Raw genomic sequence first — 144,179 nt, 5'->3', positions numbered from 1 at the left:
CCGCTGAGATGCGGTGCCTTAGACCGCTGAGATGCGGTGCCTTAGACCGCTGAGATGCGGTGCCTTAGACCGCTGAGATGCGGTGCCTTAGACCGCTGAGATGCGGTGCCTTAGACCGCTGAGATGCGGTGCCTTAGACCGCTGAGATGCGGTGCCTTAGACCGCTGAGATGCGGTGCCTTAGACCGCTGAGATGCGGTGCCTTAGACCGCTGAGATGCGGTGCCTTAGACCGCTGAGGTGCGGTGCCTTAGACCGCTGAGGTGCGGTGCCTTAGACCGCTGAGGTGCGGTGCCTTAGACCGCTGAGATGCGGTGCCTTAGACCGCTGAGATGCGGTGCCTTAGACCGCTGAGATGCGGTGCCTTAGACCGCTGAGAGGCGGTGCCTTAGACCGCTGAGAGGCGGTGCCTTAGACCGCTGAGAGGCGGTGCCTTAGACCGCTGAGAGGCGGTGCCTTAGACCGCTGAGAGGCGGTGCCTTAGACCGCTGAGAGGCGGTGCCTTAGACCGCTGAGAGGCGGTGCCTTAGACCGCTGAGAGGCGGTGCCTTAGACCGCTGAGATGCGGTGCCTTAGACCGCTGAGAGGCGGTGCCTTAGACCGCTGAGAGGCGGTGCCTTAGACCGCTGAGAGGCGGTGCCTTAGACCGCTGAGAGGCGGTGCCTTAGACCGCTGAGAGGCGGTGCCTTAGACCGCTGAGAGGCGGTGCCTTAGACCGCTGAGATGCGGTGCCTTAGACCGCTGAGATGCGGTGCCTTAGACCGCTGAGATGCGGTGCCTTAGACCGCTGAGATGCGGTGCCTTAGACCGCTGAGATGCGGTGCCTTAGACCGCTGAGATGCGGTGCCTTAGACCGCTGAGGTGCGGTGCCTTAGACCGCTGAGGTGCGGTGCCTTAGACCGCTGAGGTGCGGTGCCTTAGACCGCTGAGATGCGGTGCCTTAGACCGCTGAGGTGCGGTGCCTTAGACCGCTGAGATGCGGTGCCTTAGACCGCTGAGGTGCGGTGCCTTAGACCGCTGAGGTGCGGTGCCTTAGACCGCTGAGGTGCGGTGCCTTAGACCGCTGAGGTGCGGTGCCTTAGACCGCTGAGGTGCGGTGCCTTAGACCGCTGAGGTGCGGTGCCTTAGACCGCTGAGAGGCGGTGCCTTAGACCGCTGAGAGGCGGTGCCTTAGACCGCTGAGAGGCGGTGCCTTAGACCGCTGAGATGCGGTGCCTTAGACCGCTGAGATGCGGTGCCTTAGACCGCTGAGATGCGGTGCCTTAGACCGCTGAGAGGCGGTGCCTTAGACCGCTGAGATGCGGTGCCTTAGACCGCTGAGAGGCGGTGCCTTAGACCGCTGAGAGGCGGTGCCTTAGACCGCTGAGATGCAGTGCCTTAGACCGCTGAGAGGCAGTGCCTTAGACCGCTGAGAGGCAGTGCCTTAGACCGCTGAGATGCAGTGCCTTAGACCGCTGAGAGGCAGTGCCTTAGACCGCTGAGAGGCAGTGCCTTAGACCGCTGAGAGGCGGTGCCTTAGACCGCTGAGATGCGGTGCCTTAGACCGCTGAGAGGCGGTGCCTTAGACCGCTGAGAGGCGGTGCCTTAGACCGCTGAGAGGCGGTGCCTTAGACCGCTGAGAGGCGGTGCCTTAGACCGCTGAGATGCGGTGCCTTAGACCGCTGAGAGGCAGTGCCTTAGACCGCTGAGATGCAGTGCCTTAGACCGCTGAGATGCAGTGCCTTAGACCGCTGAGATGCAGTGCCTTAGACCGCTGAGATGCAGTGCCTTAGACCGCTGAGAGGCAGTGCCTTAGACCGCTGAGATGCGGTGCCTTAGACCGCTGAGATGCGGTGCCTTAGACCGCTGAGATGCGGTGCCTTAGACCGCTGAGATGCAGTGCCTTAGACCGCTGAGAGGCAGTGCCTTAGACCGCTGAGAGGCAGTGCCTTAGACCGCTGAGAGGCAGTGCCTTAGACCGCTGAGATGCAGTGCCTTAGACCGCTGAGAGGCACTCGGGAACTCTGTGAAACTAAAGTCTCACGCAATTGGGTGAATATGTGTTAAGAGAAGATAAGGGGTAAAGATGCTAGGAGTGGAACCCAGAATGAGGAGCTCCACCCTGCTAGGACGAATAGTGGAACCCAGAATGAGGAGCTCCACCCTGCTAGGACGAATAGTGGAACCCAGAATGAGGAGCTCCACCCTGCTAGGACGAATAGTGGAACCCAGAATGAGGAGCTCCACCCTGCTAGGACGAATAGTGGAACCGGAATGAGGAGCTCCATCCTGCTAGGACGAATAGTGGAACCAGAATGAGGAGCTCCATCCTGCTAGGACGAATAGTGGAACCCAGAATGAGGAGTTCCATCCTACTAGGACGAATAGCGGAACCCAGAATGAGGAGCTCCACCCTGCTAGGTCGAATAGCGGAACCCAGAATGAGGAGCTCCACCCTGCTAGGATGAATAGCGGAACCGGAATGAGGAGCTCCACCCTGCTAGGACGAATAGTGGAACCGGAATGAGGAGCTCCACCCTGCTAGGACGAATAGTGGAACCGGAATGAGGAGCTCCACCCTGCTAGGACGAATAGTGGAACCGGAATGAGGAGCTCCACCCTGCTAGGACGAATAGTGGAACCGGAATGAGGAGCTCCACCCTGCTAGGACGAATAGTGGAACCCAGAATGAGGAGCTCCACCCTGCTAGGACGAATAGTGGAACCGGAATGAGGAGCTCCACCCTGCTAGGACGAATAGTGGAACCGGAATGAGGAGCTCCACCCTGCTAGGACGAATAGTGGAACCCAGAATGAGGAGCTCCACCCTGCTAGGACGAATAGTGGAACTGGAATGAGGAGCTCCACCCTGCTAGGACGAATAGTGGAACCCAGAATGAGGAGCTCCACCCTGCTAGGACGAATAGTGGAACCCAGAATGAGGAGCTCCACCCTGCTAGGATGAATAGTGGAACCGGAATGAGGAGCTCCACCCTGCTAGGATGAATAGTGGAACCGGAATGAGGAGCTCCACCCTGCTAGGACGAATAGTGGAACCGGAATGAGGAGCTCCACCCTGCTAGGATGAATAGTGGAACCAGAATGAGGAGCTCCACCCTGCTAGGACGAATAGTGGAACCGGAATGAGGAGCTCCACCCTGCTAGGACGAATAGTGGAACCGGAATGAGGAGCTCCACCCTGCTAGGACGAATAGTGGAACCCAGAATGAGGAGCTCCACCCTGCTAGGATGAATAGTGGAACCCAGAATGAGGAGCTCCACCCTGCTAGGACGAATAGCGGAACAGGAATGAGGAGCTCCACCCCGCTAGGACGAATAGCGGAACAGGAATGAGGAGCTCCACCCCGCTAGGACGAATAGTGGAACCCAGAATGAGGAGCTCCACATAACCAGTGACGAAAGAACAAACACAAACTACCGCTGTTCGTTATCCCACATTCCTTCCAGACTGATTCTACGCTACCAGTTGTGTTTACGTAGATCTGTCCATGAGAGATACAGTAACCTCTGGCCTCTAACCTCTGGCTTCTAATCTATGCGTTGGTTATAGTAGACTAACGTTTATTTATTTATTTATTTATCCTTTATTTAACCAGGTAGGCTAGTTAAGAACAAGTTCTCATACAATAACGTTGTAGTAACATTGTTGTCATGTTGTAGTAAACTTGTTGTTGTGGTAATGTTATTTTTCAGACCAAGTACAACATGACTCTGGACCATCGCTCTAGAATCTTCCAGAACCTCAACGGAGCCATCGGTGAGATACACACACACCTATTACTTCCACTGCTTGAACCCCAATTCTGCCTCCATCTTCTCTGTGTTGTCTGAAGTGTGTTTAACTAACCTACATGTTATTTTCTCCCTGCACACACACACACACACCTAAACACCTAAACACACACACACACAAAAACACACACACACACCTAAACACCTAAACACACACACACACAAAAACACACACACACACCTAAACACACACCTAAACACCTAAACACACACACACCTAAACATCTCAACACACACACACCTAAACATCTCAACACACACACACACACACACACACACACACACACACACACACACACCTAAACACACACCTAAACACACACCTAAACACCTAAACACACACCTAAACACACACCTAAACACCTAAACACACACCTAAACACCTAAACACACACACACCTAAACACACACCTAAACACCTAAACACACACACACCTAAACACACACCTAAACATCTCAACACACACACACACACACACACACACACACACACACACACACACACACACCTAAACACACACCTAAACACACACCTAAACACCTAAACACACACCTAAACACACACCTAAACACCTAAACACACACACACCTAAACACACACCTAAACACCTAAACACACACACACCTAAACACACACCTAAACACCTAAACACACACACACCTAAACATCTCAACACACACACACCTAAACATCTCAACACACACACACACACACACACACACACACACACACACACACACACACACCTAAACACACACCTAAACACACACCTAAACACCTAAACACACACCTAAACACACACCTAAACACCTAAACACACACCTAAACACACAGAGGAGGTGGTGCTGAAGTTTGAGAAGGCTCGTGTCCGTGCGAGGAACGTGGCCTATGACACACTTCCTGTTATTATCCATGGCAACGGACCCACCAAGGTAACCAATCCCGGCACAGCATCATAACTTTGGGTCAATCTGGGTAGTGGACTATATATGGAGTATGGAGGGTTGGGTAGTGGACTATATATGGAGTATGTAGGGTTGGGTAGTGGACTATATATCCAGTATGTAGGGTTGGGTAGTGGACTATATATGGAATATGTAGGGTTGGGTAGTGGACTATATATGGAGTATGGAGGGTTGGGTAGTGGACTATATATGGAGTATGGAGGGTTGGGTAGTGGACTATATATGGAGTATGGAGGGTTGGGTAGTGGACTATATATGGAGTATGTAGGGTTGGGTAGTGGACTATATATGGAGTATGTAGGGTTGGGTAGTGGACTATATATGGAGTATGTAGGGTTGGGTAGTGGACTATATATGGAGTATGTAGGGTTGGGTAGTGGACTATATATGGAGTATGGAGGGTTGGGTAGTGGACTATATATGGAGTATGTAGGGTTGGGTAGTGGACTATATATGGAGTATGTAGGGTTGGGTAGTGGACTATATATGGAGTATGTAGGGTTGGGTAGTGGACTATATATGGAGTATGTAGGGTTGGGTAGTGGACTATATATGGAGTATGGAGGGCTGGGTAGTGGACTATATATGGAGTATGTAGGGTTGGGTAGTGGACTATATATGGAGTATGTAGGGTTGGGTAGTGGACTATATATGGAGTATGTAGGGTTGGGTAGTGGACTATATATGGAGTATGGAGGGTTGGGTAGTGGACTATATATGGAGTATGTAGGGTTGGGTAGTGGACTATATATGGAGTATGGAGGGTTGGGTAGTGGACTATATATGGAGTATGGAGGGTTGGGTAGTGGACTATATATGGAGTATGTAGGGTTGGGTAGTGGACTATATATGGAGTATGGAGGGTTGGGTAGTGGACTATATATGGAGTATGTAGGGTTGGGTAGTGGACTATATATGGAGTATGGAGGGTTGGGTAGTGGACTATATATGGAGTATGTAGGGTTGGGTAGTGGACTATATATGGAGTATGGAGGGTTGGGTAGTGGACTATATATGGAGTATGGAGGGTTGGGTAGTGGACTATATATGGAGTATGGAGGGTTGGGTAGTGGACTATATATGGAGTATGTAGGGTTGGGTAGTGGACTATATATGGAGTATGGAGGGTTGGGTAGTGGACTATATATGGAGTATGGAGGGTTGGGTAGTGGACTATATATGGAGTATGGAGGGTTGGGTAGTGGACTATATATGGAGTATGTAGGGTTGGGTAGTGGACTATATATGGAGTAGTGGGTAGTTATTATGACACTTTGTGCTCAACTCACTCCCCCCCCCCCAGCTCCAGTTGAACTACCTGGGCAACTATGTCCCGACTGCCTGGACTCACGAGACCGGCTGTGGGATCTGTGACGACGACCTGATATACCTCAACGACACACCTGTACGTACCTCTGTCTGTGTGTGTGTGTGTGTGTGTGTGTGTGTGTGTGTGTGTGTGTGTGTGTGTGTGTGTGTGTGTGTGTGTGTGTGTGTGTGTGTGAAAGACAACGTTAGTGTATGTCTCTGTGTTCATGTCTCTCTGTCTCTGTGTTCATGTGTCTCTGTCTCTGTGTAGGATGAAGACATGCCCCTGGTGTGTGTCTCTGTGTTCATGTCTCTCTGTCTCTGTGTAGGATGAAGACATGCCCCTGGTGTGTGTCTCTGTGTTCATGTCTCTCTGTCTCTGTGTAGGATGAAGACATGCCCCTGGTGTGTGTCTCTGTGTTCATGTCTCTCTGTCTCTGTGTAGGATGAAGACATGCCCCTGGTGTGTGTCTCTGTGATCATGTCTCTCTGTCTCTGTGTAGGATGAAGACATGCCCCTGGTGTGTGTCTCTGTGTTCATGTCTCTCTGTCTCTGTGTAGGATGAAGACATGCCCCTGGTGTATGTCTCTGTGTTCATGTCTCTCTGTCTCTGTGTAGGATGAAGACATGCCCCTGGTGTGTGTCTCTGTGTTCATGTCTCTCTGTCTCTGTGTAGGATGAAGACATGCCCCTGGTGTGTGTCTCTGTGTTCATGTCTCTCTGTCTCTGTGTAGGATGAAGACATGCCCCTGGTGTGTGTCTCTGTGATCATGTCTCTCTGTCTCTGTGTAGGATGAAGACATGCCCCTGGTGTGTGTCTCTGTGTTCATGTCTCTCTGTCTCTGTGTAGGATGAAGACATGCCCCTGGTGTGTGTCTCTGTGTTCATGTCTCTCTGTCTCTGTGCAGGATGAAGACATGCCCCTGGTGTGTGTCTCTGTGATCATGTCTCTCTGTCTCTGTGTAGGATGAAGACATGCCCCTGGTGTGTGTCTCTGTGTTCATGTCTCTCTGTCTCTGTGTAGGATGAAGACATGCCCCTGGTGTGTGTCTCTGTGTTCATGTCTCTCTGTCTCTGTGTAGGATGAAGACATGCCCCTGGTGTATGTCTCTGTGTTCATGTCTCTCTGTCTCTGTGTAGGATGAAGACATGCCCCTGGTGTGTGTCTCTGTGTTCATGTCTCTCTGTCTCTGTGTTCATGTCTCTCTGTCTCTGTGTTCATGTCTCTCTGTCTCTGTGTTCATGTCTCTCTGTCTCTGTGTTCATGTCTCTCTGTCTCTGTGTTCATGTCTCTCTGTCTCTGTGTAGGATGAAGACATGCCCCTGGTGTATGTCTCTGTGTTCATGTCTCTCTGTCTCTGTGTAGGATGAAGACATGCCCCTGGTGTGTGTCTCTGTGTTCATGTCTCTCTGTCTCTGTGTTCATGTCTCTCTGTCTCTGTGCAGGATGAAGACATGCCCCTGGTGTGTGTCTCTGTGTTCATGTCTCTCTGTCTCTGTGTTCATGTCTCTCTGTCTCTGTGTAGGATGAAGACATGCCCCTGGTGTATGTCTCTGTGTTCATGTCTCTCTGTCTCTGTGTTCATGTCTCTCTGTCTCTGTGTAGGATGAAGACATGCCCCTGGTGTGTGTCTCTGTGTTCATGTCTCTCTGTCTCTGTGTTCATGTCTCTCTGTCTCTGTGTAGGATGAAGACATGCCCCTGGTGTATGTCTCTGTGTTCATGTCTCTATGTCTCTGTGTTCATGTCTCTCTGTCTCTGTGCAGGATGAAGACATGCCCCTGGTGTGTGTCTCTGTGTTCATGTCTCTCTGTCTCTGTGTAGGATGAAGACATGCCCCTGGTGTGTGTCTCTGTGTTCATGTCTCTCTGTCTCTGTGTAGGATGAAGACATGCCCCTGGTGTATGTCTCTGTGTTCATGTCTCTATGTCTCTGTGTTCATGTCTCTCTGTCTCTGTGCAGGATGAAGACATGCCCCTGGTGTGTGTCTCTGTGTTCATGTCTCTCTGTCTCTGTGTAGGATGAAGACATGCCCCTGGTGTGTGTCTCTGTGTTCATGTCTCTCTGTCTCTGTGTAGGATGAAGACATGCCCCTGGTGTGTGTCTCTGTGTTCATGTCTCTCTGTCTCTGTGTTCATGTCTCTCTGTCTCTGTGTAGGATAAAGACATGCCCCTGGTGTATGTCTCTGTGTTCATCGTCCAGCCGACTCCCTTCCTGGAAGAGTTTCTAGAGAGACTGACCACCCTCAACTACCCAACCAGCCGCATCAGACTGTTTATACACAACAACGTTAGTACACAACACAACACACCACACCACAACACACCACCCTACACCCTAACACAACACACCACAACACACCACCCTACACCCTAACACACCATCCTACACCCTAACACAACACACCACCCTACACCCTAACACACCACCCTACACCCTAACACAACACACCACAACACACCACCCTACACCCTAACACACCACCCTACACCCTAACACACCACCCTACACCCTAACACAACACACCACAACACACCATCCTACACCCTAACACACCATCCTACACCCTAACACACCATCCTACACCCTAACACACCATCCTACACCCTAACACACCATCCTACACCCTAACACAACACACCACAACACACCACCCTACACCCTAACACACCACCCTACACCCTAACACACCATCCTACACCCTAACACACCGCCCTACACCCTAACACACCGCCCTACACCCTAACACACCGCCCTACACCCTAACACACCGCCCTACACCCTAACACACCGCCCTACACCCTAACACACCACAACACACCACCCTACACCCTAACACAACACACCACAACACACCACCCTACACCCTAACACACCATCCTACACCCTAACACAACACACCACCCTACACCCTAACACACCACACCACAACACACCACCCTACACCCTAACACAACACACCACAACACACCACCCTACACCCTAACACACCACCCTACACCCTAACACACCACCCTACACCCTAACACAACACACCACAACACACCATCCTACACCCTAACACACCATCCTACACCCTAACACACCATCCTACACCCTAACACACCATCCTACACCCTAACACACCATCCTACACCCTAACACAACACACCACAACACACCACCCTACACCCTAACACACCACCCTACACCCTAACACACCACCCTACACCCTAACACACCGCCCTACACCCTAACACACCGCCCTACACCCTAACACACCGCCCTACACCCTAACACACCGCCCTACACCCTAACACACCGCCCTACACCCTAACACACCGCCCTACACCCTAACACACCGCCCTACACCCTAACACACCGCCCTACACCCCAACACACCACCCTACACCCCAACACACCACCCTACACCCCAACACACCACCCTACACCCTAACACACCACCCTACACCCTAACACACCATCCTACACCCTAACACACCGCCCTACACCCTAACACACCGCCCTACACCCTAACACACCGCCCTACACCCTAACACGCCGCCCTACACCCTAACACGCCGCCCTACACCCTAACACGCCGCCCTACACCCTAACACGCCGCCCTACACCCTAACACACCGTCCTACACCCTAACACACCACCCTAAACTCAGTTTTTCACAATTCCTGACATTTAAACATTTCAAACACTTCAACACCTTATGGTGAGATTGGTGTGTAATTGTTTGAGATGGTGTAAGATTGTGTGTAATGGTGTGTATAATAGTGTGTAATGGTGTATAATTGTGTGTGTGTTAGGTGGTGTGTCATGGTGTGTAATAGTGTGTGATGGTGTGTAATTGTGTGTGTGTTAGGTGGTGTGTCATGGTGTGTAATAGTGTGTGATGGTGTGTAATTGTGTGTGTGTTAGGTGGTGTGTCATGGTGTGTAATAGTGTGTGATGGTGTGTAATTGTGTGTGTGTTAGGTGGTGTATCATGGTGTGTAATAGTGTGTAATTGTGTGTTAGGTGGTGTGTAATGGTGTGTAATAGTGTGTGATGGTGTGTAATTGTGTGCGTGTTAGGTGGTGTGTAATAGTGTAGCATGATGTGTAATAGTGTGTAATGGTGTGTAATAGTGTGTGTTAGGTGGTGTATCATGGTGTGTAATTGTGTGTGTGTTAGGTGGTGTATCATGGTGTGTAATTGTGTGCGTGTTAGGTGGTGTATCATGGTGTGTAATTGTGTGCGTGTTAGGTGGTGTGTAATAGTGTATCATGGTGTGTAATAGTGTGTAATTGTGTGCGTGTTAGGTGGTGTATCATGGTGTGTAATTGTGTGCGTGTTAGGTGGTGTGTAATGGTGTGTAATAGTGTATCATGGTGTGTAATTGTGTGCGTGTTAGGTGGTGTGTAATGGTGTGTAATAGTGTGTAATGGTGTGTAATTGTGTGCGTGTTAGGTGGTGTATCATGAGCAGAACATTCAGCGGTTCTGGGAGAAGCATCGTGTTCTGTTCCCTGACGCCAGGCTGGTCGGACCGGAGGAGAACCTACAACAGGACCAGGCTAGAACCATGGCTGTGTGAGGATTACACCTAGAACATGAGGAGGGAACCCTGTTATTGTAACAATGAGCTGCTTAGAACATGAGGAGGGAACCCTAAACACTGTTATGTTTGTGTGTGGTGTGTGTCTGTGTGTGGTGTGTCTGTGTGTGGTGTGTCTGTGTGTGGTGTGTCTGGGTGTGGTGTGTCTGTGTGTGTGGTGTGTGTCTGTGTGTGTGGTGTGTGTCTGTGTGTGGTGTGTGTCTGTGTGTGGTGTGTCTGTGTGTGGTGTGTCTGGGTGTGGTGTGTCTGTGTGTGTGGTGTGTGTCTGTGTGTGTGGTGTGTGTCTGTGTGTGGTGTGTGTCTGTGTGTGTGTGTGTCTGTGTGTGGTGTGTGTCTGTGTGTGTGGTGTGTCTGTGTGTGGTGTGTGTGTGTGTGTGGTGTGTGTCTGTGTGTGTGGTGTGTCTGTGTGTGTGGTGTGTGTGTGTGTGTGTCTGTGTGTGTGTGTGTGTGTCTGTGTGTGTGTGTGTCTGTGTGTGTGTGTGTGTGTGTGTGTGTGTGTGTGTGTGTGTGTGTGGTGTGTGTGTGTGTGTGTAGGGAGGCGTGTAAGAAGGACAGTCTGTGTGATTACTACTTCAGTATCGATGCTGATGTTGTCGTCGTCAACCCTGATGTTCTCCGTATCCTGATAGAAGAGAACAAGTAAGAACACTACACCCTACAGACTATACACTACACCCTACAGACTACACACTATACCCTACAGACTACACCCTACAGACTACACTATACACTACACCCTACACACTACACCCTACAGACTACACACTACACTATACACTACACCCTACAGACTACACACTATACCCTACAGACTACACCCTACAGACTACACCCTACAGACTATACACTACAGACTATACACTACACCCTACAGACTATACACTACACCCTACAGACTACACACTATACCCTACAGACTACACCCTACAGACTACACCCTACAGACTATACACTACAGACTATACACTACACCCTACAGACTATACACTACACCCTACAGACTACACACTATACCCTACAGACTACACCCTACAGACTACACCCTACAGACTATACACTACAGACTATACACTACACCCTACAGACTACACACTATACCCTACAGACTACACCCTACAGACTACACCCTACAGACTACACCCTACAGACTATACACTACACCCTACACCCTACAGACTACACACTATACCCTACAGACTACACCCTACAGACTACACCCTACAGACTACACCCTACAGACTACACCATACACACTATACCCTACAGACTACACCCTACAGACTACACCCTACAGACTACACCCTACAGACTACACCCTACAGACTACACCCTACAGACTACACCCTACAGACTACACCCTACAGACTACACCCTACAGACTACACCCTACAGACTATACCCTACAGACTACACCCTACAGACTACACCCTACAGACTACACCCTACAGACTACACCCTACAGACTACACCCTACAGACTACACCCTACAGACTACACCCTACAGACTACACCCTACAGACTACACCCTACAGACTACACCATACACACTATACCCTACAGACTACACCCTACAGACTACACCCTACAGACTACACCCTACAGACTACACCCTACAGACTACACCCTACAGACTACACCCTACAGACTACAGACTACACCCTACAGACTACACCCTACAGACTACACCCTACAGACTACACCCTACAGACTACACCCTACAGACTATACCCTACAGACTACACCCTACAGACTACACCCTACAGACTACACCCTACAGACTACACCCTACAGACTACACCCTACAGACTACACCCTACAGACTACACCCTACAGACTACACCATACACACTATACCCTACAGACTACACCCTACAGACTACACCCTACAGACTACACCCTACAGACTACAGACTACACCCTACAGACTACACCCTACAGACTACACCCTACAGACTACACCCTACAGACTACACCCTACAGACTACACCCTACAGACTATACCCTACAGACTACACCCTACAGACTACACCCTACAGACTACACCCTACAGACTACACTTCGTCGGAATGCACTCCCAGGACTCCCACAAGAAATGTTTGTTTTGTTCGGTAATGTCCATCATTTATGTCCAATAGCTATTTTTGTTAGCGTGTTTGGTAAACACAGGAAGTCAGGAAGTGCGTTCACTAAAAGCAGACGAAATGACAAAAAGTTCCGTAACAGTCAGTAGAAACATGTCAAACGATGTATTGAATCAATCTTTAGAATGTTGTTAACATAAATCTTCAGTAACGTTCCAACCGGAGAATTACATTGACTTCAGATGTGCGATGGAACAGAGGTCCCTCTCATGTGAACGCGCATGGTCAATACTCAATAGGGGCTGGGTTGACCAAAATTGACCAACCTCAGATTTCCCACTTCCTGTTTGGATTACTTCTCAGGTTTTTACCTGCCATTTGAGTTCTGTTATACTCACAGACATCATTCAAACAGTTTTAGAAACTTCAGAGTGTTTTCTATCCAATACGAATAATAATATGCATATATTAGCAACTGGGACTGAGGAGTTTACTCTGGGCACCTTTCATCCAAGCTACTCAATACTGCCCCTGTTAACTGACTTGCCTAGTTAAATAAAGGTAAAATAAAACAAATACCTGATTATATCTAAAACACTGAACCATATGCACTAACTCTTTATCCAAGATAGTTTTTAGGTTTAACTTCTTGACGCACGACTCCCTTCATCAACAACCGCTAAATTGCAGAGCGCCAAATAAAAAATATAAATTTGATAAAAAGATTTATATTATATATATTATATTTATATTCATGAAATCACAAGCACAATATAGCAAAACACAGCTTAGCTTGTTAATCCACCTGTCATGTCAGATTTTGAAAATATGCTTTACAGCGAAAGCAATCCAAGCGTTTGTGTGAGTTTATCGATCACTAGACAAAACATTAAGAACACCTAGCAGCAGTGTAGATTGGTCACGAAAGCCAGAAAAGCAATAAAATTAATCGCTTACCTTTGATGATCTTCAGATGTTTGCACTCACGAGACTCCCAGTTACACAATAAATGTTCCTTTTGTTCGATAAAGATTATTTTTATATTCAAAAACCTCCATTTGTTTGGCGTGTTATGTTCAGTATTCCACAGCTTTAGACAGGTCATCAAGGCTTGACGAAAATTCCAAAGAGTATCCGTAAAGTTTTTCTAAGTTTTCTTTAGAAACATGTCAAACATTTTTAATAATCAATCCTCAGGTTGTTTTTAACATCAATAATCGATAATATTTAAACCGGACTGTAAACTATTCAATACTGGAGAGAAAGAAAGTGTCGAGCAACGAGTGTCGCGCGCAACAACTAATGGAGGGACATCCGTCTATCCACTGACACGTTTTGATAAATCTCGCTCATTTTTCAAAATAAAAGCCTGAAACTATGTCTAAAGATTGTTCACACCCTGTGGAAGCCATTGGAAAAGGAATCTGGTTGATATCCCTTTAAATGGAGGATAGGCAGGCAATGGAACAGGGATTTTTCCAAATAGAAGTCACTTCCGGGTTGTATTTTCTCAGGTTTTCGCCTGCAGAATCAGTTCTGTTATACTCACAGACAATATGTTTTCTATCCTAATCTGTCAATTATATGCATATTCTAGCATCTGGACCTGAGAAATAGGCAGCTTACATTGGGAATGTTATTTTTCCAAACATAAAAATTCTGCCCCCTAGCTTCAAGAGGCTAACTAACACACTACACCCTAAACATGTTGTCTGTCTGTCTCCAGGTCAGTGATAGTGTGGTCTAACTAACACACTACACCCTAAACATGTTGTCTGTCTGTCTCCAGGTCAGTGATAGCCCCCATGTTGTCCAGACATGGCAAACTGTGGTCAAACTTCTGGGGAGCTCTGAGTCCTGAGGGGTTCTATTCTCGATCTGAAGACTACATCGATATCGTACAGGGCAAGAGAGTGTGAGTACACAAACACACACTATGTAACCCTAGATATTCTATATGTTAACCCTATATATAGTTGAAGTCGGAAGTTTACATACACTTAGGTTGGAGTCATTAAAACTCGTTTTTCAACCATTCCACACATTTCTTGTTAACAAACAGTATTTTTGGCAAGTCGGTTAGGACATCTAATCAAAACCTGAGTTTAAATGTATTTGGCGTGTATGTACACTTCTGACTTCAACTGTAACTTTATATTTTCTATATGTTAACCCTATATATTATATATGTTATCTGTATAACCCTATATATTATATATGTTATCTATATAACCCTATATATTATGTGTTAACCCTATATATTATATATGTTATCTGTATAACCCTGTATATTATATATGTTATCTATATAACCCTATATATTATATATGTTCTCTGTATAACCCTATATATTATATATGTTATCTATATAACCCTATATATTATATATGTTATCTGTATAACCCTGTATATTATATATGTTATCTATATAACCCTATATATTATATATGTTATCTATATAACCCTATATATTATATATATCTATATAACCCTATATATTATATATGTTATCTATATAACCCTATATATTATGTGTTAACCCTATATATTATGTGTTAACCCTATATATTATATATGTTCTCTATATAACCCTATATATTATATATGTTCTCTATATAACCCTATATATTATATATGTTCTCTATTTAACCCTATATATTATATATGTTATCTATATAACCCTATATATTATACATGTTCTCTGTATAACCCTGTATATTATATATGTTCTCTATATAACCCTATATATTATATATGTTCTCTGTATAACCCTATATATTATATATGTTCTCTATATAACCCTATATATTATATATGTTCTCTATATAACCCTATATATTATATATGTTCTCTATTTAACCCTATATATTATATATGTTCTCTGTATAACCCTATATATTATATATGTTCTCTATATAACCCTATATATTATATATGTTCTCTATATAACCCTATATATTATGTGTTAACCCTATATATTATGTGTTAACCCTATATATTATATATGTTCTCTGTATAACCCTATATATTATATATGTTATCTGTATAACCCTATATATTATATATGTTATCTATATAACCCTATATATTATATATGTTCTCTATATAACCCTATATATTATGTGTTAACCCTATATATTATGTGTTAACCCTATATATTATATATGTTCTCTGTATAACCCTATATATTATATATGTTCTCTGTATAACCCTATATATTATATATGTTCTCTGTATAACCCTGTATATTATATATGTTCTCTATATAACCCTATATATTATATATGTTATCTATATAACCCTATATATTATATATGTTCTCTGTATAACCCTATATATTATATATGTTATCTGTATAACCCTGTATATTATATATGTTCTCTATATAACCCTATATATTATATATGTTATCTGTATAACCCTATATATTATATATGTTATCTATATAACCCTATATATTATATATGTTATCTATATAACCCTATATATTATATATGTTATCTATATAACTCTATATATTCTGGATGTTCTCTGTATAACCCTATATATTATATATGTTCTCTGTATAACCCTGTATATTATATATGTTCTCTATATAACCCTATATATTATATATGTTATCTATATAACCCTATATATTATATATGTTCTCTGTATAACCCTATATATTATATATGTTATCTGTATAACCCTGTATATTATATATGTTCTCTATATAACCCTATATATTATATATGTTATCTGTATAACCCTGTATATTATATATGTTCTCTATATAACCCTATATATTATATATGTTATCTGTATAACCCTATATATTATATATGTTATCTATATAACCCTATATATTATATATGTTATCTATATAACCCTATATATTATATATGTTATCTATATAACTCTATATATTCTGGATGTTCTCTGTATAACCCTATATATTATATATGTTATCTATATAACCCTATATATTATATATGTTATCTATATAACCCTATATATTATATATGTTATCTATATAACCCTATATATTATATATGTTCTCTATATAACCCTATATATTATACATGTTATCTATATAACCCTATATATTATATATGTTATCTATATAACCCTATATATTATACATGTTCTCTGTATAACCCTATATATTATATATGTTCTCTATATAACCCTATATATTATACATGTTCTCTGTATAACCCTATATATTATATATGTTATCTATATAACCCTATATATTATATATGTTCTCTATATAACCCTATATATTATATATGTTCTCTATATAACCCTATATATTATATATGTTCTCTATATAACCCTATATATTATATATGTTATCTGTATAACCCTATATATTCTGGATGTTCTCTGTATAAACCTATATATTCTATATGTTCTCTATCTCTGTAGTGGTCTCTGGAACGTTCCCTATATAACCCAGGTCTACATGATAAAGGGGTCAGTCTTGAGAGGTAGACTGTCTCAGGTCAGTCTGTACAGCCAGGAGGGGATGGACCCTGATATGGTGTTCTGCAGGGCCGTACGAGACCAGGTATATATTATATATGTAATGTTATATATGTAATGTAATGTTATATATGATATATTATGATATGTACCCTGATATGGTGTTCTGCAGGGCCGTACGAGACCAGGTATATATTATATATGTAATGTTATATATGTAATGTAATGTTATATATGATATATTATGATATGGACCCTGATATGGTGTTCTGCAGGGCCGTACGAGACCAGGTATATATTATATATGTAATGTTATATATGTAATGTAATGTTATATATGATATATTATGATATGGACCCTGATAAGGTGTCTGCAAGGCTGGGAGATACCATTTGTTTATATATACAGTACCAGTCAAAAGTTTTGGGCACACCTACTCATTCTCAGGTTTTTCTTACTGTTTTCTACATTGTAAAAAATAAATAAAATAAAAAAAGTGATAACATTAAAGCTATGAAATAACACATATGGAGTCATGTAGTAACCAAAAACGTGTTAAACAAATCATTTTAGATTATTCAAAGTAGCCACCCTTTGCCTTGATGACAGCTTTGCACACTCAGTAACAGAAAGGTTGCTAGATCGAATCCCCTGACAAGGTAAAAATCTGACCCACTGTTCCTAGGCGACAACCTCATGAAGTTGGTTGAGAGAATGCCAAGAGTGTGCAAAGCTGTCATCAAGGGAAAGGTGTGGCTACTTTGAAGAATCTCAAATATAAAATATATGTTGATTTGTTTAACACTTTTTTGGGTTACTACATGATTCCATATGTGTTATTTCATAGTTTTGATGTCTTCACTATTATTCTACAATGTAGAAAATAGAGAAAAACCCTTGAATGAGTGTATCAATATACCCAGTCACTACAAAGAAAAAGGCATCCTCCCTAACTCAGTTGCCGGAGAGGAAGGAAACCGCTCAGGGATTTCATCAAGCCAATGGTGACGTTAAAACAGTTTGTGTTTTAACCTTTTCACACATACCAACAAACGGGTGTGATCATTCTCCATGGTCCCTGCAGCTCAAACCGGTGTGATTAGATTATTTAGAACGTCCAGTTTCGATTGACTCAACAGTTATCATTTGACCTGTTCTTTCACAGAAACATTTTGTTTGTCCTGAATGTGACCAGTTTATTTTTGGATGCAATGTTCAGACATTCACAGAAGTAGTGACACTGATCATCCAAACCGCTGAGGAAAGATGTTAAACAAGCGGTCATATATAGAGCTCTCTATTGTTGTTAGAAAATAAAACTTGTTAAAAAATAATTTGAAATTGACAAGTTGAAACACAGCCTATAGATAATTAGCAGGCAGCGTGCCTTGGTTTGAGGGCAGCGCGGGTTAAGACTAGGTGCTGCTTTGGCAGGAACTACTGAGGATCCGTAATAAACCCCAGGAAGAGTAGCTGCTGCCTTGACAGGAACTACTGAGGATCCGTAATAAACCCCAGGAAGAGTAGCTGCTGCCTTGACAGGAACTAATGGGGATCCATAATAAACCCCAGGAAGAGCAGCTGCTGCCTTGGCAGGAACTAATGGGGATCCATAATAAACCCCAGGAAGAGTAGCTGCTGCCTTGGCAGGAACTAATGGAGATCCATAATAAACCCCAGGAAGAGTAGCTGCTGCCTTGGCAGGAACTAATGGGGATCCATAATAAACCCCAGGAAGAGTAGCTGCTGCCTTGGCAGGAACTAATGGGGATCCATAATAAACCCCAGGAAGAGTAGCTGCTGCCTTGGCAGGAACTAATGGGGATCCATAATAAACCCCAGGAAGAGTAGCTGCTGCCTTGGCAGGAACTAATGGGGATCCATAATAAACCCCAGGAAGAGTAGCTGCTGCCTTGGCAGGAACTAATGGGGATCCATAATAAACCCCAGGAAGAGTAGCTGCTGCCTTGGCAGGAACTAAAGGGGATCCATAATAAATACAAAAGTTAAACTTCAAGACCCATGGCCCAGCGTCGTCCGGGTTAGTGGAGGGTTTGGCCGGCAGGGATGTCCTTGTCCCATTGTGCACTAGCGACTCCTGTGGCGGGCCGGGCGCAGTGCACACTGACACGGTAGCCAGGTTCACGGTGTTTCCTCCGACACATTGACGTGGCTTCTAGGTTAAGTGGGCATTGTGTGAAGAAACACTGCAGCTTGGCTGGGTTGTGTTTCGGAGGACGCACGGCTCTTGCCCTTCGCCTCTCCCGAGTCCGTACGGGAGTTGCAGCGATGAGACAAGACTGTATCTACCAATTGGATACCATGAAATTGGGGAGAAAAATGGGTTAAAAAAAACGAGAGGGAAACCTGGTCCAAGAAGACAGTGAATGTTGCCCAGTTACAGTTTTGACTTAAATGTGCTTAAAAATCTATGGCACATTGTTTAGCGATGATCAACAACCAGAAGAATTATGACAAGAATAAATGGGCAAATATTGACCCAGTAAGACTCACAGCTCTTAGAGACCCAGTAAGACTCACAGCTCTTAGAGACCCAGTAAGACTCACAGCTCTTAGAGACCCAGTAAGACTCACAGCTCTTAGAGACCCAGTAAGACTCACAGCTCTTAGAGACCCAGTAAGACTCACAGCTCTTAGAGACCCAGTAAGACTCACAGCTCTTAGAGACCCAGTAAGACTCACAGCTCTTAGAGACCCAGAAAGACTCACAGCTCTTGGAGACCCAGTAAGACTCACAGCTCTTAGAGACCCAGGAAGACTCACAGCTCTTAGAGACCCAGGAAGACTCACAGCTCTTAGAGACCCAGAAAGACTCACAGCTCTTAGAGACCCAGTAAGACTCACAGCTCTTAGAGACTCACAGCTCTTAGAGACCCAGAAAGACTCACAGCTCTTAGAGACCCAGTAAGACTCTCAGCTCTTAGAGACCCAGTAAGACTCACAGCTCTTAGAGACCCAGTAAGACTCACAGCTCTTAGAGACCCAGAAAGACTCACAGCTCTTAGAGACCCAGTAAGACTCACAGCTCTTAGAGACCCAGAAAGACTCACAGCTCTTAGAGACCCAGAAAGACGCACAGCTCTTAGAGACCCAGTAAGACTCACAGCTCTTAGAGACCCAGAAAGACTCACAGCTCTTAGAGACCCAGAAAGACTCACAGCTCTTAGAGACCCAGAAAGACTCACAGCTCTTAGAGACCCAGAAAGACTCACAGCTCTTAGAGACCCAGTAAGACTCACAGCTCTTAGAGACCCAGAAAGACTCACAGCTCTTAGAGACCCAGAAAGACTCACAGCTCTTAGAGACCCAGAAAGACTCACAGCTCTTAGAGACCCAGTAAGACTCACAGCTCTTAGAGACCCAGGAAGACTCACAGCTCTTAGAGACCCAGTAAGACTCACAGCTCTTAGAGACTCACAGCTCTTAGAGACCCAGAAAGACTCACAGCTCTTAGAGACCCAGTAAGACTCACAGCTCTTAGAGACCCAGTAAGACTCACAGCTCTTAGAGACCCAGAAAGACTCACAGCTCTTAGAGACCCAGAAAGACTCACAGCTCTTAGAGACCCAGGAAGACTCACAGCTCTTAGAGACCCAGGAAGACTCACAGCTCTTAGAGACCCAGTAAGACTCACAGCTCTTAGAGACCCAGAAAGACTCACAGCTCTTAGAGACCCAGAAAGACTCTCAGCTCTTAGAGACTCACAGCTCTTAGAGACCCAGTAAGACTCTCAGCTCTTAGAGACTCTCAGCTCTTAGAGACCCAGTAAGACTCTCAGCTCTTAGAGACCCAGTAAGACTCACAGCTCTTAGAGACCCAGGAAGACTCACAGCTCTTAGAGACCCAGAAAGACTCACAGCTCTTAGAGACCCAGGAAGACTCACAGCTCTTAGAGACCCAGTAAGACTCACAGCTCTTAGAGACCCAGAAAGACTCACAGCTCTTAGAGACCCAGAAAGACTCACAGCTCTTAGAGACCCAGTAAGACTCTCAGCTCTTAGAGACTCTCAGCTCTTAGAGACCCAGTAAGACTCTCAGCTCTTAGAGACCCAGTAAGACTCACAGCTCTTAGAGACCCAGGAAGACTCACAGCTCTTAGAGACCCAGAAAGACTCACAGCTCTTAGAGACCCAGTAAGACTCACAGCTCTTAGAGACCCAGAAAGACTCACAGCTCTTAGAGACCCAGTAAGACTCACAGCTCTTAGAGACCCAGAAAGACTCACAGCTCTTAGAGACCCAGTAAGACTCACAGCTCTTAGAGACCCAGTAAGACTCACATCTCTTAGAGACCCAGTAAGACTCTCAGCTCTTAGAGACCCAGAAAGACTCTCAGCTCTTAGAGACCCAGTAAGACTCACAGCTCTTAGAGACCCAGTAAGACTCTCAGCTCTTAGAGACCCAGTAAGACTCACAGCTCTTAGAGACCCAGTAAGACTCACAGCTCTTAGAGACCCAGAAAGACTCTCAGCTCTTAGAGACCCAGTAAGACTCACAGCTCTTAGAGACCCAGTAAGACTCTCAGCTCTTAGAGACCCAGAAAGACTCTCAGCTCTTAGAGACCCAGTAAGACTCTCAGCTCTTAGAGACCCAGTAAGACTCTCAGCTCTTAGAGACTCACAGCTCTTAGAGACCCAGGAAGACTCACAGCTCTTAGAGACCCAGGAAGACTCACAGCTCTTAGAGACCCAGTAAGACTCACAGCTCTTAGAGACCCAGTAAGACTCACAGCTCTTAGAGACCCAGGAAGACTCACAGCTCTTAGAGACCCAGTAAGACTCACAGCTCTTAGAGACCCAGTAAGACTCACAGCTCTTAGAGACCCAGTAAGACTCACAGCTCTTAGAGACCCAGTAAGACTCACAGCTCTTAGAGACCCAGGAAGACTCACAGCTCTTAGAGACCCAGAAAGACTCACAGCTCTTAGAGACCCAGTAAGAATCTCAGCTGTAATCGCTGCGGTGATTCTGTATTGACTCGGGGGTTTGAATACTTATCAAGATATGTTTGTTAGATTCTTTTTACAAATGTTAGTGTTTCTTCCACTTGGATATTCCAGAGTGTTTCGTGTCGATCATTGACACAAAATGACAATTCAATCCATTTTAAACCCACTTTGTAACACACAAATGTGAAGAAGTGGAGTGTTTGGAGTACTTTCTGAAGGCCCTGTACATCACCGTATATATGAATGTCTGTATTTCCTGTTACAGGGAGTGTTTATGTTTGTGTCTAATCGGGATGAGTTTGTCTGTATTTCCTGTTACAGGGAGTGTTTATGTTTGTGTCTAATCGGGATGAGTTTGGTCGTCTCGTCTCCTCCTCCAACTACAACACCAGTAGACTGCATCCGGACATGTGGCAGATCTTTGACAACCCTCTGGTGAGAACACACACACACACCATCTCTCACTCACTCACTCACTCACTCACTCACTCACTCACTCACTCACTCACTCACTCACTCACTCACTCACACACACACACACACACACACACACACACACACACACACATTATATATGTTGTAGGACTGGAAGGAGAAGTATAACCATGATAATATATATTATATATGTTATATATATGTTGTAGGACTAGAAGGAGAAGTATAACCATGATAATATATATTATATATATGTTGTAGGACTGGAAGGAGAAGTATAACCATGATAATATATGTTATATATATGTTGTAGGACAGGAAGGAGAAGTATAACCATGATAATATATATTATATATATGTTGTAGGACTGGAAGGAGAAGTATATCCATGATAATATATGTTATATATATGTTGTAGGACAGGAAGGAGAAGTATAACCATGATTATATATGTTATATATATGTTATATATATGTTGTAGGACTGGAAGGAGAAGTATATCCATGATTATATATGTTATATATGTTATATATATGTTGTAGGACAGGAAGGAGAAGTATATCCATGATAATATATGTTATATATGTTATATATATGTTATATATATGTTATATATATGTTGTAGGACAGGAAGGAGAAGTATATCCATGATAATATATGTTATATATATGTTATATATATGTTGTAGGACAGGAAGGAGAAGTATAACCATGATAATATATGTTATATATATGTTATATATATGTTATATATATGTTATATATATGTTGTAGGACAGGAAGGAGAAGTATAACCATGATAATATATAATATATGTTATATATATGTTATATATATGTTATATATATGTTGTAGGACAGGAAGGAGAAGTATATCCATGATAATATATGTTATATATATGTTATATATATGTTGTAGGACAGGAAGGAGAAGTATAACCATGATAATATATGTTATATATATGTTATATATATGTTATATATATGTTATATATATGTTGTAGGACAGGAAGGAGAAGTATAACCATGATAATATATGTTATATATATGTTATATATATGTTATATATATGTTATATATATGTTGTAGGACAGGAAGGAGAAGTATAACCATGATAATATATGTTATATATATGTTATATATATGTTATATATATGTTATATATATGTTGTAGGACTGGAAGGAGAAGTATAACCATGATAATATATGTTATATATATGTTGTAGGACAGGAAGGAGAAGTATATCCATGATAATATATGTTATATATGTTATATATATGTTATATATATGTTATATATATGTTGTAGGACAGGAAGGAGAAGTATATCCATGATAATATATGTTATATATATGTTGTAGGACAGGAAGGAGAAGTATAACCATGATAATATATGTTATATATATGTTATATATATGTTGTAGGACAGGAAGGAGAAGTATATCCATGATAATATATGTTATATATATGTTATATATATGTTATATATATGTTGTAGGACAGGAAGGAGAAGTATAACCATGATAATATATGTTATATATATGTTATATATATGTTATATATATGTTGTAGGACTGGAAGCAGAAGTATATCCATGAAAACTACTCTATGATCTTTGAAGACAACCAGACCATCGTGGAGCAGCCGTGTCCTGATGTGTACTGGTTCCCGTCCTTTACAGACAGGATGTGTGATGATCTGGTGGAAACCATGGAAGACCTTGGAGAATGGAGCGGGGGAAGACATACGGTATGGGGGGAGAGGAGGAGGTGGTGGAGGGAGAGGTGGAGGGAGAGGGGGAGGTGGAGGAGAGAGGAGGACGAGGAGGAGGAGGGGGAGGTTGAGGAGGGAGAGGAGGAGGGGGGAAGAGGGAGAGGAGGAGGGGGAGGAGGAGGATGAGGAGGTGGTGGAGGAGGAGGTGGGGGAGGAGGAGGAGGGGGAAGACATACGGTATGGAGGGAGAGGAGGAGGGGGGGAGGTTGAGGAGGGAGAGGAGGACGGGGGAAGAGGGAGAGGAGGATGAGGAGGGGGGGGGGGAGGAGGAGTGGGAAGACATACGGTATGGAGGGAGAGGAGGAGGAGGAGGAAGACCAATGAGAGGGAGAGAGAGTGTCTGTGACGACTATGTCTCTGGTCAACTGTTTTCTTGTTTGTTCCAGGATGAGCGTCTTGCAGGCGGCTACGAGAACGTCCCGACTGTAGATATTCACATGAACCAGATTGGCTTTGAGAAGGAGTGGCTCAAGTTCCTGAAAGAGTACATCAGTCCTGTCACTGAGAAACTTTACCCAGGGTACTTCCCCAAGGTACACCCAATCACACACCTGTATCTGAATCAACAAATCACATTGCAGTAAAGAGGACTTATTTTTTCTTTAAAATGTAGGAGTCTTGCGATGCCCTAAGACATATCCTCAGTAATGACTCATACCTTGCTCTCCTGTGGTACTGCTCCACCAGGGCCTCGTACTTTGCCCTCTTTCTTTCGTTGGCGTCCTCAAATGTGCTACTTACCCAGGTTGGCTTTCAGCTCCCAGTCTTCAGCTGTTGTGAGAAGACTTGTGGAGGTTCTGGTAGGTGGTGTTGGCTTTCCCCTGGCTCTGACAAATGCGATGGCCTGCTTTGATTTGCTGTTTCCATGGTATCCACAATGGCTTTAGCGACTCTCCCCTGGTCGTGGCACCAGCGGTAGCGACTCTCCCCTGGTCGTGGCACCAGCGGTAGCGACTCTCCCCTGGTCGTGGCACCAGCGGTAGCGTCTCTCACCTGGTCGTGACACCAGCGGTAGCGTCTCTCCCCTGGTCGTGGCACCAGCGGTAGCGTCTCTCACCTGGTCGTGGCACCAGCGGTAGCGTCTCTCCCCTGGTCGTGGCACCAGCGGTAGCGTCTCTCACCTGGTCGTGGCACCAGCGGTAGCGACTCTCCCCTGGTCGTGGCACCAGCGGTAGCGACTTTCCCCTGGTCGTGGCACCAGCGGTAGCGACTCTCACCTGGTCGTGGCACCAGCGGTAGCGACTCTCACCTGGTCGTGGCACCAGCGGTAGCGACTTTCCCCTGGTCGTGGCACCAGCGGTAGCGACTCTCACCTGGTCGTGGCACCAGCGGTAGCGACTCTCACCTGGTCGTGGCACCAGCGGTAGCGACTCTCACCTGGTCGTGGCACCAGCGGTAGCGACTCTCACCTGGTCGTGGCACCAGCGGTAGGTAGCAACTCTCCCCTGGTCGTGGCACCAGCGGTAGGTAGCGACTCTCACCTGGTCGTGACACCAGCGGTAGGTAGCGACTCTCACCTGGTCGTGGCACCAGCGGTAGGTAGCGACTCTCACCTGGTCGTGGCACCAGCGGTAGGTAGCGACTCTCACCTGGTCGTGGCACCAGCGGTAGGTAGCGACTCTCACCTGGTCGTGGCACCAGCGGTAGGTAGCGACTCTCACCTGGTCGTGGCACCAGCGGTAGGTAGCGACTCTCACCTGGTCGTGGCACCAGCGGTAGGTAGCGACTCTCACCTGGTCGTGGCACCAGCGGTAGGTAGCGACTCTCACCTGGTCGTGGCACCAGCGGTAGGTAGCGACTCTCACCTGGTCGTGGCACCAGCGGTAGGTAGCGACTCTCCCCTGGTCGTGGCACCAGCGGTAGCGACTCTCACCTGGTCGTGGCACCAGCGGTAGAAACTCTCACCTGGTCGTGGCACCAGCGGTAGCGACTCTCACCTGGTCGTGGCACCAGCGGTAGGTAGCGACTCTCACCTGGCCGTGGCACCAGCGGTAGGTAGCGACTCTCACCTGGTCGTGACACCAGCGGTAGCGACTCTCACCTGGTCGTGGCACCAGCGGTAGCGACTCTCACCTGGTCGTGGCACCAGCGGTAGCGACTCTCACCTGGTCGTGGCACCAGCGGTAGCGACTCTCACCTGGTCGTGGCACCAGCGGTAGCGACTCTCACCTGGTCGTGGCACCAGCGGTAGCAACTCTCCCCTGGTCGTGGCACCAGCGGTAGCGACTCTCCCCTGGTCGTGGCACCAGCGGTAGCGGCTCTCCCCTGGTCGTGGCACCAGCGGTAGCGTCTCTCACCTGGTCGTGACACCAGCGGTAGCGTCTCTCCCCTGGTCGTGGCACCAGCGGTAGCGTCTCTCACCTGGTCGTGGCACCAGCGGTAGCGACTCTCCCCTGGTCGTGGCACCAGCGGTAGCGACTTTCCCCTGGTCGTGGCACCAGCGGTAGCGACTCTCACCTGGTCGTGGCACCAGCGGTAGCGACTCTCACCTGGTCGTGGCACCAGCGGTAGCGACTTTCCCCTGGTCGTGGCACCAGCGGTAGCGAATCTCGCCTGGTCGTGGCACCAGCGGTAGCGACTCTCACCTGGTCGTGGCACCAGCGGTAGCGACTCTCACCTGGTCGTGGCACCAGCGGTAGCGACTCTCACCTGGTCGTGGCACCAGCGGTAGGTAGCGACTCTCCCCTGGTCGTGGCACCAGCGGTAGGTAGCGACTCTCACCTGGTCGTGACACCAGCGGTAGGTAGCGACTCTCACCTGGTCGTGGCACCAGCGGTAGGTAGCGACTCTCACCTGGTCGTGGCACCAGCGGTAGGTAGCGACTCTCACCTGGTCGTGGCACCAGCGGTAGGTAGCGACTCTCACCTGGTCGTGGCACCAGCGGTAGGTAGCGACTCTCACCTGGTCGTGGCACCAGCGGTAGGTAGCGACTCTCACCTGGTCGTGGCACCAGCGGTAGGTAGCGACTCTCACCTGGTCGTGGCACCAGCGGTAGGTAGCGACTCTCACCTGGTCGTGGCACCAGCGGTAGGTAGCGACTCTCACCTGGTCGTGGCACCAGCGGTAGGTAGCGACTCTCCCCTGGTCGTGGCACCAGCGGTAGCGACTCTCACCTGGTCGTGGCACCAGCGGTAGCAACTCTCACCTGGTCGTGGCACCAGCGGTAGCGACTCTCACCTGGTCGTGGCACCAGCGGTAGGTAGCGACTCTCACCTGGCCGTGGCACCAGCGGTAGGTAGCGACTCTCACCTGGTCGTGACACCAGCGGTAGCGACTCTCACCTGGTCGTGGCACCAGCGGTAGCGACTCTCACCTGGTCGTGGCACCAGCGGTAGCGACTCTCACCTGGTCGTGGCACCAGCGGTAGCGACTCTCACCTGGTCGTGACACCAGCGGTAGCGACTCTCACCTGGTCGTGACACCAGCGGTAGGTAGCGACTCTCACCTGGTCGTGGCACCAGCGGTAGCGACTCTCACCTGGTCGTGACACCAGCGGTAGCGACTCTCACCTGGTCGTGGCACCAGCGGTAGCGACTCTCACCTGGTCGTGACACCAGCGGTAGCGACTCTCACCTGGTCGTGACACCAGCGGTAGGTAGCGACTCTCACCTGGTCGTGGCACCAGCGGTAGTGACTCTCACCTGGTCGTGGCACCAGCGGTAGCGACTCTCACCTGGTCGTGGCACCAGCGGTAGCGACTCTCACCTGGTCGTGGCACCAGCGGTAGCGACTCTCACCTGGTCGTGGCACCAGCGGTAGCGACTCTCACCTGGTCGTGGCACCAGCGGTAGCGACTCTCACCTGGTCGTGGCACCAGCGGTAGGTAGCGACTCTCCCCTGGTCGTGGCACCAGCGGTAGGTAGCGACTCTCACCTGGTCGTGACACCAGCGGTAGGTAGCGACTCTCACCTGGTCGTGGCACCAGCGGTAGGTAGCGACTCTCACCTGGTCGTGGCACCAGCGGTAGGTAGCGACTCTCACCTGGTCGTGGCACCAGCGGTAGGTAGCGACTCTCACCTGGTCGTGGCACCAGCGGTAGCGACTCTCACCTGGTCGTGGCACCAGCGGTAGCGACTCTCACCTGGTCGTGGCACCAGCGGTAGCGACTCTCACCTGGTCGTGGCACCAGCGGTAGGTAGCGACTCTCACCTGGTCGTGGCACCAGCGGTAGGTAGCGACTCTCACCTGGTCGTGGCACCAGCGGTAGGTAGCGACTCTCACCTGGTCGTGGCACCAGCGGTAGGTAGCGACTCTCCCCTGGTCGTGGCACCAGCGGTAGCGACTCTCACCTGGTCGTGGCACCAGCGGTAGCGACTCTCACCTGGTCGTGGCACCAGCGGTAGGTAGCGACTCTCACCTGGTCGTGGCACCAGCGGTAGGTAGCGACTCTCACCTGGTCGTGGCACCAGCGGTAGGTAGCGACTCTCACCTGGTCGTGACACCAGCGGTAGCGACTCTCACCTGGTCGTGGCACCAGCGGTAGGTAGCGACTCTCACCTGGTCGTGGCACCAGCGGTAGCGACTCTCACCTGGTCGTGGCACCAGCGGTAGCGACTCTCACCTGGTCGTGGCACCAGCGGTAGGTAGCGACTCTCACCTGGTCGTGGCACCAGCGGTAGGTAGCGACTCTCACCTGGTCGTGACACCAGCGGTAGCGACTCTCACCTGGTCGTGGCACCAGCGGTAGGTAGCGACTCTCACCTGGTCGTGGCACCAGCGGTAGCGACTCTCACCTGGTCGTGGCACCAGCGGTAGCGACTCTCACCTGGTCGTGACACCAGCGGTAGCGACTCTCACCTGGTCGTGACACCAGCGGTAGGTAGCGACTCTCACCTGGTCGTGGCACCAGCGGTAGCGACTCTCACCTGGTCGTGACACCAGCGGTAGCGACTCTCACCTGGTCGTGACACCAGCGGTAGGTAGCGACTCTCACCTGGTCGTGGCACCAGCGGTAGGTAGCGACTCTCACCTGGTCGTGACACCAGCGGTAGCGACTCTCACCTGGTCGTGACACCAGCGGTAGCGACTCTCACCTGGTCGTGACACCAGCGGTAGGTAGCGACCCTCACCTGGTCGTGGCACCAGCGGTAGGTAGCGACTCTCACCTGGTCGTGGCACCAGCGGTAGCGACTCACCTGGTCGTGACACCAGCGGTAGCGACTCACCTGGTCGTGACACCAGCGGTAGGTAGCGACTCTCACCTGGTCGTGGCACCAGCGGTAGTGACTCTCACCTGGTCGTGGCACCAGCGGTAGCGACTCTCTCCTGGTCGTGGCACCAGCGATTGCGACTCTCCCCTGGTCGTGGCACCAGCGGTAGCGACTCTCACCTGGTCGTGGCACCAGCGGTAGCGACTCTCTCCTGGTCGTGGCACCAGCGATTGCGACTCTCCCCTGGTCGTGGCACCAGCGGTAGGTAGCGACTCTCACCTGGTCGTGGCACCAGCGGTAGGTAGCGACTCTCACCTGGTCGTGACACCAGCGGTAGGTAGCGACTCTCACCTGGTCGTGGCACCAGCGGTAGGTAGCGACTCTCACCTGGTCGTGGCACCAGCGGTAGGTAGCGACTCTCACCTGGTCGTGGCACCAGCGGTAGGTAGCGACTCTCACCTGGTCGTGGCACCAGCGGTAGCGACTCTCACCTGGTCGTGGCGGTAGCGACTCTCCCCTGGTCGTGGCACCAGCGGTAGCGACTCTCCCCTGGTCGTGGCACCAGCGGTAGCGACTCTCCCCTGGTCGTGGCACCAGCGGTAGGTAGCGACTCTCCCCTGGTCGTGGCACCAGCGGTAGCGTCTCTCACCTGGTCGTGGCACCAGCGGTAGCGACTCTCACCTGGTCGTGGCACCAGCGGTAGGTAGCGACTCTCACCTGGTCGTGGCACCAGCGGTAGGTAGCGACTCTCACCTGGTCGTGGCACCAGCGGTAGGTAGCGACTCTCACCTGGTCGTGGCACCAGCGAGGTAGCGACTCTCACCTGGTCGTGGCACCAGCGGTAGGTAGCGACTCTCACCTGGTCGTGGCACCAGCGGTAGGTAGCGACTCTCACCTGGTCGTGGCACCAGCGGTAGGTAGCGACTCTCACCTGGTCGTGGCACCAGCGGTAGGTAGCGACTCTCACCTGGTCGTGGCACCAGCGGTAGCGACTCTCACCTGGTCGTGGCACCAGCGGTAGGTAGCGACTCTCACCTGGTCGTGGCACCAGCGGTAGGTAGCGACTCTCACCTGGTCGTGGCACCAGCGGTAGGTAGCGACTCTCACCTGGTCGTGGCACCAGCGGTAGCGACTCTCACCTGGTCGTGGCACCAGCGGTAGCGACTCTCACCTGGTCGTGGCACCAGCGGTAGCGACTCTCACCTGGTCGTGGCACCAGCGGTAGGTAGCGACTCTCACCTGGTCGTGGCACCAGCGGTAGGTAGCGACTCTCACCTGGTCGTGACACCAGCGGTAGCGACTCTCACCTGGTCGTGGCACCAGCGGTAGGTAGCGACTCTCACCTGGTCGTGGCACCAGCGGTAGCGACTCTCACCTGGTCGTGGCACCAGCGGTAGCGACTCTCACCTGGTCGTGGCACCAGCGGTAGGTAGCGACTCTCACCTGGTCGTGGCACCAGCGGTAGGTAGCGACTCTCACCTGGTCGTGACACCAGCGGTAGCGACTCTCACCTGGTCGTGGCACCAGCGGTAGCGACTCTCACCTGGTCGTGGCACCAGCGGTAGCGACTCTCACCTGGTCGTGGCACCAGCGGTAGGGCGACTCTCACCTGGTCGTGGCACCAGCGGTAGCGACTCTCACCTGGTCGTGGCACCAGCGGTAGGTAGCGACTCTCACCTGGTCGTGGCACCAGCGGTAGCGACTCTCACCTGGTCGTGGCACCAGCGGTAGGTAGCGACTCTCACCTGGTCGTGGCACCAGCGGTAGGAGCGACTCTCACCTGGTCGTGGCACCAGCGGTAGCGACTCTCACCTGGTCGTGGCACCAGCGGTAGCGACTCTCACCTGGTCGTGGCACCAGCGGTAGGTAGCGACTCTCACCTGGTCGTGGCACCAGCGGTAGGTAGCGACTCTCACCTGGTCGTGGCACCAGCGGTAGGTAGCGACTCTCACCTGGTCGTGGCACCAGCGGTAGCGACTCTCACCTGGTCGTGGCACCAGCGGTAGCGACTCTCACCTGGTCGTGGCACCAGCGGTAGGTAGCGACTCTCACCTGGTCGTGGCACCAGCGGTAGGTAGCGACTCTCACCTGGTCGTGGCACCAGCGGTAGGTAGCGACTCTCACCTGGTCGTGGCACCAGCGGATAGCGACTCTCACCTGGTCGTGGCACCAGCGGTAGCGACTCTCACCTGGTCGTGGCACCAGCGGTAGCGACTCTCACCTGGTCGTGGCACCAGCGGTAGGTAGCGACTCTCACCTGGTCGTGGCACCAGCGGTAGGTAGCGACTCTCACCTGGTCGTGACACCAGCGGTAGCGACTCTCACCTGGTCGTGGCACCAGCGGTAGGTAGCGACTCTCACCTGGTCGTGGCACCAGCGGTAGCGACTCTCACCTGGTCGTGGCACCAGCGGTAGTGACTCTCACCTGGTCGTGACACCAGCGGTAGCGACTCTCACCTGGTCGTGACACCAGCGGTAGGTAGCGACTCTCACCTGGTCGTGGCACCAGCGGTAGCGACTCTCACCTGGTCGTGACACCAGCGGTAGCGACTCTCACCTGGTCGTGACACCAGCGGTAGGTAGCGACTCTCACCTGGTCGTGGCACCAGCGGTAGGTAGCGACTCTCACCTGGTCGTGACACCAGCGGTAGCGACTCTCACCTGGTCGTGGCACCAGCGGTAGGTAGCGACTCTCACCTGGTCGTGGCACCAGCGGTAGGTAGCGACTCTCACCTGGTCGTGGCACCAGCGGTAGGTAGCGACTCTCACCTGGTCGTGACACCAGCGGTAGCGACTCTCACCTGGTCGTGGCACCAGCGGTAGGTAGCGACTCTCACCTGGTCGTGGCACCAGCGGTAGGTAGCGACTCTCACCTGGTCGTGACACCAGCGGTAGCGACTCTCACCTGGTCGTGGCACCAGCGGTAGGTAGCGACTCTCACCTGGTCGTGGCACCAGCGGTAGCGACTCTCACCTGGTCGTGGCACCAGCGGTAGCGACTCTCACCTGGTCGTGGCACCAGCGGTAGGTAGCGACTCTCACCTGGTCGTGGCACCAGCGGTAGGTAGCGACTCTCACCTGGTCGTGACACCAGCGGTAGCGACTCTCACCTGGTCGTGGCACCAGCGGTAGGTAGCGACTCTCACCTGGTCGTGGCACCAGCGGTAGCGACTCTCACCTGGTCGTGGCACCAGCGGTAGTGACTCTCACCTGGTCGTGACACCAGCGGTAGCGACTCTCACCTGGTCGTGACACCAGCGGTAGGTAGCGACTCTCACCTGGTCGTGGCACCAGCGGTAGCGACTCTCACCTGGTCGTGACACCAGCGGTAGCGACTCTCACCTGGTCGTGACACCAGCGGTAGGTAGCGACTCTCACCTGGTCGTGGCACCAGCGGTAGGTAGCGACTCTCACCTGGTCGTGACACCAGCGGTAGCGACTCTCACCTGGTCGTGACACCAGCGGTAGCGACTCTCACCTGGTCGTGACACCAGCGGTAGGTAGCGACCCTCACCTGGTCGTGGCACCAGCGGTAGGTAGCGACTCTCACCTGGTCGTGGCACCAGCGGTAGCGACTCTCACCTGGTCGTGACACCAGCGGTAGCGACTCTCACCTGGTCGTGACACCAGCGGTAGGTAGCGACTCTCACCTGGTCGTGGCACCAGCGGTAGTGACTCTCACCTGGTCGTGGCACCAGCGGTAGCGACTCTCTCCTGGTCGTGGCACCAGCGATTGCGACTCTCCCCTGGTCGTGGCACCAGCGGTAGTGACTCTCACCTGGTCGTGGCACCAGCGGTAGCGACTCTCTCCTGGTCGTGGCACCAGCGATTGCGACTCTCCCCTGGTCGTGGCACCAGCGGTAGGTAGCGACTCTCACCTGGTCGTGGCACCAGCGGTAGGTAGCGACTCTCACCTGGTCGTGACACCAGCGGTAGGTAGCGACTCTCACCTGGTCGTGGCACCAGCGGTAGGTAGCGACTCTCACCTGGTCGTGGCACCAGCGGTAGGTAGCGACTCTCACCTGGTCGTGGCACCAGCGGTAGGTAGCGACTCTCACCTGGTCGTGGCACCAGCGGTAGGTAGCGACTCTCACCTGGTCGTGGCACCAGCGGTAGCGACTCTCACCTGGTCGTGGCACCAGCGGTAGGTAGCGACTCTCACCTGGTCGTGGCACCAGCGGTAGGTAGCGACTCTCACCTGGTCGTGGCACCAGCGGTAGGTAGTGACTCTCACCTGGTCGTGGCACCAGCGGTAGCGACTCTCACAAATACATTAAACCAGCTTCCTCTGAGACTGTCTTGTACAGGTCCTTGTATGAATGACCCATTAACCCCCCCCACAGGCCCAGGCGGTGATGAACTTTGTGGTCCGGTATCGTCCAGATGAACAGCCGTCCCTCCGTCCGCATCATGACTCCTCCACCTTCACCATCAACGTAGCACTCAACAACAAGGGAATAGATTACCAGGTACACACCTTCACCATCAACGTAGCGCTCAACAACAAGGGAATAGATTACCAGGTACACACCTTCACCATCAACAACAAGGGAATAGATTACCAGGTACACACCTTCACCATCAACAACAAGGGAATAGATTACCAGGTACACACCTTCACCATCAACAACAAGGGAATAGATTACCAGGTACACACCACACCTTCACCATCAACAACAAGGGAATAGATTACCAGGTACACATCACACCTGGACAGGAAAAGTATTGTAGTTTGGGGTTAAGTTGGTCTTTTCAAATATTCAAATACTCTAGTATTAATTTTTTATTTTTTCCTAATAGAGTTTACACTAGAAGGCAACTCTCGTTTCTTTGATATCAAATACAGGTCTCAGAAAAACAAATCGATCATATTTGAAAGTATTTTGAAGGTATGCAACTTATTTCAAAACAAATATAAATGTATTTGATGAAAAACTAAAAACAGTTGAATTAGTCTAAATATACACTGAGTAAACGACCCTGACCTCAACTCTTCCCTTGTCTAGTCACGTCATTATTACCATGGCAACACTGTTCATGTAGATACAGCCCTGTCATTAGTAGAAGACAACCAATCCAACATGTAGATACAGCCCTGTCATTAGTAGAAGACAGCCAATCCAACATGTAGATACAGCCCTGTCATTAGTAGAAGACAGCCAATCCATGTAGATACAGCCCTGTCATTAGTAGAAGACAGCCAATCCATGTAGATACAGCCCTGTCATTAGTAGAAGACAGCCAATCCATGTAGATACAGCCCTGTCATTAGTAGAAGACAGCCAATCCATGTAGATACAGCCCTGTCATTAGTAGAAGACAGCCAATCCATGTAGATACAGCCCTGTCATTAGTAGAAGACAGCCAATCCATGTAGATACAGCCCTGTCATTAGTAGAAGACAGCCAATCCATGTAGATACAGCCCTGTCATTAGTAGAAGACAGCCAATCCATGTAGATACAGCCCTGTCATTAGTAGAAGACAACCAATCCAACATGTAGATACAGCCCTGTCATTAGTAGAAGACAGCCAATCCAACATGTAGATACAGCCCTGTCATTAGTAGAAGACAGCCAATCCATGTAGATACAGCCCTGTCATTAGTAGAAGACAGCCAATCCAACATGTAGATACAGCCCTGTCATTAGTAGAAGACAGCCAATCCAACATGTAGATACAGCCCTGTCATTAGTAGAAGACAGCCAATCCAACATGTAGATACAGCCCTGTCATTAGTAGAAGACAGCCAATCCAACATGTAGATACAGCCCTGTCATTAGTAGTAGACAGCCAATCCATGTAGATACAGCCCTGTCATTAGTAGAAGACAGCCAATCCAACATGTAGATACAGCCCTGTCATTAGTAGAAGACAGCCAATCCAACATGTAGATACAGCCCTGTCATTAGTAGAAGACAGCCAATCCATGTAGATACAGCCCTGTCATTAGTAGAAGACAGCCAATCCAACATGTAGATACAGCCCTGTCATTAGTAGTAGACAGCCAATCTATGTAGATACAGCCCTGTCATTAGTAGAAGACAGCCAATCCATGTAGATACAGCCTTGTCATTAGTAGAAGACAGCCAATCCATGTAGATACAGCCCTGTCATTAGTAGAAGACAGCCAATCCATGTAGATACAGCCTTGTCATTAGTAGAAGACAGCCAATCCAACATGTAGATACAGCCCTGTCATTAGTAGAAGACAGCCAATCTATGTAGATACAGCCCTGTCATTAGTAGAAGACAGCCAATCCATGTAGATACAGCCCTGTCATTAGTAGAAGAAAGCCAATCCATGTAGATACAGCCCTGTCATTAGTAGAAGACAGCCAATCCAACATGTAGATACAGCCCTGTCATTAGTAGAAGACAGCCAATCCATGTAGATACAGCCTTGTCATTAGTAGAAGACAGCCAATCCATGTAGATACAGCCCTGTCATTAGTAGAAGACAGCCAATCCATGTAGATACAGCCCTGTCATTAGTAGAAGACAGCCAATCCATGTAGATACAGCCCTGTCATTAGTAGTAGACAGCCAATCCAACATGTAGATACAGCCCTGTCATTAGTAGAAGACAGCCAATCCATGTAGATACAGCCCTGTCATTAGTAGAAGACAGCCAATCCATGTAGATACAGCCCTGTCATTAGTAGAAGACAGCCAATCCAACATGTAGATACAGCCCTGTCATTAGTAGAAGACAGCCAATCCAACATGTAGATACAGCCCTGTCATTAGTAGAAGACAGCCAATCCAACATGTAGATACAGCCCTGTCATTAGTAGAAGACAGCCAATCCAACATGTAGATACAGCCCTGTCATTAGTAGAAGACAGCCAATCCAACATGTAGATACAGCCCTGTCATTAGTAGAAGACAGCCAATCCAACATGTAGATACAGCCCTGTCATTAGTAGAAGACAGCCAATCCAACATGTAGATACAGCCCTGTCATTAGTAGAAGACAGCCAATCCAACATGTAGATACAGCCCTGTCATTAGTAGAAGACAGCCAATCCAACATGTAGATACAGCCCTGTCATTAGTAGAAGACAGCCAATCCAACATGTAGATACAGCCCTGTCATTAGTAGAAGACAGCCAATCCAACATGTAGATACAGCCCTGTCATTAGTAGAAGACAGCCAATCCAACATGTAGATACAGCCCTGTCATTAGTAGAAGACAGCCAATCCATGTAGATACAGCCCTGTCATTAGTAGAAGACAGCCAATCCATGTAGATACAGCCCTGTCATTAGTAGAAGACAGCCAATCCATGTAGATACAGCCCTGTCATTAGTAGAAGACAGCCAATCCAACATGTAGATACAGCCCTGTCATTAGTAGAAGACAGCCAATCCATGTAGATACAGCCCTGTCATTAGTAGAAGACAGCCAATCCAACATGTAGATACAGCCCTGTCATTAGTAGAAGACAGCCAATCCAACATGTAGATACAGCCCTGTCATTAGTAGAAGACAGCCAATCCATGTAGATACAGCCCTGTCATTACTAGTAGACAGCCAATCCATGTAGATACAGCCCTGTCATTAGTAGTAGACAGCCAATCCATGTAGATACAGCCCTGTCATTAGTAGAAGACAGCCAATCCATGTAGATACAGCCCTGTCATTAGTAGAAGACAGCCAATCCAACATGTAGATACAGCCCTGTCATTAGTAGAAGACAGCCAATCCATGTAGATACAGCCCTGTCATTAGTAGAAGACAGCCAATCCATGTAGATACAGCCCTGTCATTAGTAGAAGACAGCCAATCCAACATGTAGATACAGCCCTGTCATTAGTAGAAGACAGCCAATCCATGTAGATACAGCCCTGTCATTAGTAGAAGACAGCCAATCCATGTAGATACAGCCCTGTCATTAGTAGAAGACAGCCAATCCATGTAGATACAGCCCTGTCATTAGTAGAAGACAGCCAATCCAACATGTAGATACAGCCCTGTCATTAGTAGAAGACAGCCAATCCATGTAGATACAGCCCTGTCATTAGTAGAAGACAGCCAATCCATGTAGATACAGCCCTGTCATTAGTAGAAGACAGCCAATCCAACATGTAGATACAGCCCTGTCATTAGTAGAAGACAGCCAATCCATGTAGATACAGCCCTGTCATTAGTAGAAGACAGCCAATCCATGTAGATACAGCCCTGTCATTAGTAGAAGACAGCCAATCTATGTAGATACAGCCCTGTCATTAGTAGAAGACAGTCAATCCATGTAGATACAGCCCTGTCATTAGTAGAAGAAAGCCAATCCATGTAGATACAGCCCTGTCATTAGTAGAAGACAGCCAATCCAACATGTAGATACAGCCCTGTCATTAGTAGAAGACAGCCAATCCATGTAGATACAGCCTTGTCATTAGTAGAAGACAGCCAATCCATGTAGATACAGCCCTGTCATTAGTAGAAGACAGCCAATCCATGTAGATACAGCCCTGTCATTAGTAGAAGACAGCCAATCCATGTAGATACAGCCCTGTCATTAGTAGTAGACAGCCAATCCAACATGTAGATACAGCCCTGTCATTAGTAGAAGACAGCCAATCCATGTAGATACAGCCCTGTCATTAGTAGAAGACAGCCAATCCATGTAGATACAGCCCTGTCATTAGTAGAAGACAGCCAATCCAACATGTAGATACAGCCCTGTCATTAGTAGAAGACAGCCAATCCAACATGTAGATACAGCCCTGTCATTAGTAGAAGACAGCCAATCCAACATGTAGATACAGCCCTGTCATTAGTAGAAGACAGCCAATCCAACATGTAGATACAGCCCTGTCATTAGTAGAAGACAGCCAATCCAACATGTAGATACAGCCCTGTCATTAGTAGAAGACAGCCAATCCAACATGTAGATACAGCCCTGTCATTAGTAGAAGACAGCCAATCCAACATGTAGATACAGCCCTGTCATTAGTAGAAGACAGCCAATCCAACATGTAGATACAGCCCTGTCATTAGTAGAAGACAGCCAATCCAACATGTAGATACAGCCCTGTCATTAGTAGAAGACAGCCAATCCAACATGTAGATACAGCCCTGTCATTAGTAGAAGACAGCCAATCCAACATGTAGATACAGCCCTGTCATTAGTAGAAGACAGCCAATCCAACATGTAGATACAGCCCTGTCATTAGTAGAAGACAGCCAATCCAACATGTAGATACAGCCCTGTCATTAGTAGAAGACAGCCAATCCATGTAGATACAGCCCTGTCATTAGTAGAAGACAGCCAATCCATGTAGATACAGCCCTGTCATTAGTAGAAGACAGCCAATCCATGTAGATACAGCCCTGTCATTAGTAGAAGACAGCCAATCCAACATGTAGATACAGCCCTGTCATTAGTAGAAGACAGCCAATCCATGTAGATACAGCCCTGTCATTAGTAGAAGACAGCCAATCCAACATGTAGATACAGCCCTGTCATTAGTAGAAGACAGCCAATCCAACATGTAGATACAGCCCTGTCATTAGTAGAAGACAGCCAATCCATGTAGATACAGCCCTGTCATTACTAGTAGACAGCCAATCCATGTAGATACAGCCCTGTCATTAGTAGTAGACAGCCAATCCATGTAGATACAGCCCTGTCATTAGTAGAAGACAGCCAATCCATGTAGATACAGCCCTGTCATTAGTAGAAGACAGCCAATCCAACATGTAGATACAGCCCTGTCATTAGTAGAAGACAGCCAATCCATGTAGATACAGCCCTGTCATTAGTAGAAGACAGCCAATCCATGTAGATACAGCCCTGTCATTAGTAGAAGACAGCCAATCCAACATGTAGATACAGCCCTGTCATTAGTAGAAGACAGCCAATCCATGTAGATACAGCCCTGGCATTAGTAGAAGACAGCCAATCCATGTAGATACAGCCCTGTCATTAGTAGAAGACAGCCAATCCATGTAGATACAGCCCTGTCATTAGTAGAAGACAGCCAATCCAACATGTAGATACAGCCCTGTCATTAGTAGAAGACAGCCAATCCATGTAGATACAGCCCTGTCATTAGTAGAAGACAGCCAATCCATGTAGATACAGCCCTGTCATTAGTAGAAGACAGCCAATCCAACATGTAGATACAGCCCTGTCATTAGTAGAAGACAGCCAATCCATGTAGATACAGCCCTGTCATTAGTAGAAGACAGCCAATCCATGTAGATACAGCCCTGTCATTAGTAGAAGACAGCCAATCCATGTAGATACAGCCCTGTCATTAGTAGAAGACAGCCAATCCATGTAGATACAGCCCTGTCATTAGTAGAAGACAGCCAATCCATGTAGATACAGCCCTGTCATTAGTAGAAGACAGCCAATCCATGTAGATACAGCCCTGTCATTAGTAGAAGACAGCCAATCCATGTAGATACAGCCCTGTCATTAGTAGAAGACAGCCAATCCATGTAGATACAGCCCTGTCATTAGTAGAAGACAGCCAATCCATGTAGATACAGCCCTGTCATTAGTAGAAGACAGCCAATCCATGTAGATACAGCCCTGTCATTAGTAGAAGACAGCCAATCCAACATGTAGATACAGCCCTGTCATTAGTAGAAGACAGCCAATCTATGTAGATACAGCCCTGTCATTAGTAGAAGACAGCCAATCCAACATGTAGATACAGCCCTGTCATTAGTAGAAGACAGCCAATCCAACATGTAGATACAGCCCTGTCATTAGTAGTAGACAGCCAATCCAACATGTAGATACAGCCCAGTCATTAGTAGAAGACAGCCAATCCATGTAGATACAGCCCTGTCATTAGTAGAAGACAGCCAATCCAACATGTAGATACAGCCCTGTCATTAGTAGAAGACAGCCAATCCAACATGTAGATACAGCCCTGTCATTAGTAGAAGACAGCCAATCCATGTAGATACAGCCCTGTCATTAGTAGAAGACAGCCAATCCAACATGTAGATACAGCCCTGTCATTAGTAGTAGACAGCCAATCTATGTAGATACAGCCCTGTCATTAGTAGAAGACAGCCAATCCATGTAGATACAGCCCTGTCATTAGTAGAAGACAGCCAATCCATGTAGATACAGCCTTGTCATTAGTAGAAGACAGCCAATCCAACATGTAGATACAGCCCTGTCATTAGTAGAAGACAGCCAATCTATGTAGATACAGCCCTGTCATTAGTAGAAGACAGCCAATCCATGTAGATACAGCCCTGTCATTAGTAGAAGACAGCCAATCCATGTAGATACAGCCCTGTCATTAGTAGAAGAAAGCCAATCCATGTAGATACAGCCCTGTCATTAGTAGAAGACAGCCAATCCAACATGTAGATACAGCCCTGTCATTAGTAGAAGACAGCCAATCCATGTAGATACAGCCTTGTCATTAGTAGAAGACAGCCAATCCATGTAGATACAGCCCTGTCATTAGTAGAAGACAGCCAATCCATGTAGATACAGCCCTGTCATTAGTAGAAGACAGCCAATCCATGTAGATACAGCCCTGTCATTAGTAGTAGACAGCCAATCCAACATGTAGATACAGCCCTGTCATTAGTAGAAGACAGCCAATCCATGTAGATACAGCCCTGTCATTAGTAGAAGACAGCCAATCCATGTAGATACAGCCCTGTCATTAGTAGAAGACAGCCAATCCATGTAGATACAGCCCTGTCATTAGTAGAAGACAGCCAATCCAACATGTAGATACAGCCCTGTCATTAGTAGTAGACAGCCAATCCATGTAGATACAGCCCTGTCATTAGTAGAAGACAGCCAATCCATGTAGATACAGCCCTGTCATTAGTAGAAGACAGCCAATCCAACATGTAGATACAGCCCTGTCATTAGTAGAAGACAGCCAATCCATGTAGATACAGCCCTGTCATTAGTAGAAGACAGCCAATCCAACATGTAGATACAGCCCTGTCATTAGTAGAAGACAGCCAATCCAACATGTAGATACAGCCCTGTCATTAGTAGAAGACAGCCAATCCAACATGTAGATACAGCCCTGTCATTAGTAGAAGACAGCCAATCCAACATGTAGATACAGCCCTGTCATTAGTAGAAGACAGCCAATCCAACATGTAGATACAGCCCTGTCATTAGTAGAAGACAGCCAATCCAACATGTAGATACAGCCCTGTCATTAGTAGAAGACAGCCAATCCATGTAGATACAGCCCTGTCATTAGTAGAAGACAGCCAATCCATGTAGATACAGCCCTGTCATTAGTAGAAGACAGCCAATCCAACATGTAGATACAGCCCTGTCATTAGTAGAAGACAGCCAATCCATGTAGATACAGCCCTGTCATTAGTAGAAGACAGCCAATCCATGTAGATACAGCCCTGTCATTAGTAGAAGACAGCCAATCCATGTAGATACAGCCCTGTCATTAGTAGAAGACAGCCAATCCATGTAGATACAGCCCTGTCATTAGTAGAAGACAGCCAATCCATGTAGATACAGCCCTGTCATTAGTAGAAGACAGCCAATCCATGTAGATACAGCCCTGTCATTAGTAGAAGACAGCCAATCCATGTAGATACAGCCCTGTCATTAGTAGAAGACAGCCAATCCATGTAGATACAGCCCTGTCATTAGTAGAAGACAGCCAATCCATGTAGATACAGCCCTGTCATTAGTAGAAGACAGCCAATCCATGTAGATACAGCCCTGTCATTAGTAGAAGACAGCCAATCCAACATGTAGATACAGCCCTGTCATTAGTAGAAGACAGCCAATCTATGTAGATACAGCCCTGTCATTAGTAGAAGACAGCCAATCCAACATGTAGATACAGCCCTGTCATTAGTAGAAGACAGCCAATCCAACATGTAGATACAGCCCTGTCATTAGTAGTAGACAGCCAATCCAACATGTAGATACAGCCCAGTCATTAGTAGAAGACAGCCAATCCATGTAGATACAGCCCTGTCATTAGTAGAAGACAGCCAATCCAACATGTAGATACAGCCCTGTCATTAGTAGAAGACAGCCAATCCAACATGTAGATACAGCCCTGTCATTAGTAGAAGACAGCCAATCCATGTAGATACAGCCCTGTCATTAGTAGAAGACAGCCAATCCAACATGTAGATACAGCCCTGTCATTAGTAGTAGACAGCCAATCTATGTAGATACAGCCCTGTCATTAGTAGAAGACAGCCAATCCATGTAGATACAGCCCTGTCATTAGTAGAAGACAGCCAATCCATGTAGATACAGCCTTGTCATTAGTAGAAGACAGCCAATCCAACATGTAGATACAGCCCTGTCATTAGTAGAAGACAGCCAATCTATGTAGATACAGCCCTGTCATTAGTAGAAGACAGCCAATCCATGTAGATACAGCCCTGTCATTAGTAGAAGACAGCCAATCCATGTAGATACAGCCCTGTCATTAGTAGAAGAAAGCCAATCCATGTAGATACAGCCCTGTCATTAGTAGAAGACAGCCAATCCAACATGTAGATACAGCCCTGTCATTAGTAGAAGACAGCCAATCCATGTAGATACAGCCTTGTCATTAGTAGAAGACAGCCAATCCATGTAGATACAGCCCTGTCATTAGTAGAAGACAGCCAATCCATGTAGATACAGCCCTGTCATTAGTAGAAGACAGCCAATCCATGTAGATACAGCCCTGTCATTAGTAGTAGACAGCCAATCCAACATGTAGATACAGCCCTGTCATTAGTAGAAGACAGCCAATCCATGTAGATACAGCCCTGTCATTAGTAGAAGACAGCCAATCCATGTAGATACAGCCCTGTCATTAGTAGAAGACAGCCAATCCATGTAGATACAGCCCTGTCATTAGTAGAAGACAGCCAATCCAACATGTAGATACAGCCCTGTCATTAGTAGTAGACAGCCAATCCATGTAGATACAGCCCTGTCATTAGTAGAAGACAGCCAATCCATGTAGATACAGCCCTGTCATTAGTAGAAGACAGCCAATCCAACATGTAGATACAGCCCTGTCATTAGTAGAAGACAGCCAATCCATGTAGATACAGCCCTGTCATTAGTAGAAGACAGCCAATCCAACATGTAGATACAGCCCTGTCATTAGTAGAAGACAGCCAATCCAACATGTAGATACAGCCCTGTCATTAGTAGAAGACAGCCAATCCAACATGTAGATACAGCCCTGTCATTAGTAGAAGACAGCCAATCCAACATGTAGATACAGCCCTGTCATTAGTAGAAGACAGCCAATCCAACATGTAGATACAGCCCTGTCATTAGTAGAAGACAGCCAATCCAACATGTAGATACAGCCCTGTCATTAGTAGAAGACAGCCAATCCAACATGTAGATACAGCCCTGTCATTAGTAGAAGACAGCCAATCCAACATGTAGATACAGCCCTGTCATTAGTAGAAGACAGCCAATCCAACATGTAGATACAGCCCTGTCATTAGTAGAAGACAGCCAATCCAACATGTAGATACAGCCCTGTCATTAGTAGAAGACAGCCAATCCAACATGTAGATACAGCCCTGTCATTAGTAGAAGACAGCCAATCCAACATGTAGATACAGCCCTGTCATTAGTAGAAGACAGCCAATCCATGTAGATACAGCCCTGTCATTAGTAGAAGACAGCCAATCCATGTAGATACAGCCCTGTCATTAGTAGAAGACAGCCAATCCAACATGTAGATACAGCCCTGTCATTAGTAGAAGACAGCCAATCCATGTAGATACAGCCCTGTCATTAGTAGAAGACAGCCAATCCATGTAGATACAGCCCTGTCATTAGTAGAAGACAGCCAATCCATGTAGATACAGCCCTGTCATTAGTAGAAGACAGCCAATCCATGTAGATACAGCCCTGTCATTAGTAGAAGACAGCCAATCCAACATGTAGATACAGCCCTGTCATTAGTAGAAGACAGCCAATCCATGTAGATACAGCCCTGTCATTAGTAGAAGACAGCCAATCCAACATGTAGATACAGCCCTGTCATTAGTAGAAGACAGCCAATCCAACATGTAGATACAGCCCTGTCATTAGTAGAAGACAGCCAATCCATGTAGATACAGCCCTGTCATTAGTAGTAGACAGCCAATCCATGTAGATACAGCCCTGTCATTAGTAGTAGACAGCCAATCCATGTAGATACAGCCCTGTCATTAGTAGAAGACAGCCAATCCATGTAGATACAGCCCTGTCATTAGTAGAAGACAGCCAATCCAACATGTAGATACAGCCCTGTCATTAGTAGAAGACAGCCAATCCATGTAGATACAGCCCTGTCATTAGTAGAAGACAGCCAATCCATGTAGATACAGCCCTGTCATTAGTAGAAGACAGCCAATCCAACATGTAGATACAGCCCTGTCATTAGTAGAAGACAGCCAATCCATGTAGATACAGCCCTGTCATTAGTAGAAGACAGCCAATCCATGTAGATACAGCCCTGTCATTAGTAGAAGACAGCCAATCCATGTAGATACAGCCCTGTCATTAGTAGAAGACAGCCAATCCATGTAGATACAGCCCTGTCATTAGTAGAAGACAGCCAATCCATGTAGATACAGCCCTGTCATTAGTAGAAGACAGCCAATCCATGTAGATACAGCCCTGTCATTAGTAGAAGACAGCCAATCCATGTAGATACAGCCCTGTCATTAGTAGAAGACAGCCAATCCATGTAGATACAGCCCTGTCATTAGTAGAAGACAGCCAATCCATGTAGATACAGCCCTGTCATTAGTAGAAGACAGCCAATCCATGTAGATACAGCCCTGTCATTAGTAGAAGACAGCCAATCCAACATGTAGATACAGCCCTGTCATTAGTAGAAGACAGCCAATCTATGTAGATACAGCCCTGTCATTAGTAGAAGACAGCCAATCCAACATGTAGATACAGCCCTGTCATTAGTAGAAGACAGCCAATCCATGTAGATACAGCCCTGTCATTAGTAGAAGACAGCCAATCCATGTAGATACAGCCCTGTCATTAGTAGAAGACAGCCAATCCAACATGTAGATACAGCCCTGTCATTAGTAGAAGACAGCCAATCCATGTAGATACAGCCCTGTCATTAGTAGAAGACAGCCAATCCACCATGTAGATACAGCCCTGTCATTAGTAGAAGACAGCCAATCCAACATGTAGATACAGCCCTGTCATTAGTAGTAGACAGCCAATCCATGTAGATACAGCCCTGTCATTAGTAGAAGACAGCCAATCCAACATGTAGATACAGCCCTGTCATTAGTAGTAGACAGCCAATCCAACATGTAGATACAGCCCAGTCATTAGTAGAAGACAGCCAATCCATGTAGATACAGCCCTGTCATTAGTAGAAGACAGCCAATCCAACATGTAGATACAGCCCTGTCATTAGTAGAAGACAGCCAATCCATGTAGATACAGCCCTGTCATTAGTAGAAGACAGCCAATCCATGTAGATACAGCCCTGTCATTAGTAGAAGACAGCCAATCCAACATGTAGATACAGCCCTGTCATTAGTAGAAGACAGCCAATCCATGTAGATACAGCCCTGTCATTAGTAGAAGACAGCCAATCCATGTAGATACAGCCCTGTCATTAGTAGAAGACAGCCAATCCATGTAGATACAGCCCAGTCATTAGTAGAAGACAGCCAATCCATGTAGATACAGCCCTGTCATTAGTAGAAGACAGCCAATCCAACATGTAGATACAGCCCTGTCATTAGTAGTAGACAGCCAATCCATGTAGATACAGCCCTGTCATTAGTAGAAGACAGCCAATCCAACATGTAGATACAGCCCTGTCATTAGTAGTAGACAGCCAATCCAACATGTAGATACAGCCCAGTCATTAGTAGAAGACAGCCAATCCATGTAGATACAGCCCTGTCATTAGTAGAAGACAGCCAATCCAACATGTAGATACAGCCCTGTCATTAGTAGAAGACAGCCAATCCATGTAGATACAGCCTTGTCATTAGTAGAAGACAGCCAATCCATGTAGATACAGCCCTGTCATTAGTAGAAGACAGCCAATCCATGTAGATACAGCCCTGTCATTAGTAGAAGACAGCCAATCTATGTAGATACAGCCCTGTCATTAGTAGAAGACAGCCAATCCATGTAGATACAGCCCTGTCATTAGTAGAAGACAGCCAATCCAACATGTAGATACAGCCCTGTCATTAGTAGAAGACAGCCAATCCAACATGTAGATACAGCCCTGTCATTAGTAGAAGACAGCCAATCTATGTAGATACAGCCCTGTCATTAGTAGAAGACAGCCAATCCAACATGTAGATACAGCCCTGTCATTAGTAGAAGACAGCCAATCCATGTAGATACAGCCCTGTCATTAGTAGAAGACAGCCAATCCATGTAGATACAGCCCTGTCATTAGTAGAAGACAGCCAATCCAACATGTAGATACAGCCCTGTCATTAGTAGAAGACAGCCAATCCATGTAGATACAGCCCTGTCATTAGTAGAAGACAGCCAATCCACCATGTAGATACAGCCCTGTCATTAGTAGAAGACAGCCAATCCAACATGTAGATACAGCCCTGTCATTAGTAGTAGACAGCCAATCCATGTAGATACAGCCCTGTCATTAGTAGAAGACAGCCAATCCAACATGTAGATACAGCCCTGTCATTAGTAGTAGACAGCCAATCCAACATGTAGATACAGCCCAGTCATTAGTAGAAGACAGCCAATCCATGTAGATACAGCCCTGTCATTAGTAGAAGACAGCCAATCCAACATGTAGATACAGCCCTGTCATTAGTAGAAGACAGCCAATCCATGTAGATACAGCCTTGTCATTAGTAGAAGACAGCCAATCCATGTAGATACAGCCCTGTCATTAGTAGAAGACAGCCAATCCATGTAGATACAGCCCTGTCATTAGTAGAAGACAGCCAATCTATGTAGATACAGCCCTGTCATTAGTAGAAGACAGCCAATCCATGTAGATACAGCCCTGTCATTAGTAGAAGACAGCCAATCCAACATGTAGATACAGCCCTGTCATTAGTAGAAGACAGCCAATCCAACATGTAGATACAGCCCTGTCATTAGTAGAAGACAGCCAATCCAACATGTAGATACAGCCCTGTCATTAGTAGAAGACAGCCAATCCATGTAGATACAGCCCTGTCATTAGTAGTAGACAGCCAATCCATGTAGATACAGCCCTGTCATTAGTAGAAGACAGCCAATCTATGTAGATACAGCCCTGTCATTAGTAGAAGACAGCCAATCCAACATGTAGATACAGCCCTGTCATTAGTAGAAGACAGCCAATCCATGTAGATACAGCCCTGTCATTAGTAGAAGACAGCCAATCCAACATGTAGATACAGCCCTGTCATTAGTAGTAGACAGCCAATCTATGTAGATACAGCCCTGTCATTAGTAGAAGACAGCCAATCCATGTAGATACAGCCCTGTCATTAGTAGAAGACAGCCAATCCATGTAGATACAGCCCTGTCATTAGTAGAAGACAGCCAATCCAACATGTAGATACAGCCCTGTCATTAGTTACTTTTCGTAGTTAGAACTATAGTCATCCCAGCTCTGGTACACACACACACACACACACACACACTGTGTCTGAACATGCTGTGTTTGTGTTTCAGGGTGGAGGATGCCGGTTCCTTCGTTATGACTGTAATGTCGAAGCGCCTCGTAAAGGATGGTCGTTCATGCACCCAGGCAGACTGACTCACTACCACGAGGGCCTGCCTACAACCAGCGGGACTAGATACATCATGGTTTCCTTTGTTGACCCCTAAACCCTGACCTCTAACCCCTGAACACACCACCCAGCGGGACTAGATACATTATGGCATCCTTCATAGACCCATAGACACTGGTGGCGCGTGCGTGTGTGTGTGTGTGTGTGTGTGTGTGTGTATGTGTGTGTATTTGTGTGTGTGTGTGTGTGTCAGTCAGTCACATAGCAGATGGGTCCTCTCGTTGCCGTAGTAACACAAACCACTGAGTTTCATAGCAACCAGTTGAGCGACTTGAATCGTGATCAGATCAGGCCAATCAGCTGCGGAGAGGTCAGTCTGATGAAACCTCCACCGCGCTGCCTTGGTTATGTACACGTTAGTCATTTAGCGGACGCTCCAGAGAGACTTACATTCAGTACAGTCACCTTCAGATAGCTAGGAGAGACAACCAGTCATAGTCAGTACATTCATCTACAGATAGCTAGGTGAGACAACCACATATCACAGTCATAGTCAATACATTTCTTTCTCAATATGCTTCCTCATTTTTCCTCGATCCCTGACCTCTGCAGCTGTGTGTGTTAATTTAAGTGTTTGATGTAACGGCAGGCTGATGTGGGTGTCATGTTACAGCGTTGCTATAGTAACCAGCCTCTCCCTGTTATTGGAGAAAAGATGATTGACACTCTCCTAAGAGAGGAAACCGAACGTTCTGATAGAAATACCATGAATAGATCATCTGAGCTGTTCTACATGATAGAAACTCCAATCAATAGATCTGAAAAACACTCCACAAGACGTAGTTCTATAATATCATGAGTAGATCGGCACTGTCTGTTCTACATGATCTGTGTCTATGTGCTGTCTGTTCTACATGGTCTGTGTCTATGTGCCGTCAGTTCTACATGATCTGTGTCTACGTGCTGTCTGTTCTACATGATCTTTGTCTATGTGCTGTCTGTTCTACATGATCTGTGTCTATGCGGTTGTCTTGAAGGTAATGTTGTATAGTTGTATATTTCAGAAACCAACGCTACCTTGGTCTTCAGAGGTCTGTCAGAAACTTGGATTTTATCATCATGTTTTAAACTGCTGTTTCAGACACAAATATTGCAACGTAAATCTGGTGTTTTTTTATTGGTATATTTTGTTATTGTATTCTAGTGTTCTGGTCCCATGTTAGCAATCAAAGTGTATCTGTCCCTCTGACGTGCTTCGATCAAGCTTTGTACAAAGTGCCCTAAATTATTTGTTATGATTGTAGAAATAAAGTTTCACATTTTAATAAATAATTAGATCTATATGTCTGTCTGTTAGTTTGCTGTCTTTGTTTGTGTGATTATTTGGTTGAGAGTTCAGCAGTTAACCACTAGATGGCGTATCATATAGATTGTAGTTCAGCAGTTAACCACTAGATGGCGTATCATATAGATTGTAGTTCAGCAGTTAACCACTAGATGGCGTATCATATAGATTGTAGTTCAACAGTTAACCACTAGATGGCGTATCATATAGATTGTAGTTCAGCAGTTAACCACTAGATGGCGTATCATATAGATTGTAGTTCAGCAGTTAACCACTAGATGGCGTATCATATAGATTGTAGTTCAGCAGTTAACCACTAGATGGCGTATCATATAGATTGTAGTTCAGCAGTTAACCACTAGATGGCGTATCATATAGATTGTAGTTCAGCAGTTAACCACTAGATGGCGTATCATATAGATTGTAGTTCAGCAGTTAACCACTAGATGGCGTATCATATAGATTGTAGTTCACCAGTTAACCACTAGATGGCGTATCATATAGATTGTAATTCAGCAGTTAACCACTAGATGGCGTATTATATAGATTGTAGTTCACCAGTTAACCACTAGATGGCGTATCATATAGATTGTAGTTCAGCAGTTAACCACTAGATGGCGTATCATATAGATTGTAGTTCAGTAGTTAACCACTAGATGGCGTATCATATAGATTGTAGTTCAGCAGTTAACCACTAGATGGCGTATCATATAGATTGTAATTCAGCAGTTAACCACTAGATGGCGTATTATATAGATTGTAGTTCACCAGTTAACCACTAGATGGCGTATCATATAGATTTAGTTCAGCAGTTAACCACTAGATGGCGTATCATATAGATTGTAGTTCAGCAGTTAACCACTAGATGGCGTATCATATAGATTGTAGTTCAGCAGTTAACCACTAGATGGCGTATCATATAGATTGTAGTTCAGCAGTTAACCACTAGATGGCGTATCATATAGATTGTAGTTCAGCAGTTAACCACTAGATGGCGTATCATATAGATTATAGTTCAGCAGTTAACCACTAGATGGCGTATCATATAGATTGTAGTTCAGCAGTTAACCACTAGATGGCGTATCATATAGATTGTAGTTCAGCAGTTAACCACTAGATGGCGTATCATATAGATTGTAGTTCAGCAGTTAACCACTAGATGGCAGATCATATAGATTGTAGTTCAGCAGTTAACCACTAGATGGCAGATCATATAGATTGTAGTTCAGCAGTTAACCACTAGATGGCGTATCATATAGATTGTAGTTCACCAGTTAACCACTAGATGGCGTATCATATAGATTGTAGTTCAGCAGTTAACCACTAGATGGCGTATCATATAGATTGTAGTTCAGCAGTTAACCACTAGATGGCGTATCATATAGATTGTAGTTCAGCAGTTAACCACTAGATGGCGTATCATATAGATTGTAGTTCAGCAGTTAACCACTAGATGGCGTATCATATAGATTGTAGTTCAGCAGTTAACCACTAGATGGCGTATCATATAGATTGTAGTTCAGCAGTTAACCACTAGATGGCGTATCATATAGATTGTAGTTCAGCAGTTAACCACTAGATGGCGTATCATATAGATTGTAGTTCCGCAGTTAACCACTAGATGGCGTATCATATAGATTGTAGTTCAGCAGTTAACCACTAGATGGCGTATCATATAGATTGTAGTTCAGCAGTTAACCACTAGATGGCATATCATATAGATTGTAGTTCAGCAGTTAACCACTAGATGGCGTATCATATAGATTGTAGTTTAGCAGTTAACCACTAGATGGCGTATCATATAGATTGTAGTTCAGCAGTTAACCACTAGATAGCGTATCATATAGATTGTAGTTCCGCAGTTAACCACTAGATGGCGTATCATATAGATTGTAGTTCAGCAGTTAACCACTAGATGGCAGATCATATAGATTGTAGTTCAGCAGTTAACCACTAGATGGCGTATCATATAGATTGTAGTTCAGCAGTTAACCACTAGATGGCATATCATATAGATTGTAGTTCCGCAGTTAACCACTAGATGGCGTATCATATAGATTGTAGTTCACCAGTTAACCACTAGATGGCGTATCATATAGATTGTAGTTCAGCAGTTAACCACTAGATGGCGTATCATATAGATTGTAGTTCAGCAGTTAACCACTAGATGGCGTATCATATAGATTGTAGTTCAGCAGTTAACCACTAGATGGCGTATCATATAGATTGTAGTTCAGCAGTTAACCACTAGATGGCATATCATATAGATTGTAGTTCAGCAGTTAACCACTAGATGGCGTATCATATAGATTGTAGTTCAGCAGTTAACCACTAGATGGCGTATCATATAGATTGTAGTTCAGCAGTTAACCACTAGATGGCGTATCATATAGATTGTAGTTCAGCAGTTAACCACTAGATGGCGTATCATATAGATTGTAGTTCAGCAGTTAACCACTAGATGGCGTATCATATAGATTGTAGTTCCGCAGTTAACCACTAGATGGCGTATCATATAGATTGTAGTTCAGCAGTTAACCACTAGATGGCGTATCATATAGATTGTAGTTCAGCAGTTAACCACTAGATGGCATATCATATAGATTGTAGTTCAGCAGTTAACCACTAGATGGCGTATCATATAGATTGTAGTTTAGCAGTTAACCACTAGATGGCGTATCATATAGATTGTAGTTTAGCAGTTAACCACTAGATGGCGTATCATATAGATTGTAGTTCAGCAGTTAACCACTAGATAGCGTATCATATAGATTGTAGTTCAGCAGTTAACCACTAGATAGCGTATCATATAGATTGTAGTTCCGCAGTTAACCACTAGATGGCGTATCATATAGATTGTAGTTCCGCAGTTAACCGCTAGATGGCGTATCATATAGATTGTAGTTCAGCAGTTAACCGCTAGATGGCGTATCATATAGATTGTAGTTCAGCAGTTAACCACTAGATGGCATATCATATAGATTGTAGTTCAGCAGTTAACCACTAGATGGCGTATCATATAGATTGTAGTTTAGCAGTTAACCACTAGATGGCGTATCATATAGATTGTAGTTCAGCAGTTAACCACTAGATAGCGTATCATATAGATTGTAGTTCAGCAGTTAACCACTAGATGGCGTATCATATAGATTGTAGTTCAGCAGTTAACCACTAGATGGCGTATCATATAGATTGTAGTTCACCAGTTAACCACTAGATGGCGTATCATATAGATTGTAGTTCAGCAGTTAACCACTAGATGGCAGATCATATAGATTGTAGTTCAGCAGTTAACCACTAGATGGCGTATCATATAGATTGTAGTTCAGCAGTTAACCACTAGATGGCGTATCATATAGATTGTAGTTCCGCAGTTAACCACTAGATGGCGTATCATATAGATTGTAGTTCACCAGTTAACCACTAGATGGCGTATCATATAGATTGTAGTTCAGCAGTTAACCACTAGATGGCGTATCATATAGATTGTAGTTCAGCAGTTAACCACTAGATGGCGTATCATATAGATTGTAGTTCAGCAGTTAACCACTAGATGGCGTATCATATAGATTGTAGTTCAGCAGTTAACCACTAGATGGCGTATCATATAGATTGTAGTTCAGCAGTTAACCACTAGATGGCGTATCATATAGATTGTAGTTCAGCAGTTAACCACTAGATGGCGTATCATATAGATTGTAGTTCAGCAGTTAACCACTAGATGGCGTATCATATAGATTGTAGTTCAGCAGTTAACCACTAGATGGCGTATCATATAGATTGTAGTTCAGCAGTTAACCACTAGATGGCGTATCATATAGATTGTAGTTCAGCAGTTAACCACTAGATGGCGTATCATATAGATTGTAGTTCAGCAGTTAACCACTAGATGGCGTATCATATAGATTGTAGTTCAGCAGTTAACCACTAGATGGCGTATCATATAGATTGTAGTTCAGCAGTTAACCACTAGATGGCGTATCATATAGATTGTAGTTCAGCAGTTAACCACTAGATGGCGTATCATATAGATTGTAGTTCAGCAGTTAACCACTAGAGGGCGTATCATATAGATTGTAGTTTAGCAGTTAACCACTAGATGGCGTATCATATAGATTGTAGTTCAGCAGTTAACCACTAGATGGCGTATCATATAGATTGTAGTTCAGCAGTTAACCACTAGATGGCGTATCATATAGATTGTAGTTCAGCAGTTAACCACTAGATGGCGTATCATATAGATTGTAGTTCACCAGTTAACCACTAGATGGCGTATCATATAGATTGTAGTTCAGCAGTTAACCACTAGATGGCGTATCATATAGATTGTAGTTCAGCAGTTAACCACTAGATGGCGTATCATATAGATTGTAGTTCCGCAGTTAACCACTAGATGGCGTATCATATAGATTGTAGTTCAGCAGTTAACCACTAGATGGCGTATCATATAGATTGTAGTTCAGCAGTTAACCACTAGATGGCGTATCATATAGATTGTAGTTCAGCAGTTAACCACTAGATGGCGTATCATATAGATTGTAGTTCAGCAGTTAACCACTAGATGGCGTATCATATAGATTGTAGTTCAGCAGTTAACCACTAGATGGCGTATCATATAGATTGTAGTTCCGCAGTTAACCACTAGATGGCGTATCATATAGATTGTAGTTCAGCAGTTAACCACTAGATGGCGTATCATATAGATTGTAGTTCCGCAGTTAACCACTAGATGGCGTATCATATAGATTGTAGTTCAGCAGTTAACCACTAGATAGCGTATCATATAGATTGTAGTTCCGCAGTTAACCACTAGATGGCGTATCATATAGATTGTAGTTCAGCAGTTAACCACTAGATGGCGTATCATATAGATTGTGTAGTTCACGGTTGACCACCAGGTGTCTGTTCTCTGCAGATCAGACACTGATGTCATAAGCGTGCCTATGTTACACTCAAAATGAAAGATACAATCAATCGCACATGATAGCACTGTCTCACAAACCTACTGGTTTGAGGCTATTTTCATTCTATCTCCTTCCTCTCCCTCCATCTCTCCCTCTTCTCTCCCGTACTCTCTTCAGTAGTCTGTGTCTTGTCTGAGGAGAGGAATAAAGTTTTCCAGTTTGAATGGTGGCTGAGAGAATAGGCACCTCCCACAGCAGCCATATTGGGGAGGGCAATGCCAGTTATCCAATGTCACTAAGGCTCTGTGTGTGTGTGTCTGTGTGTGTCTGTGTGTGTCTGTGTGTGTGTGAGAGAGAGAGAGAGTCCGCTGAACTGGATTAGGTTGAATGGGATTATAGCGCCGGGATTACAGTTACACCCCCCATCTATTTCTCTCCTCTCTCTTTCACTCCTTTTACCCTCATCTCTAGTCTGTTCTTTCATACTCTCCCTCCATCTTTCTCTCTTCATATGTCCTAACTCTAACCCTGGCCTCCCTCCTCCTCCTCCATCTTTCTCTCTTCATATGTCCTAACTCTAACCCTGGCCTCCCTCCCTCCTCCTCCTCCATCTTTCTCTCTTCATATGTCCTAACTCTAACCCTGGCCTCCCTCCTCCTCCTCCATCTTTCTCTCTTCATATGTCCTAACTCTAACCCTGGCCTCCCTCCTCCTCCTCCATCTTTCTCTCTTCATATGTCCTAACTCTAACCCTGGCCTCCCTCCTCCTCCTCCATCTTTCTCTCTTCATATGTCCTAACTCTAACCCTGGCCTCCCTCCTCCTCCTCCTCCATCTTTCTCTCTTCATATGTCCTAACTCTAACCCTGGCCTCCCTCCCTCCTCCTCCATCTTTCTCTCTTCATATGTCCTAACTCTAACCCTGGCCTCCCTCCCTCCTCCTCCATCTTTCTCTCTTCATATGTCCTAACTCTAACCCTGGCCTCCCTCCTCCTCCTCCTCCATCTTTCTCTCTTCATATGTCCTAACTCTAACCCTGGCCTCCCTCCCTCCTCCTCCATCTTTCTCTCTTCATATGTCCTAACTCTAACCCTGGCCTCCCTCCCTCCTCCTCCATCTTTCTCTCTTCATATGTCTTAACTCTAACCCTGGCCTCCCTCCCTCCCTCCTCCATCTTTCTCTCTTCATATGTCCTAACTCTAACCCTGGCCTCCCTCCTCCTCCATCTTTCTCTCTTCATATGTCCTAACTCTAACCCTGGCCTCCCTCCTCCTCCATCTTTCTCTCTTCATATGTCCTAACTCTAACCCTGGCCTCCCTCCCTCCCTCCTCCATCTTTCTCTCTTCATATGTCCTAACTCTAACCCTGGCCTCCCTCCTCCTCCTCCATCTTTCTCTCTTCATATGTCCTAACTCTAACCCTGGCCTCCCTCCTCCTCCTCCATCTTTCTCTCCTCATATGTCCTAACTCTCCTCCATCTTTCTCTCTTCATATGTCCTAACTCTAACCCTGGCCTCCCTCCCTCCTCCTCCATCTTTCTCTCTTCATATGTCCTAACTCTAACCCTGGCCTCCCTCCTCCTCCTCCATCTTTCTCTCTTCATATGTCCTAACTCTAACCCTGGCCTCCCTCCTCCTCCTCCATCTTTCTCTCTTCATATGTCCTAACTCTAACCCTGGCCTCCCTCCTCCTCCTCCATCTTTCTCTCTTCATATGTCCTAACTCTAACCCTGGCCTCCCTCCTCCTCCTCCATCTTTCTCTCTTCATATGTCCTAACTCTAACCCTGGCCTCCCTCCTCCTCCTCCATCTTTCTCTCTTCATATGTCCTAACTCTAACCCTGGCCTCCCTCCTCCTCCTCCATCTTTCTCTCTTCATATGTCCTAACTCTAACCCTGGCCTCCCTCCTCCTCCTCCATCTTTCTCTCTTCATATGTCCTAACTCTAACCCTGGCCTCCCTCCTCCTCCTCCATCTTTCTCTCTTCATATGTCCTAACTCTAACCCTGGCCTCCCTCCTCCTCCTCCATCTTTCTCTCTTCATATGTCCTAACTCTAACCCTGGCCTCCCTCCTCCTCCTCCATCTTTCTCTCTTCATATGTCCTAACTCTAACCCTGGCCTCCCTCCTCCTCCTCCATCTTTCTCTCTTCATATGTCCTAACTCTAACCCTGGCCTCCCTCCTCCTCCTCCATCTTTCTCTCTTCATATGTCCTAACTCTAACCCTGGCCTCCCTCCTCCTCCTCCATCTTTCTCTCTTCATATGTCTTAACTCTAACCCTGGCCTCCCCCCCCTCCTCCATCTTTCTCTCTCTCATATGTCCTAACTCTAACCCTGGCCTCCCTCCTCCTCCTCCATCTTTCTCTCTTCATATGTCCTAACTCTAACCCTGGCCTCCCTCCTCCTCCATCTTTCTCTCTTCATATGTCCTAACTCTAACCCTGGCCTCCCTCCTCCTCCTCCATCTTTCTCTCTTCATATGTCCTAACTCTAACCCTGGCCTCCCTCCTCCTCCATCTTTCTCTCTTCATATGTCCTAACTCTAACCCGGCCTCCCTCCTCCTCCTCTCTCTTTCATATGTCCTAACTCTAACCCTGGCCTCCCTCCTCCTCCTCCATCTTTCTCTCTTCATATGTCCTAACTCTAACCCTGGCCTCCCTCCTCCTCCTCCATCTTTCTCTCTTCATATGTCCTAACTCTAACCCTGGCCTCCCTCCCTCCTCCTCCATCTTTCTCTCTTCATATGTCCTAACTCTAACCCTGGCCTCCCTCCTCCTCCTCCATCTTTCTCTCTTCATATGTCCTAACTCTAACCCTGGCCTCCCTCCTCCTCCATCTTTCTCTCTTCATATGTCCTAACTCTAACCCTGGCCTCCCTCCCTCCTCCTCCATCTTTCTCTCTTCATATGTCCTAACTCTAACCCTGGCCTCCCTCCCTCCTCCTCCATCTTTCTCTCTTCATATGTCCTAACTCTAACCCTGGCCTCCCTCCCTCCTCCTCCATCTTTCTCTCTTCATATGTCCTAACTCTAACCCTGGCCTCCCTCCTCCTCCTCCATCTTTCTCTCTTCATATGTCCTAACTCTAACCCTGGCCTCCCTCCTCCTCCTCCATCTTTCTCTCTTCATATGTCCTAACTCTAACCCTGGCCTCCCTCCTCCTCCTCCATCTTTCTCTCTTCATATGTCCTAACTCTAACCCTGGCCTCCCTCCTCCTCCTCCATCTTTCTCTCTTCATATGTCCTAACTCTAACCCTGGCCTCCCTCCTCCTCCTCCATCTTTCTCTCTTCATATGTCCTAACTCTAACCCTGGCCTCCCTCCTCCTCCTCCATCTTTCTCTCTTCATATGTCCTAACTCTAACCCTGGCCTCCCTCCTCCTCCTCCTCCTCCATCTTTCTCTCTTCATATGTCCTAACTCTAACCCTGGCCTCCCTCCTCCTCCTCCATCTTTCTCTCTTCATATGTCCTAACTCTAACCCTGGCCTCCCTCCTCCTCCTCCATCTTTCTCTCTTCATATGTCCTAACTCTAACCCTGGCCTCCCTCCTCCTCCTCCATCTTTCTCTCTTCATATGTCCTAACTCTAACCCTGGCCTCCCTCCTCCTCCTCCATCTTTCTCTCTTCATATGTCCTAACTCTAACCCTGGCCTCCCTCCTCCTCCTCCATCTTTCTCTCTTCATATGTCCTAACTCTAACCCTGGCCTCCCTCCCTCCCTCCTCCATCTTTCTCTCTTCATATGTCCTAACTCTAACCCTGGCCTCCCTCCTCCTCCTCCATCTTTCTCTCTTCATATGTCCTAACTCTAACCCTGGCCTCCCTCCTCCTCCTCCATCTTTCTCTCTTCATATGTCCTAACTCTAACCCTGGCCTCCCTCCCTCCTCCTCCATCTTTCTCTCTTCATATGTCCTAACTCTAACCCTGGCCTCCCTCCTCCTCCTCCATCTTTCTCTCTTCATATGTCCTAACTCTAACCCTGGCCTCCCTCCTCCTCCTCCATCTTTCTCTCTTCATATGTCCTAACTCTAACCCTGGCCTCCCTCCCTCCCTCCTCCATCATCTTTCTCTCTTCATATGTCCTAACTCTAACCCTGGCCTCCCTCCCTCCCTCCTCCATCTTTCTCTCTTCATATGTCCTAACTCTAACCCTGGCCTCCCTCCTCCTCCTCCATCTTTCTCTCTTCATATGTCCTAACTCTAACCCTGGCCTCCCTCCTCCTCCTCCATCTTTCTCTCTTCATATGTCCTAACTCTAACCCTGGCCTCCCTCCCTCTTCCTCCATCTTTCTCTCTTCATATGTCCTAACTCTAACCCTGGCCTCCCTCCTCCTCCATCTTTCTCTCTTCATATGTCCTAACTCTAACCCTGGCCTCCCTCCTCCTCCTCCATCTTTCTCTCTTCATATGTCCTAACTCTAACCCTGGCCTCCCTCCCTCCCTCCTCCATCTTTCTCTCTTCATATGTCCTAACTCTAACCCTGGCCTCCCTCCTCCTCCTCCATCTTTCTCTCTTCATATGTCCTAACTCTAACCCTGGCCTCCCTCCCTCCCTCCTCCATCTTTCTCTCTTCATATGTCCTAACTCTAACCCTGGCCTCCCTCCTCCTCCTCCATCTTTCTCTCTTCATATGTCCTAACTCTACCCCTGGCCCCCCTATCTGGTCTGGTATAAATGTGTCATATCTGTCTACATCTAATCCTGCTAACTCTTATATCTAGCTAGGTTTTACTTCTGGTGTAGTGAGGTGCATCCTGGGTAATGTGAGAGGAGACATTTCCATCTTAATAAAATGAGCCACACTCTCTCTTTCTGTCAAAGCACCCGAGACAAACGATTAAACACAAAATCTTTTTATTTCTTGTTTTTACAGCAATATTCTTCAGAAGGTTCCACATGGAATATCTGAGGCAGTAATACAGATGATGTCATTATTAACCACATCTAGTTTGTATCTGCTGAACGTTGCACAGAAAAGGCTGGGCTCTGATTGGTCAGACAGCCCAGACCAGGAAGTGGCATCACTGTTTAAAGGGAAAGGATTGGTTTAGAGATGAAAGGGGCCGACAGTAAGACGAAAGGCTCACATGTGACACAACAGTGTGAGTGGCGGGTGTGTGGTGAAGTGAGGGCGAGACTCCGGCCTGATGCTGTGGTTGCCGTGGTAACTGTACACAATGTTGTGTTCTAAACCCGCCACTAAGCTGATGACAAACAAACAAACAAACAAACACAGCACAAATAAACGAGTGGAGAAACAGAATAAAAAAGAAAGACATTAAAAGCAGAAATCCCCTTGATATATCGACCCAGTATCACCCCAGTATCACCCCAATATCGACCCAGTATTAACCCAATATCACCCCAGTATCGACCCACTATCGCCCCAATATCACCTCAATATCGACCCAGTATCGACCCAGTATCGACCCAATATCGACCCAATATTAACCCAATATCACCCCAATATTACCCCAGTATCACCCCAGTATTACCCCAATATCACCCCAATATCACCTCAATATCGACCCAGTATTACCTCAATATCGACCCAATATTAACCCAATATCACCCCAATATCGACCCAATATCACCCCACTATCGCCCCAGTATCGACCCAGTATCGCCCCAATATCACCTCAATATCGACCCAGTATTAACCCAATATCACCCCAATATCGACCCACTATCGCCCCAATATCACCTCAATATCGACCCAGTATTACCTCAATATCGACCCAATATCGATCCAGTATTAGCTATCCAGGACCTAGGGGCTAACAGCTAGCTAGCTAACCAGGACCTATATGATCTAGTGGCTAACAGCTAGCTAACCAGGACCAAGCGACCTAGGGGCTAACAGCTAGCTAGCTAACCAGGACCTAGCAGTATGGCTAACAGCTAGCTGGCTAACCAGGATCTCGCGACCGAGCGGTATGGCTAACAGCTAGCTGGCTAACCAGGACCAAGCGACCTAGCATCTAACAGCTAGCTAGCCAACCAGGACCTAGCGACCTAGCTGTATGGCTAACAGCTAGCTGGCTAACCAGGATCTCGCGACCGAGCGGTATGGCTAACAGCTAGCTGGCTAACCAGGACCAAGCGACCTAGCATCTAACAGCTAGCTGGCCAACCAGGACCAAGCGCTAAGGCTAACAGAGCAGCTCTACCAAAACAAACTGAACAGGAGATAAAACACAGTAACATTACTAAAAGTCTGTCTGTTAGCCAGCCGCCTCTATCTCTACTCTAACCATTACTCTGTGTTAACCTTTAACCTCTAACATCTGTTTACCTGACGCTACTTAACTCTTACAGGGAAACTCATATCATATCATCATGCCATCTTTTATTTTAAATCTCAAATCCTCTCTGTGTCTAAAGCATCTACAAGAAAATATCTATTTACAATCAGACACCCCGGTATATGTCATATATATGGCTGATATATTGTTGAAGAAAGATTCTCTGATTAAATGGACTGAAAACAACAACAAAAATATCTTTGACTTGGGCTCGTGTGTGTGTGTGTGTGTGTGTGTGTGTGTGTGTGTGTGCGTGTGCGTGTGTGTGTGTGCAGTAGAAGGCTTTCATTTCAGGTAAAGGAGACATCCATTTCAAAATAATAAATTAAATTAACGACCAGATTCACCAACACACACAAAAAATATATAGTTTGATAAATTACTAAGAACCTTAGGAGGATGGAGAAAGGGGGAGAAAGGGGGAGAGAGAGGAGAGGGGGAAGAGCAGAGGGCAGGGGGAGGGGCGTTGAGATGAGGATTACAGACTAACAGATTAGAGAGGGGGATGAGCAGACTGATGGAGAGAGAGAGGGAGAGAGACAGAAAGAGGGAGAGAGAGATGAAGAATGCAGTGAAATAAAAAGGAGACAAATTGGACCTCCTTTCCTCCTTCCCTCTCCTCCTTCCCTCTCCTCCTTCCCGCTCCTCCTTCCCTCTCCTCCTTCCCGCTCCTCCTTCCCGCTCCTCCTTCCCTCTCCTCCTTCCCTCTCATCCTTCCCTCTCCTCCTTCCCGCTCCTCCTTCCCTCTCCTCCTTCCCGCTCCTCCTTCCCTCTCCTCCTTCCCTCTCCTCCTTCCCTCTCCTCTTTCCCTCTCCTCTTTCCCTCTCCTCCAGGTCTCCATTTCCAGGGGGTTTGATATGGTCCTTCATATGGCAGTAACATCTCTGTGTGTGCGTGTGTGTGTAGTGTTTAGTGGTCTAGTTTTTAGGTGAGGTGATTCGGAGTTTGAAAGAGACGCGTCCAGCGAACTTGTCTCTCTCTCCGCCAGTCTTCAGTGTGTTGGAGTTGATCTTACACTCAACATTCACATCTGTATTCAGAGAGATGTTGAGGAACTTCACTGCTACCAGGGGCTGGGAATAGTTCAGCTACATCCACACAGAGAAACAGAGAGAGAAACACAGAGAGAGAGAGAAACACAGAGAGAGAAACACAGAGGGAAACACACAGAAAGAGAAACACAGAAAGAGAAACACAGAGAGAGAAACACAGAGAGAAACAGAGAGGGAGAAACACACAGAAAGAGAAACACACAGAAAGAGAAACACAGAAAGAGAAACACACATAAAGAGAAACACACAGAGAGAAACACAGAGAGAAACACACAGAAAGAGAAACACACAGAGAGAAACACACAGAAAGAGAAACACAGAGAGAAAGAGAGAGAGAACACAGAGAGAGAAACACAGAGAGAGAAACACACAGAAAGAGAAACACACAGAGAGAAAAACACAGAGAGAGAAACACACATAAAGAGAAACACAGAGAGAAACACACAGAAAGAGAAACACAGAGAGAAACACAGAGAGAAACACAGAGAGAGAAACACACAGAAAGAGAAACACAGACAGAGAAACACAGACAGAGAAACACAGAGAGAGAACACAGAGAGAGAAACACACAGAAACAGAAACACAGAGAGAGAAACACACACAGAGAGAAACACAGAGAGAGAAACACAGAAAGAGAAACACAGAGAGAGAAACACAGACAGAGAAACACAGACAGAGAAACACAGAGAGAGAACACAGAGAGAGAAACACACAGAAACAGAAACACAGAGAGAGAAACACAGAGAGAGAAACACAGAGAGAGAAACACAGAGAGAGAAACACACAGAAAGAGCGTTAAAGTAGATAGTAAAGGGCAGTTGCGTCAAAAGGCACGTGCCCCCTCAGATTTTATAATATATAAAAATATAATTAAATAAATATAATATATCATATATTTGTCTATATATATATATATATTTACAATTCTTAAAGAATCAATGTACATCATTAATTTAAATGACAATTGAACCGATAAAGAGGTATATTTAGCAGAAAAGTAGACATCTGGGACGTAGAAAAGGCTCCTCGTGTATTTGATGTCTCTGACTGAACGGGGACACCTCTGGTGAAGGGCTGTGTTCTGTGTACCTGGGCCCTCTTGCCATAGTAGGGGAAGTACATGAGGTTAAAGGTTCCGTTGGGAGGGTAGTAGGCCAACTCTCCGATCGCATCACTGTCCTCTTTCTGTAGACACACACAGAGTCATGAGGTTAAAGGTTAAAGGTTCTGTAGACACACACAGAGTCATGAGGTTAAAGGTTAAAGGTTCTGTAGACACACACAGACTCAGCCTTCTATTGATAATTCTATCGAACTCTATTACATTTTAGCAGAGCGACTTACAGGAGCAATTAAGGTCAAGTGCCTTGCTCAAGGGCACATCAACAGATGTTAGGCTTAACCGCTAGGCTACCGCCCTATCTATATCTATCTACATCTATATCTATCTATATATCTATATCTATATATCATCTATATCTATATATCTATCTATATATATCATCTATATCTATCATCTATATCTATCTATATATATCTATATATATCATCTGTCTATATCTATCTATATATATATATATCTATATATATATATGGCGCAATTATTAGAAAATAGAAGAAAATAGAAGAAGTTCAAGATGATGGTCAATCACCCTCGGTCTGGGGCTCCATGCAAGATCTCACCTCGTGGGGCATCAATGATCATGAGGAAGGTGAGGGATCAGCCCAGAACTACACGGCAGGACCTGGTCAATGACCTGAAGAGAGCTGGGACCACAGTCTCAAAGAAAACCATTAGTAACACACTACGCCGTCATGGATTAAAATCCTGCAGCGCACACAAGGTCCCCCTGCTCAAGCAGGCGCATGTCCAGGCCCGTCTGAAGTTTGCCAATGACCATCTGGATGATCCAGAGGAGGAATGGGAGAAGGTCATGTGGTCTGATGATTCAAAAATAGAGCTTTTTGGTCTAAACTCCACTCGCCGTGTTTGGAGGAAGAAGAAGGATGAGTACAACCCCAAGAACACCATCCCAACCGTGAAGCATGGAGGTGGAAACATCATTCTTTGGGGATGCTTTTCTGCAAAGGGGACAGGACGACTGCACCGTATTGAGGGGAGGATGGATGGGGCCATGTATTGCGAGATCTTAGCCAACAACCTCCTTCCCTCAGTAAGAGCATTGATGATGGGTCGTGGCTGGGTCTTCCAGCATGACAACGACCCGAAACACACAGCCAGGGCAACTAAGGAGTGGCTCCGTAAGAAGTATCTCAAGGTCCTGGAGTGGCCTAGCCAGTCTCCAGACCTGAACCCAATAGAAAATCTTTGGAGGGAGCTGAAAGTCCGTATTGCCCAGCGACAGCCCCGAAACCTGAAGGATCTGGAGAAGGTCTGTATGGAGGAGTGGGCCAAAATCCCTGCTGCAGTGTGTGCAAACCTGGTCAAGAACTACAGGAAACGTATGATCTCTGTAATTGCAAACAAAGGATTCTGTACCAAATATTAAGTTCTGCTTTTCTGATGTATCAAATACTTATGTCATGCAATAAAATGCTAATTAATTACTTAAAAATCATACAATGTGATTTTCGGGATTTTTGTTTTAGATTCCGTCTCTCACAGTTGAAGTGTACCTATGATAAAAATTACAGACCTCTACATGCTTTTTAAGTAGGAAAATCTGCAAAATCGGCAGTGTATCAAATACTTGTTCTCCCCACTGTATCTATGTATATCTATATATATCTATATCTTTATATATCATCTATATATATATCATCTATCAATATCTCTATATATCTATATATATATATCTATATACATCTATATCTATATATATCATCTATCTATATTTATCAATCTATATCTATATATCTATATATATCACTATATATCTATATCTATATATCTATATATATCACTATATATCTATATCTATATATCTACATCTATACCTCTATCTCTATCTATCTATATCTCTATATCTATCTCTCTATATATATATATCTCTATATATCTATATATCTACATCTATACCTCTATCTCTATCTATATATATCTCTATCTATCTATATCTCTATCTCTATATCTATCTCTCTATATATATATATCTCTATATATCTATATATCTATATCTACATATCTATCTCTATATATCTATATCTCTAAATATCTATATCTCTATATATCTACAGTGCCTTCAGAAAGTATTCAAGCCCTTGACTCATGTTGTTGTGTTACAGCCTCATTTCAAAATGGATTACATTGATTTGTCTCTCACCCATCTACACACAATATCCCATAATGACAAACCCTAACCCATTTTACAAATGTACAAATTAAATACAGAAATATCTCATTTACATACAGTACCAGTCAAAAGTTCGGACACACCTACTCATTCAAGGGTTTTTCTTTATTTTTACTATTTTCTACATTGTAGAATAATAGTGAAGACATCAAAACTATGAAATAACACATATGGAATCATGTACTAACCAAAAAAAGTGTTACACAAATCAAAATATATTTTATATTTGAGATTCTTCAAAGTAGCCACCCTTTGCCTTGATGACAGCTTTGCACACTCTTGGCATTCTCTCAACCAGCTTCATGAGGTAGTCACCTGGAATGTGTTTCAAATAATAGGTGTGCCTTGTTAAAAGTTAATTTGTGGAATTTCTTTCCTTAATGCATTTGAGCCAATCAGTTGTGTTGTGACAAGGTAGGGGTGGTATACAGAAGATAGCCCTATTTTATTATTATGTTTGCAATCGCAACAAATAATCTGCTCAGACCTCAACCAAGGATAATCAAAAGCTATGATATAAATGCTCGGACAACCCAAAGATTCCTAGATGCCCTTCCAGACTCCCTCCACCTACCCAAGGCAACAGAGTACAAAAATCGGTTATCCACCTAACTGAGGAACTAAATTTAACCTTGCGTAATACCCTAGATGCAGTCGCACCCCTAAAAACAAAAAACATTTGTCATAAGAAACTAGCTCCCTGGTATACAGAAAATACCCGAGCCCTGAAGCAAGCTTCCAGAAAATTGGAATGGAAATGGCGCCACACCAAACTGGAAGTCTTCCGACTAGCTTGGAAAGACCGTACCGTGCAGTATCGAAGAGCCCTCACTGCTGCTCGATTATCCAATTTTTTAATTGAGGAGAATAAGAACAATCCAACATTTATTTTTTATCCTGTCGCAAGCTAACTAAAAAGCAGCATTCCCCAAGAGAGGATGGCTTTCACTTCAGCGGTGATAAATTCATGAACTTCTTTGATGAAACGATCATGATCATTAGAAAGCAAATTACGGACTCCTCTTTAAATCTGCGTATTCCTCCAAAGCTCAGTTGTCCTGAGTCTGCACAACTCTGCCAGGACCTAGGATCAAGAGAGACACTTAAGTGTTTTAGTACTATATCTCTTGACACACGGATGAAAACAGTCATGGCCTCTAAACCTTCAAGCTGCATACTGGATCCTATTCCAACTAAACTACTGAAAGAGCTGCTTCCTGTGCTTGGCCCTCCTATGTTGAACATAATAAACACCTCCCTATCCACAGGATGTGTACCAAACTCACTAACAGTGGCAGTAATAAAGCCTCTCTTGAAAAAGCCAAACCTTGACCCAGAAAATATAAAATACTATCTCGGCCTATATCGAATCTTCCATTCCTCCCATTTTGAAAAAGCTGTTGCGCAGCAACTCACTGCCTTCCTGAAGACAAACAATGTATACGAAATGCTTCAGTCTGGTTTTAGACCCCATCATAGCACTGAGACTGCACTTGTGAAGGTGGTAAATGACCTTTTAATGGCGTCAGATCGAGGCTCTGCATCTGTCCTCGTGCTCCTAGACCTTAGTGTTGCATTTGATACCATCGATCACCACATTCTTTTGGAGAGACTGGAAACCCAAATTGGTCTACACGGACAAGTTCTGGCCTGGTTTAGATCTTATCTGTCGGAAAGATATCAGTTTGTCTCTGTGAATGGTTTGTCCTCTGACAAATCAACTGTACATTTCGGTGTTCCTCAATGTTCCGTTTTAGGACCACTATTGTTTTCACTATATATTTTACCTCTTGGGGATGTTATTCGGAAACATAATGTTAACTTTCACTGCTATGCGGATGACACACAGATGTACATTTCAATGAAACATGGTGAAGCCCCAAAATTGCCCTCGCTGGAAGCCTGTGTTTCAGACATAAGGAAGTGGATGGCGGCAAATGTTTGACTTTTAAACTCGGACAAAACAGAGATGCTAGTTCTAGGTCTCAAGCAAAAAAGAGATCTTCTGTTGGATCTGACAAGTAATCTTGATGGTTGTACAGTTTTTTCAAATAAAACTGTGAAGGATCTCGGCGTTACTCTGGACCCTGATCTCTCTTTTGATGAACATATCAAGACTGTTTCAAGGACAGCTTTTTTCCATCATCGTAACATTGCAAAAATCTGACTTTCTGTCCAATAATGATGCAGAGAAATTAATCCATGTTTTTCAGACTACTCTAATGCTCTACTTTCTGGCTACCCGGATAAAGCACTAAATAAACTTCAGTTAGTGCTAAATACGGCTGCTAGAATCTTGACCAAACCAAAAAATGTGATCATATTAAAAAAGCCTCTCTACACTGGCTTCCTGTTAAGGCAAGGGCTGATTTCAAGGTTTTACTGTTAACCTACAAAGCGTTACATGGGCTTGCTCCTATCTACCTCTCCGATTTGGTCTTGCTCTACATACCTACACGTACGCTACGGTCACAAGACGCAGGCCTCCTAATTGTCCCTAGAATTTCTAAGCAAACAGCTGGAGGCAGGGCTTTCTCCTATAGATCTCAATTTTTATGGAATGGTCTGCCTACCCATGTGAGAGACGCAGACTCGGTCTCAACCTTTAAGTCTTTACTGAAGACTCATCTCCTCAGTAGGTCATATGATTGAGTGTAGTCTGGCCCAGGGGTGTGAAGGTGAACGGAAAGGCACTGGAGCAACGAACCGCCCATGCTGTCTCTGCCTGGCCGGTTCCCCTCTCTCCACTGGGATTTTCTGCCTCTGACCCTTTTACAGGGGCTGAGTCACTGGCTTACTGGTGCTCTTTCATGCCGTCACTAGGAGGGGTGCGTCACTTGAGTGGGTTGAGTCACTGAAGTGATCTTCCCCCCCTTGGGTTGTTCCGTGGCGGAGATCTTCGTGGCTATACTCGGCTTTGTCTCAGGGTAGTAAGTTGGTGGTTTGAAGATATCCCTCTAGTGGTTTGGGGGCTGTGCTTTGGCAAAGTGGGTGGGAAATATATCCTGCCTGGTTGGCCCTGTCCGGGGGTATCGTCGGACGGGGCCACAGTGTCTCCCGACCCCTGTCTCAGCCTCCAGTATTTATGCTGCAATAGTTTGTGTCGAGGGGCTAGGGTCAGTTTGTTATATCTGGAGTATTTCTCCTGTCTTATCCGGTGTCCTGGGTGAATTTAAGTATGCTCCCTCTGACTCTCTCTCTCGCTTTCTCTCTTTTCTCTCTTCTTTTGGAGGACCTGAGCCCTACGACCATGCCTCAGGACTACCTGGCCTGATGACTCCTTGCTGTTCCCAGTCCACCTGCTGTCCCCAGTCCACCCCAGGCCACCTGCTGCTGCTCCAGTTTCAACTGTTCTGCCTGCGGCTATGGAACCCTGACCTGTTCACCGGACGTGCTACCCTGTCCTGGATCTGCTGTTTTCGACTCTCTAGAGACAGCAGGAGCGGTAGAGATACTCTTAATGATCGACTATGAAAAGACAACTGACATTTACTCCTGAGGTGCTGACCACCCTCTACAACCACTGTGATTATTATTATTTGACCCTGCTGGTCATCTATGAACATTTGAACATCTTGGCCATGTTCTGTTATAATCTCCACCCGGCACAGCCAGAAGAGGACTGGCCACCCCTCATAGCCTGGTTCCTCTCTAGGTTTCTTCCTAGGTTTCTGCCTTTCTAGGGAGTTTTTCCTAGCCACCGTGCTTCTACATCTGCATTGCTTGCTGTTTGGGGTTTTAGGATGAGTTTCTGTACAGCACTTTTTGACATCGGCTGATGTAAGAAGGGCTTTATAAATACATTTGATTGATTGATTGATATTTGGTAAAAGACCAAGTCCATATTATGGCAAGAACAGCTCAAATAAGCAAAGAGAAACAACAGTCCATCATTACTTTAAGAGACATGAAGGTCAGTCAATGCGGAAGATTTCAAGAACTTTGAAAGTTTCTTCAAGAGCGAAGTCGCAAGAACCATCAAGCGCAACGATGAAACTGGCTCTCATGAGGACCGCCACAGGAATGGAAGACCCAGAGTTACCTCTGCTGCAGAGGATAAGTTCATTAGAGTTACCAGCCTCAGATTGCAGCACAAATAAATGCTTCACAGAGTTCAAGTAACAGACACCAATAAGAAGAAGAGACTTGCTTGGACCAAGAAACACGAGCAATGGACATTAGACGGGTGGAAATCTATCCTTTGGTCTGGAGTCCAAATTTGAGATTTTTCGTTCCAACCGCCGTGTCTTTGTGAGACGCAGAGTAGGTGAACGGATGATCTCCGCATGTGTGGTTCCCACCGTGAAGCATGGAGGAGGAGGTGTGATGGTGCTTTGCTGGTGACACTGTCTGTGATTTATTTAGAATTCAAGGCACACTTAACCAGCATGGCTACCACAGCATTCTGCAGCGATACACCATCCCATCTGGTTTGCTCTTAGAAGGTGTTGTTTTTCAACAGGACAATGACCCAACACACCTTCAGGCTGTGTAAGAGCTATTTGACCTAGAAGGAGTATGATGGAGTGCTGCATCAGATGACCTGGCCTCTACAATCACCTGACCTCAACCGAAATGAGATGGTTTGGGAGGAAAAGCAGCCAACAAGTGCTCAGCATATGTGGGAACTCCTTCAAGACTGTTGGAAAACCATTCCAGGTGAAGCTGGTTGAGAGAATGCCAAGTGTGTGCAAAGCTATTATCAAGGCAAAGGGTGGCTACTTTGAAGAATCTTAAATATAAAATATATTTCGATTTGTTTAATGTCTTCACTATTATTCTACAATGTAGAAAACAGTAGAAACGTTTGACTGGTATTGTAAGTATTCACACCCCTGAGTGAATATTTTGTAAAATGACCTTTGGCTGCGATTACAGCTGTAAGTCTTTCTGGGTAATTCTCTAAGAGATTGCACACCTGGATTGTACAATATTTGCCCATTGTTCTCTTCAAAATTCTTCAAGCTCAGTCAAATTGGTTGTTGATCATTGCTAAACAACTATTTTCAGGTCTTGTCATAGATTTTCAAGCATATTATTGTCCTGCTGAAAGGTAAATTCATCTCAGTGTCTGGTGGAAAGCAAACTGGACCAGGTTTTCCTCTAGGATTTTGCTTGTCCGTTTATTTTTTTATACTGAAAAACTCCCCAGGCATAACATGATACAGCCACCACTATGCTTGAAAATAATTCTGTTTCCCCAAACAGAACACTTTGTATTCAGGATAGAGTGGGTCTCAGGACAAAACATTAATTCCTTTGCCACATTATTTGAAGTATTATGTTAGTGCCTTGCTGAGCCTCGACACAATCCTGTCTTGGAGTTCTACGGACAATTCCTTCGACCTCACGGCTTGGTTTTTGCTCTGACATGCACTGTCAACTGTGGGACCTTATATAGACAGGTGTGTGCCTTTCCAAATCATGTCCAATCAATTGAATTTACCACAGGTGGACTCCAATCAAGTTGTAGAAACATCTCAAGGATGATCAATGGAAACAGGATGCACCTGAGCTCAATTTCTAGTCTCATAGCAAAGAGAGTGAATACTTATGTAAAATAAGGTATTTCTGTTTTTTTACTTTTAATACATTTGCTAAGGCCTGTAAATACTTTCTAAAGGCTATTACTACTTTTAATAGGGTTAGGGTTAGGATTAGCTGTTAGCCTGTTAGCCTAACCCTGTACATACTTTCTAAAGGCTATTACTACTTTTAATAGGGTTAGGGTTAGGATTAGCTGTTAGCCTGTTAGCCTGTTAGCCTAACCCTAACCCTGTACATACTTTCTAAAGGCTATTACTACTTTTAATAGGGTTAGGGTTAGGATTAGCTGTTAGCCTGTTAGCCTAACCCTGTACATACTTTCTAAAGGCTATTACTACTTTTAATAGGGTTAGGGTTAGGATTAGCTGTTAGCCTGTTAGCCTAACCCTAACCCTGTACATACTTTCTAAAGGGTTAGGATTAGCCTGTTAGCCTGTTAGCCTGTTAGCCTAACCCTAACCCTGTACATACTTTCTAAAGGCTACCTATCTATCATTCTACGGGTCAGTCTTACCCAGTCATCTTGCCCCACTTTATATCTCTGATAATGGAGGGATGGAAGACAAAAACACAGAGAGATGGAGAGAGACACAGAGAGAGAGAGATGGAGAGAGACAGAGAGAGAGAGAGAGAGACGGAATGATGACATTAAAAGGTAAAGATGAGGGAAACACAATGATGAAGAGACATGCAGAGTTTTGACAATACATAAGGGTGACATAGCAGTGACAGTAGGGTGACATAGCAGTGACAGTAGGGTGACATAGCAGTGACAGTAGGGTGACGTAGCAGTGACAGTAGGGTGACATAGCCAGCCTGACCTTGGCTCCACAGGTGACATAAGGAGATTGGCCGTCCTTCCCTGGAAGCATCCCGATCACCTGAGGACAGAGGACAGAGGTTGGAGGTCAAGGTTTACCAGGCGGGTTAGCAGGTGTGTGTGTGTGTGTGTGTGTGTGTGTGTGTGTGTGTGTGTGTGTGTGTGTGTGTGTGTGTGTGTGTGTGTGTGTGTGTGTGTGTGTGTGTGTGTGTGTGTGTGTGTGTGTGTGTGTGTTTACCCGGTTCAGTTTGATGAGAACACAGGGCTGTCCCTTCTGGTAACCGTAGGTCCGGTCCGTGATCCCAGAACACTCCTCTAGAGTGGAACGGTTAAACTGACACGAACGTTTAGGGTTGTTCCTCACCTAGGGTTGAACAACATCATATTATTCTATAGGGTGGTTAGGGTGAGGGTGGTTAGGGTGAGGGTGGTTAGGGGGAGGGTGGTTAGGGTGGTTAGGGTGAGGGTGGTTAGGGTGGTTAGGGTGGTGAGGGTAGTTAGGGTTAGGGTGGTTAGGGTGAGGGTGGTTAGGGTGAGGGTGGTTAGGGTTAGGGTGGTTAGGGTGAGGGTGGTTAGGGTGAGGGTGGTTAGGGTGAGGGTGGTTAGGGTGGTGAGGGTAGTTAGGGTTAGGGTGGTTAGGGTGAGGGTGGTTAGGGTGGTTAGGGTGAGGGTGGTTAGGGTTAGGGTGGTTAGGGTGAGGGTAGTTAGGGTGGTTAGGGTTAGGGTGGTTAGGGTGAGGGTGGTTAGGGTGGTTAGGGTTGAACACCATCATATTATTCTATAGGGTTAGGGTGGTTAGGGTGAGGGTGGTTAGGGTGAGGGTAGTTAGGGTGAGGGTGGTTAGGGTAGTTAGGGTGAGGGTGGTTAGGGTGAGGGTGGTTAGGGTGAGGGTGGTTAGGGTTGTTCCTCACCTAGGGTTGAACAACATCATATTATTCATCATATTATTCTATAGGATGGTTAGGGTGAGGGTGGTTAGGGTGAGGGTGGTTAGGGTGGTTAGGGTGAGGGTGGTTAGGGTTGTTCCTCACCTAGGGTTGAACAACATCATATTATTCTATAGGGTTAGGGTGGTTAGGGTGAGGGTGGTTAGGGTGAGGGTGGTTAGGGTTGAACAACATCATATTATTCTATAGGGTTAGGGTGGTTAGGGTGAGGGTGGTTAGGGTGAGGGTGGTTAGGGTTGAACAACATCATATTATTCTATAGGGTTAGGGTGGTGAGGGTGGTGAGGGTGGTTAGGGTGAGGGTAGTTAGGGTGGTTAGGGTGAGGGTGGTTAGGGTGAGGGTAGTTAGGGTGGTTAGGGTGAGGGTGGTTAGGGTGAGGGTGGTTAGGGTGGTTAGGGTGAGGGTGGTTAGGGTGAGGGTGGTTAGGGTGGTTAGGGTGAGGGTGGTTAGGGTGAGGGTAGTTAGGGTGGTTAGGGTGAGGGTGGTTAGGGTGAGGGTGAGGGTGGTTAGGGTGAGGGTGGTTAGGGTGGTTAGGGTGAGGGTAGTTAGGGTGGTTAGGGTGAGGGTAGTTAGTGGTGGTTAGGGTGGTTAGGGTGAGGGTAGTTAGGGTGGTTAGGGTGGTTAGGGTGAGGGTAGTTAGGGTGGTTAGGGTGGTTAGGGTGGTTAGGGTGAGGGTAGTTAGGGTGGTTAGGGTGGTTAGGGTGGTTAGGGTGAGGGTAGTTAGGGTGGTTAGGGTGGTTAGGGTGGTTAGGGTGAGGGTAGTTAGGGTAGTTAGGGTGGATAGGGTGGTTAGGGTGAGGGTGGTTAGGTTGGGGTAGAGTTAGGTTAACCCTAACCCATATGCTGTGTTTACTGTGAATGGGGTAGAGTTAGGTTAACCCTAACCCATATGCTGTGTTTACTGTGAATGGGGTAGAGTTAGGTTAATCCTAACCCATATGCTGTGTTTACTGTGAATGGGGTAGAGTTAGGTTAACCCTAACCCATATGCTGTGTTTACTGTGAATGGGGTAGAGTTAGGTTAATCCTAACCCATATGCCGTGTTTACTGTGAATGGGGTAGAGTTAGGTTAACCCTAACCCATATGCTGTGTTTACTGTGAATGGGGTAGAGTTAGGTTAACCCTAACCCATATGCTGTGTTTACTGTGAATGGGGTAGAGTTAGGTTAACCCTAACCCATATGCCGTGTTTACTGTGAATGGGGTAGAGTAGGGTTAACCCTAACCCATATGCTGTGTTTACTGTGAATGGGGTAGAGTTAGGTTAACCCTAACCCATATGCTGTGTTTACTGTGAATGGGGTAGAGTTAGGTTAACCCTAACACATATGCTGTGTTTACTGTGAATGGGGTAGAGTTAGGTTAACCCTAACCCATATGCTGTGTTTACTGTGAATGAGGTAGAGTAGGGTTAACCCTAACACATATGCTGTGTTTTACTGTGAATGGGGTAGAGTTAGGTTAACCCTAACCCATATGCTGTGTTTACTGTGAATGGGGTAGAGTTAGGTTAACCCTAACACATATGCTGTGTTTACTGTGAATGGGGTAGAGTTAGGTTAACCCTAACCCATATGCTGTGTTTACTGTGAATGAGGTAGAGTAGGGTTAACCCTAACACATATGCTGTGTTTTACTGTGAATGGGGTAGAGTTAGGTTAACCCTAACCCATATGCTGTGTTCACTGTGAATGGGGTAGAGTTAGGTTAACCCTAACCCATATGCTGTGTCAGGAATTTCAATTTCAATCACACTATAACGCAGATCTTCTGCGACACGGTTTGAATCGAGCGCTGTCCCTAGGTAGTTCTGCGACACGGTTTGAATCGAGCGCTGTCCCTAGGTAGTTCTGCGACACGGTTTGAATCGAGCGCTGTCCCTAGGTAGTTCTGCGACACGGTTTGAATCGAGCGCTGTCCCTAGGTAGTTCTGCGACACGGTTTGAATCGAGCGCTGTCCCTAGGTAGTTCTGCGACACGGTTTGAATCGAGCGCTGTCCCTAGGTAGTTCTGCGACACGGTTTGAATCGAGCGCTGTCCCTAGGTAGTTCTGCGACACGGTTTGAATCGAGCGCTGTCCCTAGGTAGTTCTGCGACACGGTTTGAATCGAGCGCTGTCCCTAGGTAGTTCTGCGACACGGTTTGAATCGAGCGCTGTCCCTAGGTAGTTCTGCGACACGGTTTGAATCGAGCGCTGTCCCTAGGTAGTTGTTAAATGTTGTCCCTGGGCAGGAAGATTCAAACAGAGAGCAGCTGTTGTATTCTATAGTTTAACCTAAGGAACTTGGTTGAGGTATGAGGTTAGGGGTCAGAGGTCAGAGGTTCCTCACCTCTCCACTGTCCTCCTGGATGAAGTAACTGTCAGGGAGGCACTCATCGTTGTTCTGGACCTGCAGGGAGTTGTTGTAGGCTACACACACCATCACACACACACACACACACACACACACACACACACACACACACACACACACACACACACACACACACACACACACACACACACACACACACACACACACACACACACACACGTGTTTTCCATTAGTGTCGGCTAATCACTCATTTTCAGCAGGTTACCTTTCCCACGTCATATTACCTCTTACTACTTCTCATTTAAAAGTTTCAATTAAATGAATTTACCTTCATGGTAGAGTGGCCGAACAGAAGCCACTCCTCAATAATAGACACATTACAGCCCGCTTGGAGTTGTGCTAACCCTAAACCTAAAGGACTCCCAGAACATGAGAAACAAGATTTTCGGGTATGATGAAACCAGTTGTCAATTTGTTGAGGTAATCTGAAGAGATTTCACCCCGTGCTTCCTGAAGCACCTCCCACAAATTGGATTGGCTTGATGGGCACTTCTGACGTACCGTACGGTCAAGCTGCTCCCACAACAGCTCAATAGGGTTGAGATCCGGTGACTGTGCTGGACACTCCATTATAGACAGAATACCAGCTGACTGCTTCTTCCCTAAATAGTTGTTGCATAGTTTGGAGCTGTGCTTTGGGTCATTGTCCTGTTGTAGGAGGAAATTGGCTCCAATTAAGCGCTGTCCACAGGTATGGTATGGTGTTGCAAAATGGAGTGATAGCCTTCCTTCTTTAAGATCCCTTTCACCCTGTACAAATCTTCCACTTTACCACCACCAAAGCACCCCCAGACCACCACATTGCCTCCACCATGCTTGACAGATGGCATCAACCACCAAAGCCCCCCCAGACCATCACATTGCCTCCACCATGCTTGACAGATGGCATCAACCACCAAAGCCCCCCCAGACCATCACATTGCCTCCACCATGCTTGACAGATGGCATCAACCACCAAAGCACCCCCAGACCATCACATTGCCTCCACCATGCTTCACAGATGGCGTCAACCACTAAAGCCCCCCCAGACCATCACATTGCCTCCACCATGCTTGACAGATGGCATCAACCACCAAAGCACCCCCAGACCATCACATTGCCTCCACCATGCTTCACAGATGGCGTCAACCACCAAAGCACCCCAGACCACCACATTGCCTCCACCATGCTTCACAGATGGTTCACTCCTCCAGCATCTTTTCATTTTTTCTGCGTCTCACGAATGTTCTTCTTTGTGATCCGAACACCTCAAACTTAGATGTGTCTGTCCATAACACTTCTTTCCAATCTCCCTCTGTCCAGGGTCTGTGTTCTTTTGCCCGTCTTAATCTTTTATTTTTATTGGCCAGTCTGAGATATGGCTTTTTCTTTGCAACTCTGCCTAGAAGGCCAGCATCCCGGAGTCGCCTCTTCACTGTTAACGTTGAGACTGGTGTTTTGTGGCTACTATTTAATGAAGCTGCCAGTTGAGGACTTGTGAGGAGTCTGTTTCTCAAACTAGACACTCTAATGTACTTGTCCTCTTGCTCAGTTGTGCACCGGGGCCTCCCACTCCTCTTTCTATTCTGGTTAGGGCCAGTTTGTGCTGTTCTGTGGAGGGAGTAGTACACAGCGTTGTACCAGATCTTCAGTTTCTTGGCAATTTCTCACATGGAATAGCCTTCATTTCTCAGAACAAGAATAGACTGACGAGATTCAGAAGAAAGATCTTTGTTTCTGGCTATTTTGAGCCTGTAATCGAACCCACAAATGCTGATGCTCCAGATACTCAACTAGTCTAAAGAAGGACAGTTTTATTGCTTCTTTAATCAGAACAACAGTTTTCAGTTGTGCTAACATAATTGCAAAAGGGTTTTCTAATGATCAATTAGCCTTTTAAAATGATAAACTTGGATTAGCTAACACAACGTGCCATTGGAACACAGGAGTGATGGTTGCTGATAATGGGCCTCTGTAAGCCAATGTAGATATTCCACAAAAGAATCTGCCGTTTCCAGCATCAAAAGTAATTTACAACATTAACAATGTCTACACTGTATTTCTTTTTTTTTTATTTTATTCTTTTTTTTAAATAGATTTGATCCCCTTTTCTCCCCAATTTTCGTGGTATCCAATTGTTAGTAATTACTATCTTGTCTCATCGCTACAACTCCCGTACGGGCTCGGGAGAGACGAAGGTCGAAAGCCATGCGTCCTCCGAAGCACAACCCAACCAAGCCGCACTGCTTCTTAACACAGCGCGCCTCCAACCCGGAAGCCAGCCGCACCAATGTGTCGGAGGAAACACCGTGTACCTGGCCCCCTTGGTTAGCGCGCACTGCGCCCGGCCCGCCACAGGAGTCGCTGGAGCGCGATGAGACAAGGATATCCCTACCGGCCAAACCCTCCCTAACCCGGACGACGCTAGCCCAATTGTGCGTCGCCCCACGGACCTCCCGGTCGCGGCCGGCTGCGACAGAGCCTGGGCGCGAACCCAGAGACTCTGGTGGCGCAGCTAGCACTGCAGTGCCCTAGACCACTGCGCCACCCGGGAGGCCCTTACACTGTATTTCTGATCAATTTGATGTTATTTTAATGTACAAAATCTTAGCTTTTCTTTCAAAAACAAGGACATTTCTAAGTGACCCCAAACTTTTGAACGGTAGTGTAGATGTTTTGACCATGGCAGATTACAATATAAGGTAACGCCAAGTAATTCAGGACCAGTTTATTGCTGGCCACCCATTCCAAAACAGACTGCAACTCTTTGTTAAAGGTTTCAGTGACTTCATTAGCTGTGGTTGCTGATGTGTATCTGGTTGAATCATCAGCATACATGGACACACATGCTTTGTTTAATGCCAGTGGCAGGTCATTGGTAAAAAATAGAAAAGAGTAGAGGGCCCAGAGAGCTGCCTTGTGGTACACCACACTTTACATGTTTGACATTAGAGAAGCTTCCATTAAAGAAAACCCTTTCAGTTCTATTAGATAGAGAGCTCTGAATCCACAATATGGCAGAGGGTGAAAAGCCATAACACATACGTTTTCAGGTTATGGTCAATAATATCAAAGGCTGCACTGCAATCTAACAGTTCAGCTCCCAATCTTCTTATTATCAATTTCTTTCAACCAATCATCAGTCATTTGTGTCAGTGCAGTACACGTTGAGTGCCCTTCTCTATAAGCATGCTGAACGTCTGTTGTTCATTTGTTTACAGAGAAAAAGCATTGTATTTGGTCAAACATTATTTTCCCAACAGTTTGCTAAGAGTCGGCAGCAAGCTGATAGGTCTGCTGTTAGAACCAGTAAAGGCCACTTTACCACTCTTGGGTAGAGGAATGACTTTGGCTTCCCTCCAGGCCTGAGGACAAAGACTTTCCTCTAGGCTCAGATTAAAGATCTAACAGATAGGAGTGGCTATAGAGTCAGCTACCATCCTCAGTAGCTTTCCATCAATACCAGGAAGATGAAAAGGCTTTCCCAAAAACCTTCTTAATGAAATGTTAACTACAATGTAGCCTATGCTTAACTGTCAGAATGATATCCTGATTATCTTCATCAATCCAGAGGGTATTTGTTTTGCAAACTCTACCGTCACGTGTGCTACAAAAACACAGCTAAACAACAGCCTGTTGCTAGGTGATCACAGCTAAACAACAGCCTGTTTCTAGGTGATCACAGCTAAACAATAGTCTGTTGCTAGGTGATCACAGCTAAACAACAACCTCTTGCTAGGTGATCACAGCTAAACAACAGCCTGTTGCTAGGTGATCACAGCTAAACAACAGCCTGTTGCTAGGTGATCACAGCTAAAGAACAGCCTGTTGCTAGGTGAACACAGCTAAACAACAGCCTGTTGCTAGGTGATCACAGCTAAACAACAGCCTGTTGCTAGGTGATCACAGCTGAATAACATACTGTTGCTAGGTGATCACAGCTAAACAACAGCCTGTTGCTAGGTGATCACAGCTGAACAACAGCCCGTTGCTAGGTGATCACAGCTAAACAACAGCCTGTTGCTAGGTGATCACAGCTAAACAACAGTCTGTTGCTAGGTGATCACAGCTAAACAACAGTCTGTTGCTAGGTGATCACAGCTAAACAACAGTCTGTTGCTAGGTGATCACAGCTAAACAACAGGCTGTTGCTAGGTGATCACAGCTGAACAACAGCCTGTTGCTAGGTGATCACAGCTAAACAACAGCCTGTTGCTAGGTGATCACAGCTGAACAACAGCCTCTTGCTAGGTGATCACAGCTCAACAACAGCCTGTTGCTAGGTGATCACAGCTAAACAACAGCCTGTTGCTAGGTGATCACAGCTCAACAACAGCCTGTTGCTAGGTGATCACTGGAATTAAAGGATAACTAAAGACCCAAAGATCTAAAATGTCTCCGGTGTTTCCCAGACCTCACAGTCTCCTGATGTGTAACGGCATTCTACGTCGTCCTCCTCCTCAGACGAGGAGAGGAGAGAGGGATCAGATGACCAATGTGCAGCGAGGTATGTAGACATGAATGAATTTATTAGACACGACGAACACTGAACCGAACTATACTTGAATATTTACAAAATAACAAACAAACAACGTAGACTGACCTGAACATGCAAACTACATATAACGAAGCACGCATGAACAGGAACGAACGAACGAACGAGACAGTCCCGTGTGGTGCAATAAACACAGACACAGCGACAACCACCCACAACAAACCATGTGACCCCACCTACCTTAATATGGTTCTCAATCAGAGGAGATGACAACCACCTGCCTCTAATTGAGAACCATATCAGGTACCCATTAACCAACATAGAAACACATAACATAGAAATGCCCACCCAAACTCACGCCCTGACCAACTAACACATACAAAACAACAGAAAACAGGTCAGGAACGTGACATAATGTGGTTTAAGCATTGTTGTCAATATCCAATTGTGTTGTTTTTCTATCAAAAATATGTGATTTTGAGAGCGAAAACCTGTGAATAAACAGGAGAAAATGGAAACCTGGAAAAACTAATCGGAGAAAACAGATTTTTGGGGGAAACAACTAAACAGAATCAGAAAAACATGAAATGTGTTTTCTCGGGCCCTACCTCATGATACTTTAGTATTAATTTAAAATGTAAAATCTGAACACTGAATTCATACATTTGCAGTCATATACATTGTAAAGTCGTGTCTTTCTACACAATACCACAACACATTTTTCCATAAAGTTAAAATGAACATTAGAAAAACTAAAACCGCTGGACCCACGTCTTACATTCGAGGAAGTTGTTCAGGGTCTGGGCGTAGATGTCAAAGCTCTCTGTGTCCTTGGTGTTGTAGAGGATCTCCATGGCCTCGCCTCGTGGACGGATCATCATACCTACAGTACAGCACAGAGGGTCAGAGGTCAGGGTGGGTCTGTACCTGGGGTAACGAGGCGGTCCTGGTAGGTGTGTTTGTACCTGGGGTAACGAGGTGACCCTGGTAGGTGTGTGTCTGTACCTGGGGTAATGAGGTGATCCTGGTAGGTGTGTCTGTACCTGGGGTAACGAGGTGATCCTGGTAGGTGTGTGTCTGTACCTGGGGTAATGAGGTGATCCTGGTAGGTGTGTCTGTACCTGGGGTAACGAGGCGGTCCTGGTAGGTGTGTCTGTACCTAAGGTAACGAGGCAGTCCTGGTAGGTGTGTCTGTACCTGGGGTAACGAGGCAGTCCTGGTAGGTGTGTGTGTACCTGGGGTAACGAGGTGATCATGGTAGGTATGTGTCTGTACCTGGGGTAACGAGGTGATCCTGGTAGGTGTGTGTCTGTACCTGGGGTAACGAGGTGATCCTGGTAGGTGTGTGTCTATACCTGGGGGTAATGTGGTGATCCTGGTAGGCGTGTGTCTGTACCTGGGGTAACGAGGTGATCCTGGTAGGTGTGTCTGTACCTGGGGTAATGAGGTGATCCTGGTAGGTGTGTGTCTGTACCTGGGGTAATGAGGTGATCCTGGTAGGTGTGTCTGTACCTGGGGTAACGAGGCAATCCTGGTAGGTGTGTCTGTACCTGGGGTAACGAGGCGGTCCTGGTAGGTGTGTGTCTGTACCTGGGGTAACGAGGTGATCCTGGTAGGTGTGTGTCTGTACCTGGGGTAACGAGGTGATCCTGGTAGGTGTGTGTCTGTACCTGGGGTAACGAGGTGATCCTGGTAGGTGTGTGTCTGTACCTGGGGTAACGAGGTGATCCTGGTAGGTGTGTGTCTGTACCTGGGGTAACGAGGTGATCCTGGTAGGTGTGTGTCTGTACCTGGGGTAACGAGGTGATCCTGGTAGGTGTGTGTCTGTACCTGGGGTAACGAGGCGGTCCTGGTAGGTGTGTGTCTGTACCTGGGGTAACGAGGTGACCCTGGTAGGTGTGTCTGTACCTGGGGTAACGAGGTGATCCTGGTAGGTGTGCGTCTGTACCTGGGGTAATGAGGTGATCCTGGTAGGTGTGTGTGTACCTGGGGTAATGAGGTGACCCTGGTAGGTGTGTCTGTACCTGGGGTAACGAGGTGATCCTGGTAGGGTGTGTGTACCTGGGGTAATGAGGTGACCCTGGTAGGTGTGTCTGTACCTGGGGTAACGAGGTGATCCTGGTAGGTGTGTTTGTACCTGGGGTAACGAGGTGATCCTGGTAGGTGTGTGTCTGTACCTGGGGTAACGAGGTGATCCTGGTAGGTGTGTGTCTGTACCTGGGGTAACGAGGTGATCTTGGTAGGTGTGTGTCTGTACCTGGGGTAATGAGGTGATCCTGGTAGGTGTGTCTGTACCTGGGGTAACGAGGCGGTCCTGGTAGGTGTGTCTGTACCTAAGGTAACGAGGCAGTCCTGGTAGGTGTGTCTGTACCTGGGGTAACGAGGCAGTCCTGGTAGGTGTGTGTGTACCTGGGGTAACGAGGTGATCATGGTAGGTATGTGTCTGTACCTGGGGTAACGAGGTGATCCTGGTAGGTGTGTGTCTGTACCTGGGGTAACGAGGTGATCCTGGTAGGTGTGTGTCTATACCTGGGGGTAATGTGGTGATCCTGGTAGGCGTGTGTCTGTACCTGGGGTAACGAGGTGATCCTGGTAGGTGTGTCTGTACCTGGGGTAATGAGGTGATCCTGGTAGGTGTGTGTCTGTACCTGGGGTAATGAGGTGATCCTGGTAGGTGTGTGTCTGTACCTGGGGTAACGAGGTGATCCTGGTAGGTGTGTCTGTACCTGGGGTAACGAGGCGGTCCTGGTAGGTGTGTGTCTGTACCTGGGGTAACGAGGTGATCCTGGTAGGTGTGTGTCTGTACCTGGGGTAACGAGGTGATCCTGGTAGGTGTGTGTCTGTACCTGGGGTAACGAGGTGATCCTGGTAGGTGTGTGTCTGTACCTGGGGTAACGAGGTGATCCTGGTAGGTGTGTGTCTGTACCTGGGGTAACGAGGTGATCCTGGTAGGTGTGTGTCTGTACCTGGGGTAACGAGGTGATCCTGGTAGGTGTGTGTCTGTACCTGGGGTAACGAGGCGGTCCTGGTAGGTGTGTGTCTGTACCTGGGGTAACGAGGTGACCCTGGTAGGTGTGTCTGTACCTGGGGTAACGAGGTGATCCTGGTAGGTGTGCGTCTGTACCTGGGGTAATGAGGTGATCCTGGTAGGTGTGTGTGTACCTGGGGTAATGAGGTGACCCTGGTAGGTGTGTCTGTACCTGGGGTAACGAGGTGATCCTGGTAGGTGTGTGTACCTGGGGTAATGAGGTGACCCTGGTAGGTGTGTCTGTACCTGGGGTAACGAGGTGATCCTGGTAGGTGTGTTTGTACCTGGGGTAACGAGGTGATCCTGGTAGGTGTGTGTCTGTACCTGGGGTAACGAGGTGATCCTGGTAGGTGTGTGTCTGTACCTGGGGTAACGAGGTGATCTTGGTAGGTGTGTGTCTGTACCTGGGGTAATGAGGTGATCCTGGTAGGTGTGTCTGTACCTGGGGTAACGAGGCGGTCCTGGTAGGTGTGTCTGTACCTAAGGTAACGAGGCAGTCCTGGTAGGTGTGTCTGTACCTGGGGTAACGAGGCAGTCCTGGTAGGTGTGTGTGTACCTGGGGTAACGAGGTGATCATGGTAGGTATGTGTCTGTACCTGGGGTAACGAGGTGATCCTGGTAGGTGTGTGTCTGTACCTGGGGTAACGAGGTGATCCTGGTAGGTGTGTGTCTATACCTGGGGGTAATGTGGTGATCCTGGTAGGCGTGTGTCTGTACCTGGGGTAACGAGGTGATCCTGGTAGGTGTGTCTGTACCTGGGGTAATGAGGTGATCCTGGTAGGTGTGTGTCTGTACCTGGGGTAATGAGGTGATCCTGGTAGGTGTGTGTCTGTACCTGGGGTAACGAGGTGATCCTGGTAGGTGTGTCTGTACCTGGGGTAACGAGGCGGTCCTGGTAGGTGTGTGTCTGTACCTGGGGTAACGAGGTGATCCTGGTAGGTGTGTGTCTGTACCTGGGGTAACGAGGTGATCCTGGTAGGTGTGTGTCTGTACCTGGGGTAACGAGGTGATCCTGGTAGGTGTGTGTCTGTACCTGGGGTAACGAGGTGATCCTGGTAGGTGTGTGTCTGTACCTGGGGTAACGAGGTGATCCTGGTAGGTGTGTGTCTGTACCTGGGGTAACGAGGTGATCCTGGTAGGTGTGTGTCTGTACCTGGGGTAACGAGGTGATCCTGGTAGGTGTGTGTCTGTACCTGGGGTAACGAGGCGGTCCTGGTAGGTGTGTGTCTGTACCTGGGGTAACGAGGTGACCCTGGTAGGTGTGTCTGTACCTGGGGTAACGAGGTGATCCTGGTAGGTGTGCGTCTGTACCTGGGGTAATGAGGTGATCCTGGTAGGTGTGTGTGTACCTGGGGTAATGAGGTGACCCTGGTAGGTGTGTCTGTACCTGGGGTAACGAGGTGATCCTGGTAGGTGTGTGTACCTGGGGTAATGAGGTGACCCTGGTAGGTGTGTCTGTACCTGGGGTAACGAGGTGATCCTGGTAGGTGTGTTTGTACCTGGGGTAACGAGGTGATCCTGGTAGGTGTGTGTCTGTACCTGGGGTAACGAGGTGATCCTGGTAGGTGTGTGTCTGTACCTGGGGTAACGAGGTGATCTTGGTAGGTGTGTGTCTGTACCTGGGGTAATGAGGTGATCCTGGTAGGTGTGTCTGTACCTGGGGTAACGAGGCGGTCCTGGTAGGTGTGTCTGTACCTGGGGTAACGAGGCAGTCCTGGTAGGTGTGTGTGTACCTGGGGTAACGAGGTGATCATGGTAGGTATGTGTCTGTACCTGGGGTAACGAGGTGATCCTGGTAGGTGTGTGTCTGTACCTGGGGTAACGAGGTGATCCTGGTAGGTGTGTGTCTATACCTGGGGGTAATGTGGTGATCCTGGTAGGTGTGTGTCTGTACCTGGGGTAACGAGGTGATCCTGGTAGGTGTGTCTGTACCTGGGGTAATGAGGTGATCCTGGTAGGTGTGTGTCTGTACCTGGGGTAATGAGGTGATCCTGGTAGGTGTGTGTCTGTACCTGGGGTAACGAGGTGATCCTGGTAGGTGTGTCTGTACCTGGGGTAACGAGGCGGTCCTGGTAGGTGTGTGTCTGTACCTGGGGTAACGAGGTGATCCTGGTAGGTGTGTGTCTGTACCTGGGGTAACGAGGTGATCCTGGTAGGTGTGTGTCTGTACCTGGGGTAACGAGGTGATCCTGGTAGGTGTGTGTCTGTACCTGGGGTAACGAGGTGATCCTGGTAGGTGTGTGTCTGTACCTGGGGTAACGAGGTGATCCTGGTAGGTGTGTGTCTGTACCTGGGGTAACGAGGTGATCCTGGTAGGTGTGTGTCTGTACCTGGGGTAACGAGGCGGTCCTGGTAGGTGTGTGTCTGTACCTGGGGTAACGAGGTGACCCTGGTAGGTGTGTCTGTACCTGGGGTAACGAGGTGATCCTGGTAGGTGTGCGTCTGTACCTGGGGTAATGAGGTGATCCTGGTAGGTGTGTGTGTACCTGGGGTAATGAGGTGACCCTGGTAGGTGTGTCTGTACCTGGGGTAACGAGGTGATCCTGGTAGGTGTGTGTGTACCTGGGGTAATGAGGTGACCCTGGTAGGTGTGTCTGTACCTGGGGTAACGAGGTGATCCTGGTAGGTGTGTTTGTACCTGGGGTAACGAGGTGATCCTGGTAGGTGTGTGTCTGTACCTGGGGTAACGAGGTGATCCTGGTAGGTGTGTGTCTGTACCTGGGGTAACGAGGTGATCTTGGTAGGTGTGTGTGTTTGTACCTGGGGTAACGAGGTGATCCTGGTAGGTGTGTCTGTACCTGGAGTAACGAGGTGATCCTGGTAGGTGTGTCTGTACCTGGGGTAACGAGGTGATCCTGGTAGGTGTGTTTGTACCTGGGGTAACGAGGTGATCCTAGTAGGTGTGTGTTTGTACCTGCGGTAACGAGGTGATCCTGGTAGGTGTTTGTCTGTACCTGGGGTAACGAGGCGGTCCTGGTAGGTGTGTGTACCTGGGGTAACGAGGCGGTCCTGGTAGGTGTGTGTCTGTACCTGGGGTAACGAGGCGGTCCTGGTAGGTGTGTGTGTACCTGGGGTAACGAGGCGGTCCTGGTAGGTGTGTGTGTACCTGGGGTAACGAGGTGATCCTGGTAGGTGTGTGTCTGTACCTGGGGTAACGAGGTGATCCTGGTAGGTGTGTCTGTACCTGGGGTAACGAGGCGGTCCTGGTAGGTGGGTTTATAGTCGTCCAGTGTTAGCAGCATCACGTACATGGTCAGGACGAACATTCCACCAAGGAATATATAGAACACCAGGTAGAACAGCAGGATCAGACCTGGAACACACATAAACACACACCACCAGCTGAAACAGAGCAGTACCTTCTCTATACAGCTAGCCTGTTTGGGATAGGGGGCAGCATTTTCACTTTTGGATGAAAAGCGTACCCAGAGTAAACTGCCTCCTACTCAGTCCCAGATGCTAATATATGCATATTATTATTAGTATTTGATAGAAAACACTTTGAAGTTTCTAAAACTGTTTGAATGATGTCTGTGAGTATAACAGAACTCATATGGCAGGCGAAAACCTGAGAAAAATCCAACCAGGAAGTGGGAAATCTGAGGGTTGTAGTTTTTGAAAGCTTGGCTTATCGAATACAGTGTCTATGGGGTCATTGTGCACTTCCTAAGGCTTCCACTAGATGTCAACCGTCTTTAGAAACTTGTTTGAGGCTTCTACTGTAAAGGAGGGGCTCATAAGTGCTCTTTGAGTGAGTGGTCTGGCAGAGTGCCACAAACTCTGACACTCGTTCACGTGAGTGGTAGCTCTCGTTCCATGGCTTTTCTACAGACAAAGGAATTCTCCGGTTGTAACATTATTGAAGATTTATGTTAAAAACATCCTAAAGATTGATTCTATACATCGTTTGAAATGTTTCTACGACCTGTAACGGAACTTTTTGGACTTTGTCTGGACGTAGTGCTCGCGCCTCATGAAGATGGATTACTGGGCTGAACGCGCTAACAACTAGTGGCTATTTGGACATAAATTATGAACTTTATCGAACAAATCAAACATTTATTGTGGAACTGGGATTCCTGGGAGTGCATTCTGATGAAGATCATCAAAGGTAAGTGAATATTTATAATGCTATTTCTGACTTCTGTTGACTCCAACATGGCGGATATTTCTTTGGCTGATTTTGTCGTCTGAGCGCCGTACTCAGATTATTTCATGGTTTGCTTTTTCCGAAAAGTTAAAAAAAAATCTGGCACAGTGGTTGCATTAAGGAGACGTCTTTAATTCTGTGAATGCATAACAGTTGTATCTTTTATCAATGTTTATTACGAGTATTCCTGTGAATTGATGTGGCTCTCTGCAAATTCACGGGATGTTTTGGAACAAAACATTACTGAACGTAACGCGCAAATGTAAACTGAGATTTTTGAAAATAAATATGCACTTTATCGAACAAAACATACATGTATTGTGTAACATGAAGTCCTATGAGTGTCATCTGATGAAGATCATCAAAGGTTAGTGATTCATTTTATCTCTATTTCTGCTTTTTGTGACTCCTATCTTTGGCTGGAAAAATGGCTGTGTGTGATTTTGTGACTTGGCTCTGACCTAACATAATCATATGTTGTGCTTTCGCTGTAAAGCCTTTTTGAAATCGGACATGATGGGTAGATTAACAAGAAGTTTATCTTTCATTTGGTGTATTGCACTTGTTAATGTGTGAAAGTTACATATTTCAAAAAAATATTTTGAATTTCTCGCGCTGCCTTTTCAGCGGAATGTTGGCACTAAGAAGCTAGACTGACCATAACAGCTGAAACAGAGCAGTACCTTCTTCTCCATACAGCTAGACTGACCATAACAGCTGAAACAGAGCAGTACCTTCTCCATACAGCTAGACTGACCATAACAGCTGAAACAGAGCAGTACCTTCTCCTCCATACAGCTAGACTGACCATACCAGCTGAAACAGAGCAGTACCTTCTCCATACAGCTAGACTGACCATAACAGCTGAAACAGAGCAGTACCTTCTCCTCCATACAGCTAGACTGACCATAACAGCTGAAACAGAGCAGTACCTTCTCCTCCATACAGCTAGACTGACCATACCAGCTGAAACAGAGCGGTACCTTCTCCTCCATACAGCTAGACTGACCATACCAGCTGAAACAGAGCAGTACCTTCTCCATACAGCTAGACTGACCATAACAGCTGAAACAGAGCAGTACCTTCTCCTCCATACAGCTAGACTGACCATACCAGCTGAAACAGAGCAGTACCTTCTCCTCCATACAGCGAGACTGACCATACCAGCTGAAACAGAACAGTACCTTCTCCATACAGCTAGACTGACCATACCAGCTGAAACAGAGCAGTACCTTCTCCATACAGCTAGACTGACCATACCAGCTGAAACAGAGCAGTACCTTCTCCATACAGCTAGACTGACCATACCAGCTGAAACAGAGCAGTACCTTCTCCATACAGCTAGACTGACCATACCAGCTGAAACAGAGCAGTACCTTCTCCTCCATACAGCTAGACTGACCATAACAGCTGAAACAGAGCAGTACCTTCTCCATACAGCTAGACTGACCATACCAGCTGAAACAGAGCAGTACCTTCTCCATACAGCTAGACTGACCATACCAGCTGAAACAGAGCAGTACCTTCTCCATACAGCTAGACTGACCATACCAGCTGAAACAGAGCAGTACCTTCTCCATACAGCTAGACTGACCATACCAGCTGAAACAGAGCAGTACCTTCTCCATACAGCTAGACTGACCATACCAGCTGAAACAGAGCAGTACCTTCTCCTCCATACAGCTAGACTGACCATAACAGCTGAAACAGAGCAGTACCTTCTCCATACAGCTAGACTGACCATACCAGCTGAAACAGAGCAGTACCTTCTCCATACAGCTAGACTGACCATACCAGCTGAAACAGAGCAGTACCTTCTCCATACAGCTAGACTGACCATACCAGCTGAAACAGAGCAGTACCTTCTCCATACAGCTAGACTGACCATACCAGCTGAAACAGAGCAGTACCTTCTCCATACAGCTAGACTGACCATACCAGCTGAAACAGAGCAGTACCTTCTCCATACAGCTAGACTGACCATACCAGCTGAAACAGAGCAGTACCTTCTTCTCCATACAGCTAGACTGACCATACCAGCTGAAACAGAGCAGTACCTTCTTCTCCATACAGCTAGACTGACCATACCAGCTGAAACAGAGCAGTACCTTCTTCTCCATACAGCTAGACTGACCATACCAGCTGAAACAGAGCAGTACCTTCTCCATACAGCTAGACTGACCATAACAGCTGAAACAGAGCAGTACCTTCTCCATACAGCTAGACTGACCATACCAGCTGAAACAGAGCAGTACCTTCTCCATACAGCTAGACTGACCATAACAGCTGAAACAGAGCAGTACCTTCTCCATACAGCTAGACTGACCATACCAGCTGAAACAGAGCAGTACCTTCTCCATACAGCTAGACTGACCATACCAGCTGAAACAGAGCAGTACCTTCTCCATACAGCTAGACTGACCATACCAGCTGAAACAGAGCAGTACCTTCTCCATACAGCTAGACTGACCATAACAGCTGAAACAGAGCAGTACCTTCTCCATACAGCTAGACTGACCATACCAGCTGAAACAGAGCAGTACTGTTTCTCTGTTTCTCTCCCTCTCTCCCTCCCTCTGTTTTCCCTCTCCCTCCCTCTGTTTCTCTCCCTCCCTCCCCCTGTTTCTCTCTCTCCCTCCCTCTGTTTCTCTCCCTCCCTCTCCCTCTGTTTCTCTCCCTCTCTCTCTCTGTTTCTTTCTCTCCCTCCCTCTTTTTCTCTCTCTCCTTCTTTATCTCTCTCTCTCTCCCCCTCTCTCCCTCTGTTTCTCTCGCTCTCACTCTCTCCCCCTGTTTCTCTCTCCCTCCATTTCTGTACCTCTACCTCTCTCTCACCATCCCTTCTGCCTCCATTTTCCTCCCTCCATCTCTCTGTTTCTCCCCTTCCCTTATTCTCTCTCTCCCTTCTATCTCCATCTCATCTCTCCTCCCCCTCCCTCTCCTCCTGTCCTCTCCTCCTTCTCTCCCTGTAACCTACATACTGCTGTATGAAATGATGATGTGGGGTAGGGGCTGTAATCTCTTTCTGTCTCACACACACACACACACACACACACACACACACACACACACACACACACACACACACACACACACACACACACACACACACACACACACACACACACACACACACACACACACAGGAGAGGAGCACCAATTCAAAACCCAAAAAGTGTGTATGCTTCTCAAGGCATCAGCCGAACTCAACTAACCCAAAGAGTGCTCGCTACTGCCTTCGACTGAAAACAAATATGTAATAGTACTGTTTGTCCATGTTGAGACGCCGTAGCCAGTATACACTTTCTCCAAATAGTCAGAATTGATCTATCTTTGATTTTGACGTTGTTGCCGAGGAGATCTAACTAAGATGTTTGGTGCAAAGACTTTACTGAAGAACCTGTTGACCAATCACAGAAGAAGGGGCGTGCCCGAACAAAAACCCTTAACGAAGTCCAAAACCAACAAAAACCCTTAACGAAGTCCAAAACCAACAAAAACCCTTAACGAAGTCCAAAACCAACAAAAACCCTTAACGAAGTCCAAAACCAACAAAAACCCTTAACGAAGTCCAAAACCAACAAAAACCCTTAACGAAGTCCAAAACCAACAAAAACCCTTAACGAAGTCCAAAACCAACAAAAACCCTTAACGAAGTCCAAAACCAACAAAAACCCTTAACGAAGTCCAAAACCAACAAAAACCCTTAACGAAGTCCAAAACCAACAAAAACCCTTAACGAAGTCCAAAACCAACAAAAACCCTTAACGAAGTCCAAAACCAACAAAAACCCTTAACGAAGTCCAAAACCAACAAAAACCCTTAACGAAGTCCAAAACCAACAAAAACCCTTAACGAAGTCCAAAACCAACAAAAACCCTTAACGAAGTCCAAAACCAACAAAAACCCTTAACGAAGTCCAAAACCAACAAAAACCCTTAACGAAGTCCAAAACCAACAAAAACCCTTAACGAAGTCCAAAACCAACAAAAACCCTTAACGAAGTCCAAAACCAACAAAAACCCTTAACGAAGTCCAAAACCAACAAAAACCCTTAACGAAGTCCAAAACCAACAAAAACCCTTAACGAAGTCCAAAACCAACAAAAACCCTTAACGAAGTCCAAAACCAACAAAAACCCTTAACGAAGTCCAAAACCAACAAAAACCCTTAACGAAGTCCAAAACCAACAAAAACCCTTAACGAAGTCCAAAACCAACAAAAACCCTTAACGAAGTCCAAAACCAACAAAAACCCTTAACGAAGTCCAAAACCAACAAAAACGTCACAAAATGTCGTCACAACATATGGGCTGTTTGCTCTTTTTCAACTCGTAATTTAACCATTTTATTCGTATTTACAGATGACATGTTTGTTATTAAGGAACATGAAAGTGCACATGTTACAGAAGGCATTTCTGCCAAAAAATGCATTTCGATAAAACAAAAGTATTAAAAAAATACACTCTCCTGTGAAGTCGTGACAAACGCCTAGTTTCCTGAATCGGGTCAAACAGGGAGAACAAGTATTTGATACACTGCCGATTTTGCAATAAAATGCCAATTAATTACTTAAAAATCATACAATGTGATTTTCTGGATTTTTGTTTTAGATTCCGTCTCTCACAGTTGAAGTGTACCTATGATAAAAATTACAGACCTCTACATGCTTTGTAAGTAGGAAAAACTGCAAAATCGGCAGTGAATCAAATACTTGTTCTCCCCACTGTATATAGTACCAGTCAAAAGTTTGGACACAGCTACTCATTCAAGGGTTTTTCTTTATTTTTTACTATTTTCTACATTGTTGAATAATAGTGAAGACATCAAAACTATGAAATAACACATATGGAATCATGTAGTAACCAAAAAAGTGTTAAACAAAATATACTCTCTGTGTATCTGGTTGTAATCTATCCCATACAAAAGCGTTCATTCAACTCAGACAGATTGTTCAACCAGCTAACAAGCTATTGATGCTACTACAGACTCTCTGTTCAACTAACTAACTAGTTAACGATGTTACTAACTAGATAAACAGCTGGAAATCATGCTACAACAGACTCTCTATTCAACTAGCTAACCAGTTAGCATCAGGAACTGTTTAACTGGCTAACCAGTTAGCATCAGGAACTGTTTAACTGGCTAACCAGTTAGCATCAGGTTATTTTCAACTGGCTAACCAGTTAGCATCAGGTTATTTTCAACTGGCTAACCAGTTAGCATCAGGCTCTTTTCAACTGGCTAACCAGTTAGCATCAGGCTCTTTTCAACTGGCTAACCAGTTAGCATCAGGCTCTTTTCAACTGGCTAACCAGTTAGCATCAGGTTCTTTTCAACTGGCTAACCAGTTAGCATCAGGCTCTTTTCAACTGGCTAACCAGTTAGCATCAGGCTCTTTTCAACTGGCTAACCAGTTAGCATCAGGCTCTTTTCAACTGGCTAACCAGTTAGCATCAGGCTCTTTTCAACTGGCTAACCAGTTAGCATCAGGCTCTTTTCAGGCTCAGTTAAACTGCCACCCCCCTCTCTCTCCTCTGTTGTGGGAGTCTGTTATGAGTCATCTGAGCCTTAGGCTTGTGTGTGTGTGTGTGTGACCGTCTGTCCTGAAGGAAGAACATTCAACATGGCGGCAACCTCTCCTCTCTATCCTCTCTCTCTTCTCTCTTCGAGCTCCCATCTCTCTCTCCTCCTCTTCCTCTCCTCCCATCTCTCTCTCCTCCTCTTCCTCTCCTCCCATCTCTCTCCCCTCCTATCTTTCTCTCCATCTCTCATCTCTCTCTCATATGATTTGATCCCATTGTAGTCAACTAGTACAGCAATGCACGCACACACACACACACACACACACACACACACACACACACACACACACACACACACACACACACACACACACACACACACACACACACACACACACACACACACACACACACACACACACACACACAACACATACACACACACACACACACACACACACACATTCTGATCCTGGATTAATCAGATGGTTTATTTAGAATGCTGCTTTCTGTTTGCTCTCCTCTCCTCCCTCTCATCCTCCCTGCCTCTCATCCTCCCTCTCCTCTCCTCCCTCTCATCCTCCCTGCCTCTCATCCTCCCTCTCCTCTCCTCCCTCTCATCCTCCCTGCCTCTCATCCTGCCTCTCATCCTGCCTCTCATCCTCCCTCTCATCCTCCCTCCCTCTCCTCCCTCTCATCCTCTCCTCCCTCTCATCCTCCCTGCCTCTCATCCTCCCTCTCATCCTCCCTGCCTCTCATCCTCCCTCCCTCTCATCCTCCCTGCGTCTCATCTTCACTGCCTCTCATCCTCCCTCCCTCTCATCATCCCTGCCTCCCATCCTCCCTCTCATCCTCCCTGCCTCTCATCCTCCCTGCCTCTCATCCTGCCTCTCATCCTCCCTCTCATCCTCCCTCTCATCCTCCCTGCCTCTCATCCTCCCTCCCTCTCATCCTCCCTGCCTCTCATCCTGCCTCTCATCCTCCCTGCCTCTCATCCTCCCTGCCTCTCATCCTCACTGCCTCTCATCCTGCCTCTCATCCTCCCTGCCTCTCATAATCCCTCCCTCTCATCCTCTCTCCCTCTCATCCTCCCTGCCTCTCATCCTCCCTCCCTCTCACCCTCCCTGCCTCTCATCCTCCCTCTCATCCTCCCTCCCTCTCATCCTCCCTGCCTCTCATCCTCCCTCTCATCCTCCCTGCCTCTCATCCTCCCTCCCTCTCATCCTCCCTGCCTCTCATCCTCCTTCTCATCCTCCCTGCCTCCCGCCCTCCTCTCTAGAATAAAGATTATACATGGATTATACACAGTCATACCAAGAACAACCCTCACGCAAGGTTGTGTGTGTGTGTTTGTAGAGAACAGAACAGATACTGGACTGTATTCCGTGTTCTGTATTCTATGTTCTGTGTTCTATGTTCAATGTCCTATATTATTATATATGTTCTAGATTTTGTGTTCTGTGTTCTAGATTCTGAGTTCTGTGTTCTGTTCTGTGTTCTGTGTTCTGAGTTCTCTCTTCTGTCATCTATGTTCTATATTCTATATTCTGTGTTCTATATTCTGAGTTCTATATTATGTGTTTTATGTTCTATATTATGTGTTCTATGTTCTGTGTTGTATGTTCTGTGTTGTATGTTCTATGTTGTATGTTTTGTGTTGTATGTTTTGTGTTCTATATTCCGTCCAGCAGCAGACGCTCAGCAGCCAGATTAAACAGACGAATCAAATTCTACTTTAATCCAGATTAGACTAGTCATCACATACCCTCTCTCTCTGTCCTCTCTCTCTCTCTCTCTCTCCCTGTCCTCTCTCTCTCTCTGTCCTCTATCTCTCTCTCTCTCTCCCTGTCCTCTCTCTCTCTCCCTGTCCTCTCTCTCTCTCTCTCTGTCCTCTATCTCTCTCTCTCTCCCTGTCCTCTATCTCTCTCTGTCCTCTCTCTCTCTCTCTCTCTCTCTCTCTGTCCTTTCTCTCTACCCCCCCTCTCTCTCTGTCCTCTTTCTCTCCTCTCCCCTCTCTGTAATCCTCCTCTAGTATAGATTGAGCATAATGACAACATCCTCATCAGATCAGCCTGTATGTGTGTGTGTCCCACCTGTGAGTGTGTGAGGAGCGACCCTCAACTAGATCTGTTACGGTGACCACCATACCGGCGGCTACGAGTCACGGTAACTAGGCTTCTCCAAGCTCTGATGCTGCTGATGGTTATTAGTAGTCTACCAAACTTGCTAACTGCCTGATACTCAGCACTCTATTGTCCCTCTAATCACTCTGACATCATGGCAAATCTATTCGGAAATCTAATCAAACACTTCATGAGAGCCCATGTTGCGCAACATTTCTATAGGCTATGCAATTGCGGGAGAAAATAGAGTGATGGCCTCCAATAAAAAGAGGAGGATCCCATCAGCTTTCTGTAGGCTATGCCTAATACATTTATTTATCAACTTTGCTAATATTAAGCACATTGCTTCTCTTTACAACAGGAGTATAGCCTACCTGGCTGGCATGAAAATGAACCACAGGGAAAAGCGTCCTCCATTCACTATTTAAGTGCAGAGAGGACATGTATTTTCCCCCATGCCCATATTTGGATACAGGTGCATGATAATGGTCCATTCCAAATCAAAACGAACTTCACACATATATTATTTAGTATCTGTAAAGACAAGATTAAACCAAGAATAGTGTGCTGGGTGACAATATCATCCGGTCACTTGTGAATGATGCCCAGCTTAAGGCAAGAAACAGCGAAAACTTTTTTTGTGTGACTTTTTCAAATCAGAGTTGCACACCTCATGTAGCCTAGCCCATAGTCCTATATGTTTTAATAAGGTTAGTATCACACCTCATGTAGTCTAGCCCATAGTCCTATATGTTTTAATAAGGTTAGTATCACACCTCATGTATCCTAGCCCATAGTCCTATATGTTTTAATAAGGTTAGTATCACACCTCATGTAGCCCATAGTCCTATATGTTTTAATAAGGTTAGTATCACACCTCATGTAGCCTAGTCCATAGTCCTATATGTTTTAATAAGGTTAGTATCACACCTCATGTAGCCTAGCCCATAGTCCTATATGTTTTAATAAGGTTAGTATCACACCTCATGTAGCCTAGCCCATAGTCCTATATGTTTTAATAAGGTTAGTATCACACCTCATGTAGCCTAGCCCATAGTCCTATATGTTTTAATAAGGTTAGTATCACACCTCATGTAGCCTAGCCCATAGTCCTATATGTTTTAATAAGGTTAGTATCACACCTCATGTAGCCTAGCCCATAGGCCTATATGTTTTAATAAGGTTAGTATCACACCTCATGTAGCCTAGCCCATAGCCCTATATGTTTTAATAAGGTTAGTATCACACCTCATGTAGCCTAGCCCATAGTCCTATATGTTTTAATAAGGTTAGTATCACACCTCATGTAGCCTAGCCCATAGTCCTATATGTTTTAATAAGGTTAGTATCACACCTCATGTAGCCTAGCCCATAGTCCTATATGTTTTAATAAGGTTAGTATCACACCTCATGTAGCCTAGCCCATAGTCCTATATGTTTTAATAAGGTTAGTATCACACCTCATGTAGCCTAGCCCATAGTCCTATATGTTTTAATAAGGTTAGTATCACACCTCATGTAGCCTAGCCCATAGTCCTATATGTTTTAATAAGGTTAGTATCACACCTCATGTAGCCTAGCCCATAGGCCTATATGTTTTAATAAGGTTAGTATCACACCTCATGTAGCCTAGCCCATAGTCCTATATGTTTTAATAAGGTTAGTATCACACCTCATGTAGCCTAGCCCATAGTCCTATATGTTTTAATAAGGTTAGTATCACACCTCATGTAGCCTAGCCCATAGTCCTATATGTTTTAATAAGGTTAGTATCACACCTCATGTAGCCTAGCCCATAGTCCTATATGTTTTAATAAGGTTAGTATCACACCTCATGTAGCCTAGCCCATAGTCCTATATGTTTTAATAAGGTTAGTATCACACCTCATGTATCCTAGTCCTATATGTTTTAATAAGGTTAGTATCACACCTCATGTAGCCTAGCCCATAGTCCTATATGTTTTAATAAGGTTAGTATCACACCTCATGTAGCCTAGCCCATAGACCTATATGTTTTAATAAGGTTAGTATTAAATAACTATTTCTAATGAAGCACATTAATCCTCTTTACACTGGGTATAGAGCCTAACTACATAGGAGGAGCGTGAGTTTCCAGTTTGGGGAAGATCATTTTCACCATAAAATGCACCTTTATAATTAAAAAACATTACATGCAGAATCGCATTTGCGGTCACTTTTGAGAACGATGTTTTTCCCGGGAATTGATTGCATTGCTGCGCTCATAACGTGAACATTTGCGCTTATAGCCAACTGCCGTGTGCGCATTGCTGCGCTCATAACGTGAACATGTGCGCTTATAGCCAACTGCCGTGTGCGCATTGCTGCGCTCATAACGTGAACATGTGCGCTTATAGCCAACTGCCGTGTGCGTATTGCTGCGCTCATAACGTGAACATGTGCGCTTATAGCCAACTGCCGTGTGCGCATTGCTGCGTTCATAACGTGAACATGTGCGCTTATAGCCAACTGCCGTGTGCGCATTGCTGCGTTCATAACGTGAACATGTGCGCTTATAGCCAACTGCCGTGTGCGTATTACTGCGCTCATAACGTGAAGAAATAGCCTGATGGTATGTCCACATTTTAAGCGTTCTGATTGTTATTACCGCATTGCTTTTAAAAGGTTTTTGATGCTAGTGGTTGTATTCATTTGGGATCTAACGCATCCCACAACTGGCCCAGACTATGGAATATTTATTTCTGGCACAGAAAGACAAGTTGACCAATAGAATAGGCCGTAGATAGAATATTGACATAGGCTAGTGTTTTGTGCACCACCCTATGAGACTCCTGATCACGTCCGGTTGTGATACAGCCCGGGATCAAACCAGGGTCTGTCGTGACGCCTCTAGCACTGAGATGCAGTGCCTTAGACCACTGCGCCACTCGGGAGCCCTAACATACGGACATTCTGCTATTCTGTTCTTCTGAAATAGACCACATTTTCTTCATATCATGCTTCTTTATACCTGTCTAAAATAAATAATGGATTTATTGTGAAGGTGTAGGCTATATTACATGGATTTATTGTGATGGTGTAGACTATATTACATGGATTTATTGTGATGGTGTAGACTATATTACATGGATTTATTGTGAAGGTGTAGACTATATTACATGGATTTATTGTGAAGGTGTCGGCTATATTACATGGATTAGACGTTTTAAAACGTAGATGTTCCAAAGGTCTGCATCAGTGGCTTGTAGACTGTGTGGAAGCCAGGAGATGCTAAAGGTGTTTATGTTCACTAACGGTCAATTACCGTGAGACCGGCAGTTATTTACTTGACAATCACCCACTGACCAAATGTAATGACCGCCACAGCCCTAAACACACACCACACATCATATAATGTCTGAAAGGAGGGGGGCTACTCGCATGAAGGATCACTGGACAGACTCAAACCAGCTGAGAGAGACAGAGACAGAGAGAGAGACACCTTTAGCATCTCCTGGCTTCCACACAGTCTACAAGCCACTGATGCAGACCTTTGGAACATCTACGTTTTAAAACGTCTAATCCATGTAATATAGCCGACACCTTCACAATAAATCCATGTAATATAGTCTACACCTTCACAATAAATCCATGTACGCTCACCAACCAAGATTTCACAAAATGGGACAAACACCAAATTGAGACTCTGCATGCAGAATTCTGCAAAAATATCCTCCGTGTACAACGTAGAACACCAAATAATGCATGCAGAGCAGAATTAGGCCGATACCCACTAATTATCAAAATCCAGAAAAGAGCCGTTAAATTCTACAACCACCTAAAAGGAAGCGATTCCCAAACCTTCCATAACAAAGCCATCACCTACAGAGAGATGAACCTGGAGAAGAGTCCCCTAAGCAAGCTGGTCCTAGGGCTCTGTTCACAAACACAAACACACCCCACAGAGCCCCAGGACAACAGCACAATTAGACCCAACCAAATCATGAGAAAACAAAAAGATAATTACTTGACACATTGGAAAGAATTAACAAAAAAACAGAGCAAACTAGAATGCTATTTGGCCCTAAACAGAGAGTACACAGTGGCAGAATACCTGACCACTGTGACTGACCCAAACTTAAGGAAAGCTTTGACTATGTACAGACTCAGTGAGCATAGCCTTGCTATTGAGAAAGGCCGCCGTAGGCAGACATGGCTCTCAAGAGAAGACAGGCTATGTGCACACTGCCCACAAAATGAGGTGGAAACTGAGCTGCACTTCCTAACCTCCTGCCCAATGTATGACCATATTAGAGAGACATATTTCCCTCAGATTACACAGATCCACAAAGAATTCGAAAACAAATCCAATTTTGATAAACTCCCATATCTACTGGGTGAAATTCCACAGTGTGCCATCACAGCAGCAAGATTTGTGACCTGTTGCCACAAGAAAAGGGCAACCAGTGAAGAACAAACACCACTGTAGAGACGACCCGTAGTTATGTTTAGTTATTTTGACTTGTGTGCTTTAGCCATTTGTAGATTGTTACGAGACTGCAGATATATGAGATGAGATTTGTAGATGTCTTTATTGTTTTGAGACTTCTGTATGTGTAGATGTTTACTGTTCAGTTTTATTGTTTATTTGACTTTTGTATGTTACCTACCTCACTTGCTTTGGCAGATGTTAGCAGATGTTTCCCATGCCAGTAGAGCCCCTTGAGATTGAGATTGAGAGAGAGAGAGAGAGAGAGAGAGAGAGAGAGAGAGAGAGAGAGAGAGAGATACAGAGAGAGAGAGAGAGAGAGAGGGAGACTGACTGACCCCAGCTGCTTGCGGTCCGGCCCAGGAACTCGTGTGTCCGAGGGTTCCAGAAGTATGGCTCCTTGATTCCGGTGTCCACGCGCTCATCTTCCTTGTTGTTCATGGTGCCCGTTGCGTATCGTGCGGCAGTTTGTACTCAGTATCAACTAAAAATAAGGAATCTGCTGTCTGGCGCGGTAAAATGAGATGTCCCGATAATGACCGTTATCTGTCTGTCTAATCCGGTAAAAAGGCGCGAGGTGTTTCAGAATAAATTCTATGTTTTTCAATCCACCGGTGATGACGACAGGTGCTATAGTCTATCGATAGAAGACTAATCTACAGTCACAGACGACGCGAGACTGACTGTTCTGTTCTACTGCGGCGCGACCACACTGCGGTAAAACGGGCTCGAGCCTGGATACACGGCTACGTCATAATCAGCCCCTGCTCTCCGCCAATAGGACACATCTATCCCATCTGGCCCCACCCCTACTACCCTCCATTATAACCTCAACAACCTGTGTGTGAGTGGACCTGAAACGATCAAACAGAATTAATGTTTGGCCACAGAAGACAGACTGCATTTCAAACGTGTGGAGGGAGAGATGGAGAGAGAGATGGAGATGAAGATGAGAGAGAGATGGAGAGTGAGATGGAGAGCTAGAGAGATGGAGAGATGGAGAGCTAGAGAGATGGAGAGATGGAGAGTGAGATGGAGAGAGAGAGAGTGATGGAGAGAGAGATGGAGAGTGAGATGGAGAGAAAGATGAGAGAGAGATGGAGAGCTAGAGAGATGGAGAGATGGAGAGTGAGATGGAGAGAGAGATGGAGAGATGGAGAGTGAGATGGAGAGCTAGAGAGATGGAGAGATGGAGAGTGAGATGGAGAGATGGAGAGTGAGATGGAGAGAGAGATGGAGAGATGGAGAGTGAGATGGAGAGCTAGAGAGATGGAGAGATGGAGAGTGAGATGGAGAGAGAGATGGAGAGAAAGATGAGAGAGATGGAGAGGGGAGTGTTTCAGAGGCCACTGTATCTCCTGTTCTGGCTCCAGGCTACAAGCTTTGTACCAGAACACACACAGTTATAGAGAGGATGGAGGTCCAGTGTATTTTGTGGTCTGTGTGCTCCCTCTGGTGGATCCTGAGAGAGACTGCAGCACCACAGACTAGATAGATGGTAACACTACTAATACTACTGCAGCACCACAGACTAGATAGATGGTAACACTACTAATACTACTGCAGCACCACAGACTAGATAGATGGCAACACTACTAATACTACTGCAGCACCACAGACTAGATAGATGGTAACACTACTAATACTACTGCAGCACCACAGACTAGATAGATGGTAACACTACTAATACTACTGCAGCACCACAGACTAGATAGATGGTAACACTACTAATACTACTGCAGCACCACAGACTAGATAGATGGTAACACTACTAATACTACTGCAGCACCACAGACTAGATAGATGGTAACACTACTAATACTACTGCAGCACCACAGACTAGATAGATGGTAACACTACTAATACTACTGCAGCACCACAGACTAGATAGATGGTAACACTACTAATACTACTGCAGCACCACAGACTAGATAGATGGTAACACTACTAATACTACTGCAGCACCACAGACTAGATAGATGACAACACTACTAATACTACTGCAGCACCACAGACTAGATAGATGGTAACACTACTAATACTACTGCAGCACCACAGACTAGATAGATGGTAACACTACTAATACTACTGCAGCACCACAGACTAGATAGATGGTAACACTACTAATACTACTGCAGCACCACAGACTAGATAGATGACAACACTACTAATACTACTGCAGCACCACAGACTAGATAGATGGTAACACTACTAATACTACTGCAGCACCACAGACTAGATAGATGGCAACACTACTAATACTACTGCAGCACCACAGACTAGATAGATGACAACACTACTAATACTACTGCAGCACCACAGACTAGATAGATGACAACACTACTAATACTACTGCAGCACCACAGACTAGATAGATGGTAACACTACTAATACTACTGCAGCACCACAGCCTAGATAGATGGTAACATTACTAATACTACTGCAGCACCACAGACTAGATAGATGACACCACTACTAATACTACTGCAGCACCACAGACTAGATAGATGGTAACACTACTAATACTACTGCAGCACCACAGACTAGATAGATGGTAACACTACTAATACTACTGCAGCACCACAGACTAGATAGATGGTAACACTACTAATACTACTGCAGCACCACAGACTAGATAGATGACAACACTACTAATACTACTGCAGCACCACAGACTAGATAGATGGTAACACTACTAATACTACTGCAGCACCACAGACTAGATAGATGGTAACACTACTAATACTACTGCAGCACCACAGACTAGATAGATGGTAACACTACTAATACTACTGCAGCACCACAGACTAGATAGATGACAACACTACTAATACTACTGCAGCACCACAGACTAGATAGATGGTAACACTACTAATACTACTGCAGCACCACAGACTAGATAGATGGTAACACTACTAATACTACTGCAGCACCACAGACTAGATAGATGACAACACTACTAATACTACTGCAGCACCACAGACTAGATAGATGACAACACTACTAATACTACTGCAGCACCACAGACTAGATAGATGGTAACACTACTAATACTACTGCAGCACCACAGACTAGATAGATGACAACACTACTAATACTACTGCAGCACCACAGACTAGATAGATGGTAACACTACTAATACTACTGCAGCACCACAGACTAGATAGATGGTAACACTACTAATACTACTGCAGCACCACAGACTAGATAGATGACAACACTACTAATACTACTGCAGCACCACAGACTAGATAGATGGTAACACTACTAATACTACTGCAGCACCACAGACTAGATAGATGGTAACACTACTAATACTACTGCAGCACCACAGACTAGATAGATGACAACACTACTAATACTACTGCAGCACCACAGACTAGATAGATGGTAACACTACTAATACTACTGCAGCACCACAGACTAGATAGATGACAACACTACTAATACTACTGCAGCACCACAGACTAGATAGATGGTAACACTACTAATACTACTGCAGCACCACAGACTAGATAGATGACAACACTACTAATACTACTGCAGCACCACAGACTAGATAGATGGTAACACTACTAATACTACTGCAGCACCACAGACTAGATAGATGACAACACTACTAATACTACTGCAGCACCACAGACTAGATAGATGGTAACACTACTAATACTACTGCAGCACCACAGACTAGATAGATGACAACACTACTAATACTACTGCAGCACCACAGACTAGATAGATGGTAACACTACTAATACTACTGCAGCACCACAGACTAGATAGATGGTAACACTACTAATACTACTGCAGCACCACAGACTAGATAGATGACAACACTACTAATACTACTGCAGCACCACAGACTAGATAGATGGTAACACTACTAATACTACTGCAGCACCACAGACTAGATAGATGAAAACACTACTAATACTACTGCAGCACCACAGACTAGATAGATGGTAACACTACTAATACTACTGCAGCACCACAGACTAGATAGATGACAACACTACTAATACTACTGACCCAGGTGAAAGATATGATCCCTTATTGATGTCACTTGTTAAAATCCATTTCAGTGTAGGTGAAGGGGAGGAGACAGGTTAATTAAAGAAGGATTTTTAATCCTTGAGACAATTGAGACATGGATTGTGTTTGTGTGCCATTCAGAGGGTGAATGAGGGGACAAAATATTTAAGTGTCTTTGAACGGGGTATGGTAGTAGGTGCCTTTGAACGGGGTATGGTAGTATGTGCCTTTGAACGGGGTATGGTGAACGGGGTATGGTAGTAGGTGCCTTTGAACAGGGTATGGTAGTAGGTGCCTTTGAACAGGGTTGGGTAGTAGGTGCCTTTGAACGGGGTATGGTAGTAGGTGCCTTTGAACGGGGTATGGTAGTAGGTGCCTTTGAACAGGGTATGGTAGTAGGTGCCTTTGAACGGGGTATGGTAGTAGGTGCCTTTGAACGGGGTATGGTAGTAGGTACCTTTGAACAGGGTATGGTAGTAGGTGCCTTTGAACGGGGTATGGTAGTAGGTGTCTTTGAACAGGGTTGGGTAGTAGGTGCCTTTGAACGGGGTATGGTAGTAGGTGCCTTTGAACGGGGTATGGTAGTAGGTACCTTTGAACAGGGTATGGTAGTAGGTGCCTTTGAACGGGGTATGGTAGTAGGTGTCTTTGAACAGGGTTGGGTAGTAGGTGCCTTTGAACGGGGTATGGTAGTAGGTGCCTTTGAACGGGGTATGGTAGTAGGTGCCTTTGAACGGGGTATGGTAGTAGGTACCTTTAAACGGGGTATGGTAGTAGGTGCCTTTGAACAGGGTATGGTAGTAGGTGGCTTTGAACGGGGTATGGTAGTAGGTGCCTTTGAACGGGGTATGGTAGTAGGTGTCTTTGAACGGGGTATGGTAGTAGGTGTCTTTGAACAGGGTATGGTAGTAGGTGTCTTTGAGCGGGGTATGGTAGTAGGTGTCTTTGAACGGGGTATGGTAGTAGGTGTTTTTGAACGGGGTATGGTAGTAGGTGTCTTTGAACGGGGTATGGTAGTAGGTGTCTTTGAACAGGGTATGGTAGTAGGTGCCTTTGAAGGGGGTATAGTAGTAGGTGTCTTTGAACGGGGTATGGTTGTAGGTGTCTTTGAACGGGGTATGGCAGTAGGTGCCTTTGAGCGGGGTATGGTAGTAGGTGTCTTTGAACGGGGTATGGTTGTAGGTGTCTTTGAACGGGGTATGGTAGTAGGTGCCTTTGAACGGGGTATGGTTGTAGGTGTCTTTGAACGGGGTATGGTTGTAGGTGTCTTTGAACAGGGTATGGTAGTAGGTGTCTTTGAACGGGGTATGGTAGTAGGTGTCTTTGAACGGGGTATGGTAGTAGGTGCCTTTGACCGGGGTATGGTTGTAGGTGTCTTTGAACGGGGTATGGTAGTAGGCGCCTTTGAACGGGGTATGGTGGTAGGTGCCTTTGAACGGGGTATGGTGGTAGGTGTCTTTGAACGGGGTATGGTGGTAGGGGCCTTTGAACGGGGTATGGTAGTAGGTACCTTTGAACGGGGTCTGGTAGTAGGTGCCTTTGAACGGGGTATGGTAGTAGGTGTCTTTGAACAGGGTATGGTAGTAGGTGCCTTTGAACGGGGTATGGTAGTAGGAGCCTTTGAACGGGGTATGGTAGTAGGAGCCTTTGAACGGGGTATGGTAGTAGGTACCTTTGAACGGGGTATGGTAGTAGGTACCTTTGAACGGGGTATGGTAGTAGGTGTCTTTGAACGGGGTATGGTAGTAGGAGCCTTTGAACGGGGTATGGTAGTAGGTGCCTTTGAACGGGGTATGGTGGTAGGTGCCTTTGAACGGGGTATGGTAGTAGGTGCCTTTGAACGGGGTATGGTGGTAGGTACCTTTGAACGGGGTATGGTAGTAGGAGCCTTTGAACGGGGTATGGTAGTAGGTGCCTTTGAACGGGGTATGGTGGTAGGTGCCTTTGAACGGGGTATGGTAGTAGGTGCCTTTGAACGGGGTATGGTAGTAGGTGTCTTTGAACAGGGTTGGGTAGTAGGTGCCTTTGAACGGGGTATGGTTGTAGGTGTCTTTGAACGGGGTATGGTAGTAGGTGCCTTTGAACGGGGTATGGTAGTAGGTGCCTTTGAACGGGGTATGGTAGTAGGTGCCTTTGAACGGGGTATGGTAGTAGGTGCCTTTGAACGGGGTATGGTAGTAGGTGCCTTTGAACGGGGTATGGTAGTAGGTGCCTTTGAACGGGGTATGGTAGTAGGTGCCTTTGAACGGGGTATGGTAGTAGGTGCCTTTGAACAGGGTATGGTAGTAGGTGGCTTTGAACGGGGTATGGTAGTAGGTGCCTTTGAACGGGGTATGGAAGTAGGTACCTTTAAACGGGGTATGGTAGTAGGTGGCTTTGAACGGGGTATGGTAGTAGGTGCCTTTGAACGGGGTATGGTAGTAGGTGCCTTTGAACGGGGTATGGTAGTAGGTACCTTTGAACAGGGTATGGTAGTAGGTGTCTTTGAACGGGGTATGGTAGTAGGTGTCTTTGAACAGGGTTGGGTAGTAGGTGCCTTTGAACGGGGTATGGTAGTAGGTGCCTTTGAACGGGGTATGGTAGTAGGTACCTTTGAACAGGGTATGGTAGTAGGTGCCTTTGAACGGGGTATGGTAGTAGGTGTCTTTGAACAGGGTTGGGTAGTAGGTGCCTTTGAACGGGGTATGGTAGTAGGTGCCTTTGAACGGGGTATGGTAGTAGGTGCCTTTGAACGGGGTATGGTAGTAGGTACCTTTAAACGGGGTATGGTAGTAGGTGCCTTTGAACAGGGTATGGTAGTAGGTGGCTTTGAACGGGGTATGGTAGTAGGTGCCTTTGAACGGGGTATGGTAGTAGGTGTCTTTGAACGGGGTATGGTAGTAGGTGTCTTTGAGCGGGGTATGGTAGTAGGTGTCTTTGAACGGGGTATGGTAGTAGGTGTTTTTGAACGGGGTATGGTAGTAGGTGTCTTTGAACGGGGTATGATAGTAGGTGCCTTTGAACGGGGTATGGTAGTAGGTGTCTTTGAACAGGGTATGGTAGTAGGTGCCTTTGAAGGGGGTATAGTAGTAGGTGTCTTTGAACGGGGTATGGTTGTAGGTGTCTTTGAACGGGGTATGGCAGTAGGTGCCTTTGAGCGGGGTATGGTGGTAGGTGTCTTTGAACGGGGTATGGTTGTAGGTGTCTTTGAACGGGGTATGGTAGTAGGTACCTTTGAACAGGGTATGGTAGTAGGTGTCTTTGAACGGGGTATGGTAGTAGGTGTCTTTGAACGGGGTATGGTAGTAGGTGCCTTTGACCGGGGTATGGTTGTAGGTGTCTTTGAACGGGGTATGGTAGTAGGTGCCTTTGAACGGGGTATGGTAGTAGGTGCCTTTGAACGGGGTATGGTAGTAGGTGTCTTTGAACGGGGTATGGTTGTAGGGGCCTTTGAACGGGGTATGGTTGTAGGTACCTTTGAACGGGGTCTGGTAGTAGGTGCCTTTGAACGGGGTATGGTAGTAGGTGTCTTTGAACAGGGTATGGTAGTAGGTGCCTTTGAACGGGGTATGGTAGTAGGAGCCTTTGAACGGGGTATGGTAGTAGGAGCCTTTGAACGGGGTATGGTAGTAGGTACCTTTGAACGGGGTATGGTAGTAGTTACCTTTGAACGGGGTATGGTAGTAGGTGTCTTTGAACGGGGTATGGTAGTAGGAGCCTTTGAACGGGGTATGGTAGTAGGTGCCTTTGAACGGGGTATGGTGGTAGGTGCCTTTGAACGGGGTATGGTAGTAGGTGCCTTTGAACGGGGTATGGTAGTAGGTACCTTTGAACGGGGTATGGTAGTAGGAGCCTTTGAACGGGGTATGGTAGTAGGTGCCTTTGAACGGGGTATGGTAGTAGGTGCCTTTGAACGGGGTATGGTAGTAGGTGCCTTTGAACGGGGTATGGTAGTAGGTGTCTTTGAACAGGGTTGGGTAGTAGGTGCCTTTGAACGGGGTATGGTAGTAGGTGTCTTTGAACGGGGTATGGTAGTAGGTGCCTTTGAACGGGGTATGGTAGTAGGTGCCTTTGAACGGGGTATGGTAGTAGGTGGCTTTGAACGGGGTATGGTAGTAGGTGCCTTTGAACGGGGTATGGAAGTAGGTACCTTTAAACGGGGTATGGTAGTAGGTGGCTTTGAACGGGGTATGGTAGTAGGTGCCTTTGAACGGGGTATGGTAGTAGGTGTCTTTGAACGGGGTATGGTAGTAGGTGTCTTTGAACAGGGTATGGTAGTAGGTGTCTTTGAGCGGGGTATGGTAGTAGGTGTCTTTGAACGGGGTATGGTAGTAGGTGTCTTTGAACGGGGTATGGTAGTAGGTGTCTTTGAACGGGGTATGATAGTAGGTGCCTTTGAACGGGGTATGGTAGTAGGTGTCTTTGAACAGGGTATGGTAGTAGGTGCCTTTGAAGGGGGTATAGTAGTAGGTGTCTTTGAACGGGGTATGGTAGTAGGTGTCTTTGAACGGGGTATGGTAGTAGGTGCCTTTGAACGGGGTATGGTAGTAGGTGTCTTTGAACAGGGTATGGTAGTAGGTGCCTTTGAAGGGGGTACAGTAGTAGGTGTCTTTGAACGGGGTATGGTAGTAGGTGCCTTTGAACGGGGTATGGTAGTAGGTGTCTTTGAACAGGGTATGGTAGTAGGTGCCTTTGAAGGGGGTACAGTAGTAGGTGTCTTTGAACAGGGTATGGTAGTAGGTGCCTTTGAATGGGGTATGGTAGTAGGTGCCTTTGAAGGGGGTACAGTAGTAGGTGTCTTTGAACAGGGTATGGTAGTAGGTGCCTTTGAACGGGGTCTGGTAGTAGGTGCCTTTGAACAGGGTATGGTAGTAGGTGCCTTTGAACAGGGTATGGTAGTAGGTGCCTTTGAACGGGGTATGGTAGTAGGTGCCTTTGAACGGGGTATGGTAGTAGGTGCCTTTGAACGGGGTATGGTAGTAGGTACCTTTGAACGGGGTATGGTAGTAGGTGCCTTTGAACGGGGTATGGTAGTAGGTGTCTTTGAACAGGGTTGGGTAGTAGGTGCCTTTGAACGGGGTATGGTAGTAGGTGTCTTTGAACGGGGTATGGTAGTAGGTGTCTTTGAACGGGGTATGGTAGTAGGTGCCTTTGAATGGGGTATGGTAGTAGGAGCCTTTGAACGGGGTATGGTAGTAGGTGCCTTTGAACGGGGTATGGTAGTAGGTGCCTTTGAACGGGGTATGGTGGTAGGAGCCTTTGAACGGGGTATGGTAGTAGGTGTCTTTGAACGGGGTATGGTAGTAGGTGCCTTTGAACGGGGTATGGTAGTAGGTGTCTTTGAACAGGGTTGGGTAGTAGGTGCCTTTGAGCGGGGTATGGTAGTAGGTGCCTTTGAACAGGGTATGGTGGTAGGAGCCTTTGAACGGGGTATGGTAGTAGGTGACTTTGAACGGGGTATGGTAGTAGGTGACTTTGAACGGGGTATGGTAGTAGGTGACTTTGAACAGGGTCTGGTAGTAGGTGCCTTTGAACGGGGTATGGTAGTAGGTGCCTTTGAACGAGGTATGGTAGTAGGTGCCTTTGAACGGGGTATGGTAGTAGGTGCCTTTGAGCGGGGTATGGTAGTAGGTGCCTTTGAACGGGGTATGGTAGTAGGAGCCTTTGAACGGGGTATGGTAGTAGGAGCCTTTGAACGGGGTATGGTAGTAGGTGCCTTTGAACGGGGTATGGTAGTAGGTGTCTTTGAACGGGGTATGGTAGTAGGTGCCTTTGAATGGGGTATGGTAGTAGGAGCCTTTGAACGGGGTATGGTAGTAGGTGCCTTTGAACGGGGTATGGTAGTAGGTGCCTTTGAATGGGGTATGGTAGTAGGAGCCTTTGAATGGGGTATGGTAGTAGGTGTCTTTGAACGGTGTATGGTAGTAGGTGTCTTTGAACGGGGTATGGTAGTAGGTGTCAGGTGCACCGGTTTGTGTCAAGAACTGCAACGCTGCTGGGTTTTTCAAGCGCAACAGGTTTCCATGTGAATCAACAACGGTCCATCACCCAAAGGACATCCAGCCAACTTGACACAACTGTGGGAAGCATTGGAGTCGACATGGGCCAGCATCCCTGTGGAACACTTTTGACACCTTGTAGAGTTCATGACCTGACGAATTGAGGCTGTTCTGATGGTGGGGGGGTGGGGGGGGGGGTGCAACTCAATATTAGGAAGGTGTTCCTAATGTTTTGTACAACCGTTACATAAATGTTACACTAAATATCTGAAAAGACTAAGTGTAACCGTGTGAAATGGCTAGCTAGTTAGCGGGGTGCGCGCTAATAGCGTTTCAATCGGTGACATCACTCGCTCTGAGACCTTGAAGTAGTTGTTTCACGGCATACGTAGGCATGATTGCCCATTATAAATCAGGCCAGAATATTATTATTCTGGTTGAAATCTGTCCTCCCGACCACTCCTCTCCTTTGATTGGTTGACGCGGTTCCATTCCGGGAAGAAGGTCGTGACGTGAGGGGGAGTGTCCTCCTGCAGGCGAGCTGTTCTATTAGTTCAATTCTAAAGTTCGTTTGCACATATAAACTCCGTTACTGTAACGAGAAAGGTTAACTAAAAACCAGCAACAACCGGGTAACGTTGATAACGGAACTTCCACGGTGCTGCACGAGCCTGAGCCGTGCGTTTCAGAACTTTGAGTTGCAGAAAATCAGGAGCAACGACGTGTTATCTCTCTCACACACCCGGAGCCAGACCGATAGAACGGGACCGGGCGGATTAACCCTGTAGCCGGAAAGCTCGTGTGTTTCCCGGAGATGAAGATCCAGTTCGCTCCTATGAACATCCCGCTGCGGAGGAGACTCCAGACAGCCGCGGTGCTGCAGTGGGTCTTCTCTTTCCTTGCGCTCGGTGAGTCAATTTCAATTTAAGGGCTTTACTGGCATAGGAAACATATGTTTACTTTGCCAAAGCAAGTGAAATAGATAAAACAAAACGTGAAATGAACAAAAAAATGAAGAGTAAACATTACACTTACAAAAGTTCCAAAATAATAAAGACATTTCAAATGTCATTATGTGTATATATACAGTGTTGTAACGATGTACAAATAGTTCAAGTACAAAAGGGAAAATAAATAAACATAGGTTGTATTTACAATAGTGTTTGTTCTTCACTGGTTGAGTCTTTTTCTCTCTCTCTCTCTCTCTGTGTGTGTGTTGTGATGTTCTCAAGGTTCGATCAATCAGTTTGTTGCTAAATAGAGTAAATAGTCAAACTGTGAATTGCCAATAGGTCTGATTACCAATTTATATTGCCTCCTAGAATCTACTTCTCAGGTATAAACGGTCTATGTGGCATCGAAATGAGTCATTCATTCTAGTGGCAAAATTGACTACGAAGCGTTAATTGGATAATTTCGGTCATAAAATCAGTGTTGTCCAAAACGATATTTGGAATTGAGTCAGGAAGGGTATGGTTGGGCCTGGATTACTTACATTCCAATGTTTTACCAATCAGGGGGTTCGATTAATCTCGCCCGGGCGCCGTGAAGGCATGTTTTTACACCAGATTACTGTTGGATTTGAGAAAGGCGCTCTTCCCTTCCCGCTTTCGCCCGATGACGTGACGGCCAAAGGCCAGATTCAACCTGGGTCAGTGTAATATTTTACTCATTCAGTTATTTCCCAAAGACAACAAGGTGTGGCTCGGGGAACACCCACAGGGTGGGGGCAGACGGGACAGTGGAGAAGCCAAGCAGTTAGCAGCAGTCCTCTATCCATTATAACAGCTGGAGGGAGCCCAGTAAACGGGACAGTGGAGAAGCCAAGCAGTTAGCAGCATTCCTCTATCCATTATAACAGCTGGAGGGAGTTCAGATTCTATACAGAGGTTTCTAGACTTTCTGGTTCCATATGATTGGCTCTCAGCTGGTCTCTCTGGACTCCCTGACCTCACAATGAACTGATCTGTCTAACCCTTACCCTCTAACCCTTACCCTCTAACCCTTACCTTCTAACCCTTACCCTCTAACCCTTACCTTCTAACCCTTACCCTCTAACCCTTACCCTCTAACCCTTACCTTCTAACCCTTACCCTCTAACCCTTACCCTCTAACCCTTACCCTCTAACCCTTACCCTCTAACCCCTTACCCTCTAACCCCTTACCCTCTAACCCCTTACCCTCTAACCCTTACCCTCTAACCCTTACCCTCTAACCCTTACCCTCTAACCCTTACCCTCTAACCCTTACCCTCTAACCCTTACCCTCTAACCCTTACCCTCTAGCCCTTACCCTCTAACCCCTTACCTTCTTACCCTCTAACCCCTTACCCTCTAACCCTTACCCTCTAACCCTTACCCTCTAGCCCTTACCCTCTAACCCCTTACCTTCTTACCCTCTAACCCCTTACCCTCTAACCCTTACCCTCTAACCCTTACCCTCTAACCCTTACCCTCTAACCCCTTACCCTCTAACCCTTACCCTCTAACCCTTACCCTCTAACCCTTACCCTCTAACCTTTACCCTCTAACCCCTTACCCTCTAACCCCTTACCCTCTAACCCTTACCCTCTAACCCCTTACCCTCTAACCCTTACCCTCTAACCTTTACCCTCTAACCCCTTACCCTCTAACCCCTTACCCTCTAACCCTTACCCTCTAACCCTTACCCTCTAACCTTTACCCTCTAACCCCTTACCCTCTAACCCTTACCCTCTAACCCTTACCCTCTAACCCTTACCCTCTAACCCTTACCCTCTAACCCTTACCCTCTAACCCTTACCCTCTAACCCTTACCCTCTAACCCTTACCCTCTAACCCCTTACCCTCTAACCCCTTACCCTCTAACCCTTACCCTCTAACCTTTACCCTCTAACCTTTACCCTCTAACCCCTTACCCTCTAACCCTTACCCTCTAACCCTTACCCTCTAACCCCTTACCCTCTAACCTTTACCCTCTAACCCTTACCCTCTAACCCTTACCCTCTAACCCTTACCCTCTAACCCTTACCCTCTAACCCTTACCCTCTAACCCCTTACCCTCTAACCTTTACCCTCTAACCTTTACCCTCTAACCCCTTACCCTCTAACCCTTACCCTCTAACCCTTACCCTCTAACCCCTTACCCTCTAACCTTTACCCTCTAACCCTTACCCTCTAACCCCTTACCCTCTAACCTTTACCCTCTAACCTTTACCCTCTAACCCCTTACCCTCTAACCCTTACCCTCTAACCCTTACCCTCTAACCCCTTACCCTCTAACCCCTTACCCTCTAACCCCTACCCTCTAACCCTTACCCTCTAACCCTTACCCTCTAACCTTTACCCTCTAACCCTTACCCTCTAACCCCTTACCTTCTAACCCTTACCCTCTAACCCCTTACCCTCTAACCCTTACCCTCTAACCCCTTACCTTCTAACCCTTACCCTCTAACCCCTTACCCTCTAACCCTTACCCTCTAACCCTTACCCTCTAACCCTTACCCTCTAACCCCTTACCCTCTAACCCTTACCCTCTAGCCCTTACCCTCTAACCCCTTACCCTCTAACCCTTACCCTCTAACCCCTTACCCTCTAACCCTTACCCTCTAACCCTTACCCTCTAACCCTTACCCTCTAACCCTTACCCTCTAACCCCTTACCCTCTAACCCTTACCCTCTAACCCCTACCCTCTAACCTTTACCCTCTAACCCCTACCCTCTAACCCCTTACCCTCTAACCCTTACCCTCTAACCCTTACACTAAAAGCAATGTAGTCGGAGGCTCCGTATGGAGGGGGTGATGCAATTGCACAGCCTCCAGAGACATGCAGACCACATCACCATGTACCTCCCAGAGGTCAAATCCATCTCTGTACCACGTCACCATGCTCCTCCTAGAGGTCAAATCCATCTCTGTACCACATCACCATGTACCTCCCAGAGGTCAAATCCAGCTCTGTACCACATCACCATGTACCTCCTAGGGGTCAAATCCAGCCCTGTACCACATCACCATGCTCCTCCCAGAGGTCAAATCCATCTCTGTACCACGTCACCATGCTCCTCCTAGAGGTCAAATCCATCTCTGTACCACAGGGCCATGTACCTCCTAGAGGTCAAATCCAGCTCTGTACCACATCACCATGCTCCTCCTAGAGGTCAAATCCAGCTCTGTACCACATCACCATGCTCCTCCTAGAGGTCAAATCCAGCTCTGTACCACATCACCGTGCTCCTCCCAGAGGTCAAATCCAGCTCTGTACCACGTTACCATGCTCCTCCCACATGTTGTAACAATGCAGAGGGCTCTGTATAGCTCCACATTGACATGATTGGTTGACGGTAGGTGAGGGCGATAAATCCTGTATAAACACAACCTCACTTCCTTGACAACAGCTGTTATCTGTTGAATGCACTGAGGCCATATCACTGTAAAATGCTGCACCTCCAATGCAGACATGGTATTGACCATGCAGTACCTTTGACTGTCTCTGTAGTGAAGCTGGGGTCACCTTGTTAGGAGTAGTGGACAGGGGGGTGTGTGGGTGAGAATGGACACACACACACACACACACATACACACACACACACACACACATACAAAGACACTAACACAAACTGCTCTCCTTTATCAAATATGTGACCTTATTCTCCTCCCCCCAGCGAGTAACTGACCAATAACATGTCTGCCCTATTCCCCCCCTCCTCCCCCAGCCCAGTGTTGTCTAGCAGGGTATGTGTTGCTGTGCGTCTCTGATTGGTGGGTTCTGGCGGTTCTGTATGCTGGTTGGCTGTATCTGGACAGGGACACACCCACCAGCGGGGGTCGGAGGTCAGAGTGGCTTCGGAACTGCAGCGTCTGGAAACACTTCAGAGACTACTTCCCTCTCAATGTAAGACTGACCCCTGACCCCTAACCCCTCATGTAAGACTGACCCCTGACCCCTAACCCCTAATGTAAGACTGACCCCTGACCCCTAATGTAAGACTGACCCCTAACAGTGTCTGGAAACACTTCAGAGACTACTTCCCTCTCAATGTAAGACTGACCCCTGACCCCTAATGTAAGACTGACCCCTAACAGTGTCTGGAAACACTTCAGAGACTACTTCCCTCTCAATGTAAGACTGACCCCTGACCCCTAATGTAAGACTGACCCCTAACAGTGTCTGGAAACACTTCAGAGACTACTTCCCTCTCAATGTAAGACTGACCCCTGACCCCTAACCCCTAATGTAAGACTGACCCCTAACAGTGTCTGGAAACACTTCAGGGACTACTTCCCTCTCAATGTAAGACTGACCCCTGACCCCTAATGTAAGACTGACCCCCAATGTAAGACTGACCCCTGACCCCTAATGTAAGACTGACCCCTGACCCCTAATGTAAGACTGACCCCTGACCCCTAATGTAAGACTGACCCCTAACCCCTAATGTAAGACTAACCCCTAACCCTAACAGGCCTTCTACAGAGTGTGAGACGCTCCCAAAGTTATGCCCTGGTTCTGTTGTCAAGATTTTGACGTGTAGCTCAAGCCCGAGATAAGTGATAAAGTGGCTTGTGCCGGAAAAAGGGTATGCTTCCAGTGTACACACAGACACACACATCAATACTAGATAGACCCGTTCAGTAATTACCTGTTTCTCTCTCTTTGTCGTTTTTAAAGAATATGGACATTTCAAATGTTATATTATTGGCTGTGTTCAATGTGCAAGTAGTTGAAGTCTGAAAGGGAAATTAAATTAACAGATAAATATATATATATATATATATATATATATAATATAGGTTGTACAGTTGTGGACAAATGTTTTGAGAATGACACAAATATTAATTTCGACAGTTCGCTGCTTCAGTGTCTTTAGATATTTTTGTCAGATGTTACTATGGAATACTGAAGTATAATTACAAGCATTTTATAAGTGTCCAAGGCTTTTATTGACAATTACATGAAGTTGATGCAAAGAGTCAATATTTGCAGTGTTGACCCTTCTTTTTCAAGACCTCTGCAATCCGCCCTGGCATGCTGTCAATTAACTTCTGGGCCACATCCTGACTGGTGGCAGCCCATTCTTGTATAATCAATGCTTGGAGTTTGTCCGAATTTGTGGGTTTTTGTTTGTCCACCCGCCTCTTGAGGATTGACCACAAGTTCTCAATGGGATTAAGTTCTGGGGAGTTTCCTGGCCATGGACCCAAAATATCGATGTTTTGTTCCCCGAGCCACTTAGTTATCACTTTTGCCTTATGGCAAGGTGCTCCATCATGCTGGAAAAGGCATTGTTCGTCACCAAACTGTTCCTGGATGGTTGGGAGAAGTTGCTCTCGGAGGATGTGTTGGTACCATTCTTTATTCATGGCTGGGTTCTTAGGCAAAATTGTGAGTGAGCCCTCTCCCTTGGCTGAGAAGCAACCCCACACATGAATGGTCTCAGGATGCTTTACTGTTGGCATGACACAGGACTGATGGTAGCGCTCACCTTGTCTTCTCCGGACAAGCTTTTTTTCGGATGCCCCAAACAATCGGAAAGGGGAATCAGAGAAAATTACTTTACCCCAGTCCTCAGCAGTCCAATCCCTGTACCTTTTGCAGAATATCAGTCTGTCCCTGATGTTTTTCCTGGAGAGAAGTGGCTTCTTTGCTGCCCTTCTTGACACCAGGCCATCCTCCAAAAGTCCTCGCCTCACTGTGCGTGCAGATGCACTCACACCTGCCTGCTGCCATTCCTGAGCAAGCTCTATACTGGTGGTGCCCCGATCCCGCAGCTGAATCAACTTTAGGAGACGGTCCTGGGGCTTGCTGGACTTTCTTCACAACAATTGAACCGCTCTCCTTGAAGTTCTGTATGATCTGATAAATGGTTGATTTATGTGCAATCTTACTGGCAGCAATATCCTTGTCTGTGAAGCCCTAATTTGTACAAAGCAATGATGACGGCACGTGTTTCCTTGCAGGTAACCATGGTTGACAGAGGAAGAACAATGATTCCAAGCACCACCCTCCTTTTGAAGCTTCCAGTCTGTTATTTGAACTCAATCAGCATGACAGAGTGATCTCCAGCCTTGTCCTCGTCAACACTCACATCTGTGTTAACGAGAGAATCACTGACATGATGTCAGCTGGTCCTTTTGTGGCAGGGCTGAAATGCAGTGGAAATGTTTTTTGGCGATTCAGTTCATTTGCATGGTAAAGAGGGACTTTGCAATTCATCTGATCTTCATAACATTCTGGAGTATACCCAAATTGCCATCATACAAACTGAGGCAGCAGACTTTGTGAAAATTCATATTTGTGTCATTCTCAAAACTTTTGGCCACGACTGTATTTACAATGTTGCTTGTGCTCCATTGGTTGCCCCTTTGTCATGGCAACGGTTTTGCATTGGACACAGAGTATATTTTAGCAGAATTCTGCATGCTCAATTGGGTGTTTGTCCCATTTTGTGGGATGATAGAGTTTAAGCCAATTGGAATTCGGGGTCTGTATATTTTATAATTTCATTAAGGATACCATCAACACCACAGGCCTTTTTTGGGTTGGAGGGTTTTTATTTTTACCTTCATTCAAGGTAATTGGAGAATCCAGTGGGTTCTGGTAGTCTTTAATAGTTGATTCTAAGATTTGTATTTGATCATGTATATGTTTTTGCTGTTTGTTCTTTGTTATAAAGCCAACAAGATTGGAGAAGTGGTTTACCCACACATCTCCATTTTGTTCCAATTTTCCCAGATGTGGTTTGATTCTATGGATTCTTCAATTACAATGAGCTGATTTCTGACGTGCTGTTCCTTCTTTTTCCGTAGTGTATTTCTGTATTGTTTTAGTGATTCACCAGAGTGAAGGCGTAGACTCAGGTTTTCTGGTTCTGTGTTTTTGGTTGGACAGGTTTCTCAATTTCTTTTTTAGGTTTTTACATTCTTCATCAAACCATATGTCATTGTTGTAAGCTGTCTTAGGTTTTCTGCTGGAATTTAAATGTGATCTGATAGGTCAAACATATTGTTCAGACTTCCTACTGCTAAGTTTACACCTTCACTACTGCAGGGAAACATTCTGTTCAGACTTCCTACTGCTAAGTTTACACCTTCACTACTGCAGGGAAACATTCTGTTCAGACTTCCTACTGCTAAGTTTACACCTTCACTACTGCAGGGAAACATTCTGTTCAGACTTCCTACTGCTAAGTTTACACCTTCACTACTGCAGGGAAACATTCTGTTCAGACTTCCTACTGCTAAGTTTACACCTTCACTACTGCAGGGAAACATTCTGTTCAGACTTCCTACTGCTAAGTTTACACCTTCACTACTGCAGGGAAACATTTTGTCCAGGAAGTTGCCAAGGAGGGATTGGATTTGTTGTTGGCCAATAGTTGTTTGGTAGGTTTGTACCTTCCTTCCATCTGTAGCATTTCTTAATAGTATGCAGTTTTATGACTCATGGTTGAGTATTGCTCTGTTCAAGTAGACTGTGGTTTTGCTGTGGTCTGATGGGGGTGTCAGTGGGCTGACTGTGAACGCTCTGAGAGACTCTGGGTTGAGGTCAGTGATAAAGGAGTCTACAGTACTACTGCCAAGAGATGAGCTGTAGGTGTACCCCTCCTATAGAAGCTGTCATCATTAAAGTATGGGGATTCTAGTGGGGGGATATAGGAAGCACACAGGAAGACATTTTTCTCTGTTGAGATCATTTCCTGTGGAATTTCTAGCCAAATGTAAAATGTTCCTGTTTTGATTAATTTAATGGAGTGAGTTAGGTCTGCTCTATATCAAATTAGCATACCCCCTGAGTCCCTTCCCTGTTTCACACCTGGTAGTTTGGTGGATGGGACTACCAGCTCTCTGTAACCTAGAGGACAACCAGTGGGTCTGTCTCCTCTATACCACACACCTGGTAGTGTGGTGGATGGGACTACCAGCTCTCTGTAACCTAGAGGACAACCAGTGGGTCCGTCTCCTCTATACCACCCACCTGGTAGTGTGGTGGATGGGACTACCAGCTCTCTGTAACCTAGAGGACAACCAGTGGGTCCGTCTCCTCTATACCATGTTTCTTGTAGGATGATAATGTCTGTATTTCTGATTTCTTTGATGAAGTCCAGGTTCCTGCTCTTTAGGCCAAAGGCAGATGACCTCAGGCCTTGTATATTCCAGGATGAGATGGTGAAGGCTTTGTGTTCCATAAAGTGTCCAATGTTGTTAGTCGTGTGGTTGGCCTCAGGCCAGTAAGTGTGAGCAGAGCCTGCTGAGCATCTGGTACATGCCATTGGCTAGTGTAAGGGTGGGGGTTGGGCCTGTTTGCCTGCTCACGACCTGGGCGTATGTGTGACTTCCATGTTGAGGCCCTCTTTGTGGGGGTGGGGGGGGGGCATAGGTCTGATCTGAGGGGGCATAAACGGGGTGTGGGCGTGGTTGACTTGGGGGGGTGTTGATTGGTTGGGGTGGGTGGTGATGTGGTCTGGATGTAGGTCCTCTATGTGCAGGTCTGGTGGGGAGGGGGGGTGGTTGATTGGTTGAGGTGGGTGGTGCTGATTGGTTGGGGTGGGTGGTGCTGATTGGTTGGGGTGGGTGGTGCTGTGGTCTGGATGTAGGTCCTCTCAACCCCCCCAGCTCATAAAGACGGTGGATCTGGACCCTGGTTCTAACTACAGTACCTGTTTCTCCCCCCCCCCCCTCCCCAGCTCATAAAGATGGTGGATCTGGACCCTGGTTCTAACTACAGTACCTGTTTCTCTCCCCCCCCCCCCCCCCCCCCCCCCCCTCCCACTCCCCAGCTCATAAAGACGGTGGATCTGGACCCCGGTTCTAACTACCTCTTTGGGTTCCACCCCCATGGTGTTCTGGTGGCAGGGGGTTTTGGGAACTTCTGTACAGAGGCGTCAGGGTTCTCCTCGCTGTTCCCCGGGCTGACCCCCTACCTCCTGATGCTGCCATTCTGGTTCAGAGTACCCTTCTTCAGGGACTACATGATGTGTGGAGGTTAGTACCCTGACCCCTGACCCTAGTACCCTTCTTCAGGGACTACATGATGTGTGGAGGTTAGTACCCTGACCCCTGACCCCTGACCCTAGTACCCTTCTTCAGGGACTACATGATGTGTGGAGGTTAGTACCCTGACCCCTGACCCTAGTACCCTTCTTCAGGGACTACATGATGTGTGGAGGTTAGTACCCTGACCCCTGACCCCTGACCCTAGTACCCTTCTTCAGGGACTACATGATGTGTGGAGGTTAGTACCCTGACCCCTGACCCTAGTACCCTTCTTCAGGGACTACATGATGTGTGGAGGTTAGTACCCTGACCCCTGACCCTAGTACCCTTCTTCAGAGACTACATCATGTGTGGAGGTTAGTACCCTGACCCCTGACCCTAGTACCCTTCTTCAGGGACTACATGATGTGTGGAGGTTAGTACCCTAACCCCTGACCCCTGACCCTAGTACCCTTCTTCAGGGACTACATGATGTGTGGAGGTTAGTACCCTGACCCCTGACCCCTGACCCTAGTACCCTTCTTCAGGGACTACATGATGTGTGGAGGTTAGTACCCTGACCCCTGACCCTAGTACCCTTCTTCAGGGACTACATGATGTGTGGAGGTTAGTACCCTGACCCCTGACCCTAGTACCCTTCTTCAGGGACTACATGATGTGTGGAGGTTAGTACCCTGACCCCTGACCCCTGACCCTAGTACCCTTCTTCAGGGACTACATGATGTGTGGAGGCTGAGTCTGTACACTGTCTGGGTGGATGGTGTGTGGGTGTGTTTGTGTGTACACACTGTATTTGCTGTCACAGGGTTTTCCTGTTGTGAAAGTTTCTGTTGCAATATGTGACAACGCACCAAGTAGGTGACACTGACACACACTGTCAGACAAACTGACTCAACGATGTTTCACAACAGAGACTGACTGGGATTACGTGTACTAACGTGTCTGTGTGTTTCCTTCAGTGTCAACAGTTCCTGTCTCTCTCTGTGTCTACAGGGGAACATCCTGGATACATGTCTCTCTCTCTCTCTCTCTGTGTCTACAGGGGGACATCCTGGATACATGTCTCTCTCTCTCTGTGTCTACAGGGGGACATCCTGAATACATGTCTGTCTCTCTCTCTGTCTACAGGGGAACATCCTGGATACATGTCTCTCTCTCTGTGTCTACAGGGGAACATCCTGGATACATGTCTCTCTCTCTCTGTGTCTACAGGGGGACATCCTGAATACATGTCTGTCTCTCTCTCTGTCTACAGGGGAACATCCTGGATACATGTCTCTCTCTCTGTGTCTACAGGGGGACATCCTGAATACATGTCTCTCTCTCTCTCTGTCTACAGGGGAACATCCTGGATACATGTCTCTCTCTCTGTGTCTACAGGGGAACATCCTGGATACATGTCTCTCTCTCTCTGTGTCTACAGGGGAACATCCTGGATACATGTCTCTCTCTCTCTGTGTCTACAGGGGAACATCCTGGATACATGTCTCTCTCTCTCTGTGTCTACAGGGGAACATCCTGGATACATGTCTCTCTCTCTCTGTGTCTACAGGGGAACATCCTGGATACATGTCTCTCTCTCTCTGTGTCTACAGGGGAACATCCTGGATACATGTCTCTCTCTCTCTGTGTCTACAGGGGAACATCCTGGATACATGTCTCTCTCTCTCTGTGTCTACAGGGGAACATCCTGGATACATGTCTCTCTCTCTCTCTGTGTCTACAGGGGAACATCCTGAATACATGTCTCTCTCTCTCTCTGTGTCTACAGGGGAACATCCTGGATACATGTCTCTCTCTCTCTGTGTCTACAGGGGAACATCCTGGATACATGTCTCTCTCTCTCTCTCTGTGTCTACAGGGGGACATCCTGGATACATGTCTCTCTCTCTCTGTGTCTACAGGGGGACATCCTGAATACATGTCTCTCTCTCTCTCTGTCTACAGGGGAACATCCTGGATACATGTCTCTCTCTCTGTGTCTACAGGGGAACATCCTGGATACATGTCTCTCTCTCTCTGTGTCTACAGGGGAACATCCTGGATACATGTCTCTCTCTCTCTGTGTCTACAGGGGAACATCCTGGATACATGTCTCTCTCTCTCTGTGTCTACAGGGGAACATCCTGGATACATGTCTCTCTCTCTCTGTGTCTACAGGGGAACATCCTGGATACATGTCTCTCTCTGTGTCTACAGGGGAACATCCTGGATACATGTCTCTCTCTGTGTCTACAGGGGAACATCCTGGATACATGTCTCTCTCTCTCTCTGTGTCTACAGGGGAACATCCTGAATACATGTCTCTCTCTCTCTCTGTGTCTACAGGGGAACATCCTGAATACATGTCTCTCTCTCTCTCTGTGTCTACAGGGGAACATCCTGAATACATGTCTCTCTCTCTCTCTGTGTCTACAGGGGAACATCCTGGATACATGTCTCTCTCTCTCTGTGTCTACAGGGGGACATCCTGGATACATGTCTCTCTCTCTCTGTGTCTACAGGGGAACATCCTGGATACATGTCTCTCTCTCTCTCTCTGTGTCTACAGGGGAACATCCTGGATACATGTCTCTCTCTCTCTCTCTGTGTCTACAGTGGAAACATCCTGAATACATGTCTCTCTCTCTCTGTGTCTACAGGGGAACATCCTGGATACATGTCTCTCTCTCTCTCTGTCTACAGGGGAACATCCTGGATACATGTCTCTCTCTCTCTCTCTGTGTCTACAGTGGGACATCCTGGATACATGTCTCTCTCTCTCTGTGTCTACAGGGGGACATCCTGGATACATGTCTCTCTCTCTGTGTCTACAGGGGGACATCCTGGATACATGTCTCTCTCTCTCTGTGTCTACAGGGGGACATCCTGGATACATGTCTCTCTCTCTGTGTCTACAGGGGGACATCCTGGATACATGTCTCTCTCTCTGTGTCTACAGGGGAACATCCTGGATACATGTCTCTCTCTCTGTGTCTACAGGGGAACATCCTGGATACATGTCTCTCTCTCTCTGTGTCTACAGGGGAACATCCTGGATACATGTCTCTCTCTCTGTGTCTACAGGGGAACATCCTGAATACATGTCTCTCTCTCTGTGTCTACAGGGGGACATCCTGGATACATGTCTCTCTCTCTCTGTGTCTACAGGGGGACATCCTGGATACATGTCTCTCTCTCTGTGTGTCTACAGGGGAACATCCTGGATACATGTCTCTCTCTCTCTGTGTCTACAGGGGAACATCCTGGATACATGTCTCTCTCTCTGTGTCTACAGGGGAACATCCTGGATACATGTCTCTCTCTCTCTCCGTGTCTACAGGGGAACATCCTGGATACATGTCTCTCTCTCTCTCTGTGTCTACAGGGGGACATCCTGGATACATGTCTCTCTCTCTCTCTGTGTCTACAGGGGAACATCCTGGATACATGTCTCTCTCTCTCTCTGTGTCTACAGGGGGACATCCTGGATACATGTCTCTCTCTCTCTCTGTGTCTACAGGGGGACATCCTGGATACATGTCTCTCTCTCTCTCTGTGTCTACAGGGGGACATCCTGGATACATGTCTCTCTCTCTCTCTGTGTCTACAGGGGGACATCCTGGATACATGTCTCTCTCTCTCTCTGTGTCTACAGGGGGACATCCTGGATACATGTCTCTCTCTCTCTGTGTCTACAGGGGAACATCCTGGATACATGTCTCTCTCTCTCTGTGTCTACAGGGGAACATCCTGGATACATGTCTCTCTCTCTCTCTGTGTCTACAGGGGAACATCCTGGATACATGTCTCTCTCTCTCTCTGTGTCTACAGGGGGACATCCTGGATACATGTCTCTCTCTCTCTCTGTGTCTACAGGGGGACATCCTGGATACATGTCTCTCTCTCTCTGTGTCTACAGGGGGACATCCTGGATACATGTCTCTCTCTCTCTCTGTGTCTACAGGGGAACATCCTGGATACATGTCTCTCTCTCTCTGTGTCTACAGGGGGACATCCTGGATACATGTCTCTCTCTCTCTGTGTCTACAGGGGAACATCCTGGATACATGTCTCTCTCTCTCTGTGTCTACAGGGGAACATCCTGGATACATGTCTCTCTCTCTCTCTGTGTCTACAGGGGAACATCCTGGATACATGTCTCTCTCTCTCTCTGTGTCTACAGGGGAACATCCTGGATACATGTCTCTCTCTCTCTCTGTGTCTACAGGGGGACATCCTGGATACATGTCTCTCTCTCTCTGTGTCTACAGGGGGACATCCTGGATACATGTCTCTCTCTCTCTGTGTCTACAGGGGAACATCCTGGATACATGTCTCTCTCTCTCTGTGTCTACAGGGGAACATCCTGGATACATGTCTCTCTCTCTCTCTGTGTCTACAGGGGAACATCCTGGATACATGTCTCTCTCTCTCTCTCTCTGTGTCTACAGGGGGACATCCTGGATACATGTCTCTCTCTCTCTGTGTCTACAGGGGGACATCCTGGATACATGTCTCTCTCTCTCTGTGTCTACAGGGGGACATCCTGGATACATGTCTCTCTCTCTCTCTGTGTCTACAGGGGAACATCCTTGATACATGTCTCTCTCTCTCTGTGTCTACAGGGGGACATCCTGGATACATGTCTCTCTCTCTCTGTGTCTACAGGGGAACATCCTGGATACATGTCTCTCTCTCTCTGTGTCTACAGGGGAACATCCTGGATACATGTCTCTCTCTCTCTCTGTGTCTACAGGGGAACATCCTGGATACATGTCTCTCTCTCTCTCTGTGTCTACAGGGGGACATCCTGGATACATGTCTCTCTCTCTCTGTGTCTACAGGGGGACATCCTGGATACATGTCTCTCTCTCTCTGTGTCTACAGGGGAACATCCTGGATACATGTGTCTCTCTCTCTCTGTGTCTACAGGGGAACATCCTGGATACATGTCTCTCTCTCTCTCTGTGTCTACAGGGGAACATCCTGGATACATGTCTCTCTCTCTCTCTGTGTCTACAGGGGAACATCCTGGATACATGTCTCTCTCTCTCTCTGTGTCTACAGGGGAACATCCTGGATACATGTCTCTCTCTCTCTGTGTCTACAGGGGAACATCCTGGATACATGTCTCTCTCTCTCTGTGTCTACAGGGGGACATCCTGGATACATGTCTCTCTCTCTCTGTGTCTACAGGGGGACATCCTGGATACATGTCTCTCTCTCTCTGTGTCTACAGGGGAACATCCTGGATACATGTCTCTCTCTCTTTGTCTACAGGGGGACATCCTGGATACATGTCTCTCTCTCTCTCTGTCTACAGGGGGACATCCTGGATACATGTCTCTCTCTCTCTGTGTCTACAGGGGAACATCCTGGATACATGTCTCTCTGTGTCTACAGGGGAACATCCTGGATACATGTCTCTCTGTGTCTACAGGGGGACATCCTGGATACATGTCTCTCTCTCTGTGTCTACAGGGGGACATCCTGGATACATGTCTCTCTCTCTCTGTGTCTACAGGGGAACATCCTGGATACATGTCTCTCTCTCTCTGTGTCTACAGGGGAACATCCTGGATACATGTCTCTCTCTCTCCCTGTGTCTACAGGGGAACATCCTGAATACATGTCTCTCTCTCTCTGTGTCTACAGGGGAACATCCTGGATACATGTCTCTCTGTGTCTACAGGGGGACATCCTGGATACATGTCTCTCTCTCTCTGTGTCTACAGGGGAACATCCTGGATACATGTCTCTCTCTCTCTGTGTCTACAGGGGAACATCCTGGATACATGTCTCTCTCTCTCTCTGTGTCTACAGGGGGACATCCTGGATACATGTCTCTCTCTCTCTCTGTGTCTACAGGGGGACATCCTGGATACATGTCTCTCTCTCTCTGTGTCTACAGGGGAACATCCTGGATACATGTCTCTCTCTCTCTCTGTGTCTACAGGGGAACATCCTGGATACATGTCTCTCTCTCTCTCTGTGTCTACAGGGGAACATCCTGGATACATGTCTCTCTCTGTGTCTACAGGGGAACATCCTGGATACATGTCTCTCTCTCTCTCTCTCTCTCTGTGTCTACAGGGGGACATCCTGGATACATGTCTCTCTCTCTCTGTGTCTACAGGTGGACATCCTGGATACATGTCTCTCTCTCTCTGTGTCTACAGGGGGACATCCTGGATACATGTCTCTCTGTGTCTACAGGGGGACATCCTGGATACATGTCTCTCTGTGTCTACAGGGGGACATCCTGGATACATGTCTCTCTCTCTCTCTGTGTCTACAGGGGGACATCCTGGATACATGTCTCTCTCTCTCTCTGTGTCTACAGGGGAACATCCTGAATACATGTCTCTCTCTCTCTCTGTGTCTACAGGGGGACATCCTGGATACATGTCTCTCTCTCTCTGTGTCTACAGGGGAACATCCTGGATACATGTCTCTCTCTCTGTGTCTACAGGGGAACATCCTGGATACATGTCTCTCTCTCTCCCTGTGTCTACAGGGGAACATCCTGAATACATGTCTCTCTCTCTCTGTGTCTACAGGGGAACATCCTGGATACATGTCTCTCTGTGTCTACAGGGGGACATCCTGGATACATGTCTCTCTGTGTCTACAGGGGGACATCCTGGATACATGTCTCTCTGTGTCTACAGGGGGACATCCTGGATACATGTCTCTCTCTCTCTGTGTCTACAGGGGAACATCCTGGATACATGTCTCTCTCTCTGTGTCTACAGGGGAACATCCTGGATACATGTCTCTCTGTGTCTACAGGGGGACATCCTGGATACATGTCTCTCTGTGTCTACAGGGGGACATCCTGGATACATGTCTCTCTCTCTCTGTGTCTACAGGGGAACATCCTGGATACATGTCTCTCTCTCTGTGTCTACAGGGGAACATCCTGAATACATGTCTCTCTCTCTCTGTGTCTACAGGGGAACATCCTGGATACATGTCTCTCTGTGTCTACAGGGGGACATCCTGGATACATGTCTCTCTGTGTCTACAGGGGGACATCCTGGATACATGTCTCTCTCTCTCTCTGTGTCTACAGGGGGACACCCTGGATACATGTCTCTCTCTCTCTGTTTCTACAGGGGGACATCCTGGATACATGTCTCTCTCTCTGTGTCTACAGGGGGACATCCTGGATACATGTCTCTCTCTCTCTGTGTCTACAGGGGGACATCCTGGATACATGTCTCTCTCTCTCTGTGTCTACAGGGGAACATCCTGGATACATGTCTCTCTGTGTCTGAAGGGGGACATCCTGGATACATGTCTCTCTCTCTCTGTGTCTACAGGGGAACATCCTGGATACATGTCTCTCTCTCTCTCTGTGTCTACAGGGGGACATCCTGGATACATGTCTCTCTCTCTGTGTCTACAGGGGGACATCCTGGATACATGTCTCTCTCTCTCTCTGTGTCTACAGGGGAACATCCTGGATACATGTCTCTCTCTCTGTGTCTACAGGGGAACATCCTGGATACATGTCTCTCTCTCTCTGTGTCTACAGGGGAACATCCTGGATACATGTCTCTCTCTCTCTCTGTGTCTACAGGGGAACATCCTGAATACATGTCTCTCTCTCTCTCTGTGTCTACAGGGGGACATCCTGGATACATGTCTCTCTGTGTCTACAGGGGGACATCCTGGATACATGTCTCTCTCTCTCTGTGTCTACAGGGGAACATCCTGGATACATGTCTCTCTGTGTCTACAGGGGGACATCCTGGATACATGTCTCTCTCTCTCTGTGTCTACAGGGGAACATCCTGGATACATTGTCTCTCTCTCTCTCTGTGTCTACAGGGGGACATCCTGGATACATGTCTCTCTCTCTGTGTCTACAGGGGGACATCCTGGATACATGTCTCTCTCTCTCTCTGTGTCTACAGGGGGACATCCTGGATACATGTCTCTCTCTCTGTGTCTACAGGGGAACATCCTGGATACATGTCTCTCTCTCTGTGTCTACAGGGGGACATCCTGGATACATGTCTCTCTCTCTCTGTGTCTACAGGGGAACATCCTGGATACATGTCTCTCTGTGTCTACAGGGGGACATCCTGGATACATGTCTCTCTCTCTCTGTGTCTACAGGGGAACATCCTGGATACATGTCTCTCTCTCTCTGTGTCTACAGGGGGACATCCTGGATACATGTCTCTCTCTCTCCCTGTGTCTACAGGGGAACATCCTGAATACATGTCTCTCTCTCTCTGTGTCTACAGGGGAACATCCTGGATACATGTCTCTCTGTGTCTACAGGGGGACATCCTGGATACATGTCTCTCTGTGTCTACAGGGGGACATCCTGGATACATGTCTCTCTCTCTCTGTGTCTACAGGGGAACATCCTGGATACATGTCTCTCTCTCTGTGTCTACAGGGAACATCCTGGATACACGTCTCTCTCTCTCCCTGTTTCTACAGGGGAACATCCTGAATACATGTCTCTCTCTCTCTGTGTTTACAGGGGAACATCCTGGATACATGTCTCTCTGTGTCTACAGGGGGACATCCTGGATACATGTCTCTCTGTGTCTACAGGGGGACATCCTGGATACATGTCTCTCTCTCTCTCTGTGTCTACAGGGGGACATCCTGGATACATGTCTCTCTCTCTCTGTGTCTACAGGGGGACATCCTGGATACATGTCTCTCTCTCTCTGTGTCTACAGGGGGACATCCTGGATACATGTCTCTCTCTCTCTGTGTCTACAGGGGAACATCCTGAATACATTTCTCTCTCTCTGTGTCTACAGGGGGACATCCTGGATACATGTCTCTCTCTCTCTGTGTCTACAGGGGAACATCCTGGATACATGTCTCTCTCTCTCCCTGTGTCTACAGGGGAACATCCTGAATACATGTCTCTCTCTCTCTGTGTCTACAGGGGGACATCCTGGATACATGTCTCTCTCTCTCTCTGTGTCTACAGGGGAACATCCTGGATACATGTCTCTCTCTCTCTGTGTCTACAGGGGAACATCCTGGATACATGTCTCTCTCTCTGTGTCTACAGGGGAACATCCTGGATACATGTCTCTCTCTCTCCCTGTGTCTACAGGGGAACATCCTGAATACATGTCTCTCTCTCTCTGTGTCTACAGGGGAACATCCTGGATACATGTCTCTCTGTGTCTACAGGGGGACATCCTGGATACATGTCTCTCTGTGTCTACAGGGGGACATCCTGGATACATGTCTCTCTCTCTCTCTCTCTGTGTCTACAGGGGGACATCCTGGATACATGTCTCTCTCTCTCTGTGTCTACAGGGGGACATCCTGGATACATGTCTCTCTCTCTCTGTGTCTACAGGGGGACATCCTGAATACATGTCTCTCTCTCTGTGTCTACAGGGGGACATCCTGGATACATGTCTCTCTCTCTCTGTGTCTACAGGGGGACATCCTGGATACATGTCTCTCTCTCTCTGTGTCTACAGGGGAACATCCTGGATACATGTCTCTCTGTGTCTGACAGGGGGACATCCTGGATACATGTCTCTCTCTCTCTGTGTCTACAGGGGAACATCCTGGATACATGTCTCTCTCTCTCTCTGTGTCTACAGGGGGACATCCTGGATACATGTCTCTCTCTCTGTGTCTACAGGGGGACATCCTGGATACATGTCTCTCTCTCTCTCTGTGTCTACAGGGGGACATCCTGGATACATGTCTCTCTCTCTCTCTGTGTCTACAGGGGGACATCCTGGATACATGTCTCTCTCTCTCTCTGTGTCTACAGGGGAACATCCTGGATACATGTCTCTCTCTCTCTGTGTCTACAGGGGAACATCCTGGATACATGTCTCTCTCTCTCTCTGTGTCTACAGGGGAACATCCTGAATACATGTCTCTCTCTCTCTCTGTGTCTACAGGGGGACATCCTGGATACATGTCTCTCTGTGTCTACAGGGGGACATCCTGGATACATGTCTCTCTCTCTCTGTGTCTACAGGGGAACATCCTGGATACATGTCTCTCTGTGTCTACAGGGGGACATCCTGGATACATGTCTCTCTCTCTCTGTGTCTACAGGGGAACATCCTGGATACATTGTCTCTCTCTCTCTCTGTGTCTACAGGGGGACATCCTGGATACATGTCTCTCTCTCTGTGTCTACAGGGGGACATCCTGGATACATGTCTCTCTCTCTCTCTGTGTCTACAGGGGGACATCCTGGATACATGTCTCTCTCTCTGTGTCTACAGGGGAACATCCTGGATACATGTCTCTCTCTCTGTGTCTACAGGGGGACATCCTGGATACATGTCTCTCTCTCTCTGTGTCTACAGGGGAACATCCTGGATACATGTCTCTCTGTGTCTACAGGGGGACATCCTGGATACATGTCTCTCTCTCTCTGTGTCTACAGGGGAACATCCTGGATACATGTCTCTCTCTCTCTGTGTCTACAGGGGGACATCCTGGATACATGTCTCTCTCTCTCCCTGTGTCTACAGGGGAACATCCTGAATACATGTCTCTCTCTCTCTGTGTCTACAGGGGAACATCCTGGATACATGTCTCTCTGTGTCTACAGGGGGACATCCTGGATACATGTCTCTCTGTGTCTACAGGGGGACATCCTGGATACATGTCTCTCTCTCTCTGTGTCTACAGGGGAACATCCTGGATACATGTCTCTCTCTCTGTGTCTACAGGGGAACATCCTGGATACACGTCTCTCTCTCTCCCTGTGTCTACAGGGGAACATCCTGAATACATGTCTCTCTCTCTCTGTGTTTACAGGGGAACATCCTGGATACATGTCTCTCTGTGTCTACAGGGGGACATCCTGGATACATGTCTCTCTGTGTCTACAGGGGGACATCCTGGATACATGTCTCTCTCTCTCTCTGTGTCTACAGGGGGACATCCTGGATACATGTCTCTCTCTCTCTGTGTCTACAGGGGGACATCCTGGATACATGTCTCTCTCTCTCTGTGTCTACAGGGGGACATCCTGGATACATGTCTCTCTCTCTCTGTGTCTACAGGGGAACATCCTGAATACATGTCTCTCTCTCTGTGTCTACAGGGGGACATCCTGGATACATGTCTCTCTCTCTCTGTGTCTACAGGGGAACATCCTGGATACATGTCTCTCTCTCTCCCTGTGTCTACAGGGGAACATCCTGAATACATGTCTCTCTCTCTCTGTGTCTACAGGGGGACATCCTGGATACATGTCTCTCTCTCTCTCTGTGTCTACAGGGGAACATCCTGGATACATGTCTCTCTCTCTCTGTGTCTACAGGGGAACATCCTGGATACATGTCTCTCTCTCTGTGTCTACAGGGGAACATCCTGGATACATGTCTCTCTCTCTCTGTGTCTACAGGGGAACATCCTGGATACATGTCTCTCTCTCTCTCTGTGTCTACAGGGGGACATCCTGGATACATGTCTCTCTCTCTCTCTGTGTCTACAGGGGGACATCCTGGATACATGTCTCTCTCTCTGTGTCTACAGGGGGACATCCTGGATACATGTCTCTCTCTCTGTGTCTACAGGGGGACATCCTGGATACATGTCTCTCTCTCTGTGTCTACAGGGGGACATCCTGGATACATGTCTCTCTCTCTGTGTCTACAGGGGAACATCCTGGATACATGTCTCTCTCTCTGTGTCTACAGGGGGACATCCTGGATACATGTCTCTCTCTCTCTGTGTCTACAGGGGGACATCCTGAATACATGTCTCACTCTCTCTGTGTGTACAGGGGAACATCCTGGATACATGTCTCTCTGTGTCTACAGGGGGACATCCTGGATACATGTCTCTCTCTCTCTGTGTCTACAGGGGAACATCCTGGATACATGTCTCTCTCTCTCTGTGTCTACAGGGGAACATCCTGGATACATGTCTCTCTCTCTCTGTGTCTACAGGGGGACATCCTGGATACATGTCTCTCTCTCTCTCTGTGTCTACAGGGGAACATCCTGGATACATGTCTCTCTCTCTCTGTGTCTACAGGGGGACATCCTGGATACATGTCTCTCTCTCTGTGTCTACAGGGGGACATCCTGGATACATGTCTCTCTCTCTCTCTGTGTCTACAGGGGAACATCCTGGATACATGTCTCTCTCTCTCTGTGTCTACAGGGGGACATCCTGGATACATGTCTCTCTCTCTCTCTGTGTCTACAGGGGAACATCCTGGATACATGTCTCTCTCTCTCTGTGTCTACAGGGGAACATCCTGAATACATCTCTCTCTCTCTCTCTGTGTCTACAGGGGGACATCCTGAATACATGTCTCTCTCTCTCTCTGTGTCTACAGGGGGACATCCTGAATACATGTCTCTCTCTCTCTCTGTGTCTACAGGGGAACATCCTGAATACATCTCTCTCTCTCTCTCTCTCTCTGTGTCTACAGGGGGACATCCTGGATACATGTCTCTCTCTCTCTCTGTGTCTACAGGGGAACATCCTGAATACATCTCTCTCTCTCTGTGTCTACAGGGGAACATCCTGGACATCCTGAATAGATTAGCATATTTGAAATGTATTGACCTTTACAAACCTTTAGAAAGCACCATACATCTTTACACATGGAAAATCACGTTTTGTGCCTGGTGTAGTGTGTGTGTGTAATTTGGTCCCTTCACCTCCCTCGTCTCACCTAATTTGCTCACATTGTATATAGACTTATTTTTCTACTGTATTATTGACTGTATGTTTGTTTTATCCCATGTATAACTCTGTGTTGTTGTATGTGTCGAACTGCTTTGCTTTATCTTGGCCAGGTCGTAATTGTAAATGAGAACTTGTTCTCAACTGGCCTACCTGGTTAAATAAAGGTGAAATAAAATAAATAAATAAAAGGTTTAGGGTGTGTGTGTAATTGTGGTTAAGGTGTGTGTGTGTGTGTGTGTGTAATTGTGGTTAAGGTGTGTGTGTGTGTGTGTGTGTAATTGTGGTTAAGGTGTGTGTGTGTGTGTGTGTAATTGTGGTTAAGGTGTGTGTGTGTGTGTAATTGTGGTTAAGGTGTGTGTGTGTGTGTAATTGTGGTTAAGGTGTGTGTGTGTAATTGTGGTTAAGGTGTGTGTGTGTGTGTGTAATGTGTGTGTTTTGTGTTCATGCCAGGTCTGGTATCCAGTGAGAAAGCCAGTCTGTCCTACCTGCTCTCAGCTTCTAGAGGAGGTAATGTGGCGGTGGTGGCTGTAGGGGGCGCTCCAGAGGCTCTAGACGCCCGGCCAGGAGCTCTCACCCTTCAGATTCTACACCGCAAGGGATTCATCAAACTGGCGCTAAAACACGGGTAGGTTGAAACACGGGTAGGTGGGAAACACGGGTAGGTGGGAAAAACACGTGTAGGTGGGAAACACGGGTAGGTGGGAAACACGGGTAGGTGGGAAACACACGGGTAGGTGGGAAACACGGGTAGGTGGGAAACACGGGTAGGTGGGAAACACGGGTAGGTGGGAAACACGGGTAGGTGGGAAACACGGGTAGGTGGGAAACACGGGTAGGTGGGAAACACGGGTAGGGGGGAACACGGGTAGGGGGGAACACGGGTAGGGGGGAACACGGGTAGGGGGGAACACGGGTAGGAGGGAACACGGGTAGGAGGGAACACGGGTAGGAGGGAAACACAGGAAGTTTTAAAACACTTAATATGTAGGTTTAAAACACGGGCAATGTGAAACATCTGAAACATGGGTAGGTATGGAATGTTAATATCCAGCTGGTCCCAGTGTCATGTTAATATTAGCTGGTCCCGGTGTAATGTTAATATTAGCTGGTCCCAGTGTCATGTTAATATTAGCTGGTCCCGGTGTAATGTTAATATTAGCTGGTCCCGGTGTCATGTTAATATCCAGCTGGTCCCGGTGTCATGTTAATATCCAGCTGGTCCCGGTGTCATGTTAATATCCAGCTGGTCCCGGTGTCATGTTAATATCCAGCTGGTCCCGGTGTCATGTTAATATTAGCTGGTCCCGGTGTCATGTTAATATTAGCTGGTCCCGGTGTAATGTTAATATTAGCTGGTCCCGGTGTCATGTTAATATCCAGCTGGTCCCGGTGTCATGTTAATATCCAGCTGGTCCCGGTGTCATGTTAATATCCAGCTGGTCCCGGTGTCATGTTAATATTAGCTGGTCCCGGTGTCATGTTAATATTAGCTGGTCCCGGTGTCATGTTAATATTAGCTGGTCCCGGTGTCATGTTAATATTAGCTGGTCCCGGTGTCATGTTAATATCCAGCTGGTCCCGGTGTCATGTTAATATTAGCTGGTCCCGGTGTCATGTTAATATTAGCTGGTCCCGGTGTCATGTTAATATTAGCTGGTCCCGGTGTCATGTTAATATTAGCTGGTCCCGGTGTAATGTTAATATTAGCTGGTCCCGGTGTCATGTTAATATTCAGCTGGTCCCGGTGTCATGTTAATATCCAGCTGGTCCCGGTGTCATGTTAATATCCAGCTGGTCCCGGTGTCATGTTAATATCCAGCTGGTCCCGGTGTCATGTTAATATTAGCTGGTCCCGGTGTCATGTTAATATTAGCTGGTCCCGGTGTCATGTTAATATTAGCTGGTCCCGGTGTCATGTTAATATTAGCTGGTCCCGGTGTCATGTTAATATTAGCTGGTCCCGGTGTCATGTTAATATTAGCTGGTCCCGGTGTCATGTTAATATCCAGCTGGTCCCGGTGTCATGTTAATATCCAGCTGGTCCCGGTGTCATGTTAATATCCAGCTGGTCCCGGTGTCATGTTAATATCCAGCTGGTCCCGGTGTCATGTTAATATCCAGCTGGTCCCGGTGTCATGTTAATATTAGCTGGTCCCGGTGTCATGTTAATATTAGCTGGTCCCGGTGTCATGTTAATATCCAGCTGGTCCCGGTGTCATGTTAATATCCAGCTGGTCCCGGTGTCATGTTAATATCCAGCTGGTCCCGGTGTCATGTTAATATCCAGCTGGTCCCGGTGTCATGTTAATATTAGCTGGTCCCGGTGTCATGTTAATATCCAGCTGGTCCCGGTGTCATGTTAATATTAGCTGGTCCCGGTGTCATGTTAATATCCAGCTGGTCCCGGTGTCATGTTAATATCCAGCTGGTCCCGGTGTCATGTTAATATCCAGCTGGTCCCGGTGTCATGTTAATATTAGCTGGTCCCGGTGTCATGTTAATATTAGCTGGTCCCGGTGTCATGTTAATATCAGCTGGTCCCGGTGTCATGTTAATATCAGCTGGTCCCGGTGTCATGTTAATATCAGCTGGTCCCGGTGTCATGTTAATATCAGCTGGTCCCGGTGTCATGTTAATATCCAGCTGGTCCCGGTGTCATGTTAATATTAGCTGGTCCCGGTGTCATGTTAATATCCAGCTGGTCCCGGTGTCATGTTAATATCCAGCTGGTCCCGGTGTCATGTTAATATCCAGCTGGTCCCGGTGTCATGTTAATATCCAGCTGGTCCCGGTGTCATGTTAATATCCAGCTGGTCCCGGTGTCATGTTAATATCCAGCTGGTCCCGGTGTCATGTTAATATCCAGCTGGTCCCGGTGTCATGTTAATATCCAGCTGGTCCCGGTGTCATGTTAATATTAGCTGGTCCCGGTGTCATGTTAATATTAGCTGGTCCCGGTGTCATGTTAATATTAGCTGGTCCCGGTGTCATGTTAATATCCAGCTGGTCCCGGTGTCATGTTAATATCCAGCTGGTCCCGGTGTCATGTTAATATCCAGCTGGTCCCGGTGTCATGTTAATATCCAGCTGGTCCCGGTGTCATGTTAATATCCAGCTGGTCCCGGTGTCATGTTAATATCCAGCTGGTCCCGGTGTCATGTTAATATCCAGCTGGTCCCGGTGTCATGTTAATATCCAGCTGGTCCCGGTGTCATGTTAATATCCAGCTGGTCCCGGTGTCATGTTAATATCCAGCTGGTCCCGGTGTCATGTTAATATCCAGCTGGTCCCGGTGTCATGTTAATATCCAGCTGGTCCCGGTGTCATGTTAATATCCAGCTGGTCCCGGTGTCATGTTAATATCCAGCTGGTCCCGGTGTCATGTTAATATCCAGCTGGTCCCGGTGTCATGTTAATATCCAGCTGGTCCCGGTGTCATGTTAATATCCAGCTGGTCCCGGTGTCATGTTAATATCCAGCTGGTCCCGGTGTCATGTTAATATCCAGCTGGTCCCGGTGTCATGTTAATATCCAGCTGGTCCCGGTGTCATGTTAATATCCAGCTGGTCCCGGTGTCATGTTAATATCCAGCTGGTCCCGGTGTCATGTTAATATCCAGCTGGTCCCGGTGTCATGTTAATATCCAGCTGGTCCCGGTGTCATGTTAATATCCAGCTGGTCCCGGTGTCATGTTAATATCCAGCTGGTCCCGGTGTCATGTTAATATCCAGCTGGTCCCGGTGTCATGTTAATATCCAGCTGGTCCCGGTGTCATGTTAATATCCAGCTGGTCCCGGTGTCATGTTAATATTCAGCTGGTCCCGGTGTCATGTTAATATCTAGCTGGTCCCGGTGTCATGTTAATATCCAGCTGGTCCCGGTGTCATGTTAATATCCAGCTGGTCCCGGTGTCATGTTAATATCCAGCTGGTCCCGGTGTCATGTTAATATCCAGCTGGTCCCGGTGTCATGTTAATATCCAGCTGGTCCCGGTGTCATGTTAATATCCAGCTGGTCCCGGTGTCATGTTAATATCCAGCTGGTCCCGGTGTCATGTTAATATCCAGCTGGTCCCGGTGTCATGTTAATATCCAGCTGGTCCCGGTGTCATGTTAATATCCAGCTGGTCCCGGTGTCATGTTAATATCCAGCTGGTCCCGGTGTCATGTTAATATCCAGCTGGTCCCGGTGTCATGTTAATATTAGCTGGTCCCGGTGTCATGTTAATATCCAGCTGGTCCCGGTGTCATGTTAATATTAGCTGGTCCCGGTGTCATGTTAATATTAGCTGGTCCCGGTGTAATGTTAATATCCAGCTGGTCCCGGTGTCTACGTGGAAATGGTTAGAAAAGCAACACATTTTACGTTCTGGAATGGCCTGGTCAAAGTCCAGACCTAATCCCAGTTGAGATGTTGTGGCAGGACTTGAAATGAGCAGTTCATGTGTGAGAACTCAAATGTCGCTGAGTTAAAGCATTTCTGCATGCAAGAGTTGCCCAAAATTCCTCCACAGTGATGGCAATTTATGTTATTCTTAAATAATATAAACTCCAAAGCAAATCAGGGGGAGAAAAATAGGTTTATTCAGAGAGGACAAATCAAGATGTTAAGCTGGGAGGTAGATGTTCTGATGTTCAGTCTCCCCTGTCCTCAGATTTTCTCCCCTGAACAAAGGAACAGGATGACATTTATAACCCCCCCACCCTAGCCTGGGGTTGACCAATCAGAAGTCCTTGCAGTACAACTTGGCCAATGGCCAAATAATGGCCCAGTTAGTACCTGTGTTCTCCTTTGGGGAGAATGAGCTCTTCGACCAGATGACCAACCCTGCTGGTTAGTGTAATGTCCAGTATATATAATGTCTCGTAGGGCCCAGCTAGTACCTGTGTTCTCCTTTGGGGAGAATGAGCTCTTCGACCAGATGACCAACCCTGCCGGCTCGCCTCTCCGCTGGCTCCAGGACCACTTGCAAAGGCTCATGGGAGTGGCGCTGCCAATGTTCACCGGACGAGGAGTGTTCCAATACAGCTTTGGTCTACTGCCCTACAGAGAGCCCATACACACAGTTGGTACGACACACACACACCTCTCTCTCATCCCTCACCTCTCACATGTCTCTCATCTCTCTCTCCAGTGGGTAGGCCTATTCCAGTGGTCCAGACCCCCTCTCATCCCTCACCTCTCACATCTCTCTCATCCCTCACCTCTCACCTCTCTCTCACCTCTCTCTCATCCCTCGCTCACCTCTCACATCTCTCTCTCATCCCTCGCTCACCTCTCACATCTCTCTCTCTCATCCCTCGCTCACCTCTCACATCTCTCTCTCTCATCCCTCGCTCACCTCTCACATCTCTCTCTCTCACCTCTCATCCCTCGCTCACCTCTCACATCTCTCTCTCTCTCTCTCTCTCTGATCTCGCTCTCATCTCTCTCTCTCCAGTGGGTAGGCCTATTCCAGTAGTCCAGACCCCCTCTCATCTCTCTCTCTCTCTCTCCAGTGGGTAGGCCTATTCCAGTAGTCCAGACCCCCCCTCTCATCTCTCTCTCTCTCTCTCTCCAGTGGGTAGGCCTATTCCAGTAGTCCAGACCCCCCCTCTCATCCCTCTCTCTCTCTCTCTCTCTCCAGTGGGTAGGCCTATTCCAGTAGTCCAGACCCCCTCTCATGTCTCTCTCTCTCTCTCCAGTGGGTAGACCTATTCCAGTGGTCCAGACCCCCCCTCTCACCTCTCTCTCTCTCTCTCTCTCCAGTGGGTAGGCCTATTCCAGTAGTCCAGACCCCCCCTCTCATCTCTCTATCTCTCTCTCCAGTGGGTAGGCCTATTCCAGTAGTCCAGACCCCCCCTCTCATCTCTCTCTCTCTCTCTCTCCAGTGGGTAGGCCTATTCCAGTAGTCCAGACCCCCCCTCTCATCCCTCTCTCTCTCTTTCTAGTGGGTAGGCCTATTCCAGTAGTCCAGACCCCCTCTCATCCCTCTCTCTCTCTCTCTAGTGGGTAGGCCTATTCCAGTAGTCCAGACCCCCTCTCATCCCTCTCTCTCTCCAGTGGGTAGGCCTATTCCAGTGATCCAGACCCCCTCTCATCCCTCTCTCTCTCTCTCTCTCTCTCTCTCTCTCTCTCTCTCTCTCTCTCCAGTGGGTAGACCTATTCCAGTAGTCCAGACCCCCTCTCATCCCTCTCTCTCTCTCTCTAGTGGGTAGGCCTATTCCAGTAGTCCAGACCCCCTCTCATCCCTCTCTCTCTCCAGTGGGTAGGCCTATTCCAGTGGTCCAGACCCCCTCTCATCTCTCTCTCTCTCTCTCTCCAGTGGGTAGGCCTATTCCAGTAGTCCAGACCCCCTCTCATCCCTCTCTCTCTCTCTCCAGTGGGTAGGCCTATTCCAGTGGTCCAGACCCTCTCATCCCTCTCTCTCTCTCTCTCTCCAGTGGGTAGGCCTATTCCAGTAGTCCAGACCCCCTCTCATCCCTCTCTCTCTCTCTCCAGTGGGTAGGCCTATTCCAGTGGTCCAGACCCCCTCTCCCACTAAGGATGATATAGACGGTCTCCATTCTCTCTACCTGGAGGGCCTCACTACGGTGTTTGAAGACAACAAGGACAGCTACGGCATTGCACCAGACAAACACCTCCACTTCATCTAGATATGTGCATCTACAGATGTCCACAGCTGTAATCAGCAGGAAAAGAAGCAGACAGATCCAAAGATGCTGCAACACCTTCTAGGTCAGAGTTCTAGCTGAAGGTTAGGGTTCTGTAGAGTTATGTTGGGTTCTGTGGAGTTATGTTGGGTTCTAGAGGGTCCTGTCTGGTTCTGTGGGGGTCCTGTCTGGTTCTGTGGAGGTCCTGTAGGGTTCTAGAGGGTTATGTAGGGTTCTAGGTGGGTTATGTAGGATCCTGTAACGTTACGTGGGTCCTGTAGGGTAGGGTTTTGTGGGGTTCTATAGAGTGATGTAGTGTTCTGTGAGGTTCTAGAGGGTTCTGTAAGATTCTGTAGGATTATGTAGGGTTCTAGAGGGTTGTGTAGGGTCCTGTAGGGTCATGAAGGATTCTGTAGGGTTAGTTAATAGCAAGATGGCGGAGCAGTAAGACGTGTTTGTTTTTGTCCCATGTAAATATTATTATTATTATTATTATATTTTTTGTTGTTGTATACATTTAATTATATTTCAATCCGTTTTTTTTCCATTTTCTAATTAAATAAACTTCCTGCAAACCGCCTCACCCAACGTGGTTCGGATCTGCTATGTTTTATTCCGTATAACTGGAACCTCCATCAGGAGTCAGCTAATTAGCTACTAGCTTTTTAGTCATTGTTAGCCACTGCTAGCAGTCTACCTTTAGCTCGGACACCAGCTGTCTTAGCTGTTTACCCGTTGTTGTCTTAGCTGTTTACCTGTTGTTGTCTTAGCTGTTTACCTGTTGTTGTCTTAGCTGTTTACCTGTTGTTGTCTTAGCTGTTTACCTGTTGTTGTCTTAGCTGTTTACCCGTTGTTGTCTTAGCTGTTTACCTGTTGTTGTCTTAGCTGTTTACCCGTTGTTGTCTTAGCTGTTTACCCGTTGTTGTCTTAGCTGTTTACCTGTTGTTGTCTTAGCTGTTTACCTGTTGTTGTCTTAGCTGTTTACCTGTTGTTGTCTTAGCTGTTTACCTGTTGTTGTCTTAGCTGTTTACCCGTTGTTGTCTTAGCTGTTTACCTGTTGTTGTCTTAGCTGTTTACCCGTTGTTGTCTTAGCTGTTTACCTGTTGTTGTTGTCCTAGCTGTTTACCCGTTGTTGTCTTAGCTGTTTACCTGTTGTTGTTGTCTTAGCTGTTTACCCGTTGTTGTTGTCTTAGCTGTTTACCCGTTGTTGTTGTCTTAGCTATTTACCTGTTGTTGTCTTAGCTGTTTACCTATTGTTGTCTTAGCTGTTTACCTGTTGTTGTCTTAGCTGTTTACCTGTTGTTGTCTTAGCTGTTTACCTGTTGTTGTCTTAGCTGTTTACCCGTTGTTGTCTTAGCTGTTTACCTGTTGTTGTCTTAGCTGTTTACCTGTTGTTGTCTTAGCTGTTTACCTGTTGTTGTCTTAGCTGTTTACCTGTTGTTGTCTTAGCTGTTTACCTGTTGTTGTCTTAGCTGTTTACCCGTTGTTGTCTTAGCTGTTTACCTGTTGTTGTCTTAGCTGTTTACCTGTTGTTGTCTTAGCTGTTTACCCGTTGTTGTCTTAGCTGTTTACCCGTTGTTGTCTTAGCTGTTTACCCGTTGTTGTCTTAGCTGTTTACCTGTTGTTGTCTTAGCTGTTTACCTGTTGTTGTCTTAGCTGTTTACCTGTTGTTGTCTTAGCTGTTTACCTGTTGTTGTCTTAGCTGTTTACCTGTTGTTGTCTTAGCTGTTTACCCGTTGTTGTCTTAGCTGTTTACCTGTTGTTGTCTTAGCTGTTTACCCGTTGTTGTCTTAGCTGTTTACCTGTTGTTGTTGTCCTAGCTGTTTACCCGTTGTTGTCTTAGCTGTTTACCCGTTGTTGTTGTCTTAGCTGTTTACCCGTTGTTGTTGTCTTAGCTGTTTACCCGTTGTTGTCTTAGCTGTTTACCTGTTGTTGTCTTAGCTGTTTACCTGTTGTTGTCTTAGCTGTTTACCTGTTGTTGTCTTAGCTGTTTACCTGTTGTTGTCTTAGCTGTTTACCTGTTGTTGTCTTAGCTGTTTACCTGTTGTTGTCTTAGCTGTTTACCCGCTGTTGTCCTAGCTGTTTACCCGCTGTTGTCTTAGCTGTTTACCTGTTGTTGTCTTAGCTGTTTACCTGTTGTTGTCTTAGCTGTTTACCTGTTGTTGTCTTAGCTGTTTACCTGTTGTTGTCTTAGCTGTTTACCTGTTGTTGTCTTAGCTGTTTACCTGTTGTTGTCTTAGCTGTTTACCTGTTGTTGTCTTAGCTGTTTACCTGTTGTTGTCTTAGCTGTTTACCTGTTGTTGTCTTAGCTGTTTACCCGTTGTTGTTGTCTTAGCTGTTTACCTGTTGTTGTTGTCTTAGCTGTTTACCTGTTGTCTTAGCTGTTTACCCGTTGTTGTCTTAGCTGTTTACCTGTTGTTGTCTTAGCTGTTTACCTGTTGTTGTCTTAGCTGTTTACCTGTTGTTGTCTTAGCTGTTTACCTGTTGTTGTCTTAGCTGTTTACCCGTTGTTGTCTTAGCTGTTTACCCGTTGTTGTCTTAGCTGTTTACCCGTTGTTGTCTTAGCTGTTTACCCGTTGTTGTCTTAGCTGTTTACCCGTTGTTGTCTTAGCTGTTTACCCGTTGTTGTCTTAGCTGTTTACCCGTTGTTGTCTTAGCTGTTTACCCGTTGTTGTCTTAGCTGTTTACCTGTTGTTGTCTTAGCTGTTTACCTGTTGTTGTCTTAGCTGTTTACCTGTTGTTGTGTTAGCTGTTTACCTGTTGTTGTCTTAGCTGTTTACCTGTTGTTGTCTTAGCTGTTTACCCGCTGTTGTCTTAGCTGTTTACCTGTTGTTGTTGTCTTAGCTGTTTACCCAAAAAGTTCTGGGACACTGTAAAGTCCATGGAGAATAAGAGCACCTCCTCCCAGCTGCCCACTGCTCTGAGGCTAGGAAACACTGTCACCACCGACAAATCCACTATAATCGAGAATTTCAATAAGCATTTCTCTACGGCTGGCCACGCTTTCCATCTGGCTACCCCAACCTCGGCCAACAGATCTGCACCCCTCGCAGCAACTGGCCCAAGCCCCCCCCGCTTCTCCTTCACCCAAATCCAGACAGCTGATGTCCTGAAAGAGCTGCAGAATCTGGATCTCTACAAATCAGCTGGGCTAGACTTTCTGGACCCTCTTCCTAACATTATCCGCCGCCATTGTCGCAATCCCTATTACTAGTCTGTTCAACCTTTCTTTTGTATCGTCTGATATTCCTAAAGATTGGAAAGCGGCCGCAGTCATCCCCCTCTGCAAAGGGGGAGACACTCTAGACCCAAACTGTTACAGACAGTCCATCCTGCCCTGCCTTTTCTAAAGTCTTCGAAAGCCAAGTGAACAAACAGATCACCGACCATCTCGAATCCCACCGTACCTTCTCCGCTGTGCAATCCGGTTTCCGAGCTTGTCATGGGTGCACCTCAACCACGCTCAAGGTACTAAACGATATCATAACCGCCATCGATAAAAAGACAATACTGTGTAGCCGTCTTCATTGACCTGGCCAAGGCTCTCAACTCTGTCAATCACCGTATTCTTATCGGCAGACTCAACCGCCTTGGTTTTTCTAATGACTGCCTTGCCTGGTTCACCAACTACTTCTCAGACAGAGTTCAGTGTGTCAAATCGGAGCGCCTGTTGTCCGGACCCCTGGCAGTCTCTATGGGGGTGCCACAGGGTTCAATTCTTGGGCCGACTCTCTTCTCTGTATACATCAATGATGTCGCTCTTGCTGCTGGTGAGTCTCTGATCCACCTCTACGCAGACAACACCATTCTGTATACATCTGGCCCTTCTTTGGACACTGTGTTGACAAACCTCCAAACGAGTTTCAATGCCATACAACTCTCCTTCCGTGGCCTCCAACAGCTTTTACATGCTTGTAAAAATAAATGCATGCTCTTCAACCGATCGCTGCCTGCAACTGCCCGCCCGACTTGCAGCACTACTCTGGATGGTTCTGACTTAGAATATGTGGAGAACTACAAATACCTAGGCGTCTGGTTAGACTGTAAACTCTCCTTCCAGACTCACATTAAGCATCTCCAATCCAAAATGAAATCTAGAATCGGCTTCCTATTTTGCTATAAAGCCTCCTTCACTCATGCTGCCAAACATATCCTCGTAAAACTGACTATCCTACCGATCCTCGACTTCGGCGATGTCATTTACAAAATAGCCCCCAACACTCTACTCAGCAAACTGGATGCAGATTCATCTTCTGCACATCTGTCACTCCAGTGTTTAATTGCTAAATTGTAATTACTTCGCCACTATGGCCTATTTATTGCCTTACCTCCTTCATTTGCACACACTGTATACAGATTTTCTATTGTGTTATTGACTGTACGTTTGTTTGTGTAACTCTGTTGTTGTTTGTGTCGAACTGCTTTGCTTTATCTTGGCCAGGTAGCAGTTGTAAGTGAGAACTTGTTCTCAACTGTTAAATAAAGGAGAGAAAAATAAAATAAAAATTGAGTTATGTAGGGTTCTAGAGGGTCCTGTAATGTTCTTTTGGGTTTTTGTCAAGTTCTGTGGGGTCCTGTATGGTTCTGCAGGGTTCTGTCAAGTCTTGTAGAGTTCTGTAAGGTCCTGTAGAATTATTTAAGATTCTGTTCTGTAAGATTTTGTATGGTTCTATATAGTTCTGTAGGTTTCTGTAAGGTTCTGTAGGGTTCTGTAGGGTTCTAAGTATGTAAATTAGCTGTAGTCTGGTAATAGCAACAGTCTACTCAAAGCAGTTTAGGTCTAAAGAGATTAGAAAAAGTAAATAGAGGAAGTAACAGCGCAGGTAGAGGGAAACAAACTACTATAGAACTATACACAAAATAAACTCAACAAAAATAGAAACGTCCTCTCAATTGCGTTTATTTTCAGCAAACTTAACATGTGTAGATATTTGTATGAACATAACAAGATTCAACAACTGAGACATAAACTGAACAAGTTTCACAGACATGTGACTAACAGAAATGGAATAATGTGTCCCTGAACAAAGGCGGGGTCAAAATCAAAAGTAACAGTCAGTATCTGGTGTGGCCACCAGCTGCATTAAGTACTGCAGTGCATCTCCTCCTCGTGGACTGCACCAGATTTGCCAGTTCTTTCTGTGAGATGTTACCCCACTCTTCCACCAAGGCACCTGCAAGTTCCCAGACATTTCTGGGGGGAATGGCCCTAGCCCTCACCCTCCAATCCAACAGGTCCCAGACGTGCTCAATGGGATTGAGATCCGGGCTCTTCGCTGGCCATGGCAGAACACTGACATTCCTGTCTTCCAGGAAATCACGCACAGAACGAGCAGTATGGCTGGTAAAATGCAAATGAATTACTTAAAAATCATACAATGTGATTTTTCTGGATTTTTGTTTTAGATTCCGTCTCTCACAGTTGAAGTGTACCTATGATAAAAATTACAGACCTCTACATGCTTTGTAAGTAGGAAAACCTGCAAAATCGGCAGTGTATCAAATACTTCTTCTCCCCACTGTATATGACCCCCCGTGTGAGGAATCTAAGATAGAATTGGACTTTGCTGTTGAATTCTATAATTTAATTGTACAAACAGACTGCTTTTAATGTGTGTTTTTACATTTGAACTACGAAGAGTGCCTCCGGTTGTGTGTCGATAGCAATAAATTGTCAATTTCAGATTTAGTCCGTTAGGCCAAACGGTACGGTATTTCTGTCGGTCAATATTAACTTCTAGAGCAAGGGCGTAGAGCCAGTAAGGTTATAAATTAGAAGATGGATCTGTTCGGTGACCGAGCCAAGGTATTCTGTCCGCCTACCGCACTAAGACAGTGTGGGCAGACCACAGACTATTTATGTACCGTGTCCCTCCGGTCAACATAATGCTAGCAAAGTATGCCGACTGGGTTAATGTGTGACGTCACTAGTAAACCCCCCCATGTTGAAGGGGACCCTATTTTGTGCTTGGAAGTGAGATTTCTGAACAAAGTAGGATAAGTATAGGATAGCACAAGATGCTAAGCTAACAAAGAGAAACAGTATTTTATTTTTCCTGTGTCACGTTGAAATTACTCCGCCTTGCGAGACGGAAGTCCCGCCCTTTGTACTTCTGTTTGATTTCAGCTTTCTACGGTGAAGAGTCGCATCTCTTGGAAAAAGAAGTATGTGACACCCAAACGTGGATCACGTTAAGATATCCAGTCAATCGCAATTGACTGGATATCGATGTCTCATTCAATTTAACGAACAAGTGAAATTGCCAGATTTCCCCTTCAAGTGGATCTTTGAAATAATATCCAAATTAAATGGGTTTCTACAATGAGAC

At 46.6% G+C, this 144,179-nt stretch overlaps 3 protein-coding genes across 5 annotated transcripts in view; 2 read left to right on the top strand and 1 right to left on the bottom strand.

The window, feature by feature from the left end:
* plod3 (procollagen-lysine, 2-oxoglutarate 5-dioxygenase 3) overlaps positions 1 to 49,564 on the top strand; it is a 67,248-nt gene extending 17,684 nt beyond the window's left edge. The window contains exons 6-18 of the mRNA XM_071379016.1: positions 3,691 to 3,754; positions 4,625 to 4,722; positions 6,059 to 6,160; positions 8,223 to 8,354; positions 10,508 to 10,629; positions 11,189 to 11,293; positions 14,525 to 14,650; positions 17,149 to 17,290; positions 22,496 to 22,609; positions 24,179 to 24,355; positions 24,766 to 24,912; positions 33,872 to 33,997; positions 48,163 to 49,564. Coding sequence (XP_071235117.1) covers positions 3,691 to 3,754; positions 4,625 to 4,722; positions 6,059 to 6,160; positions 8,223 to 8,354; positions 10,508 to 10,629; positions 11,189 to 11,293; positions 14,525 to 14,650; positions 17,149 to 17,290; positions 22,496 to 22,609; positions 24,179 to 24,355; positions 24,766 to 24,912; positions 33,872 to 33,997; positions 48,163 to 48,318 — 1,611 coding nt within the window. The 3' untranslated portion in view covers positions 48,319 to 49,564. The remainder of the gene's footprint in view (positions 1 to 3,690; positions 3,755 to 4,624; positions 4,723 to 6,058; positions 6,161 to 8,222; positions 8,355 to 10,507; positions 10,630 to 11,188; positions 11,294 to 14,524; positions 14,651 to 17,148; positions 17,291 to 22,495; positions 22,610 to 24,178; positions 24,356 to 24,765; positions 24,913 to 33,871; positions 33,998 to 48,162) is intronic.
* A 9,746-nt stretch (positions 49,565 to 59,310) lies between these two features.
* On the bottom strand, positions 59,311 to 99,301 carry atp1b2a (ATPase Na+/K+ transporting subunit beta 2a). 2 transcript variants are annotated; one of them, XR_011672249.1, is made up of 9 exons: positions 98,918 to 99,301; positions 85,523 to 85,651; positions 80,089 to 80,193; positions 74,792 to 74,871; positions 71,750 to 71,875; positions 71,513 to 71,572; positions 62,920 to 63,015; positions 60,573 to 61,866; positions 59,311 to 60,526 (listed from the first exon to the last, which is right to left on the bottom strand). XR_011672249.1 is itself a non-coding variant. In XM_071379369.1 (8 exons), exons 1-8 carry the CDS (start codon positions 99,018 to 99,020, stop codon positions 61,696 to 61,698), a joined length of 870 nt encoding a protein of 289 aa, XP_071235470.1. In that variant the 5' UTR covers positions 99,021 to 99,301; the 3' UTR covers positions 59,311 to 61,695. The 2 variants fall into 2 exon arrangements, 1 of the variants encoding a protein (XP_071235470.1); XM_071379369.1 differs by having other exon boundaries at positions 59,311 to 61,866.
* Positions 99,302 to 109,120: 9,819 nt separating this feature from the next.
* LOC139561051 (2-acylglycerol O-acyltransferase 2-A-like) lies at positions 109,121 to 138,438 on the top strand. Of its 2 annotated transcripts, none has more exons than XM_071377850.1 (6): positions 109,121 to 109,497; positions 113,284 to 113,462; positions 118,345 to 118,549; positions 131,669 to 131,843; positions 136,088 to 136,287; positions 136,353 to 137,692. In XM_071377850.1, the coding sequence occupies exons 1-6, from the start codon at positions 109,404 to 109,406 to the stop codon at positions 136,721 to 136,723; spliced, it is 1,224 nt and encodes a 407-aa protein (XP_071233951.1). In that variant the 5' UTR covers positions 109,121 to 109,403; the 3' UTR covers positions 136,724 to 137,692. The 2 variants fall into 2 exon arrangements, with proteins under 2 accessions (XP_071233951.1, XP_071233952.1); XM_071377851.1 differs by lacking the exon at positions 136,353 to 137,692 and adding an exon at positions 137,699 to 138,438 and having other exon boundaries at positions 109,136 to 109,497.
* Positions 138,439 to 144,179: the final 5,741 nt, after the last annotated feature.

Source organism: Salvelinus alpinus, chromosome 31 (genome assembly GCF_045679555.1).
Source record: "Salvelinus alpinus chromosome 31, SLU_Salpinus.1, whole genome shotgun sequence".
In the NCBI taxonomy this organism is placed as follows: domain Eukaryota; kingdom Metazoa; phylum Chordata; class Actinopteri; order Salmoniformes; family Salmonidae; genus Salvelinus; species Salvelinus alpinus.
The sequence above is the reverse complement of the archived record's forward strand: the minus strand, read 5'-3'. Positions and strand labels throughout refer to the sequence as shown.

Coding starts and splice junctions, on each gene's coding strand:
- atp1b2a (XM_071379369.1), bottom strand. CDS start 99,020: ATGAACAACAAGGAAGATGAGCGCGTGGACACCGGAATCAAGGAGCCA. Junction 85,652..98,917: donor CCGGACCGCAAGCAGCTGGG/GTCAGTCAGTCT, acceptor TGTGTGTTCCAG/GTCTGATCCTGCTGTTCTAC. Junction 71,876..74,791: donor TCCAGGAGGACAGTGGAGAG/GTGAGGAACCTC, acceptor GTTCAACCCTAG/GTGAGGAACAACCCTAAACG.
- LOC139561051 (XM_071377850.1), top strand. CDS start 109,404: ATGAAGATCCAGTTCGCTCCTATGAACATCCCGCTGCGGAGGAGACTC. Junction 118,550..131,668: donor GGACTACATGATGTGTGGAG/GTTAGTACCCTG, acceptor TGTTCATGCCAG/GTCTGGTATCCAGTGAGAAA. Junction 136,288..136,352: donor AGAGCCCATACACACAGTTG/GTACGACACACA, acceptor CTCTCTCTCCAG/TGGGTAGGCCTATTCCAGTG.